General features: G+C 38.6%; 1 protein-coding gene across 5 annotated transcripts; it reads right to left on the bottom strand.

The window, feature by feature from the left end:
- Nucleotides 1-36,221: 36,221 nt before the first annotated feature.
- CUL2 (cullin 2) lies at nucleotides 36,222-133,041 on the bottom strand. Of its 5 annotated transcripts, none has more exons than XM_046679144.1 (22): nucleotides 132,685-132,868; nucleotides 128,380-128,437; nucleotides 108,861-109,001; nucleotides 100,073-100,175; nucleotides 96,921-97,015; nucleotides 87,597-87,702; nucleotides 83,548-83,630; nucleotides 64,543-64,639; nucleotides 64,335-64,445; nucleotides 60,994-61,156; nucleotides 57,773-57,897; nucleotides 56,139-56,246; nucleotides 55,346-55,405; nucleotides 54,245-54,373; nucleotides 54,049-54,135; nucleotides 52,922-53,074; nucleotides 52,553-52,630; nucleotides 46,918-46,984; nucleotides 41,133-41,335; nucleotides 39,239-39,340; nucleotides 37,794-37,910; nucleotides 36,222-36,800 (listed from the first exon to the last, which is right to left on the bottom strand). In XM_046679144.1, the coding sequence occupies exons 3-22, from the start codon at nucleotides 108,977-108,979 to the stop codon at nucleotides 36,669-36,671; spliced, it is 2,238 nt and encodes a 745-aa protein (XP_046535100.1). In that variant the 5' UTR covers nucleotides 108,980-109,001; nucleotides 128,380-128,437; nucleotides 132,685-132,868; the 3' UTR covers nucleotides 36,222-36,668. The 5 variants fall into 5 exon arrangements, with proteins under 5 accessions (XP_046535100.1, XP_046535101.1, XP_046535099.1 ...); XM_046679145.1 differs by lacking the exon at nucleotides 128,380-128,437 and adding an exon at nucleotides 117,269-117,317; XM_046679143.1 differs by lacking the exons at nucleotides 128,380-128,437; nucleotides 132,685-132,868 and adding an exon at nucleotides 132,915-133,041.
- Nucleotides 133,042-144,179: the final 11,138 nt, after the last annotated feature.

Here is a 144,179-nt window from a genome sequence, read left to right as displayed (position 1 = left end):
AAGATGAAAAGACAAATTACAAACTGGAAGAAGGTATTTGCAGCACACTTGACTGACACAAGATTACTACCAAATACACATAAAGATCTCCTAAAAACCAGTAAGTAAGAAAACACAACCCCATAGAAAATAGGCAAAGTGCACGAACAGGCATTTCAGAAAAAAGGAAGTACGTGGGAGCCAATCATGACTGAGGCACTGCCGTCCCTGGTGTGTGCCCGGGGAAGCAGTCTGAACTCTTGGCGGGGAGTTTCCCTGTCAAAATGAATTCCCTAGACTTGGCTTCTAAAACAGGTCACTGAACTGAGAACATCTCCCAGCGATATTAAAATACAAAAATCTATTCAAAATGGGAAATTTGAGTGACAGCTCCCTGGGCTGGGCCTTCTGGAAGGGGTTGGCCCTGCCAGCAGAGGCTGTGCTTCCGGGTGACAGTGACCTGTGATCCAGGAGACAGTCCTGACGGTGGCAGTGTCAGCAGCCAGCAAAGCTGGTCTAGTTTCATGTGCTGCCAGGATGCTGCGGCCTGCTGCCCGAGAGCACGCTGACGTGGGCTCTCCTGCTGTCCACTGCTCGCTCGGGTGCTTGTTTCCACCTGAAAACTGGGGCCAGACGACACCAGATTTCTCAATAGGAGGATGGTCCAAGGATGACTAAACTGACCACAGGGTCCCTCCAGCCCACGATTTAGGCCTGTGAGATCTCTTGGACCATATGTAAGGGAGATGTGTTCAACTTGCTGTTGAAAAGCCACCTCAAGTCAAATTATTTTCTAAAATTACATCAATGTCCATCCTGGCTCTGCCAGTCGTATATTCCACATGTCAGAGAGGTGCCCGCATGGTGATTCGGAGTCAGTTTTAGATCCCTTGACTTGGCTCGTTGTCCACATCTGTGTCTTGCAGTAACTCCACTGGGGCATGTCAGATTCGACTTTACCCGTGGTCTTCTCTTTGTTCTTTTTTTTTTTTTTTTTTAAAGATTTTATTTTTCTCCTTTTTCTCCCCAAAGCCCCCCGGTACATAGTTGTATATTTCGTTGTGGGTCCTTCTAGTTGTGGCATGTGGGACGCTGCCTCAGCGTGGTCTGATGAGCAGTGCCATGTCCGCGCCCAGGATTTGAACCAACGAAACACTGGGCCGGCTGCAGCGGAGCGGGCAAACTTAACCACTCGGCCACGGGGCCAGCCCCTTCTCTTTGTTCTTTTTAAAATATAACTGGAATTCTCTAAGCCAACATGAGAATTTGAGTCCCAGTGCAAGGATTAGGAAAAAAAGGTCAGATCTTTTCCTTGTTTAATTGGCTGGTTCCAGGGCTGGAGCTCAGAAAGTACAAATGAGCCTGGAACATCTTGTTGTCCCAGAAAGTAAGAAAGTGCTCCCCAAAAATGATGGGAGCACATCAAAAGACACAGAGACTAGTTTGGAGGGAGTCATGCTGGCCAAATCTGGGGCAATTTGAGCATCCAAATAGATGATAGCAATGGATTATCATCCTTTGAATACACTAGGAAACCACAAATCCATACTGATAAAAGGAAGAAAATTGGTGAAAATTTGGTGAGGAACAAGATATCTACATAGTTTCAAAACACCTCACCGTGCCATTTAATCCCAAAGGGAAAGGAGTGAGCTTGCAGTGGAGGAGTCTGGGAGGTACCGCTTATCTCAGTCGGATCAGGCTGCTGTAAGAAAATACCATAAACTGGGTGGCTCATAAACAACAGAAATTTATTTGCCATGATTCTGGAAGCTGGAAGTCCAAGATCAAGGTGCAAGCAAGGCAGGTTCTGACAAGGACCCTCTTCTGGGTTGCAGGCTGCTGACTTCTCATTGCACCCTCACACAACAGGGAGCAGAGAGAATCAAGCTCTTGTGACTCTTATAAGGGCCCTAATCCCACTCAGGAGGGCTCCACCTTCCTGACCTCACCTAATCCCAGTCACCTCCCAAAGGCCCCACCTCCTAACGCCATCACATTGGGAGGTAGGATTCAACACAGGAATTTGGGGGGAACACAAACATTCAATGCACAACACCACCTTAAATAGAAGATCAAAGGTGGCACCACCTGTAACGAGACAAAGCAAAACCGTGTGCCACCTGATGGGGCGCCGTGAGGGGAGCACAGCGTCTCCTGTGCAATATTCCTGCCGAAGATACATAATAACCAAAGATGCATCAAGTGATGAAGCCACGTCAGGCAAACCCAGATTGAAGGACAGTCTACAAAATAACCGGCCTAATAATCTTCAAAAGTGTCAAGGTCTTAAAAGTCATGGAAAGACTAAGAAATTATTTCAAATTGAAAGAGACTAAGAAGACATGACAGCTGAACACCCTATGAGATCTTGACCTGGATCCTTTTGTTATAAAGGATATTACCAGAGCAATGCGTCCTTCTTAAACGGGATTTGAGGATTGGGCAGTAGTGAAGTATAATGTTAGTTTCCTGATTTTGAGGGTTTTATTGTGGTCGTCTAGGGAAATGTCCTCATCTGCAGAAAACACATGCTAATGTCATTAGAGGCTGTGGGCATCAGGTCAGGAACGTACTCTCAAATTACTCAGAAAAGAATAGTTTTTTAGCACAATACAGCTTTTCTGTAAATTTGAGATTGCTTCAAATAAATGAAAAAAAAAAAGGAAAAGAAAGCCAGATCCTAATTCTCTATACCACTGTGAAGTGGGATGAGGGATGAAAAGGAAAGCAATGTCCACAAATCATGCTGACTGTATCAAACATATCATTTGCAATTACTGTGTCTTGCCTCACATTTTGAGCAAAATCCTGAAGAGTTAACTACAGGGACCATTGAGGGCCATTTCCTGTGTTTATCCTTGTTCATCTTCCAGTAATTCCATGAGGAGAAAAGCCAAAGAGGGAAGGGCTCCAGAGCATCCACAGACGAGAGGGGAGGAAGAACAGTTCCTGACCCCGGGACCTGACCCGGGAGGTGTGGTGACAAGTCCTCCCTGTGGCAAGGGTCAGAGGTCACTGTGCTTGGACTGACGCAACTCCAGGGTGGGGAGGGGTTTCTAAGCCCGAGTGCTGGCGTGGCTGATGGCTCTGCCCACACACAGCTGTCCACATGCATGGCTATTCCCCGCACATTCTGGTAGCTCCGTCCATCTAGAGCATGGGAGTTACAGACAACCGTTCACTGACTAGCGGGGAAGAGAGGGAGCACAAAGAATCGCCAGCTGAGAGATCAGCACCATCTCTCCTCCTTAATCAGCTGCCTTTCCAAACTAAGGTGGGAGGGCTGAGTGGGAGTAACAGACACTGACCAGCTAGGAGAACTGACGCTGGGCAGGAGAGTCCATCAGCTTCAGGCCCACCTCGCACACTAGCCTGTCATGGTGGAACTCATTCCTTGAAAGCCCCCATACTCAGAGGGGGCACTGGGTAGTTCTCAGTGCCCAGCCGCTCTGGGAACCTTACCTGGTGGTGCACTTTGTTTTCTTCTCTGTCTAAAGGGAAGAAGATGTGAGAAGAGCTGTTTTCAGGCTCTTTTGTTGTTGTTAGTGCATTCTGGTCAATTCTGACTCCTAGCACCCTGGACAGGAGAGCGGAACCCTGCCTGGTCTTTTTGCACCATCCTCTCACCTTATGGTGCTGTATCAGACGTGCTCCACTCTATTTCTAGGGTTTTCACGGCCAATGTTTCTGGAAGTGGGTGGCCAGCTCCTTCTTCCTGGCCTGTCTTAGTCTGGAAGCTCCACTGAAACCTGTCTACCATGGGTGACCCTGCTGGCATTGAAAATACCAACAGCACAGCTTTCAGCATCCCAGCAACATGCAGCCACCACAGTGTGACACCCACAGATGGGTGGTGTGGGTCCCTGACTGAAAATGAACCGGGGCTGTGGGGATGACAGCACTGAATCTTAACCACTAGACCACCAGAGCTGGCTTTTCAGACTCTTGGATCCCTGAAAATACAGGCTGCACCAAATACTGTCTTTAAGGTCAGTTTCATCCTCACTGGAAACGACTGCACAAACTAGTCTGGTGTCACCAGCCCTAAGACCATGGTTCCCTTGTCCCCCTTAGAAATCAGGCCTTATACCTTTACTTAATCCAAATTTTTAATCATTTTCAGGCATTGTGAAAGCTTATTGCTAGAACAAATAAACTGAGCAGATATGTTATGCGTTAGGCCGGAGTCTGAATTTCCACCCTGCATCCAGAGTCATTACCTGCAAGGAATCCAGCCCTGGTGGTGGTCAATTGCTCCTGCTGACGCCGGAATGTATGCCTGCTCTTTCGGTTGATGACTTCCATGCAGTTTCAAAGGGAGAGCCAGCACACAGAGATGCTTGTAGCAAGCAAGGGCACAATTGTTTCGGTCCTGGACGGCAAAGCTAAAGTGTCACAAGCTATTAAACCAAGCTTCTGGTAAAACTTGAAATCTTAACTCATTCCAAAGGAAGCAACCAAATATAGTGGGAAGAAAATTAGAGTCAAATAGACTTCAGTTTTGATCTTGGTTTTGCCTGTGTGATCCTGACCAAGTTAACTTAATTCTGCTGAATCTCAATTTCTTCACGTCTAAAGTGAGTTTAATAACGCCTACTCTCTGAGTTTTGCTGTGATAATTAAGAGGAAGCTGTCAACAGGGCCTAGAAGCCATGACACCTAAGTAGTTCCCAGGCCTTGATTTCTAAACGCTATTTCCACTGAAAGGAACCAGGGCTGCTTGGAGAAATGGCTGATTTCAGGGCTGGAGTGGGCAAAGCAGAGGTCAGCTTGGATCATCTTGTTGAGTGTGGGCATGCCAAAAGGACACAGGAGCCAGCTGGGGGCTCTCCCACTGGCCAGGTCCTGGACAATTTGAGCATCAACGTAAATAATGATGTAACAGGTTATAATACACGGAACAAAACAAAACTCCCTGAGTCCATTCTGATATAAATCAATAAGTGGTGAGGAGGGGAAACTTACTCATGGTGGAGTGCCAATTACAAATGTGGAAGGAATGACAGGCTAGAAAAGCACCATTTGCCATCATCGTAGCAGCAGTTGATTCAGATAAGAATCATCAGTGGGTATTATATACTTTCCAATTGCTGTTGTAACAAATTACCACAAATTCAGTGGCTTAAAATAACACAAAATGTATTATCGTACAGTTCTGGAGGCCAGCGGTCCAGGACAGGCCAGCAGGCTGCTCTCCTTCTGGAACCCGTGGGAGAATCTGTTTCCTTGCTTTCTCCAGTTTCTAGAGACCACCACATTCCTTGGCCTCAGCCTCACCTCCCTCCACCCTCTGCTTCCACTGTCGCATCTCCTCCCACTCTGACCTCCTGCCCACCTCTTCCAAGGGCCCTAGGGCTTCTACTGGGCCCATCTCAGGAGCATCAACTTAATCACCAAGGCTGCTTTGCTCATGTGAGGCACAGATTCATAGGTTCCAGGGGTTAGGACGTCTTGGGGAGCCATCATTTAGCCAACCACACAGGCTGAAACCGGGGGATGGAAGTTTGACGAGTAACAGGGTGTTTGACGTAGATTTAAAGTACATCCCCACAAATTACTTCTCATTTACAAAGGGAAAAACAATCAGCCCATAGAGGAGAAGCCTGGCAAAGGCCACCTGCATCTGAATCTCGTCGTAAGGAAACATCCAACAAGCCCAGCTGAGAACGTCAGCATCCTACATCGAGGAGCAGCGAGAGCACACGTGGGGCTGAACTCGGGGGCCGTATTCCCGGATGCATTGAGGGGGAGCACACGCTTCAGGAACGTGGGCTCTCTGTCAGAGGGCATTAGGAAGGACTGACAGGTGTTGGGCCCTGACAGCGTGGAGGAGGAGGGTTTAAGGGGCGGGGCTTTGCTCTGGGTTGGATAGTGTCAAGAAGCACGGGTAAGTTAGGCTTGGGCATCTTCATAAATCTTCTCTGGAAGGAGGGCTGGCTAAGGCTGGGATTGGTAAGGCAGCAGTCACTTGTGTTAGCCAGAGGGGGCGTGTTTGGTGTTTTGTGGTTTCGGCAATGGCCATGTTTTGTCTGTGTTCAGACATGATTATAGGTGGGTCTTGTTTTTGTTGTGACCCAGCATGGTCACAGAGCAGCCTTGTGTGCTGTAGGTGTTCTGTGAGATTGGTGAGCTCCAAGAGAACACCAAGACCTTCCTGTGGATGCCAGGCCGGCTCAGAGCAACGCCGGGCCTAATGGCGAGCAGCCCGCCAGGGCCCCGATGGCCGGGGCTGCTTTTCTCCTTCTCAGAGATATTCTACAAAACTGGCTCCTGCTCTCAGTAAGATCTTGAGAGACAAAGAAATACTGAGAAACGTTTCCAGATTAAGATAGACTAAAGAGAGATGATACTGCACGGTTCAGGTTTTTATTCTGGATGAGAAAAATGTGAAATTTGAATGTGGATTGTTATTAGATAGTGGTAATGTTGAGCTTCCTGCTTCAGACTGTTGTGCTGTGGTTATATAAGAGAGTTCCCTTGTTTTTAGGAAATACACACTGAAGGATTTAGGGACAAAGAGGTGTGATGTCAGCAACTTATTCTCTTTTTTTTGCAGAGGAAGATTTGCCCTAAGCTAACATCTGCCAATTTTCCTCCTTTTCCCTTCCTTTCCCCCGCTCAAAGCCCCAGTACAGTTGTAAGTTGTGTATAGTTGTAAGTCCTTCTGGTTATTCTGTGTGAGCCGCTGCCACAGCATGGCCACTGGCAGGTGAGTGGTGGTGTAGTTCCGTGCCGAGGAACCGAACCCAGCCGCCAAAGCAGAGGGTGCTGAACTTTAACCGCTAGGCCATCAGGGCTGGCTCTCAGCAACTTATTCTTAATCAGTTCAGGAATAAAAATGTTTGCATAGAGTAAATAATAAACCAAACTGAGCAAATGTAAACAATTAGTGCATGTGAGGAAGAGGTGTAACAGGACTCTTTGTACTATGCTTACAACATTTTTCATGTTTGAAATTTTTTTAAAAAAATGAAAATTCATCCAAAAAAAGGGTAAGCCCTAAACAAATGATGGTTTTTCTTCATTTCTTTCCGTCAAAAGGGAGCAACAATACAGCTCAGCAGTTAGAGCCCCAGAGCTCTGACTTCTCTGGAATGTGGAGGCTTTGGGGGCCCTGCTCTCTCTACTGGGCACACGGAAACAACAGAGTGGGACCTGCCACCGAGCTTCTGTGTCGCTCTGCTGCCCCTGAGCTTGGTGGCTTCAGACAGAAGTGGGACTTTATCACTGCGGTGTGAGGGGTCACTTGGACCAAGTCCCCTTTCTACAAACATGACAAACGAAAACCAGTGTTCCGTAGAGTTTGTACCAGCTTCACAGGGTTGTGAGAACAAGTGAGAGGATGTTTGCAGAAGTGTTTTGAAAAGAATGAAGAACCATAAAAGTGTAAAATATTAGCAATAATAGACACAGATTTTTTGTTTTGATTTTGGTTTTAGCTCCAATGAATCTGGTATAATTATGTTCAAGTAGTTTTCTTTCATTCTATTCCTATTTTATTTAGAGTTTTTTTTAAAAAAGTAAATGCTGATTATTATCAAACGACTCTTCTGCATCTGTTGGCATGGTCATAGATAAGGATTTTATTCTTTGGTTTGTGATGGAAATATATCAATAGATTTCCTGATATTGAATCAATCTTTCATTTCTGTCGTTTTTTGAAATGCTGCTTGATTCAATTTGCTAATATTTTATTTAGAAGTTTTTTTTTAATTTAGAAGTTTTTGCATCTGTATTCATAAGTAAGATTGATTTATAATTTTCTTATTTGATTTGTCTATCAGGCTTTGCTATAAATTATGCAGGATTCATAAATGAATGGATGAACTATTTTTTATGGCCTGGAATAGTTTAAATAACATTAGAATGAACTGTTCTTTAAAGATTAGCTAGAACTCAACTGTGAAATCATCTGTTACTGGCAGATTTTCAATCAACCCTCCAATTTTTTCTACGGTGATTGTTCTATTATTTGTGCATCAATTTTCCCATTTTGTCAAAGAATTATTTTAATGTCTATGTAGGCATGGCTACTTCTCCTTTCTCCTCTCTCAACTTGTACTCATGAGAGTTTCTCCATCGTGAGTTATTCAAATGGCTCTAGGATTTATTTGTAAAAATATTTTGGTTTTCTTTTTCGCTGATTGCAGCATTAGTGTTTTTAAAAACATTTTATTGAGGCTATAATAGTTTATAACTGTGAAATTTCAGTTGTACATTATTATTTGTCAGTCACCATATAAATGTGCCCCTTCACCTCTTGTGCCCAACCCCCAACCCCCTTCCTCTCTGGTCACACTAAACTGTCCTCTTTGACCATGTCTTAGTTCATCTTCCACACGTGAGTGAAATCATACAGTGTTTGTCTTTCTCTGTCTGGCTTGTTTTGCTTAGCATACTACCCTCAAGGTCCATCCATGTTGTTGCAAATGGGATGATTTTGTCTTTTTTTGTGGCTGAGTCATATTCCATTGTGTATATACACCACAACTTCTTTATCCATTCATCAGTCGCTGGGCACTTGGGTTGCTTCCACATCTTGCCTATTGTGAATAATGCTGCAATGGACATGGGGGTGCATAAATCCCTTTGGATAATTGATTTCAAGTTCTTTGGATAAATACCCAGTAGTGGGATAGCTGGGTCATATGGCATTTCTGTTTTTAATATTTTGAGAAATCTCCATACTGTTTTCCATAGTGGCTGCACCAGTCTGCATTCCCACCAGCGGAGTGTGAGGGTTCCTTTTTTTCCACATCCTCTCTAACGTTTGTTATTTTCTATCTTGGTGATTATAGCCATTCTAATGGGTGTAAGGTGATACCTCATTGTAGTTTTGATTTGCATTTCCCTGATGATTAGTGATGTTGAACATCTTTTCATGTGCCTATTGGCCACCTGTATATCTTCTTTGGAAAAATGTCTGTTCATATCCTCCGCTCATTTTTTGATGACATTGTTTATTTGTTACTGAGTTATGTGAGTTCTTTATATATTTTGGAGATAAACCCCTTGGACATATGATTTGCAAATATTTTCTCGCAGTTGGCAGGTTGTCTTCTTGTTCTGTTCCTGGTTTCCTTTGCCATGCAGAGGCTGTTTAGTCTGATGAAGTCCCAATTGTTTATTTTTTCTTTTGTTTCCCTTGTCTGAGTAGACATGGTATTGGAAAAATCCTCCTAAGACCAATGTCAAAGAGTGTACTGCCTATATTTTCTTCTAGGAGTTTTATGATTTCAGGTCTTACCTTCAAGTGTTTGATCCATTTTGAGTTAATTTTTGTGTATGGCAAAAGATAATAGTCTACATTCATTCATTGGCATGTGGCTGTCTGGTTTTCCCAACACCATTTAATGAAGAAACTCCTTCTCCATTATGTATTCTTAGCTCCTTTGTCGAAAATTAGCTGTCTGTAAATGTGTGGTTTTATGTCTAGGCTTTAAGTTCTGTTCCATTGATCTGTGTGTCTGTTTTTGGGCCAGTACCATGCTGTTTAGATTACAGTAGTTTTGAAGTATATTTTGAAGTCAGGGATTGTGATGCCTCCAGCTGTGTTCTTTTTTCTCAGTATTGCTTTAGCAATTCAGCGTCTTTTGTTGCCCCATAGGAATTTTAGAATTCTTTGTTCTCTTTTCATGAAGTGTGCCATTGGGATTCTGATTGGAATTGCACTGAATCTGTAGATTGCTTTAGACAGTATGGATATTTTAACTATATTTATTCTTCCAATCCATGTGCATGGAATATCTTTCCATTTCTTTACGTCATCATCAATTTCTTTCAATAATGTCTTGTAGTTTTCATTGTATAGGTCTTTCACCTCCTTGGTTAAAGTTATTCCTAGATATTTTATTCTTTTGGTTGCAGTTGTAAATGGAATTGTATTCTTGAGTGCTCTTTCTGTTAGTTCGTTATTAGAATATAGAAATGCAACTGAGTTTTGTAAGTTGATTTTGTACCCTGCAATTTTGCTATAGTTGTTGATTACTTCTAATAGTTTTCTGATGGATTCTTTAGGATTTTCTATATGTAAGATCATGTCATCTGCCAACAGTGAGAGTTTCCATTCTTCATTGCCTATTTGGATTCCTTTCATTTCTTTTTCTTACCAATTGCTCTGGCCAAAACCTCCAGTACCATGTTGAATAAGAGTGGTGAGAGTGGGCATCCTTGTCTTGTTCCTGTTCTCAGAGGGATGGCTTTCAGTTTTTCCTGTTAAGTATGATGTTGGCTGTGGGTTTGTCATATATGGCCTTTATTATGTTGAGGTACTTTCCTTCTATACCTATTTTACTGAGGGTTTTTATCATAAATGGATCTTGTCAAATGCTTTCTCTGCATCTATTGAGATGATCATGTGATTTTTATTCCTCATTTTGTTAATGTGGTGTATCACATTGATTGATTTGTGGATGTTGAACCATCCCTGTGTCCCTGGTATAAATCCCACTTGATCATGGTGTATGATCTTTTTAATGTATTGCTGTATTCGGGTTGCCAATATTTTGTTGAGGATTCTTGCATCTATGTTCATCAGCAATATTGGCTTGTAATTTTCCTTCTTTGCATTGTTCTTGTCTGGCTTTGGGATCAAGGTGATGTTGGCTTCATAAAATGTGTTAGGAAGTGTTCCGTTCTTCAACTTTTCAGAATAGTTTGAGAAGGGTATGTATTAAATCTTCTTTGAATGTTTGGTAGAATTCTCCAGAGAAGCCATCTGGTCCTGGACTTTTATTTTTGGGGAGTTTTTTGATTACTGTTTCAATCTCTTTACTTCTGATTGGTCTATTCAGATTCTCTTTTTCTTCTTGATTCAGTTTTGGGAAGTTGTATGAGTCTAAGAATTTATCCGTTTCTTCTAGATTGTTCAATTTTTTAGCATATTGTTTTTCATGGTATTCTCTTATAATCCTTTGTAGCTCTGTGGTATCCATTGTAATTTCTCCTCTTTTATTTCTAATTTTATTTATTTGAGCCTTCTCTCTTTTTTTTCTTAGTGAGTCTGGCAAAGGGTTTGTCAATTTTGTTCTATCTTCTCAAAGAACCAGCTCTTTCTTTCATTGATCCTTTCTACAGTTTTTTTACATTTCAGTTTCATTTATTTCTGCTCTAATTTTTATTATTTCCCTCCTTCTGCTGACCTTGGGCTTTATTTGTTCTTCTTTTTCTAATTGTGTTAGGTGTAGTTTAAGATTGCTCATTTGAGATTTTTCTTGTTTGTTAAGGTGGGCCTGTATTGCTGTGAATTTCCCTCTTAGGACTGCTTTTGCTGCATCCCATATGAGTTGGTATGGTGTACTTTCATTTTCATTTGTCCCGGATATTTTTTGATTTCTCCTTTAATTTCTTCAATGTTCCATTGGTTGTTCAGTAGCATGTTGCTTAGTCTCCACATATTTGTCACTTTCTCAGCTTTTTTCTTGTAGTTGATTTCTAGTTTCATAGCATTATGGTTGGAAAAGATGCTTTATATGATTTCAATCTTCTTGAATTTATTGAGGCTTACTTGATTTCCTAACATATAGTCTATCCTTGAGAATGTTCCATGTGCACTTGAGAAGAGTGTATATTCTGCTGTTTTTAGATGGAGTGTTCTATAAATATCTATTATGTTTGTCTGGTCTAGTTATTGGTTTAAATCCACTATTTCCTTGTTGACTTTCTGCCTGGATGATCTGTCCATTGATGTAAGTGGGGCATTAAGATGCCCTATCATTATTATGTTGCTGTTAATATCTCCTTTTAAGTTTGTTAATAGTTGCTTTACGTACTTTGGTGCTCCTGTGTTGGGTGCATAGATATTTGTAAGTGTTATGTCTTCTTGGTGGAGTCTCCCTTTTATCATTACATACTGCCCCTCTTTGTCTCTCATTGCCTATTTTATCTTGAAATCTTCTTTGTCTGATATAAGTATGGCAATATCTGCTTTATTTTGTTTCCTATCAGCTTGGGGTATCATCTTCCACCCCTTCACTCTGAGCCTGTTTTTGTCTTTAAAGCTGTGATGTGTTTCCTGGAGGCAGCATATTGTTGGGTCTTGTTCTTTAATCTGTCCTGCCACTCTGTGTCTTTTGATTGGAGAATTCAATCCATTTACATTTAGAGTGATTATTTATATATGAGGGCTTAATGCTGCCCTTTTATTACTCATTTTCTGGTTGTTCTGTGTTTCACTTGTTTCTTGTCCCATGTATTTTGGACTGCCAATTCAGTTTGGTAGTTCTCTATGATGGTTTTCTCAGTTTTCTCTTTATTTATCATTTGTGTCTCTGTTCTGATTATTTGTTTAGTGGTTACCATGAGGTTTGTATAAAAAATCTCATAGATGGAGATGGTCCATTTTCTGATAGCCTCTTATTTCCTTATTCTATCCCTTTCTTCTTCCCTAAGTTGTTTTTGTCACAGCTTATTCCATTTTGTGACGTGAGTTTGTGGTTAAAATGAAGTGATTATTGTTATTCTTGATGTTTTCCTTCCCTTTATCTTTAATGTTATAATTAAGTGTTTGCTAACCTGTTCTGATAGAGAGCTGTAATTTTCTTATTTTGTCTGCCTATTTATCTCCTTGCTCAAGGCTTTGTAAACCCTTACTTTTTTTTCAGGTATGATGGCCTTCTTGATCATTTCTTGTGTGGAGGGTGTCTTGTGGCAATGAACTCCCTCAGTTTTTGTTTTTCTGGGAAAGTTTTATTTCTCCATTATATCTGAAGGCTGTTTTTGCTGGATAGAGAATTCTTGGCTGAAAGTTTCTTTCAGAATTTGCATGTATCATTTCACTCTCTCTTAGCCTTTAAGGTTTCTGCCGAGAAATTCACTGAAAGTCTGATAGGGGTTCCTTTGTAAGTTATTTTCTTCTGCCTTACTACCCTTAATATTTTTCTTTGTTATTGACTTTTGCCAGTTTTACTACTATATGCCTTTGAGAAGGTCTTTTTACACTGATACAATTAGGAGCTCTATTAGCTGCTTTTACTTGTATTTCCAGCTCCTCCCCCAGGTTTGGGAAGTTCCCCGCTATTATTTCTTTGAACATGCTTTCTGCTGCATTCTCTCTCTTCTCCCTCTTGAATACCTAAAATCTTTATGTTGCATTTCCTAATTGAGTTGGCTATTTCTCGGAGAATTTCTTCATTTCTTTTTAGTCTTAGTTCTCTCTCTTCATCCATCTGAAGCATTTCTATATTTCTGCCCTCCAGACAGCTGATTCTCTCCTCCATAATATTAGGTCTGTTATTCAAAGAGTCTAGATTTTTCTTTATCTCAACCATTGTGTTTTTCATCTCCAACATTTCTGGTTGGTTTTTCTTTATAGTTTCAACCTGTTTTGTGAAGAATTCTCTGTTTACTAATTTTGCTCCTGATTTAATTGAACTATCTATATTTCTTGTAACTCACTGAGGTTTTTTTATGACACATGTTTTGAAGTCTCTGTCATTTATATTATAAATTTCTGTGCCTTCAGGATTGATTTCTGGGTGCTTGTCATTTTCCTTCTCGTCTGGAGTATTAATATATTTCTTCATACTGTTTGATGGCGTGTATTTGTACCTTTGCATAGTGATAGTATCTGGTCACAGATTCCACCTGCTGCCACTAGGGGGCAGGTCAGCAGCTGTATATTCTGAGCCCACTGTGATCCCTGGTGTCTGTACCCATCCTTAGAATCTATTCTGATAGGGCCTGTCTGTGATCGCCAGCTAGCTAGCTCACTCACAGCTGCTGCTTTTCTAATGTGTGCGTGGGTGCTCTGGTGGGGGTCCCTTGCTCTAGCTGACCCGCTGAGCTGGAGTATCAGGCAGGGGGAGGGGCACTTTCTTTGTGTGTGATCCTGGGGGTGTTCCCTCTCTGCCCTCACTCTCTGCTCTCCTGGGGTACTGGCTTGATGAAGACACCCCGCAATAGCTTAGCCATCTCTGTGTGCAGCTTTTCCATGGGCTACGAGGGAATTTTGAGAGTGATTATGTTCCCACAGAGAGCCACCCCTCACCCCTCTTTTCTCAGAGCTGTGCATGGTCGTGCACCCTGGGTTGCTGCTGCTTGGGAGCAAGAGGAGATCCATTTACCTCCTTCCACTGCCTCCCGGGGCGTCCAGCATCCCTACCTTCAGATGTATGGCTGTGTGGGTCTCTCAGATATCTCTTGTGCTGTGTGAATGTCCTCTATTGGTTTATGAATGTCCTTTTCATTGTATCTTAGGGGGGAGAGTCTAAGGGTAGAGCTCACTCCATCATGATGCTCATGTCACTCTCCCTCAACGTTAATGTTTTTAATTCCTTTTTTGTACTTTCTTTTAATTTATTGTTCTTTTTTAATTTTTAAAAATGAATTCTGTGTTTTATATCTTTGGTTTTTATTCTTTAACATTGAAGACATTTAATGTTATAATTTTTCTTCAGAATGTAACTTTATCTCCTTTATATTTTGAAACAAAGTGTTCTAGAATCTGTAATTCTGATTTTTATTTCTTTTTTGATCCAAAGGTTATTTTGGAGGATATCTTTCTTTCTTTCTTTTTAAATTTACATTCGGTAAAATTCAATCTTTTTCATGTGCATTTATATACATTTTGGCAGATGTCATCTAACGACCACCACAATGGAGATACCGAATGTTCCATCAGACACTCCCCTGGCCCCAGGTAATTTCTTTGTGTTGCCATTTGTAGTCAAACCCTCCACTAAGTCTTAACCCCTGGCAATCACTGTTCTGTTCTCCATCCGTATAGTTTTGCCTTTCCAGAATATCATATAATGGAATCATATAGTGTCTAGCCTTTGAGTCTGGTTTCTTTCATTTAACATAATGTGTTGGAGGTTCACCAACATGCGCATGTATCAATAGTTCCTTTCTTGTTATTGATAAGTAGTACTCCAGGGTCTGGATGTACCAGTTTGTTTATCCATTCAGCAGTTGATAGACATTTGGGTTGCTTCCAGGTTTTGGCGATTATTAATAAAGCTGCTAGAAATATTCCCATAGAGGTTTGTGTGTGAACACAGGTATTCATTTCACTTAGGTAAACACCCAGAAGTGGGATTGTTGGGTCATATAGTAAGTGTATGTTTAACTTTATAAGAAACTGCAAAGCAGTTTTCTACAGTATCTGTACCATGTTGCATTCCCACCAGCAATATACAAGAGTTCCAGTAGCTCCACATCCTCACTGGCGCCTCATAATAGTAGATCATTATGGTGGAGAATGTTTCTTAATTTTCAAGTTTTAAAGATTATTTTGGTCATCTTTTTATTATCTCCTTTTATTGTCTATTATCTATCTAATTGAATTGCTGTGATTAAATAATATAGCCAGTAAAATCTCTACTTTTTTAAATTAAGGCTTTCTCTGTCACTGGTCTTTTTCATATATATTTAACTTTTTATTGAGATATATTTTACAAACCATAAAATTCATCATTTTAAAGTATATAATTAATGGTTCAACTTACAATTTTTTGACTTTATGATGGTGCAGAATCAATCCAAAATCAGTAGAAACCGTCCTTGGAATTTGGAATTGGGATCTCCTCCTGGGCCGTCGCTCTGTGGTCTGGTCCTCCCCCGTGATGCTGGACAGTGGCAGTGAGCACAGCTCCCTGTCAGCCCTGTGATCATGAGGGTGAACAACCGACACACTGACAACCATTCTGTACGCATCCAACCATTCTGTTTGTCGCTTTCAGTACGCTATTCAGTAAATCCCATAAGATACGCAACACTTTATTATAAAATATGCTTTGTGTTAGATGATTTTCCCCAACCGTAAGCTAATGTAAGTGTTCTGAGTATGTTCACGTTAGACTAGGCTAAGCTGTGATGCTCAGTAGGTGAGGTGTATTAAGTGCATTTTTGACATGATATCTTCAACTTACAATGGGCTTATCAGGATGTACCCCCATCGTAAGTCAAGAAAGATCTGTATGTTCACTTTGTTGTACATCTACTGCCCCTGTGAAGATTTTTATCACTCCAAAAGGAAACTCCATAGCCATCAGTGGTCACTCCACATTCCTCCCCCTCCCAAGCTTAGGGCACCACTTATCTACTTTCTGTCTCTATGGTTATGCCCTTTCTGGACATGTCGCGTAAACTGAATCATACACTGTGTGGTCTTTTGTGACTGTCTTCTCTCACTCAGCTAATGTTTTCAAGGTTCCTCCAGGTTCTATGTAGCATGTGTCAGGATTTCATTCCTTTTTGTGACTGAATATTATTTCATTGTATGGATATACTTCACTTTATTTATCCATTCTTCAGTTGATAGATATTTAGGTTGTTGCCCCTTTTCTTGGTAGTATGAATAATGCTGCTATGAATATTTGTGTACAAGTTTTTCCATGAACATAAGTTTTCAGTTCTCTTGGGTATATACTCAGGAGGGAACTGCTGGATCATACTGTAATTCTATTTTTAAATTCTTGAAGAACTGACAGATTTTCCAGAGCAGCTGCACCATTTTACATTCCCACCAGCAAAGGGTTCCTTCCCATTTCTCCACATCTTCACTGATGCTTGTTATTATAGCCATCCTAGCGAGTATGAAGTGGTATCTCATTGTAGTTTTGATTTGCATTTCTCTAATGACTGATGATATTGAGCATCTTTTTCATGCACTTATTGGCCATTCATATATCTTCTTTGGAGAAATGTCTGTTCAAATACTTTGCCCAGTTTTTAATTGGGCTAATAGTCTTTTTATTTTTGAGTTGTAAGAGTTCTTTATATATTCTGGATAGTAGGCCCTTATCAGATATATGATTTATAAATGTTTTTCTCCATTCTGTGGCTTAACTTTTCACTTTCTTGATAGTGTCCTTTGACATACAAAAGTTTTAAAATTTGATGAAATCCAATTTATCTATTTTTTTCTTTGGTTATGGTTACACTTTTGGTGTCCTATCTAAAAAACTATTGCCTAACCCAAGGACATAAAGATTTGTCCCTATGTTTTCTTCTGAGATTTTTATACTCTTAGTTCTTATATTTAGGTCTTTGATCCATTTTGAGTTAACTTTGTAAATGAAGTGAAGTAGGGATCCACATTCATTCTTTTGTATGTGCATATCCAGTTGTCCTAACACCATTTGTTGAGAAGACTATTATTTCTCCATTGAATGATCTTGGCACTCATGTCAAAACAATCGACCATAAAATGGAAGGGTTTATTTCTGGACTTTCAAGTCTATTCTATTGATCTATATGTCTGTCCTTATTCCAGCACCACACTGTCTTAATTACTGTAGGTTTGTAGTACAGCTTAAAATCAGGAAGTATGAGTCACCCAACTTTGTTCTTTTTCAAGATTGTTTTGGTTATTCTGGATCCATATGAATTTAAGGATTGGCTTTTCCACTTCTGAAAAAAAAGAGGCTGTTGAAATTTTGATAGGAATTGTGTTGAGTCTGCAGATTGCTTTGCAGAGTATTGCCATCATAAAAATATTGTCTTCCAATCCATGAACATGAGATGCCTTTCCATTTATTTAGGTATTCTTTTCTTATTTTCACCAATGTAGTTTTCAAAGTACAAATCTTTCACTCCTTGGTTAAATTGTATTATTTTTGATGTTATTGTAAGTGAAATTGTTTTCTTAATTTCATTTTGTAATCGATCTTTTTTAAACCACAGGCATACTCTCACTCCAAAACACACACACACACATAGACACACTCTATTTGTCGAATGCAGAGTTCTCTCTCTATAAAACTGCATATCAGGGGGCTGGCCCCGTGGCCGAGTGGTTAAGTTTGCCCGCTCCGCTGCAGGCGGCCCAGTGTTTCGTTGGTTCGAATCCTGGGCGCGGACATGGCACTGCTCATCAGACCACGCTGAGGCAGCGTCCCACATGCCACAACTAGAAGGACCCACAATGAAATATACAACTATGTACCGGGGGGCTTTGGGGAGAAAAAGGAGAAAAATAAAATCTTTAAAAAAACAAAAACAAAAACAAAAACAAAAAAAACTGCATATCAGGCATCATGGTGGAGTGAGTTGTTCCCTTTGTCTCTCTCCTCTAAATTACAACCAGTAGGACGTCTGTTAACCAACAATGGACTCTGTGCACTGCACACCAGAAGGCCTGAGAGCCACATATCTGTAAAACTATCTATTAAACTATATTCACGAATTATCTTGTTCAATTTCTCTATGTTTTTACTTGCCTTTTTATCTAATAGATTGGCAATTCTGAGAGAGATACATTAAAATCTCCTATTATAATTGGCACCATGTTGATAATCTTGTGATAAGCTGGGTGATGAAAACATGGAAGTCATTACACTATTCTTTCCTCTTTTATGTATGTTCATAAATTTCCATAAAAAGAAGTTTATTTCCTAAACCTCCAACTACACTCACATTTTACTACATTCTCTGCATTTCTAATCATTTTTGCTTTATGTGTTCAGCTGCTGTAGCATTCGGTGGATAGAGATTTATACCAGTTACATCTTTTTCATAAAGTCTGCCTTTATTACAAGGTTCCTTTCTATATTGTTTTGTATTTTAACCTTAAACACTATTTTGTCTAAGGTTAATATTGCCACTTCTGTTTTTTCCCCCTTGTATTTACCTGGATCACTTTGCCTTTTTCTTTATTTTCATCCTATCTTTACTGGTCTGTTTTGAGTGTGCTTCTTATAAACAACATACGGGTTATGAGTTCTGTCTTTTATAATAACAGGGAATGCAGCCTATTCCCGTTTAGTGTAACAGAGGTGACAGAGCACGTGATTTTAATCCTTTCGTACTACTTTGTTTACCACGTATGTGATATTGTTGTTTCCTCTTTCTATTTCCTTGAGTTTGCCAATGTGATCACATTTTCCTTTCTCATCTCTCCTTTCCTTCTTGTCAATTGGGAGATCTGCAGGCAAGTTACTTTCCAGCTGGAAAGATGGATGCTAATGGGCCACTTGGGGACGTCTGGGTACTAACTCTGTGTCCAGCTCTGGCTCCAAAGACAAGGCCTTGATAGCTTCAAATTTGGCTAGAGAACCATGAGATCTTCATGTTTGTATTCATTCCTGAAATAAAAGTATTAGGGTTGTTTGTGTATATTCTTCCTGAACAGAACTGCAAGTCCTAAAAATAAAGTGCTGTGAAGCATGCTAGAATTAAGCCTTTCAGATCAAGCAGGATTCTAGCTGCACTGAAATGCACATCTTCTCTGGTTCTGCGTGGTTTCTTCAATTTGTTAAGTTTCTGTATCCTTGACCAAGGAAATGGAGAATTTCCAGTGTGGGATTTGGGGCGGGGGGAGGGGTGGAGTGAGGATGGGGCAGTTGCGTCTTCTGTCATTCCTCAGCTGACCTGAGAGACGCAAAGTCCTACTGTAATTTTCTACTCCACGAGTGGCTACCATCCTACACCTGGTACATATCAGCTATTTCTCTACTACTAGATGTAAAAACAAAAACAAAATCATAGTACATTTATCTTTCTGGAAATTTTGTTATTCACATGTAAGGTCTTCTGAATCTAACTTTCTAGTATTGTATCTGTTCCTTCAGTATTTTCATCTGTTTATAATTTTGCTCTACACTTTGAGATTTTTTTTCACTGAATCTTCTGTGCCACTAATTCAGATCTCAATCATCCTCTGTTTCAATGCATCAATTGAAATTTAAAATACAAAAGTCATGTTTCTTATTTCCACAAAGTACTTTCATGCAGTAATTGAGTCTCTTTGATTTTACTCTGTACTACTTTTTTGTTCACGTGGCTGAATGTCTCCGGTGACTCTCGCTTTTCCACAGAGGAGCTACTTTCCTTGCTCACTCATGGCCCTATTTACTCCTGGGGTCCAGACCTACTAAGGGGATACTTTTACACTCTCATGAGTAGCGAAAGATAAACAACTGGCTGCCCTGTGGCCGGTGCTCTGGCAGCTGGCAGGTTGACAGGGGACCGGGAAGCTCTGCTGCCCCTGCTCTCCTCAGCTGCAAGACTAGCCCTCTGCAGTCTCAGGCCTAGGGGACCACTGCCTGGAGGATGGGCAAGTGCACAGATTTTCTCCAGCCCAGCTCTCTCTAGATGCAGAGCTCTGGTCATTGCCCGGGGCTCCCCACTGCTGGTCCCCCCACGGCTGGTCCCACTCCCATCCTGCCCAGAGGAGCATGGTCCTGGGCCTTTCCCCTTGGGCATGGCAGACGGCCTCCCAGCTTCACCTGCCTGCTGACATCAGCTTCTGCTGCATCTAAAAGGGTGCTGGTGGTTGAAAGGGGTGAGGAAAGAAAGCCTGCCATCATCCCATTGGTGTAATCTAGGTACCAGCAACTAAGACGACGTCCAAGAAGGGACTTATTCTTTGGCTGCAGAGAGAAGAGAGAAATATTTAGAGCAGTATTTATTATTGGTGCCTGTGGAGACTGAGTCTATGGGCAAGCAAATATTATTTACCAAACACTTAAAATAGTATGTCAGGCCTATTGCTAGTTACTTCAGATAAGTTCTCACATAATCCTCACAACAACCATGCAGTTATTGTTCATTGAGAGATATTGTTATTGAGAGAGAACTATTAAGGCTCCCGGAATTATTCAACATCTTCAGAATGTCGGAAGTTCACCCTTGAGCGATGGACAGAAGAGCAGCCTTCCTGACAAGCTGGGCTGCACAGCTTTAATCCTGCAGCCTGCACACACACGCACACACACACACACCCCAGTTGCCATGACAACGTGACAAAATGCTGCCACCCTAGTTAGGGGGACAAAACTTCATGCCTCAAAAGAGTAAAAACTCAGCCCAGTATTTGAATGTGTAAGTCACTGACAAAGATTGCTTCCATTTGCCAGAACTTAAACCAGCAGAGGGAGACAGATCCCCAGCAGAGCACGGTGGAAAACATTTTCCAATTTCCTGCATCCTCCCAGTGTCCCTGCCTTCTCCACGGTCTCCTGGGCTGATCTTCCCGCTTCCAGAGCCCTTCCTACTGTCTCCCTCCAACCGAAGCTTAGTTTCGTGAGCTGACTCCTTCGGGCACACAGGGTGGCTTGCTGGCTCATCTGGCGGAAGAGCGGAGGCCTTCTGAACGCAAGCCCTCCCGGGAAACCGGTTCGCACGTAACAAGGAACTTGGATGCTGAAACCCAGAGTCTTGAAGAGAGAATTGTAGACACTGAGGCAGAGGTGATGTTTGGAAGGGGCTTTCGGTCTGAGACTTTTCCAGATCCCTCAGCTCACAGCGGCACAGAGGCCTGCACCCTGCTTCCGTTCTGAGAGCGCGTTCCCGCTTCCCACGCAACCTCAGCAACCTCAGCCTGTGTCTGGGAAGAAGCTGCCCTCGGCCTCTTCCTTCCAGAAAACAGCAGGCTGTTTTGTTGTTTGGTTGTCTCTCACACGTCCAGTTCCTCCAGAGCTTCCGGACCCCTTTTCCTTGGCTCCCGAAGGGAGCACCTGGAATGTTCACACTCTACCTGGAGAACCGCTGTCTCCTCGGGCATTTCTGCTGCACAGGACAGAAAAAGCTAGTTCATTTAAGCCAAAAACTTAAGTAGGGACTGGATTCAAAAACAAGCCTTTCTCAAAAAAACCACCTCCTCCTTTGCCTGTGGTCACTAGAGGCAAGTCATGAGCCTCTTTTGCAGATAGCGCTTGAATTATTGGTCTGGTTCTAACAATTGGCACTTTCCAGCAGGATGTTAGGGAGTGAAGTGTGTGCACCATGATAGAAGACGGTTTGGAAGCCACCCTAGACGAGGAGGGCTGAGCCTGCAGGAAGGAAGTTGTGAAGGGTCACCACCCAGCACGGGACTGCACTTATTCTCTGCCGCTCCAGAGAGCCAAGCGAGAACCAGCAGCTGGTCTTGGGCATGCGGCATAAGGGAAGATGGTGGGGAAGTGGTCCGTGGAGAAGTGGTGCAGCCAGGGGAAACTAGTGCAGCTGGAGTCTGACTCCAGCAAGGGCTTCTTAGCACCCAAAACCCGGTCTGAGAGAATGTGGTAAACAGCATGATTTGGGCAGCCACTGGCATCGAGTGATCCAACCCAGTGGGTGGGCAAAGCAGCAAGGGATGCTAGGCAGCATTTCAGAAGTCTTTCCTCAAGGGACCATAACAGCTAACGTCGGGAGTGTGGGGGCAGGATGGAACAGGATGAAGGTATGGCCCCAGTACCTAATCACCACCCAAGCTCTGGACAAGGCCCCAGTCACGGGGGGAAGCTGGGGAACTGCACAGAAACTAAGTGAGCAGATCCTTGGTTAAAGCCAACCCCCACGGACTTGGCTAGTGGAATGGGCTGGGGAGGGTGGGAGGAGAAGCGTAAGGAGTGCTCTGGTTCGAGGTCACTTCATGGGGCCCAGGATGCACCAGGCCCATGGTGTGCTGGCCGTGGAGGGGTCTGGCAGTGCATGTTGGCCCGTGAATGAGACGTAGTGTGTGGAGTTGAGGAAGAGACAACAAAGCGGGGCTGATGGAGAGGCTACCTGAGGAGATGCCGGTGATGAAGGATCAGGAAAGCTCGTGCAGAGACCAGTGCCCTGCTGGGAGGGGAGCTTTCAGTGTGAGAGGGTTAACCGCTTGGCCTTTAAGGCCCAAGCCAGCTCTAATGCACTGATCCTACGGGGCCCGTAAGACACAAGGCCTGGGAACCACCCTCTCCAGGTGCTCCCTGTCTATACTCAACTGTCCGTCCTCCTCCTTGTTTGGAATCGAGTGTTTCAAGAACAGGTTCCCTTGGCAATCTAGTTAGAATGTTGTCAGGCCAGCTTGTACTCCACCCCAGCATCTCACAGTCTCTCCAAACTGGGGTCTCTCGGCCTCCCTTGTGGGTGCAGCCCTGTTGCAGCCTCCAGGCTCAGCTCTGCGGTAGCAGGTGCACAGAACAGCAGAGCTAGTTCGGGCTCGTCTGGTGTCCGCTTCTGATGTGTGAACTTGCTCCTGTTTCTGAGACTTGCGGACTCCGCTGGGGTTAACTGGGGATTTGCCTTGCTTCTCATATTTGGATCTGTTATGGAAACCCTGGGCCTTGGCTTGCACATCCCAGGCTCGGTAGCTGGGCCCCGATATCTGCTGACTCCTTTTCCTGATGGCAGCTTCTGCTTGTCCAAACTGCTGAGCGTCCCGTGCCTCCAGTCATCCTGATAGGCTTACCTGCAGCCTACTCCTCAGTACATATATGCTGTTCTGCTGTTCTAGCATCATTGTCGCTGATGCACCCATCTCCCAGGTTCTGACTGTGTCCCGAAAGTAGAGCCAGCATGTGGGCTGTGAGAGAAAGAGATGAGCAAAGAAAAATTCCAAGGTTTTTGGCTTGGAAAACCGGAAGGAAGGAGTTGCCGACTGAGATGGGCAAGGCTGTAAGTAGAACACGTGTGGGGAAGACTAGCAGTTCAGTTTTGACTTGCTAAGTCAGAGATGTCCATTAGCCATCCTGGGATGGAGCCTGAGTTGGCCACTGGACATATTCCTCTGGTGTGTGGGGGAGAGGCCTGGACTGGATGTTGTTGTTTTGGACATTGTTGGCACATAGATGGCATTTAAGACATTGTGCTGGGTGAGATCACCAATGGGTTGACATAGATACAAAAAAGAAAAAGTCCGAGACATTCCTGCATTAAAAGATTGGGAAGAAGAGGAGGAAACAACAAAGAAGACCGCTTACTGGAAACTGCCTGCTTTTTCCAGCAAATAATTAGTAACCATGACCATAGATGACCACAGATGTGCGTTAGGACCTGAGCAGTTTTTCTCTTTGTGTGTTTGTTTATAGCGTGCCTCACTTTACACACAGACAAGATGGCACATACTCACCATCAGCAAAGGTCCTTTTCAATATTTCCTACCGCAGACGGGGGTTGGCTCCACGGCTCCCTCATTTTCTCTCGTGTTGGGTCGGCGGTGTGCGTCCGCGGTAAGACGCCGCGGAGGCAGAAGCAGAGACTGTCCAGGGAGCGGTGCAGTTTATAGCCTCACATCGGATGGAATACGCGGTTTAAGAAGAATCTTCCCTCTTCAAACACGCTCGCCGATCACACCTGCGGGGGGCCTGGCTTTCTGTGGTTCACATATTCTTCATCTGGTAAGTGGTGATTTTGCAGGAACTATTTTCTCTCTCTCTTTTTAAGGGAAAATTGGAAAAATTTTTGTGTTCACTTTTATACCAAAGTGTAATCTCCTAATTAAAATATAAAATATGTAAAATTATAAAAAGCCCACAAAAAATTTTAAGCACACCCATTTAAAAACACTTATAAAGGGAGCTGTTTTAGTTTTCCAGGAGTGTCATAGCAAAATACCATAAACTTGATGGCTTAACACAACAAAACTTACTCCCTCGCAGTTCGGGAGGCTGGAAGTCCATGGCCAAGGCGTGGGGCAGGGCCGCTTTCCCCTCAAGGCTCTAGAGCAGGGCCTTTCCCTGCCTCTTCCCGGTTGCTGGTGGTCGCTGGCAATCCCTGGTTCCCTTGGCTTGTTGGGGCGTCACTCCAATCTCCGCCTCTGCCTTCCTGTGGCCATCCGTCCCATATGTCTGTGTGCAAATTCCCATTTTCTTTTGAGGACACCACACATTGTATCAGGGCCCACTCTAACCCAGTGTGACCTCATCTTAACTCGATGACATCTGCAAAAACCCGATTTCCAAATAAAGTCACATTCACAGATTCTGGGTGGACATGAATTTTGGAGGGACACTACCCAAGCCACTGCCGTAACTAAGAGCAAACCTCGATCAATATGTAACTGAATACAAGGTATTAGATAGTTCTCACAAATATGCACACACACACCCTGCAAAACAAAGACGTTAACACAGTAAACACTTAGGGCAGGAAAGAACTTACCCTAATTCTGAGTTCACGTCACACCTCACTGTTTCTCAGGTGGACTTTCTGAAACCTAATACTGTGTTCCGCTATGTCCCATGAGATCCCTCAGTTGGCCACATACTTGTCCTTTTATGGGTCATCCCTGGTGGGTTTGATAGTCTATCAGGGATGAAAACGAATTAGCTGGCTGTTTGGTTCTTCCCTTCCTTTCTCTCTGCTTCCCAGAGAATCCCAGATCGGGTGCTTCCAGGACTTCCAAATGGTCTCAGAGCTTTCGGATCATCAGACTGAATTTAAGTTACTGGGTCAGCAGTGAGCCTGACTGACCTCTCTAGAGCTAAGGTTGGCCTCCTAGAGGTGCAGCCTGCTGGAGGATGCAATCTGGCTCCCTCTGTTTAGCCAGGGGCGATGCCAGTGTAGAGGAGAGCAGAGATGGGGGTGGGGGTGTTAGGCTGCAGACCCCTCTTCTACTCTGAGCACTCTCCCTGCTTCATGGAGCCACGGAGAGGATGGCCCAACCTAGGTCAAGCACGTAGTTCACAGGTGAAGAGGGCATGCCCCTTCCTGATTTCTTTTTACACCACATATTTCCAATTTTCCATTTACCAAGTGGCTGGAGATCCTCATCTTTCTTGGCTGCCAACATGAGATGGTGATTTTAAAATGTGCAATCTAAACAAGGCGTCTCAGATAGTAACTTCACAGCGCAGCACTGATCTGAATTTAGTCACTTCAGCAGCATATACACTAAAATGCTAAAACAGCTTTTTGGTTTTTTTCTACTCAGCATTCAACTTTTCCTTTAACGTGAGAGTACTTCTGCTGCATCAGTGACCTCCTTGGGCCAAATGTTAAGTACAGTTTATGCTAAGCCAGTTTATTTCTGCTAAAAGTAGACCTCTGCTTATCATGTCTGTCCTTTCTTCCCTCGAAGACAGACAAACGAATAAAGCCAGCCACCTCGAGAAGCTGAGGCTCTCGGCACAGGGCTGAGTGCTATGCTAGGAACAGTTCCATTTGCTAAATGCCTACACAGGGCTGGTAGTAAAAATCACAGCAAATTTCCATCTTTTCCTGCAACACCCAAGTCCTTCCAAGGAAACTCCCCATCCGGCCACACGAGATAAAATTAGAAACCTGCTAACTTTGCTGCCTCCCCAGGACTGCTAACTTTAACAGAGGCTGCATTTCTTCAATTACGGAACTATAAACAGTAAGCTAATAACAACGGAGAAGAGGAAAACAACAATAAAGAAACAAAAACTAACAAAACCCTTCCATATTCATGTTCTTTTCCACAAGTTGGTTCCCAAAGCTTCCTTCCTTTTGCTGAAAAATGGTATCATTAAAGTTATCAAGAGAATGCAAAATGCCAATATATTTCTCCCTTAGGGGCAGGGCTTAACCTGTGGTTGTCAAAGATTTGTGAACATAAGAAATAATCATATGGCAGTTTTGCTTTTGGCTCAATTACCCTCCTTCTATAAATGTGTCCTTGCCTCAAAGTGGGTGACAAAGGCCACCCACTGAAGTACAGGAAGACAAATCGTAGACTGTGTGGAAATGACTCAAGATTCTCATCCATTTTCCTTCTTGTGTTTGTGATTTAAATACATTTACTATATTCATATGGTAGTAAATATTTGTTACCGTCTAATCACATCTAACCTGGACATTGTTAATTCATGAGCTGAAGAGTCAGGGTAATAAGAATGGATCAAAAAGCCTCTATGGATTGTTTTCCAAGATCCAGGTTCAGAGCATCTATGCAGCAGCTTCAGACCTGTATAACCAACTGCCTGTTCCATTGGGTTATCTCAAAGCACATCAAATGCAAGGCGTCTATAACCAAGCCAAATATCTTCCTTCTCCATCCTCAGCCTCTTCCAGGGTTCCCCTAACTCACTGAATGGCATTAGTTGTGAAAGCCAGAAATCTAGGTGTCATCTTTGACTCAACCCTTTCCTCACTCACCCAATCCATTATCAAGTCATGTCAATTTTATCTACTCCATCCCTCTGGAGATTACCACTGCCACTACCAGAATGGCTCACTGTCTGCTGAGGTCTCCTGTCTATACACACCATCCATCATTAGCCCTCTAGAGTCCACTCTTCACACTAATACAGCCTGTCCATTTTCCACTAAACTTTGCAAATATTATCATGAAATACTTCACAAACACCAAAGAAAAAACAAATAAACATGTACACTATAAAGCAAAAGAAATATTCATGAAACCACCATCCAAATTAAAACATTACAATCATCAAATCTTTTTTTCATGCAAAAGTGATTCCCTTGCTTCAAGTTCACATAATTCAGTCACATAGGTGTTTCAATTCTTAGGTTCTGGCTGCTCCTTCTTACTTCAGAATCTTTGCTGTTGCTCTGGTTTAAAATATGCTCTCCCACCTTCATTTTCTGCCCTTTGAAAGTCTCTTCTGCAACCCTCCTGAGTACCCGGATTTTCCTTCAAAGCTCTTTCATTTGAAATGACATATTTATGACTGATTGTTACAAGTCTAAAAGCTCCATGTGGGCACAGACTGTATCTTTTTTGCTTCTCAGTGCAGCAGTCATACCCACATAATACCCTGGCACCAGTGAGTGTTTGTTAGATGATCAAAGTCAGGTGACTTGCCTGAGTTATGGATGGATGGCAGGGGAAGGAGAAAGCTTAGAACTTCCTAGGTAGCGCAGCCACTGCACATGAAACGGTTCTCCCCATCAGTGAGTCCCACCTTTAATGGATTCTAGCCTATGAGGTTGTATGTCTCCTGGAAGGATTGCCTCATGTGATTACCTCAGCCTTAGATATGCTCCATGGACATATGAAGCTTCAGTCCATGAGCCTTTCCATGGTGTCACCACTCATTTAGCTACGGCTTATGTACAAGTGCCCTTAGGACTAGTATTTTAAAAGTTCACATCTTTACTTTGATCTTGCTCAATCAAGAACCTGTCCTAGCAACATCAGCATCATAGTGGAGTGAGGTTTCCCAGTAATCTCTCCCCTCCACTATACCACGAAAAAGACATCCATACTTCAACAGAGGACATCCAAACGCAACACAAAAGACATCAGAGAGACCCATGCAGCCATATGACGGAGGCTGGAGAGGCTGGAGCCCCCCTCAGAGGAGGTGGAACAGGGCAAGAGAAAACTTTGCTCCCTCCCCAAAGAATGCAATCAGGGACCCTGGGAGACCTCTAAGAGGGAATGGGGGAGGGGTCATTCATTCACAGCAACATCAAGGATCCCCAGGGCCCTTGCAGCCTAGAGGGAAGCCCTCTATCAGGGCAAAAGCTTTGGAGGGGGGTGATTTTATCAAGCCAACACCCCAGCAGAGCAGACAGTGAGATCACAGGGAGAAAACCCAGAGAGCATGCAGAAGAAAACGCCCCTCCACAACATGCCCAGCCCAGCTCCACTGCCTGGGATCTTCGCAGACTGCAGAGGGCTCAGAATACATGGCTCTCGACCCTTATCCAGTTGCAATAGGCAGTAACTGTGACCAAATACCACCAGGATGCAAAAAATCAGAGCCACGCCCTCTAGCAATACCAAACATTATATTAAATCTTCAAACCAGAGAGAAAACAAGCACCCAGAACTCAGTCCTGAGGACAGAGAACTATCTAATCTAAATGACAAAGAATTCAAAGTAGCTATCATCAAAAAACTCAACGAGGTAAAAGAGAATGTACAGAAACAATTCAACGAGTTTAGGAGCTACTTCACAAAGGACATTGAAACTATAACGAAGAATCAATCAGATGAAAGACACAATGGAAGAAATAAAACAAAATATGGATTCCCTGAATGCTCAAGCAGACATCATAGAGGAGCGTATCAGCACAATTGAAGACAGACATGTTGAAATGCTCCGGATAGAGGAGGAGAGAAAACTAAGACTAAAAAGAAATGAAGAAACTCTCCGAGAAATATCTGACTCAATTAGGAAATGCAACATAAGAATTATAGGTATTCAAGAGGGAGAAGAGAAGGAGAATGGAGCAGAAGCTTGTTCAAAGAAATAATAGTAGTAAACTTCCCAAATCTAGGGAAGGAGATGGAAACCCATGTGGAAGAAGCTACCAGATCTCCTAAATATGCCAATGTAAAAAGACATACTGCAAGGCAGATAGTAGTGAAACTGACAAAAGTGAATGACAAAGAAAGAATACTAATTGCAGCAAGGAGAAGAAAATAACCTACAAAGGAACCCCTATCAGGCTGTCAGTGAATTCCCCTGCAGATACCTTACAGGCTAGGAGAGACTGGAAGGACACATTCAAATCTTGGAAGGATAAAAACTGTCAGCCAGGAATACTCTATCCAGTGAAAATACCCTTCAGATATGATGGAGAAATAAAAACGATCCCAGACAAACAAGAGCTAAGGGAGTTCATAGCTATGAGACACCCCTCTCCCCCAAGAAATCCTCAAGAAGGCCCTCATTCCTGAAAAAAAACAAGGGAGAAAGGGGTTACAAAGCACATAGTAAGGAGATAAACAGGTAGACAGAATCAGAGCAGGAGAGCAAATACTCAAGCACAGCATTAAAGACAAAGGGAAGGAAAACACCAAAACAAAGATAACCTTGTCATTTTAACCACCAACTCACAACACAAGATGGAATAAGATGTGAGAAACACAACTTAGGAGCAGAAGAGGAAAGGGACTGAATCAGTTTAGTCTAAGGAAATAAGAAGCCATCAGAAAAGGGACTATATTATCCACGAGATTCTGAAGACAAACCTCATGGTAACCACTAAACAAAAAAGCAGAACAGAGACACAAAGAATAAATAAGGAGAAAATAAAGAAACCCAACATAAAAAACTACATAACTCAATTGGTAGATGAAAATACACAGGATGAGAAAGAAAGGAAATGCAGCAGAACTGAAAACCAAGTGATAAAATGGCAGCATAAAGCCCTTAAATATCAATAGACCCCAAACATAAATGGATTGAATTCTCCAATAAAAAGACACAGAGTGGCGAGACGGATTAAAGAAGAAGACCCAACAATCTGCTGCCTCCAGGAAACACATCTCAGCTTCAATGACCAACACAGGCTCAGAGTGAAAGGGTGGAAGACAACACTCCAAGCTAATGGCAAACAAAAGAAAGCAGGTGTGGCAATACTTATATCAGACCAAGTACACTTCAAGATAAGACAGCTAAAGAGAGACAAAGAGGGGCAGTATATAATGATCAAAGGAACATTCCATCAAGAAGACATAACACTTAGAAATATCTATGCACCCAACAGAGGAGCACCGAAGTACATAAAGCAGCTATTAACAAACCTAAAAGAAGATATTAATAATAACACAATAACAGTAGGGGACCTCAACACTCCAGTCACATCAATGGATAGATCATCCAGACAGAAAATCAACAAGGAAACAGCGGAATTAAATGAAAAGCTAGATCAGCTGGACTTAATAGACATATATAGAACACAACATCCAAAAACAGCAGAACACACATTATTCTCAAGGGCGCGTGGAACATTCTCAAGGATAGACCAAATGATGGGAAACAAGGCAAGCCTCAAAAAATTTAAGAAGATTGAAATAATAACAAGCATCTTCTCTGATCACAATGCTATAAAGATAGAAATTAATAACAAGAAAAAAGCTGAGAAGGGACAAAGATGTGGAGACTAAACAACATGCTACTGAACAACCAATGGATCACTGAAGAAATTAAAGGAGATGTCAAAAAACATGTGGAGACAAATGAAAATGAAAACATACCATCCCAACTCATATAAGATGCAGCAAAAGCCGTATTAAGAGGGAAATTCATCGAAATACAGGCCCACCTTAACAAACAAGAAAAACCCCAAATAAGCAATCTCAAACTACACTTAATTCAGTTAGAAAAAGAAGAACAAACAAAGCCCAAAGTCAGCAGGAGAGAAATAAGATAAAGCAGAACAGAAATAAATGCTATTGAAACAAAAAGGCAGTAGAAAGTATCAATGAAACAAAGCCCTTAGCCAGACTTACAAAAAAACAGAGAAAGCTCAGATAAAATTAGAAATGAAAGAGGAGAAATAACAATGGATACCACAGAAATACAACAGATTATAAGAGAATAGTACGAAAAACTATATGCCAACAAAATGGACAATCTAGAGGAAATGCATAAATTTTTAGACTCTTACAACCTCCCAAAGCTGAATCAACAAGGAACAGATAATCTGAACAGACCAATCACAAGGAAAGAGATTGAAATAGTAATCAAAAGCTTCCCAAAGAATAAAAGCCCAGGACCAGATGGCTTCCCTGGGGAATTCTACCAAACTCTCAGAGCGGATTTAATATCTATCCTTCTCAAGCTATTTCAAAAAATTAGGAAAGATGGGATGCTTCATAACACACTCTATGATGCCAACATCACTCTGATACCAAAGCCTGACAAGGACAACATAAAAAGTAAAACTACAAGCCAATATTGCTGATGAACATAGATGCAAAAATCCTCAACAAAATATTGGCAACCCAAATTCAGCAATACATCAAAAAGATCATACATCATGATCAAGTGGGATTTACACCAGGGACACAGGGATGGCTCAACATCTGCAAATCAATCAATGTGATACACCACACTAACAAAATGAGGAAGAAAAACCACATGATCATCTCAGTAGATGCAGAGAAAGCATTTGACAAGATACAACAGCCATTTATGATAAAAACTCTTAACAAAATGGGGATAGAAGGAAATTACCTCAACATAATAAAGGCCACATATGACAAATCCACAGCTAACATCATACTCAACGGGCAAAAACTGAAAGCCATCCCTCTGAGAACAGGAACAAGACAAGGATGCCCATGGGGCCAGCCCCATGGCTGAGTGGTTAAGTTCGCGCGCTCCGCTACAGTGACCCAGGGTTTCGCTGGTTTGGATCCTAGGCGTCGACATGGCACCATTCATCAGGCCATGCTGAGGCGGCATCCTGCATGCCACAACTAGAAGGACCCACAACTAAAATATATACAACTATGTACTGGGGGGATTTGGGGAGAAAAAGCAGAAAGGAAAAAAAAAAAGAGATTGGCAACACTTCTTAGCTCAGGCGCCAATTTTAAAGAAGAAAAAAAAAAGACAAAGATGCCCACTGTCGGAGGTGAAGGACTTATACAATGAAAAGTATAAGACATTATTGAAAGAAATAGATACTGGCATAAAGAGATGGAAAGATATTCCATGTACATGGATTGGAAGAATAAACATAGTTAAAATATCTATACTACCCAAAACAATCTACAGATTCAATGCAATCCCAATCAGAATCCCAATGACATTCTTCACGGAAATAGAAGAATCAAAAAAATTCAATTGGGGCAACCAAAGACCCTGAATTCCTAAGAAATGCTGAGAAAAAAGAACAAAGCTGGAGGCATCACAATCTCTGACTTCAAAATGCACTACAAAGCCATAGTGATCAAAACCGCATGGTACTGGTACAAAGACAGACACACAGATCAATGGAACAGAAGTGAAAGCCCGGAAATAAAACCGCACATCTCCAGACAGCTAATCCTCGACAAAGGTGCAAGAAGATACAATGGAGAAAAGATTGTCTCTTCGATAAATGGTGTTTGGAAAACTGGAGAGCCACACGCAAAAGAATGAAAGTAGACCATTATCTCACACCATACACAAAAATAAACTCAAAATGGATCACAGACTTGAAGATATGTTCTGAAACCATAAAACTCCTGGAAGATAATACAGGTGGTACAATCTTTGACACCAAACTTAAAACGATCTTTTCAAATACCATGTCTTCTCAGACAAGGGAAACAAAAGAAAAAATAAACAAGCGGGACTTCATCAGATTAAAGAGCTTCTACAAGGCGAAAGAAATGAGGATCAAAACAAAAAGACTTGGGGCCGGCGCCATGGCCGAGTGGTTAAGTTAGCGTGCTCCGCTGTGGCGGCCCAGGGTTCAGATCCTGGGCGTGGACATGGCACTGCTCGTCAGGTCACGTTGAGGCGGCGTCCCACATGCCACAACTAAAAGGACCCACAACTAAGATATACAACTATGTACAGGGGGTTTGGGGAGATAAAGCAGAAAAAAAAAAAAAAAAGACTACCCACCAACTGGGAGAAAATATTTGCAAATCATAAGGGGTTAATCTCCATAATATATAAGCAGCTCACACAACTAAAGAACAAAAAAACAAATAGCCTGATCAAAAAATGGGCAGAGGATATGAACACGTTTTTCCAAAGAAAACAGATGGCCAATAAACACATTAAAAGATGTTCAACATCACTAATCATAAGGAAAATGCAAATCAAAACTACACTGAGATACCACCTTACGCTTGTTAGAATGGCTATAATCACTAAGACTAAAAATAACAAATGTTGGAAAGGATTTGGAGAAAAGGGAACCCTCAGACACTGCTGGTGGGAATGCAAACTGCTGCAGCCACTATGGAAAACAGTACAGAGATTCCTCAAAAAACTAAGAATAGAACCACCATATGACCCAGGTATCCTGCTACTGGGTATCTACCCAAACAACTTGAAATCAACAATCCAAAGTAACACACGCACCCCATGTTCATTGCAGCACTGTTTACAATAGCCAAGACATGGAAGCAATCCAACTGCCCATCAACTGAAGATTGGAAAAAGAAGATGTGCTATATGTACACAATGGAATACTACTCAGCCATAAGAAAACAAAAAATCATCCCATTTGCAACAACATGGATGGACCTGGAGGGAATTATGCTGAGCGAAATAAGCCAGAGTGAGAAAGACAAACACCAGATGATTTCACTCATATGTGGAATAGAAACAAACACATGGACAAAGTAAACAGCTCAGTGGTTACCAGGGGAAGGGAGCACTTACGTGGTGACAGACAAGAAATAATGTACAACTGAAATTTCACAATGATGTAAACTATTATGAACTCAAATAAAAAAAATTGTACTAGGAACCAAAAATTGAGAGCTTAATAAATTATTCATTGCAACTACTATATAGCTAAGAGAATTTTAACTGGTTTGCATTAAGTATACACACTTGAAATAAATGTTCTATAGCTGTACATGTGAATGTAAAATATTAAATTCACAAGGACCCTTTGCCATGAATCAACTGTGACCCAAGTCAATCATGTATATTTACATCTTAAATAAGTATCTTAAGAAACTAAAATATGAAATGTTTATTATCACAAGTTCACTAGAAACAAATTTTTATTCTGAAAAGTCAGGAAAACTATACGTCTAAAATGAAGTTATTTCTACCTTACAGGCTACACTATATTTATAGAGTGTATGTTAGGTCCGTACTTTGACTGGGGTTTAAATTCAGGGTCTGCAGCTTCCGGCAGTCCTCGAAAACACTCTTCATCTAGTTTCCTCCTCTATGAAGGAGGGACACAGCCCATTCAACATGACTGTCTCAATGTCAAAAATAACGCGTGGAAGTAGCTGTCAGTCTGCACTCAGTAAAGGTTAAAAAAATTAACATACATTTGATAGCACTGTAGCATACACAGGTTGTAAAATCCTATAAAAACAGTAAGATATAAATAAAGTAAAACACAAACCTCAGAGTGTCTCTTCTTTCATTTATGTTAAATCAAACTGCCATAAGATATTGAACTAAAGCATGGAATAAATCTGCACCTTCAGTAGCAATTAAAATATCTGGTTTCAAAGGGAAGGGACGGCGTGTTGACAAGAGCTGCATGTTGTCTGGCTGTAAAATATATCACTGACTCACAGGTTAACTATGTCAGTACCATAATAATCTTTTTAAACTTGTGCAAGTTTTGGTCACACTGTTTTTGTTTTCTAAGATAAAGTGCAGAGAACCCCTTCCTCTCCTTTCCTCTTGCAGCTCTGAGCCTTTCTGCCCACAAGCGTGAAGTGCTGTACAGCAGGGCTGCCCGCTGAGTGCGGGGCCGCGAGCTGGGGTTTCTGCAGGCATGGTTTCACGCGCCTGGCTTAACTTCCCGAGATGGCAGCTCTTCCCTCCACTCTCCTCTGCAGAAGGTGGGGCTGAAACCCATCCCAGCACTGCTCCCTGTGGGACAGGGACTGGCTTATAGGCAGCTGGCCGCTCTTTCTCACGCACAGGCATATCTTAATATGCTTCCTTTCAGGTAAGATGGGAAAAAGGTGTGGAGAAGACTCTTATCAATCATTTCTGTAGACCTCAGCACAAGTATTTTTCAATATATTTTCTTGACAATTAGATACCAGGATAAGACTTAATTTAACATTTATAAATACTTAAGAAAAAAGGAATCAATTTGGAAAACTTTATCAACAAGTTATCAAAACAAAGATTTGTTTTTTGACAGTGAATGTACAATATGATATGCCATTATTTCCTCTCTAGGAATAAAAAGAAAATGAGAAATACAGTATATAAGTAAATATAAGCTCAGTAGATTTTTTTCAACACTTGAGACATGAGTTAGAAAAAGTGCAATTGAACAAACCAATTGTAAAAGCCATTTTTGCAACAATAAGAGAAATTTGAATATGGACCACATATTAGATGGTATTAAGTAATTATTGTTTATATGTTAGGTGTAATAATGTCATTGAGGTTGCTTTTTCTTTAAAAAGGTTTTATCTGTTAGAGACACAAACTGACGTAAGTGAAATGATTTATGTGGGATATGCTTTAAAATATTCCAGCTTAAAAAAAATTGTGCGCATGAGTGTGTTGTAGTGCAGGGGTGGGGGGGGGGGGGGCGCAGATAAATATGGTAACAGACCAAAGTATTCTAATACTGCTGTTGATATATATAATAAACAAAATAATGGAATTTCACGTCTCTCTATGAGTGGCACCTGGTGTAATGCACTATACAGATAAAAAAGGTATTTCAGTTATGCATTGCCAAGCACACTTGTGACTTCTGAGAGTGAATCTAGTGTTGCAATTTTAGGGCGTAATGGTAACAGGTAGGTAGGAGTATGGAAGGAATACACTGGAATCACCAGATCTCCTACAACTCAGAGAAAGGCAGAAGAGATGCAACAGAGCTGGGATATTGGACTATATTAATGTATTATGAGAACAAAAGCAATGTCTTGGTTTTGAAGGCAAAGCTCTTTCTATACGAGGCTTGAGGTCACCACATACTCTCCTCATATGTCGTTTCTGTGGTGTAGCACAGCACCAGAAACTCTTGATGGAATTAAATCCTCAGCATTTAAAACTCATAACCACCGCAGTTCTAACGTATAAAAACAAAACATTCTTTACGCTGAGTGCCCTTTTATGCATTCAAGAACACTAAGCTAGGCATTTTCTATGTAGGAGTTAAGCAGGAGTACAAGTGAATTAAACCATTCAGAGAAAAACGCAACGAAAGCTGCATTAGTTTTGATGACCCATGAACACTGATACATATTATTTTGTGTGATACTTCATCCACATAAAAAAGGCATTCTACTTCTTTATTTTTTTATTTGACAAGCAGCAATATCATGTTTGTCATTTTAATGTGGATACAATTATTAGGTTATCTGTCATATTACAATATTTAAGTTTTTTATTTTATGTCCTTTAAGATACATTAAAAAAAAAAACACATCAACTGCAAACGTGAAGGGGAGAAAAAGCATGGTACCCAACCAGATTTCCACATTTCAGCAATACTTCACTCATTCTTTTAATAAAGTTTTAAGAAATGTCAGAATGACATGAGCTTGAAGTATCTCTAGGCATTTTCTCGGACGCTCATGACGTGGCACTGGTGATGTTGTAAACAGCAGAAAAACAGGGGCTGCCAAATGACCAAATTATGGAGGCACAGGCCTGCTTTTTCCCACAGGAACACACCAAATGGTGACGGCAATGACCTCACACCCACACTGGAGGAGAGCGACATCACGCTACGTAGCTGTATTCATCTGCTGACGCTTGGCTGCGTTCAATGTACTGTTTGTCTATGAGAACTTCAATACACTTCTTAATCATGCTGACACTAGGATTAAACCTAGCTCTTGACTGGCTAATCACCTGTGTAAGAGAGACACAGATGTCAAATTACTGCTAACCAATCAGTTATAATTACTCTTAACCATCAGCTATAAAGGGCCTCAAATTTATTGAGGTTTCATCAAACAGACCTAATCCTATAGGAAGAATATACTTAAAATAATTATGAAACTATAGTAATTAAACTGAATACAAACATCCCAAATGGATGGGCATGATCCATCAAGTGAGTGCCGTGAACAACATCACACTTTTTAAACTCAGAGGACAGTGCACAAGGAGAAAGGAGGCATGAGATCAATTTCAACATGACGACCAAAAATGTTTCTATGCAAATAAAAGCCCCAACGTTTATGTTGTGAAGGAATTAAAATGCAGAATACTGATATATACTAAAACAAACTATAAACTAATTAGTCTATCTAAATACTCACACATACCCTGCAGTTCCATTTAACCTCTATTCAATATCCAGCTCTTGGCTGAAGTAACACTTTCTCAAGAAAGCTTTCCCCAACATCCCCTTAGTCAAGACCTTTATATACATTGTCAGAGTACTTGATATCCTTTTTAAGTGCATGTTAATCCAATTTTATATTTACCTGCATATTATTTCAATATATTTCTTCCCTATTAGACTGTGAGCTCCAAAAGGGCAGGAACCATATCTGTGTTGCTCTGCATTACACCCCTGGCGACTAGCCCAGCACTCTATCACATGGTGACACTCACATACTCATGGAACGAATGTATATTTGATGTGGTCAAGTTCCTTCAATAACTGGACAGAAGACTCAATAAACTGGTGAGGTTTAGATCTCTAAATTCAAGCCAAAGCAAACCTGAATTTAATACTGAAATTACGAGTACTGTTCTCATTAAGCAATGAAGCATTTCTTTATGCTGCTTGGGAATCATATTAGTTCTATATCGTCTTTACAAACAAATCTTCCTAATTCATACATTGGTCACATCCTCTCCCCGGGGAAGTCTTGAGGACTTGTCCTCCTTTACCTCTTGAATGAGGGCGTTATGCCGAAGTACTTTCCGTGCTTTCATGATACGAACTATAGCAGCTTGCAGATACATTTTCCGGTCCTCATCTACAGCACTTCTAGTCTGTTCCATTTCCTGTTTTACAAGGAAAAAAAAAAAAGCAAATGAGACATTGTCATTGAACTTATTTTTAAATCATTTTTTCAGTGAGTTTACATAAATTTCCAATCAATATTGAGTATCAAATTATACAGTTATAACGTGCCCAATATCACATAGCCATTACCAAAAGAATATCTACAGTGAGCTATATATAATTTCTTGGGCTAAATTTGGAAGGCTATTTTAAAAAAATTAACACTATTATAAACTGTACTCAATGTAAACAGGCAATAAAGTAGAACTTAAACGACACAGAGCAATGATTTCAAGACCGCTGCCCTGTCAGTGAGTACAGACTCTATACCACAATGCTTTTCGATGCTTCAGTAACTGGCTGCAAGTGCACACTGGATCAGGGTTCAAGGGGAAGAGTTGTAAAGAGTTCCATTTGGATCAAGCAGAGAAGCCAGGAAAGATGGGCCAGATATGGCCAATCTCCATGGAGCTCAAGGAAACACAGTAGAAGCAAGGCATTGAAGCAGGCACATTAATAGGGATCTCATAACCACTTTCAAAGGATAAAATAAAACCCACACATTACAAATTATTTTTCATTAGCCTAGAGGAAAATAGGATCCTGAATATTTTAGGGTTCAAATTTAATAGCAATTAATCACCATTTATGTCCCCATGGGGGAGTAAGTTCCTGAAGAGGACCTGGCATCTTATACACCCTCACATGCTGCCCTGAGCCCAAGGACAGGGAAACTCACAGAAGCAATGAGGAAATTTAACTGATACGAACAGGCTATCCCAGACCAACTGGATAATCACTGCTGAGTTACAGGGCAGCAGCAGCTCACCACACAAACGGCTCACCTGGTAGTCTGGAGCCCGCTCCAGAACCCCCAGATCACAATTCGTGTTTCAATAAGATCCCCAGGTGGCTCACTTGCACATGAGAGTTGGAGAAGCAATCTCAACAACTTTTCTTTGAAAGAAATACGTTGTAAAACTTTCCCTTATTTTACAAGTGAAAAATATAAGAGATTACAGTAGTATTCAAGGCAGGAATTTTTGGAAAGAATGCAAAGCAACGCCACACACTTTAATACAGTTTAAGAGCACATGTGACTAAGCTACACCACTTTTTCCTTCGATGCCCACTACACTGCTATTTTTAAAATCTAAAATGCCAGCAGAGACTCTGTTTGTAAGGTTGGTCAACGCAAAGAATAAACCAGAAAAGAAGTATCATATCATAATTTTGATGTGCAACATTTTGCATTATCTCAATTTTACTACTTATAAAGTCCAATGCTTAAATATTTCCCAAAGAAATGATATTAAAAAGCACTTACCTGTGGTGTGTCTTTCTGCATTGATGTAGTAATCTTAAATTTTGTTCTTTTACTGCTGAAGTTCATATTTAATGAAAATGAAGATTCCGGATCGATGTCTTCCTACAATTAAAAATAATTCTTTTACATTTATAAAAATTATTAAACAGTTGCTGCAAATAATGTCATGAAATAAAATAATGACCAAGCAAAAAAGACTAAACTCTCATAATCTTTTACGTTACAAATATTATTTAAGAGTAAAATAATTGTCTTCTGTCAAACCAAAAAAAAAGCAGTAACAATTCTTTTCTAATTTTACACTTGATAGAATTTTAATCAGTTTAGATTTAGAAATGAGCTATTTTCTGGCCCAACTATTATATATATTACCTTTGCCTAAGACAGAAGAGTCAAGCTCACTGGCTTAAACAGAATTTAACATTTTAATTTTTATGAAACACCAACGTTCATAATTTTTCCATCACTCCAATTTGAGAAACCGAACAACCTAATGTTTCTCAAAATGCCACAATTATAAAATGCCAATTAAAAATAACCAACTAGAGAAACAAGCTGTTTCCAGGGCACACGAGGACCATCTCTCCGTGACCCGGGGTGATTCTGACAGAGCTCATCCTTCAAGTCATGTTTTATTCACTCTGCCAGAAGCAAGTGGTCTTTTCTCAAGTAAAAGCTCTTAAGTTTTTTTATTTATCAGTTTTTAGAATTACATCTTCTCTATCAGGCTTATGAAAGCCACTCATATCATGCAGTGGAATTTCTCCATTCACAGGATCAAGAAGCACTTGGCAGAGGGACTCATTCTCAATAATAACATAAGAAATTCTGCTAAGGAAGTGGCAGATTCATAATTAAAATTTAATGTGCAAACAACCTATATTTATTTTGTACATTTCTGGGCAGCAAAAACATGTTTTAGAAAACTTTTTAAGCATTTAGTGAAGTTTAAAATTTTTAACTTAAATTTTTAATCATAATTAATTGCCTCAATTAAACCTTAATATTAAGAATTTAATATTTTGTTAAGATTCTGAAAGTCAGAAAAATTAATCATTTCTCAAAATTAAGAAAAGCCTGATTTGAATTTCAGAATAATATGCCATTTAGAGCTGTTCAATTATAGGCTACCAAATATTATAATAATCTTAGAGATGTCAGCAAAATGAATTGATGAGAGAAATAAGTTGTAGGCTACTAACCAAAATAAAAATGAAATATTTACAAGAATTTTTTCTTATAGGCACAATAATTTGAAGCAGAAGATTTAACCCACATCCGTTGCTCTTTTAACCATTTAAATATCCAAGATACCCTCTAACAACAACAAAAACTTATTACTAGAAAAATAAGTTGTAAAGAAAAAAGGAATCTAGTATTGGCTTGCTATTCTCACGACAGACATTAAAAATATATAGTGGTTAGCTGAGTCCTGAAGTTAAGGGACATGAGAGTGGGAGCATTTGGGATGGAGTGATACATGTCAAATATGTGTACAAAGAGATATCAATAGTCTGTCATTTCCTATTGTAGGACCATGTAATTAAATATTAACATGAAAAATACTCAGACAGATTTGTGATAAGCTGCAGTTTTCAAACCTCAGTTAACCAGAATCTTCCCAGTGGCAGAATTTATACTTTTCAGTAAACTGTCATAGTACAGGACAAAGAAAATCAAACTAGAAAGGGCACGCAGGCACCAACTTATATAGCCATCTCTGTGACTCCTCCAGCTCACAGCTGTAAGGAGTCTGGAGTAATGTAGCTCATTTAAGCACTTTCCAAAGTACGAAGGTCATGAACAAGCATAACCCTACTTGTAAAACTGCAAACATCCCATGAAAAAGCTTTATGTTTATAATACTTAAATTTCTTGAAATATTACCGCATACCTTTTCTGAATCATGGTTAATCATTTTCACATCAAGTAATGATTTGATTGTTTTCGTCAGTTCCTTCTCATTCATCTGAGTGCTGTCTTGAAGCTCTTTATAGCTGACAGTCTCACTGTTGTTAAAGGCAAGAAGAACTGCCATTTGGTATGTTGTAACCATGGCTACATATGGTTTGCCCAGATAGTTCATTTTAACTTCTCCTACAATTAAAACAAAATAGTGATAATAAAGTGATCAAAGAAACATTTCAAAATTACTTGAGTAATAATTATTTTGCATATTTTTCTCCTCAAAGAGTGAACCAAGGACTTATTAAATCGTCGTAAAGCCATTTCTGCTAGCAATGTAATTAGGGGAGGGATATCAGTTTTGAGTACGTAGTATGAATTATAGTCAGGCTATCATAATTTTGCCAGTAGGTATGAACAATGTCATTAAATATTAATAGGAAGGCTAAGACTTGGGCAGAAAAAAAAAAGAGGACGTGGGGCTAGGAGGAGAAACAGACAGACAGACAAAGGGGAGAGAATGACAGCTTGTAAGTAGCAACTGCCTCATACGCTGTGTATATCTGGTCTACCCCAGGTAAGGTTCAAGCCTACAGGGAGGTCTGCAAGCACAGAGAAGATGCTTCTCCTGCGGCTCCATCTAAACTGTCATTTCGCCAAAATTTAACAATGCTATTTTGTCTCATAAATAACATTTTTCTACCCAGTAATTTTCTAGGGGCAAATACAAACGGGAGGAGAGACAAACAGGCAGATCCATTATTTCGTTGAAATGGTTGATAGAATAAAAATGTTCTAGACTCTACACTACCCTGAGAGCTATAAAAGATACAGCAGGTTTAGGCATACTACAGTTCTGCAACGTCCCAGGGAGACAGCACACTGAAAAGCTTGTCACAAACAGTATGACAAACATGCATGCACTCTGTTACACACACAAAAGTTAACCCAAGTCAAAGAGCAGTTTCCTAAAGCATACAATTGTGGTTTAGTGATTGTATTTTCTCTCTCTCTCTCACACACAGGCTGCATTATTTGACTGTTAATGGATTTATAAACCAAACCAGCATGAGATTTGGTTTTAGAGCTCTCTACTGTTAACTCAAGGAAACTGTATTTCACATGAACTCACTGCAGAGGCTGCATTCTCCCTGTTAGTAGTAATTAGTAACTCTGATCAAGATTTTGTGCTTCTTGTCTTTATTCATTATGTAACAAAGATTTTAAAGGATATAAGTCAATTCTCCAACTTATCAATACCACACATGCCTAATACTAACTTTCATTATGCCTCAACTTATTTCAGAAAAAACTGATATTCAGAAATATTTTTCAAAATTATCTGAATAGGAAAATCTAGAGAAAAAATTCTCTATCTCTGAATTTTTGTGAAAAGAAGCTTATTAATTAGAATATCCAATTCATGCAAAGTAAAAAATTAGCATTAGGAGTGTCCTACTAACATAACAATTAGTATAAAGAGTATTTTAAAGATTTTCTTTTCAACATTTAAGTTTGGGAAATGTGATAAGAAGCAAAACATCACATAAATTGCATATATTGTTTGTGCACAGACTGCTTAATCATATGCTAGAAACAAGTACAAAACAATGCATCAAGCCCCTGGAAGATTAAGTAGGACCATCAGCCAGCATGTCCCTGATGCTGTAACATACTGCCATGGGTTTGGAAACAGAATGAGTTTTCTGTGACACAAAACAGTCTTTCACCACCACCAGAATCCAAGGAGCATTAGGAGACAATGTAAATAAGGGGTCAAGGTATCATTTACTTATTATCAAGTTCATTCTACAACTCTTAAAAAGAAGAAAACTAGTTAGTTTTGTATTATGCCTTTTTTGTAGTTGTTGCTATTTTTCAATAAATTGTTGGGATCAGGGGCACATGGACCTCTTCCCTTTTTGTTCAGCACCATGCTCGTATTAGTCAGCCCACAGCTGAAATAAATGGAGAAAGAGGGACATGTGGGGCAGCGAGGGAAACTCCAAATTTGGATGGTTTATTTAACTACTGTCATGTGAAATGACAAAAGAGGTCATTTACCCTGCAGAATAGGTTGGCAAACTCTACGAAACTCCAAACTACAAAACATTCTGATACATAGATACTTTAAAAAATAAGCCAACCATAATTCAAGTGGTATTTACAATTACAGGAAATAAAGAGTGGGCAGAACTCTCCCAAGAGTTTCATCCAAGTTACTCCCCCGTGACCTGTCGGCTCCCTAGCCTCTAAGGGAAAGCTCTTCTTTACAGAAGAATGTCAGCTACTAAATGTTGCATGATTAACAGAATATTATTAATTTGCAAACAGTGCTGAAATAACTGATTCAAGCCACAATCACCAGTGGATGCTAAAACCATTGGGTAAGGTTGTTCCTGGAAAAAGGTATTCCTATGGGGCCTAAGTATCACCCCTCAGGTCACGTGCGAATTGAAAAAGGGAAAGAGTATCTTTCCAACAGAGATACCTGTTGGTCAGCACCTTATCCAGGTGACCAAGTATGGTATCTCCAACACTGGGACAATCTGACATTACATGCCTTATGATGTAATGCAACATGAAGGACACAGGACCACCTAAGAAGTATTCTTGCCAACAATATTGAATCTAAATATAATCAAACTTTTAGATCTAATTTCTACTTTACAGAAAGTACAGGGAATAGAAAACAAATAAAATACCTCCCAAGCAAATAATCTGATAAATCCAGAACACTCGCTGTTCTCTAAGACAACTGCCCTGGTCTTTTCCAAACAGTACTTGGAGAGGGCTTAAAGCGGGGAGGAGCGGCGGGGAAAGGATGTGGGGAGATACAATAACCAAGTACAATTAGTGACATTTGATTGCTTTAAAAACAGGCATTAAAGTCGCTTGAGGGATAATCAGGGAAATCTGAAGAGAGACTGCACATTAGGTATTAAAACCCCTCACAATTTTAGCTGTTGAAGTATTGAAATCAATAACGAGAAAAATTCAGTCAATGACAAAGAATCACGACCTTTTAGGGTATGTGCAACATTATGGTGTGACTTTCATTTTGGCAAATTTGCCAGATTCCATTTTGGCAAATAATACTAACACATATAATGATTTACAGCTCACTAAATGTTAATGTGATCTAATCATATGAATTATTTATGCATCGTCTACGTTTCTATGTGGATGATGTGTCTCTCTTGGGTTCATCATTTATCACTTCTCTCTCAGCAACTGACCTGGGATTCCTATAACTTCTTGTGAGGCCACAAATAAAACTCATTTATATCCAGACAGTGTAACAGTGTCCAGGTTCTGCATTTGCATCTCTTCATCAAGTTGTTCTCTCAGAGTAATTCTATCCAATGTCCTAATCATAAATCCAATGGAATTTCCCTCTTTCTCTCATTCAGTTTCTCTGTCATATCTGATACAGCAGATTGGTTACTTCTTAAAATTCTTACTTCTCTTGGTGATAAGCTCTCAACATCTTCTTTGCCTATCTTGGCTAAGTCCCATTCCTTCTTGAAAACCGAGTTCAGAAGCTATTTACTGAGAACCTTTTCCTCACCTGCAGCTGTTTGCTGCCACTGACCTATGGGATGCTGCAATACCATGGGCTTGCCTCTCTATCAGAACATCCAAAACACTGTACTACAATTATTTACTCGTCTGTCCTCCTACTAGATGTGAGCTTTTTGAGGTCTGAGGCTCTGTATTTTATCTGTATGTGGCACACAGGAGTACTCGGAACACAGAAGATGTTCTCTGAGTTGATAAATGAATTTTACAAAGATAAAAGATGAGTAAACAGGTTCAGAGAAGTTAAGTAACTTGCTCAAGGTTTACAGCTAGAGGCTAATATCCCTACATCTTCTGATTCTAAATTCCTCCAAAGACCACTTTATCCCCTATCTCCAACCACTTGTGGGCTCTGGATGACAATACAAAAATACCTGGGAATGTGGAAATGAACTAGGAAGGACTAATTTTGACTATATGTATAAGTACGAGTGACAGGTGTTCTCAAAAAACAGAACTGAGTGATCAGTCCAGGATCAGAGCCAATATTCTAAAGAAGTCCTGGAGCTTTGTGACAAATGTGGGGATTCCAGAACAAGGACCTTAAAGGTGGGTAGTGTTTGAGAACCTCTTGTTAAGTGAATAAATGAGAAACAAAACCAAAATAAAACTTTGCACAACACTTTCACTGACAGATCACAGATATCTTCGGTGCCTTCAGTGATTCAAAACAAGAAATGAATTTACAACATTAACATCTCTTTCCCAAAGGAAGAAACTATTTGGCTTTAATTAAGATACATACACACAACACTAAAACAAAACAAAACAAAACAAACAAGAATTCCAAAAATCTGGTTATTATAGATCAGCTTGGGAATTTAATATAGTTCAAAAACAGAAAAAGAAAGTTGTTCTCTTTCCTATTTAGGTGTTATTGGTAACAGTTTTCATGTCAAATTCCAATGGCAAAAACTATATACAGTTTTTTCTTTTTTCCTATATAAAACTAGTTGCTGAACACCAAAAAAGTGAGCCCTTCACTAAAATTACTTCAGGAGACAGGATGATTATTGCTGAAACACTGAGAATAACCAAGAGAGCTTTAAATTCACCAAGATCGATAGTCAGGGGAAGTAAATTAAATTCAAGAACATTACGATATATCAGTTTTTTTGTTATCCAAAGGCTGGTCCAGCAATGTTTTCTTCTTAAAATCAATCATATTAACTAAATGAAAACAGAAAACATTCACAAAAGATGTAAAATTAAAGGCCAACTACTAAGTGACTACTTACTAAAAATACCAATAAACATCTCTTTATTTCACAAACTACCAAAAAAATTAAAATGCCCAGCTTGTTCAATAAAGATAAATTTGTATAAATATGTATTACTATGTACTAATTACTATGTACTAATATGTATTAGTAACATAATGAAATCTCGTATTCCAAATGTAAATTAAATAAATGGCATTTAAGAGAAATTACTCAGATGCAATTTCTCTTACGTGAGTGAATACAAAGAATTTCCTAATAAGGGTTATGGCAGCTGATCAGATTTCCTTGCACCATTTCTAAGAGAGACAAACATACACAGCCTTTCCCTTCTTGTAGAGAAAGCGGATTCAATGCACTTCTCAAAGCACAGCTTCAGCAAAAGTAGAGCAAATCTGAGCGTTTGCTTTGGCTAACATCTTCAGGCAACTCAGAGCAACACACACAGTCTAGAACCATGCAGCTCCTGAATGACAAATCCTACTGTCAAATGAGTGGACCTCACTGTTCCAGAAAGAAGCAAAAGAAATTATTAGATTCTGATTAAACTTTTCTAAAATTGGAAGCTACTGGAAATTAAGACATTCTAGAAAAAGAATTTACTATTGAGTTTACTATAGTACCACAAATAAAAATCAAATGGTTAGGTCTCCTTCTAACGCTATAACAGTTAATGAAATTTCTAAAGAGATCTGGCATATTTAGAGAAAATAAAGTTTTCAGGAGTATCTGACTCATCAAGTCTGGATTTCTAAATGAAATTTCTAATATCTATAAAAAGTAGTTTGTTATATAAATGTAATAAACCATTATAAAATTCAGAAATTTTCTTAATAAGCAGTAATAATACAAGCACTATAATTAAACTATCATTAGAAAAACTTATAATTAGGCTACAGGAAATTTCTAAATTATTAACATAAGCATATCAGGTAAATTTCATTAAACTAGATATAATTTAATGCATTTTACCTGTACAGAGGTAATGTAACCATGTAAGTTTCCTCCCACTGAAATGCTGACTGTAAAATAATTCAAACTGTAAAAAAGAAAGAATATCAAATTATTTTCAGCTACTATAACACAACTTACTTGGCTATTACTATACTAAAAAAGTAAAAAAAAAGTTCATGTTAGAAAAGACACTATAGCTCATCTGGTATACCTACTCATGTTACAGATGAGAACACACACCCATGTGCATCCCTGACCAAGAGCACACAAATATTAGCCCAGCTCTTTTCACTTACAACCTCGTCCAGAGTTCTTGCTTCTAAACCACGACCCTGCAAAATGTGACTTTTTGTATAAATTCAGAAATGACACAGTCAGTGACTGATTATCATTTTTGAATATCGATTTGGATTTTATAAATACTAATTACTGATCCAAAACACCATCATATAAATTTCAATATGAAAATACAAATCATACTTTTATTTCTAATCTATTTGCCAACATATACCCTTGCCGAAGTGATGGGCTGACTAGTACTTTTGTGGTTACCCATACAGTGACATCCACAATCTAACTTCCACCTGAAGTCAAACACTCATACAAGCAAAGCTTCAGAGTACTTGTCTTTGTATCTGCTTTTGTTGATAATATTGTAAAAAATTAAATTTAACATTCTATTAACGTAGCTTTGAAATTTTAAAAACTCCTTCCTTGGATTGAATGTTAATTGTAGGACATCAGTCCAAAAAATACAGAGCTCTTTTAAAGAGTTAGTACACATATATAGTGAAAAAAATGACACTAAAATGTAAAAAAGGTAAAAACTCAACTTCATTATAAAACTGAAAAATAACCAAATACATCATGTCACAATTCAGAACTGTGGACACATTTTTAGCCTGATGTGCCATACGTAATATACCTAAAGCTTTTATTTGTATATCAAACTTTAAATAAGCCATCAGCAACCTGCGCCCCATCAGCAGCACGACGCCCACTCCCTGCAACACAAGCCTACAGCCGCCAGCCCAAGAGAGTCACTGAACGCCTTCAGGGGTGTGTTCCAAGTCTGCCTAGTCCTGGGAAGCTGAAGCTTGTTGAGCAAGTTTCCCTCCAAAGGTGCAGGACTGTTCTCTATGAGCAAATCCACCAACCCCTTTGTATGATAAATGGGAAATTACTGGCACCTGCAATACTTAATATCTTTCTGCCTGGTTCTAATCCAAAGAGAAAATCAAAATATGTCATAAAAGGAGCCCAGAAGTATGTTTTGACAAATTAATAATCTCTAGGGGTGTCAATAAAGTTCAATTACTATTATAGCACTCAATTTAATTATGAAACATTTACAATGAATTTGTGGACAAAAGCAAAATAACACATTTTTGAAGCTAAGAAAACCAACTTTTAAAATGCTCTTCATAAATTACTTAAACGCAAAACTAGCTTTAGGATGCAGAGTCAGCCCTCGGTATCTGTAGGGATTGGTTCCAGGACCCACCTGCAAATATCAAAATCTGCAAGATGCTCAAGTCCCTTATAGGAAACGGTGTAGTATTTGCATATAACCTATGCACATCCTCCCATACACATTAAATCATCTCCAGATTACTTATAATACCTAATACAATGCAAATGCTGTGTAAATAGTTGTTATACTGTATTTTTAAGGAAATAATGACAAAGAAAAAATGTCTGTACATGTTCGGTACAGACCCAACTATTGCAGGTGTTTCGATCTGCAGTTCGTTGAACCTGCGGATGGGTGAGCCGTGGACATGGAGGGCTGACTGTACATTCCAAGCTGTGAAGGCACACGTTTTACCTCTTTATACTCCTGGCATCTAGTGCTATCATAAAGTTTTACTGATGATTATAGTGACGTGTCAAAAGAAAACATTCCTTTATCCTTAAATTTAAACTCTGGTTATAAAGACTCTCATATCTATAGCTAGTCAAGAACAAAAGATTAAGTTCTAAATGGGAATATTATAAATTCATCTGGTATTAAAAGACAAAAGTTGTAAAACTTGCTTAATTATATCATTAAATAATTGTGTTATTAGAGTTTATTAGTAAGAAATATATCTTGACTAAACTTCCTATTTTAAAGTAAATAATAGGCTAAAGAACAGCATCTTTCAATTACCATCTGACGCCGTTAATTAGAACTCAAAGGGCCTTAAAAGGTAACGTCTCATATTCAATGAGTTCATTCACTTCTAAGAGAGAGCTGCATCAATATATACTACTTTACATTTCTTTAGTGATATTCCGGACTGTGGACCAGGTATAAAGTAAGTATAACAATTAAGATTTATTGATCTAACATGCAAAATACTTTGAGTTGAAGCTTAATTTCTATAGTTTTAAAAGATACATAAGTGTAAAATGGAAGTAATTTCTGATAAACAGCTATATTTAAGATTTTAGATGTAAAATATATAAACGTTACCAAAGCAAGATGAATTAAATTTACATGTGAAAAATGTACACTATTAAGTACACAGATGGATTTTCGTTCCTATGTAATTGAAAACTTGGATTTACTAGAAAAAAATATAAGGACAAACTCCCTCTACTGGTAATTGGAGAAAATTCAAATGGAGAGAACTATATTCTTGCAATCATATTTTTAGTCAGATAGAAATCTGCTTTCTGTTTGTAAATGAGGAAACTGAAACCTGATGAAGGTCATACATTAATAAAGTTTAAGGGGTTTAAAAGCTATTATTGGGTCCAGTCTGGCCTGGTGGTGCAGTGGTTAAGTTTGTACACTCCACTTCAGTGGCCCAGGGTTCACGGGTTCAGATCCTGGGCGCAGACCTAGCACTGCTCGTTAAGCCATGCTATGGCAGCGTCCCAGATAAAAGAGAGGAAGATGGGCACAGACATTAGCTCAGCGACAATCTTCCTCAAGCAAAAAGAGGAAGATTGGCAACAGATGTTAGCTCAGTGCCAATCTTCCACACACACACACACACACACACACACACAAAAACTAGCATTGGAAAATAATTATTTCAAAGGGAGAGAGAAGAACAATATAAAGTTAGAAGGAAACTTTATTTCTGCCAGTCCCCACTCTCTGCCTTAATTTTGACCGGAAAAGCAGCCTCTTAAGAAATAAGTTTTAAGACTGTCAAAGGTGAAGGGTCAGTTTTCTTTCTCTTGCCTGGTCACAAATATATCAAAATGCTTTACCTGGCTACCCCGTCCCCTGCTTCTAGTTTGCACTGATCCTTTTTAAAAATCCATAAAAACATGAACTCACACTCTGCCTATTCAAATAAATGTTCTTCTTTACTTAGTTTCTAAGATGTTTTGTGCTATCACGCCTTTTCAAAGAAGATGCAAAAAGTCCAAAATTAGACTCCTATTCTGAAAGTCTACCTTACGCCTGGTAGCTTGAAGTCTACCCGGCTGTTTAGACTACTCTAACTCTGGCATTATCACTATTACTATAACTAGTACCTCTTCTACTATTAGCTACCACTCATTGAGCACTTACTATATACCAGACTAAGCGCTTACTCTATCTCACTTCATCTTCCCAACATTCTGAGGAAGTACTAGTACCAGTTAACAGGATATTGGAAACTTATTTGCCCGAAGTCACAGAGCATAGCAAATGGCAGAATAGACATCTGAAACTAGGAATTATGATTCCAGAACCTACACTGTGTTATTTATAACCGTTATTTTGAAAGAAATAAAAATAATATATTTACTTGAAAAAATGATTCAAACTACCCACTGTGAACATCTCTAGGAAATAGTATAATGAAAGACCATTTTCATCTTAAACTTCATAAATGTATGCACAACTCACTGGTTCACAACCTCAAGTCACTGACCAAATAAGGGACTATTCAAACATAATGATGATTTCTCTCTAAAAAAAATGCTACATTTAATGTTCATTCAAGAAATGTTCATTCAAGAAATCAGAAGCCTCTTTTGCTGAGCTAAAAAATCAAAAAGGGTCAGTTTCAAGAGAAATGAAAATATGTCCACTTGAAAACCTGTACATGAATGTTCACAGCAGCATCACTCATATACCAAAAAGGTGGAACCACCCAAATGTCCATCAACTGATGAATGGATAAATAAAATGTAGTACATCCATACAACGGAATATTATTTGGCAACAAAAAGGAATAAACTACAGATATATGCTACAACATGATGAACTGTGACATTATGCTGAGTGAGTGAAGTCAGTCACTAATGATTATGATGCTACATGAGATGTCCAGAATAGGCAAATCTATAGAGAAAGAAAGCAGACTGCCTAGGCTGAGGTGGGGGAAGGAGGGAGGAAGGGAAAATGACTGACTACTAATGGGTAGGGGGTTTCTTGTGGGGTAATTGTGGGATAATAAAAATGTTCTAAAATTAATTGTGGTGATGGTTGCACGACTGTGTGAGTACAGTAAGAATCACTGAAACTGTACACTGTAAACGAGTGCACTGTATGGTGCCATGGTTTGAAAGTCCGTGCCCCTCTAAACTCACGGTTGAAGTCCCAAGGCCCCATGTGAGGGTATCAGGAGGTGGGACCTTTGGCAGGTGCTTAGATTACGAGGGTGGAGCCCCTCCCGAACCGGATCAGTGCTACAGTAAAAGACCCCACAGAGCTCCCTGGCTCCTTCCACCATCTGAGGATGTGAAAGTCTACACCCCTAAGAGGGCCCTCACCCAACCATGCTGGCACCCTGATCTCAGATATACAGACTCCAGATCTGTGAGAAATCAACTTCTGTTGTTTATAAGTCACGCAGTCTGTGGTATTGTGTGACAGCAGCCTGAAGGGACTAAGACACAGGATCTGTGACTCTATCGCCATAAAGGTGTTGAAAACATAGTCCCTAAAGTCTCTTGAAAAGCTTTTTGGGTCATACTCTAAGGTTTCTATTTAGTCACACTTTAAAGCAACTTTTACTTGAATTTTCCAACTTCGATCCATTTTTTTCTAGAATATTTCACATTCCACATATATTTACCTAAATTATAGCCCAGGAATAAAAATAAGTATTACAATAAAGGATAACAAGGTATAAAAATGGCTCAAAATTCACAGCTGGGCTGGTGGCATAGCAGTTAAGTTCGGACACTCCACTTCAGCAGCCTGGGGGTCACAGGTCTGGAGCCCAGGTGTGGACCTACACTGCTCATCAAGCCACGCTGTGGCGGCATCCCACACACAAAACAGAGGAAGACTGGTGCAGATGTTAGCTCAGGGACAATCTTCCTCACCAAACAAAACAAAACAAAACAAAAAGGCTAAAAATTCAAAGGAAAAATTAGAAAATGATTGTTTCAACTACTAGGTTCTAAACTTTCTTCTAACATCAAAATTTTTGTAATTTAAAACTGCTTAACAGCAAATATTAAGATTTACTAAGAATAAGAGATGCTTCGATATATAACCGTATGACATCCTTAGCATTTTAGTTTTAATATTAGGAACTACAATAATTTACATTCTTCCTACAAAGCAGACCAACTATAATTTTTAATTATTGAATTTGAATATATTTTTATATCACATAAGCCCTTGAGACTTTGGAAAAATATTTAAAATGATACGATATAAAGACAATTATTAAAATTCCTTAGGTCTTCTAACATATTTCTGCAAATTTACCATCTGTACACTTTTTTCCAACTCCTGGGGAATAGCAAATGTAGATGAAGGAGCCTGAGTAAGAGGCCACGCTCCAGCCTAGAAGGAAAAAAGTAAAATAGTTAAATAGACAAACATCTAACTTGAAAGTAAATATAAACAAAATGATTTAAGCAACTAAAGCACACCTTTTGTCCTTCCTCAACATGTTGATAAAATGCATCAGCATTACTGCTGTGGCACATTCATTCCAAATCAATATAACATGTAGCTTTAGAAGCTATAATCCACTAATTGAAAGAAATGTAATCAGGCATCCATTTATTAATTCTTTGTAGGAGAGCATTTGAAATGATTAGTAAACGCCCAAAATAAAACAGATATTCATACCTGCAGAACATATATTTGAAAACTAATTCCCAAATCTATTACTGTGTCTTGATTTTTGATAAAATTGTTGAACTTATTATTGAGATCAGCACTGACACTCATATCTGTATACATCCGATGTAGCTTGCTGGTAAACTCATAGCCACAAGCTTGCTGTAAAAAAAAGTTTTAAAAAACATAAAATTAAAAAATATATATAATGATTAAAAAGAATGTGTTGTTATTGCCAGGTCTATGGTCAAAGTTCCTATTTGCATGCTCATACGAAAGGCCTGTATTATTCATAACCCAAAGCAGCTACTCAAAACTTTTCAAAAACTCCTTCCTTTCTAAATGTAGATTAAATAAGTGAACGAAAACACAAATTTATGCAACAATAAATTTCCCTTTAAAACAAAAACTTTTTTATAAATCCACATATCTTATTTCAACATACAAAATGCTCCATTACCTTCCATTCAGATACCTCATAAGGTTTACAGACAGTATCAAATGCACACGAAAGATAACTGGGAACAGTAGATCCAGTAGTCAATTTTAATAAGGAGGATACTTAGGCATATTTTTAATGCCATCTACTGAGTAATGAATAACTGTCATCACCAGGTCAGAAAATTGGGATCTCTAATCTTGGGATATAAAAAGCTTTGTGTAACATTTCCTTTAAAAATTAAAAGTTATTTTTTGGTATATTTAAAAAGGACCATATATTATAATCAAAGTCTACTATATACAGGAAAATTATCAACTACTGAATAACTCAGGATAAATATGAATCAGCTACTACTTACATCATCAGTGTGTAAGCTAAAAACTTGTAAAAATGAACTGAAAAATCCAACTGCACTCCAAAACTTGTACTCAAAGGAATATTTTAGGTGTATTCATTAAGTAATACAAGTCTTTTGTACCATTAACACTACTTATCTTGAGGATGATTCTATATCAATACATTGAGAAAGATTTTGTCCTTTTGCATATCCCACCATATGAATATACCGTTACACATTTAACCAGTCACCTTTTGATGTATTATTTCTTGTTACTACATAAAATGCTGCAATGAACATCTTTATGTGCTAGTAGCATAATTTCTAGGACATTATCAGATCAAAGGCTTACATTACCTTTAATTTATTGATCATAGCTTCTTCAGAATCCATAGACATAGACAACCCGTGAATTAAACGTTTTGCCAGCATCCTTGCGTAGAACTATATTAAAAAAATTTTTTTAAGATTACTTCCTTTCTGGTGATTTAAAGTTCAAAAAGAAATCAAAGCTGACTAAAACACAAATAAAACTTCTCTATTCACAATTTACCTTTTGAAAAACATCCTTATCATCGATATACTTGAAGACAGTAATGAAGCTTGTGAGCTTGTCTTCTACTTCATTCTCAGTCATCCCCTTCGCCGATTTCTTTAGTAAGTTGTCACAGTACTTAGCAAGCTCAAATAGAAATTGATAGCAAATTTTATAAAAGTCCATTCTGCACAAATCATGCCTCAAAGGAGGCAAAGTGGCAACAATACAAAGTAAGATCAATGGACAGGGTTTTTGCCATCCTACAGCTTATGTTTAAAAAATCATGGACATGTACTAAAGAACTTAAAATATATGTCATAAGGTAAATAAAAAACTATAAACAAGTCAAAAATCTAATCAATACATAGTGACCAATAAAGCAACTGATATAAGTAACATAAGTTTCAAAAGAACACCTAGGTGAGATTTGAGAGGTTCTGTAATTTTCTTTCCTTTTTTTTTTGAGGACGATTAGCCCTGAGCTAATATCTGCTGCCAATCCTCCTCTTTTTGCTGAGGAAGACTGGCTCTGAGCTAACATCCATGCCCATCTTCCTCTACTTTATACATGGGATGCCACCACAGCATGGCTTGATAAACAGTGCATAGGCCTGCACCCTGCATCCAAACCAAAGAACCCCAGGCCGCTGAAGTGGGGCACATAAATTTAACTGCTACACCACCAGGCCAGCCCCAAGAGGTTCCGTCATTTTTGACATTAAACAAGCACTTTTTAAAAATCTTACAGCAATCTTTTAAGCAAGTTTCCTTTAAAGGTTATCAAAAATTTATCATCAAATTCTCTTTAGATTTCAGATAAACCAAAATCTCCATGAGAAGTAATGCAAATTATTTCAAAGCAGACATACTTTAAAACCTAAACTTTGTAAAATGGAATACTTTTTCCTTCAGTTACTTCCTTCAGCTATGGCCTATTGCATTTCTTAAACAAATGCTAAATTACACATAAAGTAGATAATCATTTTTATTGTTAATAAATTTTATCTATTTTTCTGAAAAGTGCTACAAAAACAAATTAATTTGACATTCTCCTCAGTTTTCATTTTCCAGTACTGATTTTTCATGAGATTACTTTTGAGCAACCATCAAACTTACCAATTCAGGTGCTTTGCAAACCGACTTGGGTTCTCTGTAGTTTACAACTGACGTAAGGGCCTAAATAAAACACAGGCCAGTAATTAGGCACCAGCAACAGGGCAGAAGCACAGCGGGCTCAGTATACGCTATGGTCTGTGCGTCCGAATATTACTCCCCCACAACACACGGCATCTCGGCCACAGCTCGTTAATGCTGTTTCACATTAACACAGGGTAAGTTCCTCTCTGTCCCTCATGATAACTACATAACACGCATATATCCTGTTCCTACTGAAAGATAGTCTCGGTAACTAATTATTGCTATTTGAACACAGATAAAATAAGACTACATTTTAAAAAATCTTACAACAACCATGGAAGCAAATTTCCTTTAAAGTATACCAAAATTCCAAAGTTTGTAAAATACAGCACTTATCTTTCTTTCAAATGTTATTCAATATAGTAACCTAAGTATTATATTCAAAGGAAAAATCAGTACTAAAGAATATTAAAATTATACATGTATTTTTCAGAAGATACTAGTTTATTAACAATTTCCCTTACAGAGCATATTCATGAGAAATTCAATTCCCATATAACTGAAGCAATCAATTTAACCATTCAGCTATTAATTCAAAAGTTAAGTTATTTTTCTTTTGACTTTCACATTTATATTAGTTAGTTAAGGTTAATCTCCATGTCTAGATCAGAAGTCACATAATTAGAAGTCCTAATTCTGAAACTGCCTGAAGGATAATGATTAAATAAAGAGAATTATACACATAGATATCATACACGTATTAAAAAGTTACCTTATCCAACGCACTCATAAAGTGCTGATCACCATTCAGAACAGTGTTGATAAGTTGAACAAACTTGCCATGTACTTCCAAAACTGATTCCACAAATAGTGTTGGCATCTAAAAATATGAAATACAAAGTACAAAACCACATTTTAAGAAGTTTAAGGATAAAATGAGGCTTTAGTAAGAGTTGTTGAATTAAGAGTCAAGTTTTCCACAAAAAATTCACGTTACACACACACACCCTCAAAAATGTTTTTAGAAAAGAAGACCTCAAAAATCTAGAACTTTGTTGAGATTAGCTTGCCATTCAGCAGCAGACACGCAGGACTGCAGTTCCTCTGCCAGAAGCAGCACCACATTCACGCTTCTCCCTGGTGCTGGAACACTGCATCTTCAGGGTGACAGAGAGTCTCTGAACTACCAGGCCGATCACTTTCATAGAAGATTGCGTAAACAAAAACTGCCTGCCAAGCCACTGAAGGCTGAGAGAGAGTTAAAAAGCCAGTATTTGTGAATAAAGACCCCTGGAGCTAAGCAGTACAACTTCCCACATCTCAGAGGGAAGAAATACCTAGCAGTACAAAAGAGTTTTCACTCAATGGAGATAACTATGAAGTTAGTATCTTAACTAAGTCAGCTAAAATCATTTGAGTGTACTAGAGATGCATTCTCTTATATTTCCATCTCTCAGTTCTTGACACTAAACTCTATGCCTCTATGTTCAATGTCACGCAACACCCTAAATCTATAAAATGAATAATCAAACTAACATACCTAATTAATAATACACACTAGTAAACCTGAATAATATAAACTAATAGTATTACAAAAATGGAAACTTATGCATCACTGTGGCAGGACATAAAATTTGTCTTTGGCAAATAATTCTACAAGTAAGGTGATCAGCATCTAATAAATACTCCTGAAAAATAATGTCTATACACAAATTACTGCACTGTATATGCAAATAGCTCTACTTAGGAAAGAGAAGTCACACTTCCTGTCATGTCTATCTTATTCGTCCACCATCACTAGTAACAACAAGGAAGGCGGTCCAACAAGATATGATGATAGGAACATACTTTGATAGAAAAGATACTTTGTTGTAAACAGTCATTTGATTGGCAGGGAACTCTTGAGAAAGATGGGTAGTAGGGACCTGAGGGTCACTGTTGGGTATTTTGGGTGGCATACATATATTTAGGAAAGATTGTGTTAATCTAAATTTGCTTCCTGGGCTACCGAATTCAGAGCATGTAGAAAGAAAGCAAATTCTGAGTTGTCTATAACATCATTGATTAACACCATTACCACTACAACTAAGTATCAATGCCAGTTACATAGAAACACAGTTATCTGGAAACTACAAACATATTTTTCTGTGAGAAGTTAATTAACAATTATTGAATGAACACATCAGTGTGGCTAAGAGGAAGCCTATCTTCTTCAATGATTTCCTAAGAATTTGATAATTCCAAAAGGAATCCAATGAACTCTAGATTTAAAACATTTTCATAAAGATGTTTCATTTGTTGGCATGGTAGGACTTTTCTTTGATCATTTAAAACAGTAAAGTCAAAAGAAAAACTCCACGATAATCTGATTAAGAGAAGAATCGTCCAGTTCCTCAGACAACTCACATTTTCCTGAGTAAGATTACTGGTGGCTCGAAGGCCCTCGTCGTGGATATGGCTTTGCAGCTCCTGAATCATATGAGGTAAACCAGTGGACACAGCGCGCAGTAAGACATACATATTTGCCATGTCTGAGGGGAAGAAGAAATCTGATTACTAAATTTCCAAGTAAGTCAAAAATTATTTTTAATGTATGAGGTAAAGATGGTTCAAAAGGCAGAATTACAAGAGTATGCAAAGAAAATCCCCCAAACCCGTCCCACCACGCCGTCATCCTCCCCACAGGAGAGGAGTACTGTGGAGGCTTAATCTTTACAAAGATGCTTCATGCACATTCCAGCAAATACACACATTCTTCCTTCTGCCCCCTTTCTACAAACAGTGCAGCATACTTTATGTATTGTTTGCAACTGCAGAACACATCATTTTATCTTGGAGATCTTTTTATACCAGCACAAAAAGTGTTTTCTCCTATTTTACAACTGCATGGCACTCCACTATATGGCTATGTTACAATTACTTAACAAGTGATGGGAATTTGGTTGTTTCCAATCTCTTGATATTACAATATTACAATTAATAATCCTGTATGTGGGCAAGAATGTCTATAGTATAAATCCCTACAAGTAAGACTGATGTGTCAAAGCTTAACCTTGTAGACAGATCCTTCTAAACAGAGCTCCCAACAGCAGGAGCTCCCTTGCCAACATGTTATCAAATGTTTTGATCTTTGCCACTGAGAGATGAAAACGATGTCTCAGTGTAGTAGTTTTCATTTTAAACTTTTTATTGAAGTATAACACACATACAGAAAAGTGTACAAAGCCAAAGTGTGCATCTCAATGAATTATCACAAGTGAACACAGACACCCACATAATCACCACCCAGGGTAAGAAACAAACATTAGATAGGTCCCTTCACATCTCTTCCCAATCACTACTCCTCTCGCTTTTTTTTTTTTTTTTTTTGCTCAGGAAGATTAGCCCTGAGCTAACATCTATGCGCCAATCTTCCTCCACTTTATACACAGGTCGCCACCACAGCATGGCTGACAAGTGCTGTAGGTCTGCACCCAGGATCTGAACCTGCGAAGCCAGGTCATCATAGCTGAGCGCGCTGAACTTAACCACTATGCCACAGGGCCGGCCACTTCTCTTGTTCTTATGCAAAGGTAATCATTCTTTTGACTACTAAACCACAGATTAGTTTTGCCTGTTTTGTACTGTTTATAAAAATAGAGTCATACAATTCTTTCATGTTTGTTTCTTTTGTTCAACATGTTTATAAGGTTCATCTACGTATGTAGGTATGTATGTATATATGTATGTAGCTGTAATTTGTTCATTTTCACTCCTCTGTAACATTCCATTGTATGAATATACTGTACTTGATCCATTCTACAGCTATTGGATATTTGAACTGTTTCCAGTTTGGGGCTATTTAACAAATAATTCTACTATGAACATTCTTTTTTTTTTCTTTCTCGTTTATCTCCCCAAATCCCCCCCGTACATAGTCGTATATCTTAGTTGCAGGTCCTTCTAGTTGTGGCATAGGGGACGCCACCTCACCGTGGCCTGACGAGCAGTGCCATGTCTACGTCCAGGATCTGAACCAGTGAAACCCTGGGCCGCCGCAGCGCAGCGCACGAACTTAACCACTCGGCCACGGGGCCAGCCCCAACTATGAACATTCTTGTACACATCTTTTTGCACATATGTGCATGCCTTTTGGGGGAGGGGTTATATATATCTGGGAGAGAAATGGCTAGATCATAAGATGTGCATATATTCAGCTTATGTCAACGTCAGTTTTTCAAAGTGGTCGCACCAGCTTACACTCTCAGCCCAGTGTATAAAAATCCCCACCACTCCACTTGCTTCTCAGCACTCACTATTCTCAGTCTTTTTACTTTTATATCAGAACATGAGTATTAATATCTTAGTATGGTTTTAATTTACATTTCCCTACGTTAATAAGATTGAGTGCCTTTTTTCGTTTAGTGATGATCTGGATAGCCTCTACTCTGCAGTGCTGTTCTAATTTCATGACCATTTTACATTTTAGACACACACCTTTTTCAGTCACTGCAAATGTATTACCCTATGCCTGTCTTTTGATGCTCTTTTGATGATCCAACGGTCTTAATGGTCTTTTAATGATCCAAAGATTTTATTTTAATGCAATCCACTTGATCAATCTTTCCTTTGCGGTTAGTACTTTTTGTGTCTTACTTAAAGTATCTTTCCCTACCTCAAGGCCACGAAGTTATTCTCCTCCATTATCTTCTAGAAGTGTTACTGCTTCACATTTAGATCAAAAGCCTACAACGAATTGACAGATTTTGTATATGGTGTCTGAGGGTAAAGATCAAATTTCACGTTTTTTCCAAGTGAATATGCAGTAACTCAGCCCTCTGTGTTGAAAATACTCTTTCACTCACTGCTCTACAGTGCCGCCTTGGTCTTAAATCAACTATCTACACATGCATGGGTTACTTCTAGGCTCTATTTTATTCCACTGGTCTATTTGTCCATCCTTGCACCGATGCCTCACTGTCTTAATCACTGTGGTTTACGTCATGCTATCCCGCAAAGTCTCCCCATCGTGGTAATTCAGACCTCTTAGTCTAAAAGTAAAACTTTCAGAACTAAACAAAAGTCTTCAGCTTTGAGTAGGTTACCCTAGATCCATAAATCAATGCTTCTTGCAATAATGTTTAGCTTTCTGTGTAGGTCTGGCACATATCTTGTTACATTTATTCCCTGCTATTTGAAAATTCTTAATGCTATTTTCTCTTTTTCTAAAAAATTCCATTTTTTCACTGCTTATTGCTAGCATCTCATTGTAGTTTTATTTTATATTTCCCCTATTTTGAGCAAGATTGAGCATCTCCATATATTTAAAATCTATTTATATTTCCTTTTCACATTCTTTGTCATTTTTCTTACTGCTTATTAGAAGCTCTTCATGTATGAAGGAATTAGCCCCTGTGATATATAAAAATGTGCAAACATTTTCCCAGTTTTTCTTTTGACTTTAGAATACACTTTGAAGATAGTTTTCCAAAAGTCTTTTAAAATAGGTTAATAATCTGTAAAAAGGTATATCATATATTTCAGAGACTATTACTAAAATATGCTTGAAATCTAAGGTAGCTTGAAGATGACTAAAAAGTGGGTTTAGAATTTAATTTCTGTTCACATTTACGTTTCGTGTCACTTACCGTTTTTCTTCTCTTGTCGGATGATATTGTGGCATTCTGCATGTAAGAACTGTAAGTGGTCTGCCACCATTCGTTGTTGACATTCATGAATGACTTTAGTATATGAACTTGGGTTCAAGTATTTTCGACATCGAATTTCTTCATCTTTTAATCTACCTAGAACCTTTAGAAATACATACATACAGTCATGAACTACTATGAAAAAAGCCCCTGTAATATCAGTAAGTAACTTAGGTAGCCTAATTTTAACGGCTCATTGAAACACAGACGGGTAACAAATAAGGATTGCATAACCAATTTAAACCCACAGTCCATAAACCAGTTTTATGGTTTAAAAAATTTTCCTTTAAGCTCCTAGCTATTATCTGCATTCCACCACAGTCTTATGAATAAGGACTAAAGTTAAGTGGTCTGCATTTTGTCTTCATTTATCAACTGTGATCACCCTATTATATAGACAATCTAACATGCAACAGGAAAAGTGGCTAAACATTATTAAAAACTAGAACAAGTGGTCACTTTATGAATATTTAATTATCAAACTAAAAACAATTTACAACTAGATCAAGTAGATTAATTTAATTATTTTATGTTGGTTCCTCTTCTTATAAAACGTAAAGGTAAACAGTATGTACATGATAGTTAACTATCACATTAAAGATTTCATTAAAATTTTTGAAAGTCAAAATATATTTAGTCAGAGTCAATATGTCTATCAAGACCTTTATTAAAGCTTATCCTGTAGAAAAAGCACGGAGCTACAAACAATACACTCATAAACATTAATAAGAACCATCTAATAAAAATAATAGCCTGAGAATTTGGCCAATTCCCACTTCAAAACAAAACTACATTAGCAATGAAAATCATGCTAACACAGCACACAGACACACAAATGTTTAGACTATGAAAACATTCTTTAATGTGAAGCTATGTAACTAGTTTCTGAACTTAACTGGTCCCAGGGAACTATGTACATTTAAGCCTTTGAGGAACACAGCTGAGTTTGCCTGGGCATGAGAAGGGGATGTCGGGAGGGGAAGTGACACTCATTCATGGATACCTCTCAGACATCTTTGGATGACAATGAGGGTCAAGACTAAGGAGAGACTCCCAGTCCTATCTTTCCTGCTGTGCCACCCTATGGAGCCAGGAGTTCAGAGCAAAGTCACAGAAACCAGAGGTGGGCAAGAAGGTCTCGAGACTAAAAGGTGTTCACCATGTATTTCATCAACTTAAGGAGTCATTTTGGTCAACAAGTTTGTCCTTTAAAATAAAAATAGTCCTTAAAAGGATTATGCCATACTATAAATGGCTTTAATCTGTTTATGGATTAGCCAAATGTGACAGGAGTTAGAGTGTGGGCCTGAGGGAGCTGAGGGAAAATGAGACAAGGAAAAAAATAAGACAATGACAACTGGGGCGGTGGGGGGCTGGGGTGCATATCAAGAGAAAGATAGACAAGATTGGAGTGTCTCAATGCAGGGCTTCAAATACCTATAACACCACTTGTAGCTGGGGGAAAAGGCCAAAACTAGAGGAAAGATTCTGAAAGGAAAGTAAGAAGGCTACATTAGTCTGCTAATTAAATGAATTACTCTTATAAACACTATTTTCCAAACATAATTTCCAGTGACCCTCTTTTTAACTGTTTGAGATAGAATTTACATACCGTATAATTCACCCATTTAAAGTATACGATTTAATGGGTTTTGTATATTACATTACTAGTGTTTTTTAAATTGTGGTAAAATATACATAACACAAAATTTCCCATTTTAATCATTTTTAAGTGAACAATTCAGTGGCATTAATCACATTCACAATGTTGTGCAACTGTGTATTTCCACAACTTTTTCATCATACCAAACAAAACTCTGCAACCATTTAGCAATAACTTTCCACTCTCTCCTCCCAATAATTTCTAATCCACTATATGGTTCTAATCTATTATATGGTGCATCTAAGCAGAACTATACAATATGTTTGCCTACGGCCTCTTTTGAGAGCCAGATATAATGAGGAGTATATGCATCACTGATACTCTGTGTGCACTTTCCAGGACTGGATCTAGAACCTTTAATAAGAGTCTGAGACGCAAAAAGGGCTAAGAGCTAAGAACCAGGGACTTAGCATGACTTGAACTTAATAGACGAAGAATGTCCCAGATGACTTACTCAAGGTCCCAGAGCTAATTAGTGACAACAGCAGGAAGGGCATTAAACAAGTCAGACTTCTAGACCTGGGCTTTGTGGAGTATTTAACAGTGTGTCAGTAAGTTTTCTGGACCAATGTTCTAGGGGAGGCCATACTACACCTATTCCACTTACAATGTTTTATCTTGCTTGGCTAAACAAACTAACAAAAATCATCCTATAATAAAACACTTGAAATCCAACACTGCAGATGAAAAAATCTAGTTAAAATTTCTAGTATATCTTGTATGATGACTGAATTTCTACTATGACTATTCTTTTACTGAGAAAATATACATGGAATTTTAAATACGGCAATCAATGTATGTTGGTTTAATAATTAAATCAAAATTTTCTGTGGAAGTTTTTCTCAGACTTCTAAAAACTTAGACCAGACAAGTGACCTAAGTACTACAATTATTATAGTTTTCCTTTCATTTTAAAGGAATGAAGACAAAAACCCAAACATCTAGCTTTTACACTTATCCTAATCCCTATCTAATGAGCACAAAATACAGTTAATGATTCTGCCAGGAATGTGAATGCAGTCACCCCTTGGTACTCCCAGGGCACTGGGTCCAGGACCCCAGTAAATACTAAAATCCACAGATGCTCAAGTCTCATATAAAACAGCACAGTATTTGCATGTAACCTATGCACATCCTCCCCTATACTTTAAATCTTCTCTAGATTACCTATAACACCTAATACAATGTAAATGCCATGTAAATAGTTGTCATACTGTATTGTTTAGGAAATAATGACAAAAAAAGCCTGTACATGTTCAATACAGACTCAACTACTCTAGGCCTGCGGGTGGCTGAATCTGTGGGTGCGGAATCTGCAGATCCGGAGGGCCAACTACATATATCAATTTTAAAGACAAGCAATGAAGTAATCAAGAATATCAGAAAGCATCAACCATGATGAAAATTGGAATAGCACTTTTTCTCATGGAAAATGTTATACCAAGAACAATGATTTATCAATAGGTGTTGTACATTAACTATAACTCAGAGTAATGATCAAACGAACAGAAACTTTTTCCAACAAAAACATACATTAACTAAGAAAACGGATGTGAAATAAAACCATGCCTGATATATAACAGATGATGCATTTAACATAATTTGTTTTCTCTCTTACCTTTTCCATATACTGTGAACAGTTTGATTCTTGTAATAAATTTGAAGCTTCTTGTTTGTAATACTCTCCTGTTTCAGTCAGAAAGGGAGACTCAAAGATTTCCTGATAAAACTAAATAAATCAATTAAAATCATATTTAAAAAATTAGAACAAGTAATTTAAGAAATTAAAGGTCTGATTATTTATGTTTTTAAAGGAGGCTTTTTACCTTTAAGGGGAATTTTTTCTTATACTGTTCAACATGAACAAAGGAGTTAATAACCCCATGGATTACTTTCTGGTTTGGGTCTTCTCCACCACGATCACTAGAACAAGGTATAACACAAAATATTCTTGAGAATATACATTATCTATGAAAATATGCCAATGTATGCCAAAATTTGCTGCTTAATCTACTGGTCTAAATAAATTATAAAGCATTTTAAAGGTCAATGTATGCATGATGCTTAAAAATAATTTTTATATATCACAGCATAATGTACACACTACATGTCATTTCAATAAATAAAAGCTTTGGTTGTAAAATTAAAGATAGTACGTTGATACTAAGATGATACTTCTTTCATTTCAGATATGAGCCCATCAGTTCAAGGCTTTTAATAGTGGTTAAGAATATTTGAATTTCACTTGCCACAAACTGCATTATTAGAGGATCTGGTTTGAGAAATTGTCTTTGACCCACTCCAGGTATGCCTGTAGAATGTGATGGTATGCACTCCTGAATGGTACACTCTGTATAACGTATCGCTCACTGAAATGACTAACACCTGTTGTTCTCTCTCTAAGAGATTGCTAGAGCTGCTGAGTGGCTTTCCATTCAAGCACAAAAGTATTTATTTATAAATTTAGTGAGATGTGTTTTGGTATTTCTATATTCCTTTACAATCATCTCAATTATTCATCTGACATTTGGTAAGTTCCTACTTACGCACGACTGTGATGCAAGTCTTAATCACGATAAGAAATGGAGGTGAATATTAGCCTTTCTAATGACAGAAATAGGAAAATGAAATAGAAAAAGCAGTTTGTCTAAAGCCACAGGGAAGCACGCCGGCCCTATGCTGGGAGCTTCTGCCTCCTGGACTAAGACTCGAATCAAACCATGACGCAGTCAGAGACTTACCTTCCTACTGGCTACTTCCACCTCACTTTAACATAGCTTTTTCTTTGAATTAATAATTATTTTTACACAGAGAGCACAGAAAATTATTATCATCATTCTCTAATAAAAGCTTCTTGCTCTTTCCTGCAGGATGCAGAGATTTCCTAATGTTTAAGAGAAGTCTTGAGGCCCTTACCTTTCTACATTGACGCCCCTCCCAGCCTCTGCATCCCTCTAACCCCTGCATCCTTCCTTCAATTATCTGCAGATTCTGGGGAAAGGCTTTGTACATGAGTTAACATGGCTACAGCAATTCTTCAGTCACAGAATCTTAGATACAAAGTCCACATTTTGATGTCACTAATGAGAACAATGAGTTGACACAAGGTCACACTCAGCGAGCTCGTTCCCTCTGCTCACCTTCCAATAGTTCCCTATTAAGCCCAAATTCAATCTGGTGAAATAATGATCTAACCTATCTTATCTATTTGGAACACATCACTTTTTTTCTTTTTAATTTTGCCTAGGACAAAATGAAAATCAATCAAGAATGAAGAATACCTGAATATTTGGGAAATCAGGTTGCCTAAAATTCTTTTCATGACCAAATCCTATTGTCCCTGCTCAGCTCCAGAAAAACTTTCTCTCTTGCTATTCTCAGGCCTCTTGCCGTTTGTTTCTGATTCCAAAAGGCCCAGATAAGCTAGAAACAAGTAAAGTACTGCCTAGAAAAAACACTGATATTCCTAGTACTTAATAACTAAGTTGTCCTCCCTATAAGAATCACATCTGAACTCAAAAACTCTTACGCACAATGATTCAATCTTTAAGATCACATATTTTTATACCTGCACAAAAAGTACTACACAAAATCATTATAAATGTACTGCATTTCTATTAGGCTGACAGATAAGGAAGATAAACTGTGAAACGATGCTAAGTTAGTAATACACAAAAGCAATGCCTAGATTGGTCATCTTAAACTCTGGTCTCCTCTAAGAACAGTGGTCCCAAGAGAGGAGCCCTGAGAAAAGAATATGCAGAACTTTTAGAAATATGGCTTATTATTTGATCTTTAGAGGACTGTGTGGAAAATGCCTACAACAATCATAGTGAAATTACCAAGATAATAAAAGCACTCAGCTGGGACGATGGAAACTAAAAGGAATAGTTCAGCACAGCCCTCAAGACTAGGACTTTGGCGTCAGACCGCCTGGGCTTGAGTTCTGGCTGCATGAATATGTTGTCACCTTGGCACATGCTTAACTTCTTAGTACTCAGAGGTTTCCTCTTCTGTAAGGTGGGGGTAATAAAAGTACCTACACTTCATGAGGATGTGGTAAAATTAACCATAATCCAAGAAGGCACGTGGCACAGTGCCTGGTACGTAAGTAAACAATCAGCAAACATTAGCTAGTATTTTAAGTACTAATAGGAGCAAAACGGAAGCATTTTCAATATATTAGAGAGGAGAATAAAGCTAGGAGACAAAAAAAGCACTGACTATGATTTTAAAAATCAAGGCTTTTAAAGCCAACTAATTGAGCATTTAACTCAGGTAGCAGACCAGGTTTGTGATGGTCATTAGAAGTTAGGCTGGAACCCTCAAAAGTCCTGGTACTGATGTGTGACTGATGTGCAGTGGAACCTTCACTTACCTCCTATGTTTAAAATGAGAATAGAGTTCTAGTAACCGAAATGCAGCCTCCTGCTCCCACTCTAGATCTGAGAAATGACAGGAAGGGTACTTTTTAATACTTAAATGTTGGCAATAGCCCTTGGTCTTGTAGCAGTTGAAAAAAGATGGAAAGAAGACTAGATAGTGTAGAAAAATAAACCTATGGACCAAAATGCACAAGAGAAAGAACTGCTACAAGGAGAGGGCGGGATGAGAGTGGAGGAAGACAGGCAAGAAGTGGCATACACTGAAAGCTGGATGGCTCACAAAGGTTGATAAAACCAGCTAAGTTATCAGAACAAGCCGCCTCTGAAGCCAGGCAACAAGCAGCAGTTGTGTGCGTGTCCCCACTGGAGCAGTATGAGGGGTGCCTGAGAGGAGGTGGCGCCCCAGGAGGAAGGGTAACCTCTGTACCCAGAAGACTGAAGCAGCACTCACCTGAGAGCGCCTCCTTGGCATCCCCATTCTCACCTGAGAAAGGCACTGGGAAATCAAGGAAACGTGTCACCCTCAGATTGGCAAGATTTGATAACATCAAGTATCGGTGAGTGGTAGAGAAACAGGTCTTCTCAGACCCTGCTTGTGGAATAACAGGTACTTCAGTGGGCAAATGGGCAACACTCTAAACGCACACAGTCTGTGACTCCAAACAAGCATCTGCGCATGTGCACAACAGAAGCAAGAGCTGCATTAGTGGAAAAACTGGAAACAACCTAATATACATCACGAGGAGAAGAGCTTAATAAAATGGGGTAGAATCATACAAAATGTTATGTAGCAGTTTAAAAAGAATGAAGTAGATCTCTATGTACTAACATAGAAAAACTAGCAAGATATGTAACTGAATTTAAAAAAAGTTAAGTATAAATATCATTGAGTTTCAAAAGTTAGAAAAATCACATTAAAAAGAAAACAAAACAATATTCTGTATTGTATTTATTTCTGTACATAGACATAATTCATAGGAAAAGGTTTGGAAAAACAGTCAACCAAATGATAACAGGAATTACCTCTGTGAAGAGGAACACTGAAGAAAGGATCTGGAATATTCAGTTTTCCTAGAATGTCTTTATGTATCATTTAGAACTAAGTTTTTCACTGAGTAGCTGATTACCAGGTCTGGTAAAGAAAATGCACAAGATAAGTCTGGGAGCTCCTGACATACTAGACAGCACGAAAGTTATCAAGGAGACTAGGATCATATCAAAAAGGCTCTGGCCCCATATAACCAAAGAGAAGCAATTTACATTTTAATAAAATCAGACAACAAATAGAAAAAAAACAAATATATTTAAGTCTATAAATTCATCATGACATATGGTAAAAAGCTAATTGGTCACTTTCTGAGGATGACAGCAAACCAATTCATTATCTTGACAAGTGGGTAAAGAAAAGGAAAGAAACAAGCAGTTATTTTGCCTTTCCTATATGAACTTTACCACTGGGTAAACGATTAGCAGATGAGGGAAACATGTCTTCATAAAATTATTTCAGAAAATAAATGAAAAAATGGCAGAATTAAAGTGATGCAGTTTTACAAATTTCAACAAACTAAAAGACGTCAGTATTCAGCATCAGTGGTTGCTTACATCAAAAAAAGAGTGAAAGAACAATTATGAAAGAACAAAAGAGCTGGTTTTGCCAGAGGTAACCAACTTGAGTCTAAGTCCTAGGACTGCCAATTTGCAGGAAATACAGACAAAGGGCCATATCTAGCTGTGCCTCATGCAGTGACTGGCAAATCCAGACAGTGGGATTCCCATTCCTACAGCATTTACAATTAAGCAAAAGGAGCCTGGTCCCAGCCTGTATCTGAAGAGCAGAGGATGCGTGGTCTTTAGGCCAAGAGCTCTTCCCTTGCTCCCCTTACATCACTCCGCGTTGCTGTCTTGTTTTTCTATCTGTGTCCTGTAAGGCCTTCTTTTTGTCCTTCCTGCAGGGATCCCCTGGCTCCACCCAATTAGAACTTTTTCCAAAAGTCATGAAAACCTGAATACGGTTGACTGAGCATTTCAGCATTCTTGATCTGTCACTTAGTGGGACATTTAGATTTCACACAACAAAGATCCTTCTTTAGCCTGACCGATAACTTTACTTCTTTAAAGGTGAGATGGCCCTCAGTATTCTGAAATCTTCACAGAAGGCTGACACATGACCTGGGGATTGGGGAATCTTTATGACCTTATATTTCTCTTACAATAAGAAAAAGAAGGACAACTCTACGTGTGATTATATACAACAACTCCTGGAGATGCAGGTGGTGGTAGAGCATACAATGTACCTTCACACAGCCAAAGTTACATCAGGAAGTGCCGTTTTCTCTAAAGGGACTCACCAAATTAATGCATCTACTGATGGGTCTAAGACTACGCAGCCAAAGAGTGAGAAAGTATATTACTTTGGTAAAAAAAAGAAAAATAATAATTACAAAATTAAATGAGGTAGGGATTATCTAACCCAAATTGTAGGAAAAGAGCTATCTTACTAGGATCAGATAACCACCTGTGTGGTGGAGGCAAGCATTTCAGTGAAGGACAAGTGCCCAGAAGCCCAGGGCTAAGCAGATGGAAACAGCGGCTGGCACACGGTTTTCCAGCAGCAGGGTCTCATACATGTTGACTCTCTCAGGGCAAACAATGTGCTAAGTGCTAATTGCATTTAAGAACTAGGAAAGATACATGTCTTTTCTTTTAGCAACGAATGGCCATTATGATAAAAATAACCTCTCAGACTACCTAAATAATTCTGGCACTAAGCGAGACCAACCAAGCAGGAGCAAAACCAGGTCTATCTACTAGGGATTGATGGCCTGTCGTCAGTCTCTGCTCTGAAGCCTTTCCACTGCATAATCTTCTTTCCCCTTCCTTTCATCTTTTTCAGTCTACTTTTCCTAGTGCTCTAGGCAATTCATTAGTCTCTTGTCACAGAATATTTCTATATAATATCATGCTTTATTGTCATCCTACTTATGATATTTGCTTTCTTAAATTTAAATCTAATTAGACCTCCTATAAAACTCTACATTGGAAATCAGAAATTGAGAGCTGAAAGGGGCCTCCAAAGATCAGCTGCTCCAACCTCCCTATCTGTCAGTGAAGGGACCCAAAGAGGCAATGTACTCAGGCAACGGAGTATGTTAAGAAGACGAGAATCCCGATTTCCAGTCTAACTGTGGTTCATACAAATGATTCAGAGAGGGTTGCTTAAAATTTTAAAAGAGGTGGAAGTCAGGAATCAAGACCTAAGGAATGAAGAAAGAATAAGAAAGACTATAAAGGCTGAGGATCATTTTTCTGAATATTTTCAATATTCTATGAATACTGTGTCAAGTTTGCGATCAGTCCCAGGAAAGTAAAATAGCATAACGTCCAAGGATGAAAAAAACTTGATCTACCAAAAGGCAGTTTCAACCTGACAAATATACTGCAAATTGGAAGAATAACAGATACACTTAATCACATCCATTAGCAAGAGTCCAACGGTTGAGTTGAGCTGACAAGGTTTGCGTAAGCATGTGTCTAAAGAAGAGCACCTTCCCCAGTTGGGCTGCCTGCAGGGAGTCACTATGGGGAGTTTTCACTTGGACAGAGCAAATTCTACTGAGCGCTTATTATGGCATCACGCTCCGAGCACTCTGGTTAATGTAGGAAACACCTCATTTCTTCTTAACAGCAGCAATATAAGATGGGTATGGTTAACACTCTCATTTAGATTTACTATAGGGACAAAACCCTTTTAGCATCAAACGGAAAACAGTTGGCAGGCAAATCACAGAAGTGTGTAAAGATGTTCCCTGAGGAACAAATCACTCCACTCTGGCATTTGAAACCTCGTAATTTTCAATCAGTTTTAAGCTTACTTTACTTCTTATCCCTAATTGTTCTCTTTAAAAAAATAAATCTCATCACCTGGAGCAGGAAGTACGGGCAGAGTTATTCACCTACTGTTTCCTACGGTTATTCCTAAACGTTTAAAAAAATCATTAATCGCTCTCTAACACAGCTCTACAATATGTCAAGTAAATTACGAATTCATTTCATTTAACTGAGATCACCACATAGAAAACAATTTTTAAATATCAGAAATTGTATTCGCTGTAAAAGAAAGGTATGGCCTCGCATTAGAAACCCTGTCTCAACCCCCACACTGTGCAACCCTATCTCAACACCATGAATGAATATGTCAGCTTACAGCAAAAAATACTTTGGTTAAAGGTTTTTAAGCCTGCCCCTACCTAAGGAGTCTGCACCCATTCCAGCCCAATCTGAAAACACTCTTGTCTCCCAGAAGGAAAAAAATAAATAAGAGCAGAATAGTGAAACAGAAAAGAAAGATAAAATAGGGAAGATCAACTAAGACCAAAGCCGGTCCTTTGAAAAAAAATTCAAGGAAATACACAAACCTCTAAAAGTGATCAAGAAAAAAAGATGCAAATAAGCAATATTATGAATGAAAACATTATTCCAGATGAGGATTAAAAAGGAAACAATATATTAACCAAGTGATTAATATTAAGATCCCAAGTGAGAAGTCACGTTGATATCCTTTACTCCTGAAATTCTATGAAGAGAAGGGCACATTACCATGTGGTATTCTTCCCTCAAAATCCATTACCTCAGTCTAATCACGAGAAAACACCAAACTAAAACTAACAGACGTTCTGCAAAATGCCTGACCACTACTCTTTAAAAAAAGTGTGAAGGTCATGAAAGACAAGGAAAGACCAACAATTCTCACAGAGTGAAGGAGACCACAGAGACATGACAGCCAAGTGCATTGTGGTGACTTAGCCTGGACAGAAAAAACTGGGGAAATGCAAATGAAGCCTGTGCTTTAGCTAACAGTATTGTACCAGTGTTCATAAATACACCATGGGTTGTAAGATGGTAATATTAGGGAGTAAGGTGAAGGGGGTACAGGAACTCTCTATACTAGCTTTGCAAATCTTCTGTAAATCTAAAATTACTTCAACTCAGAAATTTTTTTTAAGGAGAATACTGTCAACACCTGCTTTCCAATTCTGAAAAGATAATTCACAACTGATGTAAGAAGAAATACAAGTTTGACTAGTCTTAAGACTACTGAAAAAACTTCAGCAGTGCTAAAAATCTGATTAAAAAAAAATTCTTAAAAATAAACCCTAGACCCAGAACACTTTGCAGGGAGTTTTCCTAAATACTCAGAAATTGATCATCCAAATTTTATTCAAACTCTTCTACGAAAAAGAAAAAGAGGGGAAATACCCTAATTCATCCTTAAAGGATGAGCCTGATACCAAAACCAGACAAAGACAATATGAGAAAAAATAATTACAGGCCCATTCCACTCATGGATATAGATGCAAAATTCTAAATAAAATATTAGCAAATCAAATTCAACAAAGTAGAGAAATTATAATAGACAACAACCAACTGGGTTCTATCCCAGTTATGCAAGGGATAGTTTAATATTAGAAAATCCATAAATGTAATTCACCACATAAACAGATTAATTAAAAAACCCCATATGATCACTCAACAGAAATGGAAAAGTCATTTTATAAGATTCAAACCAATTCAACTTAACTTCATCATTCTGATAAAGAATATCTATTAAAAAACTAGAGGAAGCATCATCTTAAATGAGGAAATGTTACACATGTAACCTTTAAAAGCAGGAATGAGATAAGGATGCTCACTATTCATCACTTCTCTTCAACACTGCTTTGGAGGTTCTAGCACACACACAGAAAAGGAGAAAGCAAAACTATCATTATTTACAGATTATGACAATTTACACAGAAAACCCAAATATGCACAAATTGTTAGAAATGACAGAATTTAACAAGATGGCTGAATATAAGATCTATATACAAGAGTCAGTTGTATTTCTACAAACTAGCACAAAACAAACAGAACAGGTAATTATATAAAACAAACTTTCTGTAACAGAATCAAAGACTACCAAGTATCTTGAAATAAATCTAACAAGAAGCACGCAGGACCTTTAAAGATAAATTTATAAAAACTTATTAGGAGATATTAAAGAAGACATAAGAAATGGATACATTATGTTTGTGGATAGGAAGATTTAATACAGTGAAGATGTAAATTCTCTCCAAACTAATTCATAGATTCAATTCAATTTCAATCCCACAGAATAATGTTTTAAAGGCAACTAGGTGATTATAACACATATATGAAAGTGCACAGGGTCAAACAGCAAGAACACGTCTGGCTTATGGAGGGCAAACGTGTCTCACCAGATATCAAGACTTATTAAGCTATAATAATAAACACAGTGAAGTGCTGGCACAAAGATAGACAAACTGACAAATGGAACAGAGAAGAGCCCGAAAGGGAACCACACTTATAGGAAACTTTGATATCTGTATGACATCAGAACAGTGGGGAAAATAGGAAGAGTTAAAAAAAAAATGGAGCTGTGAAGTCACAAATATTTTTTCCATTTGTCACTTAACTCTTGCCTTTGTTTACGATGTTCACGTGGAAACAGAAAGAGGATGCTTAAGTCATGACTATCTTGCTGCTGAGTTATAACTTCAGAATGAATAAAAACTTTACCAAGTATTTTTATGTAGAGAGGCTCCACAGTTCCATCATCTTCCCACAGAAACAGAAAGATTCCCCCAAAAAGGATGAAAGCCACTGTATTTAAATAAACAAATATTAAGGTACAACCAAATTATTATCAGTAGTTATTTATGAGGAGAGAAAAGGAAATCTTACGTAAAAGGAAGAAAAGAAAACAAGCATATTCACATTTTACATGCTGTTTAACCTTTTAAAAATATTTTTTAGTTTTGAAATAATTATAGACTCAGAGGAAGCTGCAAAAATAATATAGAGTAGCTCTCTGTACCCTTCACCTGCTCTTCTCCAATGCAAACATCTTACGTAACCACGGTACAATATTGAAAGCAAGATATCACTCAGATTTCACCAGTTTTTACACACAATCACTTGTGTATGCTTGTGTGTGTGTGTAGTCCCATGCAATTTTATCACACGTCTAGATTCACGGCACAACCACCACATTCAAGATATAGAACTGTTTTAACACCATAAAGGCATTCCCTCATACTACCATTTTATAGTCTCACACCAACCACTAATCTCTTCTAACTTTTAAGAACATATTTTTAAGTATTCTGAATACTTATGTAATAAAGAAATCCAGAGGATGAAAGGAGATATGCCAATAATAGCTTTACAGAGTAAGTGGAGAGAAAATTATTCAGTGCAGAACAATACTCACAAGCGGTGGTCTGGAGTGGATGCACAAACATCACCTAGGAGCTTTATAAAACAGAGGGTGCTACTCTCCCTAGAATGTGATTCAGCAGCTATAGGTGAACACCCAGATATCTATGCTTTCAAAAAGCTCCCCAAATGTATGTACATATGTATGCGTGCGTGATATTATATATATGTATGTATGCAGATATAAACGTATGTACTTGCACATATATGTGCATACATACAATCTTAAATGCATACAGAATTTCTATTAGAAAATACCTGAAATCCTCAATAGTGCTTTCCTTTAAAATAACAAAATTGCAGGTACTGGGGAAAAGTAAAAGGTCTTTTACTTTTTTCTTTTTAACCTTCTGCACATTTTTAATTTTCTACAATCAGCATATATTACTTTTATAATATTTTTGAAGAAAGATAACACTTTTAAACATTCCCCTTATAAGCTTGATTTTCACTGGCAACATCTGAGAAATCACTAGTACAAAGTAATGCTCTTTAGACACTTGTAGAGAATATCCAGAAATCTAGGAATGACTGTAGGGAAAGGGAATTGTGAGTAAGTTTACAGGAACTCAAATTTGTAATACACTTTGCTAGATCCAAGAAGACTTTAGTTTGTAAGTCTGGCGGAGCTCTTTCCACAAAGAAGTTGCAGGTATACACAATAAAATATTTCTCTGTTAGCAGCAATGGCAGTGAGATACAACTTGAGCAAATTATTTTTAAGAATACATGATATATAGGTAAGACCATAGATTAAAAGACCAAAATGACCTACGTTCTAATTCTCATCCTGCCGTGTACCAGTTAAGTGACATGAGTCATTTCATTACCCTCTCAAGTCTCATTTTCCCCACTTGTAAAATGAGCCTATAATCACATTCACCATCATACGCTGTTCTAAGGATCAGACCAGATGAGAAGTGGGGAGTGTCTACCACCGTCACTCGTCCACGTAATGAAAGTTACATCTGGCCACAGCAGCCTCAACGGCAACGGGTAAACAGACGTTAAAGCAATGCAGGAGGAAGACCCAAACTGGAAGTTTAAAGGCGTGGAGTCTCCTTCCTCAGCTATATCAAGTTCAAACGTCGTTTCCCCCTTTTGAACTTTAATTTACTTATAAATAAAACTTGCCCTGCCTCCTTAAGATCAAATAAAGAAATAGGGTGAAAACACTAGAATACTCAAAGTATTACAAAACTAAAATGTATTCATCATTAAGCTAAAGTATTGGAGTTAGGAGTGGAGGAAATATTCTGTGGATAAAAAAGATAGGCATAATGGATTGAGAGTTAGAAAAACTCAGATCTGAAGCCCTGGAATTAAGAAGATGAAGGCTGGGAGCCAGCCCTGACGGCACAGTGGTTAAACTTTGGCACACTCTGCTTCGGTGTCCAGGTTTGGCCCAGTTGTGAACCACACCACTTGCCTGTCAGTAGCCACGCTGTAGAGGCAACTCACACAGAAGAACTAGAAGGACCAGAATATATAAGTAGGTACTGGGGCTTTGGGGAGGGGAAAAAAAAGAAGAGTGGCAACAGACGTTAGCTCAGGGTGAATCTCTCCCAGCAAAAAGAAAAGGCTTTCAAAAAACAATGATGTAGGCTGGAGTCAAACTAGCCCTGTTAAAGCACCACCATGGAGTGCTTTGTTTGTAAAATGGTAAACGTACGACCCTGTTCAAGTGGGATAACACATGTAAAGCTTTTAGAACACTGTTTGGCACATAGTTTCTATAATTAATTTGTATCACTATTACTAAGCTTTAGTTTCCTTAGCTGTAAAAATGTGGGATAATATCTGCCTAATGGAACAGACATGAAAAATAAATGAGATATTACTAAAGCATGTAAAAGAACATTTTAATAGAAGCTGATGATAACAACACCAAGACGAGTTGGCCTAATATCTCTGACCAGATATCTGTCTTTTCCAGAATTAATATACTATAGTTTTATTATTTTTCTTATACAGTTAGATTTTCTTTAACTTTCGATCAAATTCATTCTTGACAAGCTAAATCACACAACAAAAATATACTAGGTTGGGAGAAAAGTATATTAAAAGAGACATTTCATAAAGTATACTTAGAAAATTGTGACAATATTTTCACTTTACTTTTAATGGGAAATAGCTGAATACCAACTCAAGAAAAAATATTTCTTAGCAAATTATATTAGAACCTATAAATTCTGTTGGGAGTGTTCCTTTAGTTAATCACAGTTTAGCAGAGAAGAGAGGAAGGGAAAAAATCATTCCACCCTACTGCCTCACTATTGCCATTTCTCTCAGGGTCTTTGTAAACAATGGAGTCATTAAAAGGGTGAGTGACAGTGATGTCAGCATCATGGCAGATGACCTTTCCGGGTAATCTCACCCCTCCAACATACAACAAAAAAGACATCCATACTCCAACAGAGGACATCCAGACACAACACAAAAAACGTCAGAGAGACCCATGAAGCCATATGCTAGAGGGCAGAGAGGTTGGAGGCCCCCTCAGAGGAGGTGGAACAGGGTAAGAGAAAAATTTGTTGCCCCCCCAACCGAAAGACTGTGATCAGGGACCCCAGGAGGCCTGCAAGAGGGAATGGGGGAGGGGTCGTTTGTTCACAGGAACATCAAGGATTCCCAGGGTCCTTGCAGCCTTGAGGGAAGCGCTCTATCAGGGCAAAAGCTTTGGAGGGGGTGACTTTATCAAGCCAACACCACAGCAGAGCAGACAGCGAGATCACAGGGAGAAAACCCAGAGAGCATGCAGAAGAAAGCGCCCCTCCACAACACACCCAGCCCAGCGCCACTGCCTGGGATCTTGGCAGACTGCAGAGGGCTCTTGATCCACACCAAGTGGCGATAGGCAGTAACTGCGACCAAATACCACCAGGATGCAAAAAACAGAGTCACGCCCTCTAGCAATACCAAACATTATATTAAATCTCCAAACCAGAGAGAAAACAAGCACCCAGAACTCAGTCCTGAGGACAGAGACTATCTAATCTAAATGACAAAGAATTCAAAGTAGCTATCATCAAAAAACTCAACGAGGTAAAAGAGAATGTACAGAAACAACTCAACGAGTTCAGGAGCTACTTCACAAAAGACATTGAAACTATAACAAAGAATCAATCAGAAATATTAGAGATGAAAGACACAAAGGAAGAAATAAAACAAAATATGGATTCCCTGAATGCTCAAGCAGACATCATAGAGGAGTGTATCAGCACAATTGAAGACAGACATGTTGAAATGCTCCAGATAGAGGAGGAGAGAAAACTAAGACTAAAAAGAAATGAAGAAACTCTCCGAGAAATATCTGACTCAATTAGGAAATGCAACATAAGAATTATAGGTATTCAAGAGGGAGAAGAGAAGGAGAACGGAGCAGAAGCTTGTTCAAAGAAATAATAGCAGTACTTCCCAAATCTAGGGAAGGAGATGGAAACCCATGTGGAAGAAGCTACCAGATCTCCTAAATACGCCAATGTAAAAAGACATACTGCAAGGCAGATAGTAGCGAAACTGGCAAAAGTGAATAACAAAGAAAGAATACTAATTGCAGTAAGGCAGAAGAAAATAACCTACAAAGGAACCCCATCAGGCTGTCAGCGAATTTCTCTGCAGAAACCTGGCAGGCTAGGAGAGACTGGAAGGACATATTCAAATCTTTGAATGAAAAACTTTCAGCCAAGAACACTCTTTCCAGGAAAAATATCTTTCAGATATGACGGAGAAATAAAAACTTTCCCAGACAAACATAAGCCAAGGGAGTTCGTAGCCACAAGACCCTCTCTACAAAGAATCCTCAAGAAGACACTCATACCTGAAAGAAAAACAGCGAGAAAGGGGTTACAAAGCATGCAGTAGGAGATAAACAGGCAGAGAGAATCAGAACAGGACAGCAAATACTCAAATATTGCATTAAAGACAAAGGGAAGGAAAACACCAAAAACAAAGATAACCTTGTCATTTTAACCACAAACTCACAACACAAGATGGAATAAGATGTGAGAAACACAACTTAGGAGCAGAAGAGGAAAGGGACTGAATCAGTTTAGTCTAAGGAAATAAGAAGCCATCAGAAAAGGGCCTATCTTTTCCATGAGATTCTGAAGACAAACCTCATGGTAACCACTAAACAAAAAAGCAGAACAGACACACAAAGAATAAATAAGGAGAAAATAAAGAAACCCAACATAAAATACTACATAACTCAATTGGTAGATGAAAATACACAGGATGAGAAAGAAAGGAAATGCAGCAGAACTGAAAACCAAGTGATAAAATGGCAGCATAAAGCCCTTAAATATCAATAGACCCTAAACATAAATGGATTGAATTCTCCAATAAAAAGACACAGAGTGGTGAGACGGATTAAAGAAGAAACCCCAACAATCTGCTGCCTACAGGAAACACATCTCAGCTCCAACGACCAACACAGGCTCAGAGTGAAGGGGTGGAAGACGATACTCCAAGCTAACGGCAAACAAAAGAAAGCAGGTGTGGCAATACTTATATCAGACCAAGTACACTTCAAGATAAGACAGCTAAAGAGAGACAAACAGGGGCAGTATATAATGATCAAAGGAACATTCCACCAAGAAGACATAACACTTATAAATATCTGTGCACCCAACAGAGGAGTATCAAAGTACGTAAAGCAACTATTAACAAACCTAAAAGAAGATATTAACAATAACACAATAACAGCAGGGGACCTCAACACTCCAGTCACATCAATGGATAGATCATCCAGACAGAAAATCAACAAGGAAACAGTGGAATAAAATGAAAAGCTAGACCAGTTGGACTTAATAGACATACATAGAACATAACATCCAAAAACAGCAGAACACACATTATTCTCAAGGGCGCGTGGAACATTCTCAAGGATAGACCAAATGATGGGAAACAAGGCAAGCCTCAAAAAATTTAAGAAGATTGAAATAATAACAAGCATCTTCTCTGATCACAATGCTATAAAGATAGAAATTAATAACAAGAAAAAAGCTGAGAAGGGACAAAGACGTGGAAACTAAAGAACATGCTATTGAACAACCAATGGATCACTGAAGAAATTAAAGGAGAAATCAAAAAATATCTGGAGACAAATGAAAATGAAAACATACCATCCCAACTCATATAGGATGCAGCAAAAGCTGTATTAAGAGGGAAATTCATCGAAATACAAGCCGAAATTCACCAAAATACAGGCCCACCTTAACAAACAAGAAAAATCCCAAATAAGCAATCTCAAACTACATCTAACTGAATTAGAAAAAGAAGAACAAACAAAGCCCAAAGTTAGCAGAAGGAGAGAAATAATAAAAATCAGAGCAGAAATAAATGCTAAATGAAACAAAAAAGGCAGTAGAAAGGATCAATGAAACAAAGAGCTGGTTCTTTCAGAAGATAAATAAAATGGGCAAACCCCTAGCCAGACTTACAAAGACAGAAAGAGAGAAAGCTAACATAAATAAAATTAGAAATGAAAAAGGAGAAATAACAACAGATAACACAGAAATACAATGGATTATAAGAGAATACTATGAAAAACTACATGCCAACAAAATGGACAGTCTAGAAGAAATGGTTAAATTCTTAGACTCTTACAACCTTGCAAAGCTGAATCAAGAAGAAACAGATAACCCGAATAGACAAATCACAAGAGATTTAAACAGTAATCAAAAGCATCTCAAAGAATAAAAGCCCAGGACCAGATGGTTTCCCTGGGGAATTCTACCAAACTTTCAGAGAGGATTTAATATCTATCCTTCTCAAGCTATTCAAAAAAATTAGGGAGGATGGAACACTTCCTAACACATTCTACGAGGCCAATGTCCCTCTGATACCAGAGCCTGACAAGGACAACACAAAAAAAGGAGAACTACAGGCCAATACTGCTGATGAACATAGACGTAAAAATCCTCAATAAAATACTGGCAACTCAAACACAGCAGTACATCAAAAGGATCATACACCATGATCAAATGGGATTCATACTAGGGACACAGGAATGGTTCAACATTCACAAATCAATCAACATGATACACCACACTAACAAAATGAGGAATAAAATCCACATGACCATCTCAATAGATGCAGAGAAAGCATTTGACAAGATCCAACAGCCATTTATGATAAAAACTCTTAACAAAATGGGGATACAAGGAAACTACCTCAACATAATAAAGGCCATATATGACAAACCCACAGCCAACATCATACTCAATGGGTAAAAACCGAACGCCATCCCCCTGAGAACAGGAATAAGACAAGGATGCCCACTCTCACCACTCTTATTTAATACAGTACTGGAGGTTTTGGTCAGGACAATTAGGCAAGAGAAAGGAATAAAAGGAATCCAAATAGGGAGTGAAGAAGTGAAACTCTCGTTGTTTGCAGAAGACATGTTCTTAAACATAGAAAACCCTAAAGAATCCATGGGAAAACTATCAGAAGTAATTAACATCTACAGTAAAGTTGCAGAGAACAAAATCAACTTACAAAAATCAGTTGCATTTCTGTACTCCAATAACAAACTTACAGAAAGAGAACTCAGGAATACAATTCCATTTACAATCGCAACAAAAAGAATAAAGTACCTAGGAATTTAACTAAGGAGGTGAAGGACTTATACAATGAAAATGATAGGACACTAGTGAAATAAATAGATAGTGACATAAAGACATGCAAAGAGATTCCATGCACATGGATTGGAAGAATTAACATGGTTAAAATGTCCATATTACCCAAAGCAATCTACGGAGTCAATGCAATCCCAATCACATTCTTCATGGAAACAGAACAAAGAATCCTAAAATTCATATGGGGCAACAAAGACCCTGAACTGCTAAAGCAATTCTGAGAAAAAAGAACAAAGCTGGAGGCATCACAATCCCTGACTTCAAAATGCACTACAAAGCCATAGTGATCAAAACAGCATGGTACCAGTACAAAGATAGACACACAGATCAATGGAACAGAACTGAAAGCCCAGAAACAAAACCACACATCTCCGGACAGCTAATCCTCGACAAAGGTGCAAGAACATACAATGGAGAAAAGACAGTCTCTTCAACAAACGGTGTTTGGAAAACTGGACAGCCACTTGCAAAAGAATGAAAGTAGAACATTATCTCACACCATACACAAAAATAAACTCAAAATGGATCAAAGACTTGAAGATATGTCCTGAAACCATAAAACTCCTGGAAGATAATATAGGTAGTATACTCTTTGACATGGAACTTAAAACGATCTTTTCAAATACCATGTCTTCTCAAAGTAAACAAAAGAAAAAATAAACAAGCGGGACTTCATCGGATCAAAGAGCTTCTTCAAGGCAAAAGAAACGAGGATCAAAACAAAAAGACTACCCACCAACTGGGGGAAAATATTTGCAAATCATGTATCCAATAAGGGGTTAATCTCCATAACATATAAGGAGCTCACACAACTGAACAACAAAGAAACAAACAGCCCAATCAAAAAATGAGCAGAGGATATGAACAGACATTTTTCCAAAGAAGATAGACAGATGGCCAATAAACACATGAAATGATGTTCAACATAACTAATCATCAGGGAAATGCAAATCAAAATTACACTAAGATACCACTTACACCTGTCAAATTGGCTACAATCACTAAGACTAAAAATAACAAAGGTTGGAGAGGATGCAGAGAAAAGGGAACCCTCATACACTGCTGGTGGGAATGCAAACTGCTGCAGCCACTATGGAAAATAGTACAGAGATTCCTCAAAAAACTAAGAATAGGAACTACCATATGACCCAGGTATCCTGCTACTGGGTATCTACCCAAACAACTTGAAATCAACAATCCAAAGTAACACATGCACCCCATGTTCATTGCAGCACTGTTTACAATAGCCAAGACATGGAAGCAATCCAACTGCCCATCAACTGAAGATTGGAAAAAGAAGATGTGCTATATGTACACAATGGAATACTACTCAGCCATAAGAAAACAAAAAATCATCCCATTTGCAACAACATGGATGGACCTAGAGGGAATTATGCTGAGCGAAATAAGCCAGAGTGAGAAAGACAAACACCAGATGATTTCACTCATATGTGGAATAGAAACAAACACATGGACAAAGTAAACAGCTCAGTGGTTACCAGGGGAAGGGAGCACTTACGTGGTGACAGACAAGAAATAATGTACAACTGAAATTTCACAATGATGTAAACTACTGTGAACTCAAATTAAAAAAAAGGGTGAGTGACCATTTGTTAAAATCAAGTTACTAATTGATACCTTCTACTTTCTATTTGGTATTAACATTAAATTTTAAAAGACTTTCTTATCCTCTTGTGTGGCTCGTCTTTTTTTTTTAATCCCTCATTTCCTACTAGGAATCCCATAGTAAGAACAATGATTTCCTTTTTATTTTTCTCACATAAAAAACTCCGTATTTGGGTCTTCTTAAAGAAAGCAGATTCAGATGGAGTGGCCATTATCACACTGCAATTCACTGGTCTAGGTAATTCCTACCAAATCAGTTCTGGCAATCTGAAATTTATTACACACACATCTGTGTGACTGATTCTTAGCACTTTTGATTTCTCAAAGCTTAAGTCTAGTAAGAATCTTTTAGGCTTAAGCTGACTCAAGGATGTTCTATTGTGGATGCCACAGGAAAACTTCCTTTGTCCCAAACTCTGTTTACACAGCTCCTAGGTAAAGAATCAACCACTGTGGGCCATGAGTAGAGTGGGAAGCCATTTTCCCATAAATTTATCTCACAATAATAGGCAAGTTATTGCCTTAACACTGGGGCCAACTAACTAGAAGAATCGGTTTCTTGAATAGGTTGTCCTCATCAGGATTTAAACTGAGAGAATGCACTCGAACAACTCAGCAATGCCTGGAAGGTCTAAAAGATTTCAGGACTGAAGAACAAGTCACTTCCATCAGGGACTTATTTATTTACCAAGAATATTTAGGCTGTAAATAAAGACCAAAGACTTGTCAAAAAAAAAAAAGATTATAAAGCAATTTTGAAATATGGCATTAAGATGGAAAATGAGGCTTGTTACAGGAAGACAAGGCTATGTCCAGTCAATAGACATGCTACTATACACTATTTTAAACCACTGCAAATAGCAAACTAGAACTGACTCCAGAAGACAACGTCAGTACTCACTTTTTAATCTCTCGGAGCAGCATTCTGATAAGGATGGTCTGAAGTGGCTCAACCATCAATTTCCTCCACATATCCAAAGCTAGCTGCCAGGAAAAATAAAAATCATCAAGGCTGAATTACTTAGGATTTGTTTTTAACATTTGTTGAAGACTTTCAAAAAGAAACACCCATCAAAAGAAGTGTTTATAACCAATACTTCAAAATTCAAATGAAAACTGAATATACATAAGGAAAGTAAATTTCTAATTAAAAATGACAATGACCATCATATCAGACTTGTACAAAGACCAGAATTAACGTTTTATCATTAATTAAAAGTCTTACAGAAATAATTATTTCGATAAAATCAATTATAGACACCAAGCTTACAATAGAAACAAAGGAGTTATGTTAAATAAAATAATATGATTTGGCTGTCAGCTGATGTTTTTAAATTATAAAACCTCTCATACAAACATAAAAGGAGAAGTCAATTTAAAGAATAATAAAATAAAACACCCCTGTATTCACCACCCAGTTTGAGAAATACCTCACCATTACAATTGCCCCAAATGTCCTCCTTCTTTCCCCTCAAAACTTATCTCTATCCTGAATTCTTTTTTTTTAAAGATTTTTATTTTTTCTTTTTCTCCCCAAAGTCCCCCGGTACATAGTTGTGTATTTTTAGTTGTGGGTCCTTCCAGTTGTGGCATGTGGGATGCCGCCTCAGCACGGTTTGATGAGCGGTGCCACGTCCGCATCCAGGATTCAAACCAGTGAAACTCTGGGCCGCTGAAGCAGAGTGCGCAAACTTAACCACTCGGCCATGGGGCCGGACCCCTCTATCCTGAATTTTGTGTTAAATCTTTCCCTTGCTTATAATTCTACCAAACGTGTAAATACTCCCCATATAATATCTTTGAAGTTCCTTGATAACAAAATCACAGTGTATACTCCTCTATGAATGATTTGTAAATTTTCACTTGGTTGTTGAAATCTATCCAAACTGAAAGATACGGCTATAGCTCCATCGCTGACGTTGCTATAGAGAACCCTATTGTATGAATACACTATGATTTATTTTTCCTTTCTAAGGCTGACAACATGTTTGAGACTCCAGTTTTTTGCTGCTGAGATAAATGCTGCTGTTCTTGTATTTATCTTCTGGTGAACATAAGCGAGATTCCCTGATACATACCTATGAGTGGAGACACTGGGCTATAGGGTTAGGCACACATGCAACTTTGCTAAAAAAAAGCCAAACACAGCCCAAGGTTTATGGGTTCAGATCCTGGGTGCAGACCTACACACTGCTCATCAAAAACCATGCTGCGGTGGCATCCCACATAAAAAATAGAGGAAGATCAGCACAGATCCTAGCTCAGGGCCAATCTTCCTCACCAAAAAATTTAAAAATAAAAAAATAAAGACAAATGGTTTTCCAATTTATACTCGTACAAGCAACAGATGAGAGTTCCCCTTAGTCAACATCCTTGACAAGAACTGGTCTCGTCAGGCTTTAGTCAAGCATTGCCAAACTACTGGATGTAAAATGGTATTTTCTTGTGATTTTAACTGGCATTTTCTTGAGTGAGGCTGGCATCTTTTTATGTTTATTGTGCATCTCAGTTTTTTTTCCATGAAATGCCCATTCGTCTCTTTTGTCCATTTTTCCATTAATGTTTGTCTTGTTCTTAATGAAATCTAGGAGTCCTTCAAATATTGTAGAAATTAATCCCTTAACAGTTTTACATATTGCAGTTTGTCATAATTTGTGACTTGACTCGGAGTTTCTTTACGGTGATTTTTTAGTAAAAATGTATTATATTTTAATGTTCTCGAATGTATCAATCTTCTCCTTTGTCATTTGTATTTTGTGTCTTTTAAGAACTGCTTCCCTACGCTAAGGTCACAGGGCTACGTGTGCTTCTGTACCGCCTCCCAGAAATTGTCAAGTTTTGCCTTTCATACTTAAGCCTTGAAAGTCCCATATATTCTTCCTATACAGGGTACAAGTTACTCCAGGATCAGAAACTGATTGCTCCTCTGCTGCCAACTGAACTGCATTCACACAGCATAAGTCTGTTTTCAGCCTCCCTATTCTGTTTCCCTGGCGTAACTTTATTCTGACCCACTGGTAATTCCACTTCAAATAAGTAAAAGCATCTGTCTTCCCACAAGGAACAGCCTGCAAGTTTTGCCTTCTTTTTTTTCTTTTAAAATAGCATGAATACGGAAAAAAAGAAGGTAATACATAAAAACACAGGTGACGTGGTGGGAGCTGCGGTGGGAGGGCAAACTGGTAAAGCCTTTCGAAAGGCAAGTTAGCAGGGCTATTAAATTCAGGATGTGCTTTGACCCAGAAGATCCACTCCAGGTACCCACTCTATAAAAATTTCTGCTTATCTGCAAAGAAATATACACCTAAATGTCACTACCTGAGTGTAAGATTTCTGTCTACTTTATCATGACTGTATCCTAGCATACAGAACAGCGCCTGGCAGACAGAGGGCTTCAAAATACATTTAATAAAGGAAAAACGATGTTCACTGAGTACTGTCTGTAATAACAAAAACTGAAAACTAAGGGCAATAGTTTAATAGATTATTAACAAATTATTGTTATATCCCTAGTACAGAATATAAAGCTCTCACAAAAAATAAACTTATGTGAAAAGAACTCCTAGACACGTTCACAAAAAAAAAATGCAAGAAATACAAGTTGCAGGACTTTATGTATGGTATGATACCATTAATGCTTTAAAAATGATGTGTGTATGCGTATTTATATGCAAATGCAGCTAAAATTCAGGAAAGATATAAACCAAACTGTTTACAGTGATCTCCTCTGCAAGAGGAGTGGGCCTGATGGTGTTGGTGATAAGGGATCATTATTAAGTAAAACATTCACTTATAATCCTACTAACTAAAGCAACTATTGTTAAGACTCTGGTATTTCCCACTGATCTGTTCCTTTATATCCTTTTACCCATACAGGTTTTTTCCTATTAAACGTATAACATTGTGCCTAAGTTTTTTCACAAACTATTTTCCCCTTTGTTAAAGTTTCTATGAACTATTTTCTACTATTAATTTACCCTTTTGCCTAACTTTGTAACAAAATCATACTGTACATATTCTCCTATGTACGATCTTTATTGTTGGATATTGGAAATTTAGATTGTTCGCCCATTTGTCACCCTAAATAACAATGATTGCAAAGAATATTTTCAAGCATTTTAACTACTTTTCCATATTTATTATTTTCACAGTACAGATTACTAAACATGGGATTACCTGATCAACAGGCATTGAACATTTTAAAGTTTAATGAAGACACGAATTTCTTTCTAAAAGGATTATTCTGATTTAAATTTCTACTAATGCTGCATCCTAGCTGTTTATTTCCTTCCTTAACACTCAGCACAATCTAACAGTAACTTGTTGACTTACTCAGCACCTGCTTCCGCAAGAGGACATGGACTGTCTGTCTGTTCACCACTGTATCTTCAATGTGTGGCTACTCGATAAATACGTGTTACATGAATAAGCAAACAGTACTCTATAGTATTTCTTTCCCCATCAGTATATGCATTATACATTATAATTTTCCACATTTAAATTTGCAGTATATCTCAAGAATTTGTGTGAATTATTTGAACTACACACTTCATTGTTTTACTCTGAACTTCTTTAATTACATTTTAAAGTTAAAATAAATTTGCTATATCCATAAATTAGTATTTCTCTCTTTTAGGCTCTCCTAAGTCCATGCCCTTTGCACTTTTTAACTAGAGTCTCAACATTTTCTAAATACTTTTTATGAGCTTTTGCACACAGCAGAACTATTTAATTATTAAAATAATATTCATCACATCTTTTCTGTTCTCATCTATGTGAAGATTCTTAGGAAATCATTACAGTATTTGATTTATCTAACTTTTAGGATGTTTTAAATCTTGACAAATTTAAGATGGTCAACTCAGTGTCCTTAAAAAAAGAACTGTGAATCAAATTACCTCCACGTACGAAAGCATTCTTACGTTTGCCCGTCATTAAAGAACGCCCTACCTCTCCTATTTCCATCAGTGGCTCATTCATATCCACACCGCCGTAGCCATACTGAAGGTCAGCTTCTGTCAACTTATTCTTTTTAATGAACTGGGTGTTGAGATACCTGAAAAACAAATGTGATATCATGGGACACTATGTCAAAATCAGCAGGAAAACAAATGACTTGCGACTTTAGAACAATTGTAGGGTTATAAATCAACTACAGAATAGTTCAGTATTACATTCAAAAGAAACTAATTATGTAGAAATTAGAAATATAGTAAAACAGATCAGAGTTATCTTTTATCAACTCTTTCTGCAAGGCTCTAAGAGAGAGAGAGTAAGACCTCTAGAGCAGCAAAAACCTCATTATCCCAGTCTCAAATGAAAAGCCTCGAGGATTTTGCTCTAAAAATCCCAATACTCTCATAGCTCAACAGCTCCTATCCAAGGTCAGACCTTCTACAATCTGATTTGTTCATTCCCAGATTTTTCTTGGTAAGTCAAGATATGTTCACTTTGCAAATAATTAAACAAAAAATGGTTAAAAGAGCAAAGTCAAGTCAGTTCTTTAACTTATATTTTACCACCAGGAAAAGATGTAAAATAAAGCTTTTCATTTTTAAACAATAAAAAGAGATCACAATCAGGAGGTGAGAAAAGAGATAGACATTACAGACAGTAACATGTATGGGCAAAACTAACATCTCAAATCACTTTGTCTACCAGAGGAAAACAGTTTTGTAAAGAAAACGTTTCAACATATTCTAAGACTAATAACTGTGACGGACTCTAAGAGTTACTGAGATGAATATAGAGTTCTAAAATTAAATAAAATGTGTAGAAAGGGCCTGTAATATTCAAGTACTCACCTCTCACCATTCCAGATTTCACTATAATCCCTTTAATGCTCACCACCTAAAACTACCCATTTGAAAGGCTCTGTCAATGTGTAAACAGCTATTGATAATACAAGTATTTAGGCAACAACCACAAAATCTCTACATTAAAACACATACTTTCTTATGTTCACTGCATCAAATGAAAGGTCCACTTAACATTTACAGACAAAGTGAAGGCAAAAATAACAAAATTTCAACTTCATAACTCTACCGACAATTACAGGGGATGAATAAAAATATAATTCCTGGAATTAACTTCAAAGTGGCATAGCCACAACCATTTACACAAGTTCACGTCCACGTTCACTAACTTCAAGCCTCAAGACTCCAAGGCTTACAACCTTGGTGCTCCATTTGACATTTTAGTCTCCTCTGCCTACAGGCTACAAAGTCCTATTGTTTTCCTTCAAATGGCACTTAACCTTTCCTTTCATTCTCACTGTAACCACATCATTTCATGCTGGGTTTCCAACCAGCCTTCCAGCTGAGGAAACGGGAACAGAATGGAGAGACAGAAGTGAAAGCTGGAGAGGGAATGAAGAGAATCTGAATAGAATCTATTTCACCTGCAATACATCTGGGAGAGAGCCTGAAATTTCATTAGAGAGACTTTAATCTCTGGCCTCTGTCATTCAGGTCTCAGCTCAAACACACCTCTCTCAGGCCTGACGTCAACTGACCCCAGCGCAAACTGACCTTAACTTCCTACATCCAAGAAGGAACTGTCTAATACACAACTATTTTATTTTCTCCCCAGTACTTGCTACTATGAGAAACAATCCTATTCTTTGGTTTATTTGGTTTGTATGTTGTCTCCTATCTAGAACATAAGGTTTACAAAGCAAGGACATTGTCTCGTAGACAGCATCCAGAACAGTGGTGGGCAAATATGAAATCCTCAAAAGACACTTCTTCGATGAATTACTGAATAAATAAAAGGATCACATTCCAGATAGCAGGGATAGCAAAAGCTAATATTAGAATACAAACTTGGGAAAAGCATCCTGGAGGCAAATCATAAAAGCCATGAATGCCAAGAAATAAAAGTAATTACTAACATTTATGGAGCTCATATCACATGTCAGACATAGCCCTAAGCATTTTAAATGGCTGAATACTAAAAGGTAGATAGATGTGGTACTATTATGATCCTCATTTGACATGTAGGAAAATTGCAGCTTAGACAGCTTAAAGAACTTACCAAAGGTCAATCTGCTAGTAAGTGGCAGAGCTGGCAGAGAAACTCAGGAGTTCTCCCACTCTCATTCGACAAGCATTGACTGAGTGTGCACTTTATGCAGGTACTATGCAAGGCAGTGGGACAGAAAGATGAAAAACTAAAGTGTGGTCTCTGCTCACACAGAGCTTACACATCTGGCAGAATATACAAACACAAATAAACGTAGTATTTCAACAATGACATGTGCTCCCTATGTAGAGGCAACTTAATTTTCATATCTTTACCACTTATATGGGTCTCCTACATGGGTCCTTTGCTCTAAATCAGTTCCTTTTTCGGTCAGTGGCATCATGGCCCTCCCAGGAATCCCACCTGAAACACTAGAATCATTTACCTCATCCTTCCATTTTACTTCCTTTAATCAGGTGGTCTTCACGTCCACCTAAACTATTCACCACCTCCTCCCATTACTTCCAGTACCATTTATTTCCTCTCTGCCTGGATCATGTGCAACACTCTCATGAGTGGTTTCTATTTCCTGTTTCTGATATCTCCAATTCATCTAAAAATTCTGCTTTCGGATGTCACTTTCCTATTCAGAATCCTACACTAGCTCCTTTATACCCAGAGAGTAAGTGTAAACTTCTTCGCATAGTGGTGTGTTAACTCTGAAGAAGAAGCTGCTAAATCTGCAGAGGTCTGGATGCCCTAATCCATTCCAAAGATCTGTATCCGTATTCCTGGGCCAGACAAGGTTTTAGTGGAGCTTTATTTACCTGTACCTGGTAGGACAAGTCACTATTCCCTTTCCCTCAGGGAATAAAATTTAAACAAACTTACATTAACTGTATCTCTTTCCAGATTTCTACTCTTGATAGTTTAAGCTTGATAAACAAGCTTTTAAAATAATTTAAAGATATAATTTAAACTGTAAACAGTGAAATTTTTCATTTTGATATGGATATCATTCTTAATTTCTAAGTCACTGTAGTATTTTACAATCAAATTTACTGATCCCATGGCGTAGAGGCTAAGTAGCGCTCTGTTTTGGTGGCCCAGGATTCGCAGGTTTGGATCTCGGGCACACATGTAGCACTGCTTGTCAAGCCACATGCTGTGGTGGCATGCCACATATAATAGAGGACGATTGGCACAGATGTTAGCTCAGCAACAAACTTCCTCAAGCAAAAAAAAAAAAAGAGGAAGATTGGCAACATATGTTAGCTTAGAGCCAAGGTTCCCCACAAAAAATAAATAAAATTTAAAAAAGACATGTTCTAGGTAACCATAAAAGAAAATAGCTTCCAATAACTTAAAACAGTTTATTCTGTACCACACGGGCAATACCTGATTATTCTGCTCAGGCAGAATGCAGTAGTACAAGTTCTTATAATTTATTCTATCAACAAAGTGGTTAACAGTATCCTTTGCTTTTTTGGAGTATTAGCAGTAACACAATCAATAATAGTATTTGACAAGAACTCATAGCCTAAGGTAATTTGTTTTCCTGGTTTTTTCCCCTTTTTATTGGGGTAACATTGGCTTAGAACGTTATATAGAGTTCAGGTGTACATCATTATAATTCGGCTTCCGTATCGACTACATTGTGTTCACCACCAAAAGTCTAGTTGCCATCTGTTAACATACAAATGATCCCCATGCCCTTTTTGCCCTCCCCCCGCTCTCCTTCCCCTCTGGTAAGCACCAATCTGTTCTCTGTATCTATGTGTTTGTCTGTTGTTTTTTTAATCTTCCATACCTGTGAAATCATACAGTATCTGTCTTTCTCCGTCTGACTTATTTCACTTAGCATACCTTCAAGGCCCATGCAAGTTGTTGAAAATCGCAAGACTTCATCTTTTTTTTCTGGCTGAGTAGTATTCCACTGTATACATATATACCACATCTTCTTTATCCATTCATCCATTGATGGGCACTTGGGTTGCTTCCACGTCTTGACTATTGTAAACAATGCTGCAGTGAACACAGGGATGTATAGATCTTTTCAAATTAGTGTTTTCATTTTCTTTGGATAAGTACCCAGAAGTGGAATAGCTGGATCATATGGTAGTTTGTCAAAGAGGATACTGCCTATGTTTTCTTCTAGGAGATTTATGGTTTCAGGTCTTATATTCAAGTCTTTAATCCATTCTGAGTTAACTTTTGTATGTGGTGTAAGGTAACGATCTCCTTTCATTCTTCCGCATGTGGCTGTCCAGTTTTCCTAGCACCATTTATTGAAGAGACTTTCCTTTCTCCATCGTATGTTCTTGACTCCTTTGTCAAAAGTTAGCTGTCCATAGACGTGTGGGCTTATTTCTGGGTTCTTGATTCTATCCGGTTGATCTGCGTGTGTGCTTTTGTGCCAGTACCATGCTGTTTTCCTTATTATGGCTTTGATTTCAACTTTTAAATTAGGGAGTGTTATATACCTCCAGCTTTGTTTTTTTCTCAGGATTGCTTTGGCTATTTGGGGTCTTTTGTTGTTCCATACAAATTTAGGATTCTTTGTTCTATATCTGTGAAAAATGTCATTCAGATTTTGATAGGGATTGCATTGAATCTGTAGATTGCTTCAGGTAATGTGGGCATTTTAACTATGTTAATTCTTCTAATCCATGAGCAAGGAGTATCTTTCCATTTCTTTGTCTCTTGTTGATTTCTTTCAACAATTTCTTATAGTTTTCAGAGTACAGTACTTTCATCTGCTTGGCTAGATTTATTCCTAGGCATTTTATTCTTTTTGTTGCAATTGTAAATGGGATTGTTTTCTTGATTTCTCTTTCTGCTAGCTCACTGTTAGTGTATAGAAATGTAACTGATTTTTGTATATTGATTTCATATCCTGCAATGTTACTGTATTCATTTATTATTTCTGAAAGTTTTTTGGTAGATTCTCAGGGTTTTCTACATAGAATCACGTCATCCACAAATAGTAACAGTTTTACTTTATCTTTTCCAATTTGGGTGCCTTTTATTTCTTTTTCTTGCCTAATTTCTCTGGATAGGACTTCCAATACTATGTTGAATAAGAGTGACAAGAGTGGGCATCCCTGTCTTGTTCCTGTTCTTAGAGGGACAGCTTTGAGCTCTTCACCATTGAGCATGATGTTAGCTGTGGGTTTGTCATATACGGCCTTTATTATATTCAGATACTTTCCTTCTATACCCATTTTATTGAGAGTTTTTATCATAAATGGATGTTGAATCTTATCAAACACATCTATTGGGAAAATATGAATTTTATTCTTCATTTTGAATCATCCTTACATCCCTGGAATAAATCCCACTTGACTGTGGTGTATGATTCCTTTAATGTATTGTTGTAGTTTGTTCATATTTTGTTGAGGATTTTCACATCTATGTTCATCAGTGATATTGTCCTGTAATGTTCTTTTTTGTGTTGTCTTTGTCTGCTTTTGGTATCAGGGTAATGTTGGCCTCATAAAATGAGTTAAGAAGCTTCCCCTCCTCTTCAATATTCTGGAAGAGTTTGGGAAGGATAAGTATTAAGTCTTCTTTGACTCTTTGAGAGAATTCACCAGAGAAGCCCTCTGGTCCTGGACTTTTGTTTTTTGGGAGGTTTTTGATTACTGTTTCAATCTCCTTACTAGTGATCGGTCTAATTAGATTCTCTATTTCTTCTTGATTCAGTTTTGGAAGGTTGTATGATTCTCAGAATTTATCCATTTGTTATAGGTTATCCAGTTTGTTAGCATATAGCTTTGCACAGTAGTCTCATAATCCTTTCTATTTCTGTGGTATTTGTTCTAACTTCTCCACTTCCGTTTCTGCTTTTGAACTTCTCCCCTTTTTTCTTAGTGAGTCTAGCTAAAAGTCTGTCAATTTTATTTACCTTTTCGAAGAACCAGCTTTTAGTTTCATTGATCTTTCCTGTTGTCTTTTTTAGTCTCTCATTTATTTCTGCTCTGATTTTTATTATTTCCTTCCTTCTACCGACTTTGAGCTTCACTTGCTCTTCTTTTTCCATGATGATGACATCACTCTCAGCATAAGGTAACCCTGAAGCTTCTAAGAAATCAGGCATTTCAATCTATTTTAGAAAATTTCATTACATGAACTGTTCTCATGCTAAAACCTACTAGATTTCAAGAGTTGTTAGTTCTCAAGTTAATCCCTTAAGTACTCCACTCCAAGGACCAGCAGAGTCTAAACAGATGTTTAGACTGGGAAAGGCGGGGGAGAAGTGTCATTATTTTTCTTTACAATTAAAATCCTTAAGTCACCTATGCTAATGCATGTCCATCTTATAAATCAGAGTTAAGAAGAGGCTGGAAATTACTTTATTAGAAAAATATTGAAGAACACCTTTAAAACCAAAATGACTTTTTCCTTTATATTTCTTCACATAGATTTCCTTATAGACTATGCTAACAACATGAGCTGGTCTAGATGACCTGACTACCCAGCAAGTGAAGACTATTAAGCAGTTTTCATCTAATTACTGACAACTATATCCTCTATGAAAAGGATCTCACCACCCGTTCTATCAATATAATTAAATAAATAACGATCAGTCACATGATACTAACACCCCTGAGGTCAAACAAAACACTCTGTAGGTGACTCCCATGAGCCATCAGTTCTCAGTCTGCTACAGACAGTGGAAAGTTACTAAATGATTTTAGACAGTGACCAGATTTGAGCTTTAGAAAAGATAATATGAGAGGTTTCCTAAATAGAATAAATTAGAAATCAAAGGCTGAGAGACTGGTTACAGGGCCTTTGTTATAATAGTTCAGGTGAGAAATCATAAAAAACTTGAACTATAATAGCAAAGCAAAGGAAATAATGAATTTAAGAGATATTTGGAGGATTCGACCAATAGGGATCAGGTAGAGAGAATAACCCTAAGTGATGCATAACTGAGACTTCTGGCAGGGATGTCTGGGTATACCAGTGTGGGCGTAAAAGATAACAAGGTCAGTTCTGAACATCTGCAGTAGCATGATGTACCCATGAAACATCCTGGAGTATAGGCAGGTAAGTGAAAATACTCCTCTGAAGCTTAGACCACCTGGGATAAACATATATTTTGGTGGTTATCAATATATAGGTTGTAGCTAAAACCAGGGGTAATTGAGATCATCCTAGAAAGAACATGGAGTGTAAGAAAAGGGATGAGAATAGAATCTACATAAGTGACTAAAAGACTCTGTCTAGAATGAAACCAAGGTAGAATGAAGAAATTAAATAGATTTAATCAGACTGATCTGGGTTTAAATTCTGCCCTTGTGATTTAACTGAGTGACACTGAGCAAAGTCATTTAATTTCTCTGACCCTTAGTTTCCTCAGCTATAAAAATGGAGATACCAACTACCTCATATGGTTTTGTACATACACACACACGAGCATATATCATATATATTGCAACATTTAATAAAAGCTTATTAATATACTAATTTAATAGTATTAATTTAAATAGTACCAAATTAATCTATTTCGGTAAAGAGATACAGAAGAACCAAGAGAATTAAATCCTAGAAAACTAAGAAAGAATAGAAAAACAACTTAAATCTCTACTGAAATGTCTCAGCTGAGAGGGTTCCCACTGCAGGGCACACAGTCTAAACACTCTCTCTTGTCGTCCACGGACCAAGGGCCCAAGCTCCTCAGCAATGGCAAAGGCATGCAGACACTCTCACTCCTATCCTTCATATTCCCCCCTCTCTCCCCAAGAGTTTAGGGAATTCTTAGAGTTCTATTTACGACTATCTCACTTTGCTGGATGAGGAAAAAAACCATCAACTGTAGGATGTTTAGGGTATGGTTTTATAAAAGCCCAAGCCACAGTAAACCTTGTGCTTGTCAGCAATTGCTGGTTTCTGGTTTTATTACATGCTCCTCTTCTAAGAAGAAATAAAAGGTCATTTAGAAGGAAGCTCCAGTTTCTACCATAGGCTACTCACAGTGAGTAAACTCCAGTGCTGTTATGAACCTAAGGGAACATGAACCAGTGAAGCAAAGAAGGACAAAGATGCCAAGAGAACCAAGCCTTGGTCTCCACCAGGTATTCCTGCGACACACGGTGTGACTGTGCAGACAATGCTCTGAGACCCAGCTCCACTGCTGACTCTCCCCAATGAGAAAAGGAGGCGAGGGTCCACACGTGGGCCCAGCCACAATGCACAGGGCAAAACTGTCACTGCATCCACCACAGCCCACACCCCTTCAAGAGCAGACACCCTAGGTCCCAGGGTGAAAGGCCCAGGTGCTGATGTCACTATTCCTTCTTTATCTACTATTCTTCGATAAACAGGTGTCTGCCTTATGTACCTACATGCTTATTTCCATTGTGTACATGGATGGGTTACAGAGGATCAGCCCAGAGTGCCACGGGAACACATAGGAGTGGCAGTTACCACAAAAGATCTAAGCAGGAGACTGGGTAGAAGAGGGCAGAGGGAAGTTCAGAGAGGAGAATGTGGGAAAACACACCAAAATTAGTCACTCAGAGAAAAGAAGAAAAGCAATCCACCAGACAGAACAGCGTGAGGAAAGGCAGGAAGCTGCGAAATACCGTGGGGCATTACCACACTGGTGGAAATTCAATGTGCTTAGAGGAGAAGGTAGGAGAACTTCCAGAGGAAACTGCCCAGTCCTTTGGCTAACAGTGCTTCCACGAAACATGAAACACTGAATCCTAGAGCAAATAAGAGCACACTCCAAGGGGACGTGGGAGTAGATTTACTCGGCCAAGCTTCACCCAAACTGATGTTCCTCCTGGATCTCTGCTGAGATTTAACGTGTCCTGTATAAACCCACACAACCTCAAGAAAAAGCTGTGCCATTAAACAGTTTCACTTTTCACAGAATAACTTTCCACACACTGCCTGCTCCCAGATACTCACATGACCCAGATGACAGATCTTTCCCCAGAGCACAAAAAAGTCTACAGAGCAGGAAATGCTTTAGTTCTCTGCATTTCAACAGGTCACAGGTACTTTAAAAAGAAGCTCCTTCAACTATAAACACAGGCAATACTGTTGGACTGTCAGGAGTGGGAAAGCACACTTACCTACACAAGCAGCCCATGCAGTCTGTGAGGGTCAGGAGTGGGAAAGCACACTTACCTACACAAGCAGCCCATGCGGTCCGTGAGGGTCAGGAGTGGGAAAACACACTCACCTACACAAGCAGCCCATGCGGTCTGTGAGGGTCAGGAGTGGGAAAGCACACTCACCTACACAAGCAGCCCATGCGGTCCGTGAGGGTCAGGAGTGGGAAAGCACACTTACCTATACAAGCTGTCCATGTAGTATGCTCCCTTGCTATACTCCTCCCAGTACCTATGATACATGACAAGTACTTGCTCTTCAGACTCCAGGACTCTCTAGATGAAGAGAAAAAATATTTTTACTTAGAAAGCACTAACCATTTGCATTTGTAACCTATGAAATTTATCAAAACAATGTTCTAAAATAACATAATTCAAGCATTATAAACTACATTTACAAATGGCATTCTAATTTAACTACCTGTAGTAATAATGGAACAACCAGAAAAACATGTGTCTTACATTTGAAAGTCAAGCATCCATACTAGAGAATAAATTGTTTCATTCTCTAAGATAAAAGGACAAATGTAATGGTTTGATGTTGTCTTTGGGCTAGGATATTACATGAGGCTCAGGTTAAAATGGAACAAACTCTATCGCCATGCATCTGTGTTCCCTCAAATCCATCACTTACGATCGGCTCGCTAGTTATATATCATCACTCCACATACTCACTTTTGTGCGTAAACCTATTTATATGAAAATTGACACCTTTTCCACATTCCCAAAATAGGCTATTTTATATTTACTTAATAGTGACCTATTATTTTTAAAAAATGAAAATTAAACTGAAATCTGAGGTCTAATTTTTACAAAGTTATCTTTAAAGGAAATGTAGTCTAACAGTAAAAATACACTGGAATGATATTCAGATCTCAGGTTCTCTTACCTCTGCCCTTAAGCAAGTTACGACTTTAATTTTCATCTAATTAATTCTCTAATGAAATGCCATGCTTTTAAACTCGGAATTTTTCAATTAAGGCTCAGAACAATAGAAATAATCTGCAAATAGTACTTCTTGGCCTATAATATTGGTAAATAAGTTAAAAATAGCAACTAGTATTAATAATGCTGGGGAAAAGAGCATCCTTACAAACTGCTGCCACTGGTTGGACAGAATATAAATCCGAGAACAATCTGTTACTCTATGTCCAAAACAATAAAAAATGTTCACGACCTATGACTCAGTAATTCCCCATCTAGGAATTTATCTTATAAAAAAACTTGGTTACAGGGCCAGCTCCTGTGGCGCAGTGGTTAAGTGCGCACATTCCGCTTTGGCGGCCCGAGGTTTACCAGTTCGGATCCCAGGTACAGACATGCCACTGCTTAGAAAGCCACGCTGTGGCAGGCATCCCACATATAAAGTAGAGGAAGATGGGCACGGATGTTAGCTCAGGGCCAGTCTTCCTCAGCAAAAAGAGAAGGATTGGCAGCAGTTGACTCAGGGCTAACCTTCCTCAAAGAAAACCAAACAAACTTGGTTACACAAAAATAATTTAGCTATGAGGATGTTCAGAGAACACTGTTTATAATAACAAATTACAGACAGTGCAAATAACCTATATGCCCAGCAATACGGGAATATTTAGACAAATCCTTGGATCTCTATACAATGAAAAAATTTACAATTATTGCCAGGATTACAAAAGTCTATGTAAGGACAAAGAAAGAGACTTACATATTATTAAACGCAAAAGCAGATTATAAAGTGCATAATGTGACTCCATTTTATAATAAAAAATGGAAGGCTACACAAGCAAAAATATTCCAAAGACCAAATTACATATATTTTAATATATACCAAAATAGACATATTCATATATATGTATAAAAAATATTAAGAGTCGTTAATTCTGGAGGTACATTATGGATGATGCTGATTTTCTTCTTTTTGTTTATTTCTAAGTTCTAAATTATCTATAATGGTAACACAATACTTCAGTAATTTAAAAAACTCCCTCCCCCAATCAAATCAAATTTTCTTCTCATAGGTGAGACTCCTTCGATTCTGTTGGCTATATTAACAATTTACCTTGTCATCTACACATCAGCCAACTTCTCTTTTGTCATTGGATCTGAGAGAATATATGGTGTACAATTATATAAGTACTCTAAACTTTCATAAAACTACTTCACAATTTCATTTTAAACCACACAATTATATCAATGTTAACTTCTTGGTTTTAATCATTGTACCACTGTTATGCAAGGCATGAACAGTAAGAAGCTGGGTAAAAAGTAAATGAGAACACTGTATTATTTTTGCAACTTTCCTATAGGTCTAAAATTATTTCAAAATAAAAAGTTAAAAAATCACAAAAGCTATGCTAAAAATATTAAAGTGTAAAATTTATAAATGCTTTACACAGCTGTCAATTATGGTATAATCAAAGCTCACTAGCTCACCAGAGCAGAAGTTCAACTTTAACTTAACAAATTAAACATTTTAAGACCAATTTAAAGTACTTGTGATCCAAACCGCTTTCGTGAGCTGACAAAGGCATATACCAGCTCACTAAAGTGTATCTGCCATGCACGATAAAAGGGAGAGCATTTCCCTCCAGCATTTCAGGGGAAACGTCACACGATCGACTGTGCTCTACTTATGGCTTACTACCATTTTACAAAGGATCTATCCATAAGGTGAGTTAAATGAGTTGTCCATGGTCACAGATAATAAAAGGTAGAGGCCAGTGTCTAGCCCAGACAATGACTGATCTCATCCAGTTCCTGACAAGACCGGCAGTCCAAAATAAGGCAGAGTGCTGTCTACAGACAAATACTGCAAAATTCATTCACTGTTCACACACAGACCAAGTCTGTGATGTTGCCCTCACAGGTGTGGCATACTAACCAAAATAAGTGGTCACGGGGGCTGTTTCTATCGTGCTTTTTAATTTACCCCTTCCTTGTCTAATTTTAGGTTTTTCTAAGACTTTATACAGGATATGAAGAGGAAGCTAAAAGGTTGAAATAAACGATAGAGATTTACCAAGAAGGGGGAAGCACCAGTACGAGAAATGCTGATTCTACAAGCACCATCCAGAGGACACAGGAGCACATTTTAAAGCTGAACTAACCTTGATCTGAAACGCTGTTCTTCTACTTACTTGTAGTACAATCTTGAGCAGCGAAACTGATCTCCCCTGGAGAACCTAACAACACAGTGCTTGACTCACACATCTTAAATATACATAATTAGAAAAATGCTATTAGGAAACACAACAAATAACCCCAACTGGACATAGGCTGTGCAATGAAAAACAATGGACTAGTCAAACAACTATGCAGCTGCAAATACATTTCCATCACGGACTTATCATTCCTTACCTTGTGCAAATGCCGTACGTGATTTTCCAAAAAAACCTTAGTTTCTGTATAAAGTCTTTCTCCAAGGGGTTCAGGATAGGCCACACATAAAGCATAGATATCTCTAGTTAAACTGTTAAGGTTTTCATATTCACTGGACATATTGCTTTAAAACAAAAGAGATGTAATTCAAGTTTGGTGTTAAAAAATGAAAAATGAGGGGTTGGCCCCGTTGCCTAGTGGTTAAGTTGGGCATGCTCCACTTCGGCAGGCTCCACTTTAGCAGCCCAGGTTTGGTTCCCAAGGGTGAACCTACATCATACATCAGGCACCACGCTGTGGCACCATCCCACATACAAAATAGGAAGATTGGCACAGATGTCAGCTCAGGGTGAATCTTCCTCAGCAAAAAAATAAAAATAAAAATGAAAAATCATTATTTCATTCTTATCAGTTTAGGATTATATAGATACAGATACAAAATAAAGGATAAAATATATTACTATGCTTACTTTAAAAAGCACTATACAATTCATTCGTTTATTTAATCAACAAATACTTACTGAGAATATTTGATGGCACTGTAAGAAAAATGCTTCCTCTCAGAAAGGTTAAAATTCAGAGGGGGATTCTGGGAAATCAAGTTACCCAGAAACCTACAAGATAAGATTTATGTAAGAATGGACATAAGCATAAGAGCAACAAAGGGCTATGGACTATCACAAGAGGCAGACATCTCAAGCAATTCTGAGAAACAAAAGTTACAAAAATCACTCATTTGATACATTTTCCCACATCACAGTATTCATCAGAATATTCTAGGATCTACGTACTGTCCTTCAACATTCATTCTATTAGAAGAATTACAGTATGAATAGTAACATCAATTAATCAATCAAGTTTTGGAACACCAATTCAGTACCTTGCTAGGTATCACAAGTGGTAGAAATGCTGTAGCAGAGAGCTCTTAATCAGGAGTCAGAGGAAATGGGATCTGACTGAGACTGGACATTTACTAGCCCTTGATCTTACTGAAGTCTCTTAACCTCTCTGCACTGCCATTTCCTCACCTCTAAGAGAAGGACAGTAAACCCTCTCCTGACATCTCCACAGAATGCCTGTCAGACTCAAACAAGCTGATGTATGTTAAAGTACTCCATAAAGTGCATCACTGACTAAATGTGGAAGATAAAGCACACAGGAAGCAACCTGAGACCAAGCTAATTAGAGATGCAGACAAAACCTGACAATAAGGTTGATTATCTGGGATGGCGTCAAGTACCTATATTTAACATAAGGATCAGGAAATATTACAAAACGAAAATCTGTGCTTAAAAATATATACAGGTAGGATGCAGGTTCATCTTCCTCTGTATCCCCATAAAATTTCATATCTTCTTCTACAGAACTTTTTATGCAACAGAAATTATTTCTATCTCTGTCATCCTCTCTAGCCTGTTCTTAAACGTCCCTATATTCCCAGCCCACAGGCACAGTTCCTGACACCTAACAGGCACTCATTAAACAGCTGGTCATGGAAGAGAGGCAGGGACTCAATCTCACGTGCCCTGTCTAGTGGCCTAGCATCAGCACTCTGGGAAGAGCAGCAAGCAGCCCTCTCCACACGAGGCCACTGTCTGGGAGACTTGGGTCAGACATTCCCACGTTCCTTCTAAATCCTTTTGTTATTTACTTTCAATTATAATTAGTACTAATAAAATATTTTCATGTATATATGTCTATTTCTTCAATATGCTAGTGTATTAAATATAAACAAAAAATTTTCTTTATAGTTAAAAAACAAACATGGTGAAGCCAAAATATCATCCATATTGTGTAATATTACTGTGCCAGGTTTTTTGTAGGAAAAAACACAATAAAAAACAAACTATTACAATTATTTTAAATCAACTTAGATATAATAAAGAACCTTTATAAACTAGAAGATTATCTAAGTAAAATGGTATACAAGAACTATTTATGAACAATAATATATCAAAATATTAACCTATATTACAAAGAAAGTAGAAATCTGAATATACACCACCTAAGAAAGAAGAAGTTAGAAATTTATCTGGACACAAATTCTACAGTGAATTGATAACGGTTTGGTGGAGGGCAGAGGGAGCCGTAAGGCATTACTAGAGAAGAAAGGTGCTTCCCAATAATGGATTGTATGAGCCCCTGGACCCCACTTGGAGCCCACCAGGTTTCAGCTAGAAATTCCTTTAAAAGAGTTCTAGTTGACTACATAATCCAAGTCTCTAAGAGTTCTGTCTGTTTTCCCACAGAGACTTGCATTCAATCGCAATTACTCATCACAAATGTACCCTAGCAAAATCAGACGTAAGAGGGCAGTCAGGACTGAAGGTCGTGGAAGTCAGGATGGTGGTAACTGCAGTAACTGAGGGGACAAGGGGTGCTTCTGGGATGCTAGGAGTGTTCTATTTACTGGACACATGGGTATGTGCACTTTGTGAAAATCCGTCTGTACATTCACGAGTCAGTATGTACATTATACTTAAATTTTATTTTTTAAAAAAGACTAAATGGAGGAGCCAGCTCCGTGGCATAGTGGTTAAGTTCAGCGTGCTCCATTCTGGCAGCCTGGGTTCATGGGTTTGGATCCTGAGTGCAGATCTAGACCACTTGTCAGCCATGCTGTGGTGGCAACCCACATATAAAGTGGAGGAAGATTGGCAGAGATGTTACCTCAGGGCTAATCTCCCTCAGCAAAAAAAAAGAGGGAGATTGGCAACAGATGTTAGCTCAGGGCTAATCTTCCTCAGCAAAAGAAAAGACTAAACTAAGCTAGGATCTACATCAACGATCCTTTTTAGCAAAGGTGTGATATATTTAACATCTTTAAGTTATGAATACCATCCTCCACAATTTTCATCCAACATGATGATGATATTTGCTCCACTTATTTTTTCTTTAAGCCATACACACACTTATTTCTAGAATACACAACTTGACAGCAAAAAATTTAAATGATTCAATACCATAAATTCAGCATGATATGCTAATTATGTGCCCAAATGTTTTACATTACCAAAATCAGTATCTCAATATATCCACTGCATATACATGTAAACTAAATTGACTAGAAGGATTCACAGCAGAGGACTGACCCTCTTCCTGCTTAGGGAACAAGGATCTGTGTTCGGGAGGCAATACAGGGAGATTTTCCCATTTCTTTCCACGCACAAGATTTATATACTGTCTTCCTCAGTGAGAACGGACTCATGTATTTTTTTTAATGGAGTCCACCTCAATGAATTTTTTAAATTAATATTTTAACTCACCATGGTTTGGGGTCTCAGTTAACCACTGTATATTTCATTCAACTGCCTAAAAGGTATTCCTAAATATGTCCTCTTTCTCTAACCTATTCAAATATCTAACCACCCTGGAAATGTTTAGGCCTTAGGAAGAGCAGCCAAGAAGAGCATTTTTCAAGATACTTTAAAAGACAGTAAATGGGAAATAACTGGAGATCAGATTTAGATTTTAAACACACTCTTTCCCAAAGTCATCTTTTCCTTAAGTTACTCTTTAGGGAGCCGAAATATAAAAATTTCCCTACTTATAAACTTTCCTCTTAAAAATTCTCAAAGGCAGAAACAAAACTCTTCCAGAGCAAAAGCTATGAATTATGTTACGACCAAAAGACAATGTTGGTCAGCAGCAAAATTATTTATTTTAGTTTATTTTCTCTATTAAAAGGCATTTCCTATACATGGGCTTAATTTTGAGTTTTAACACTATTAACTCTATTGTGTAGTGGTTCAAAAACAATGAGTTTTGCAATGGGAATAAAAGCAAAGATTATCTTAAAATTGAGAACGGTAAGACAATGACCAAAAAGGAATTTATGAACAATAAAAAACCAAAACAATAAAGAATAAAGATTTTTATTGAAATTTCCAAAGATCAAGAGGAAAATGCAACATGTAAAAAAATGAATCTATTAAATCATCAAGTAGTAAATAAGGATAAAAAATGATTAAAGGAAAAACTTTCAAGTGTATAGCAGAAAATGCACATCAACATCAAATATTCATCTGATTTAATTTGGAATAGAGTGAAACTGTTGCTGATGTACCAACCAGAGACGACTATAGATAAAACCTTTCTCAATCTGCACAATCTAAGAAAGAACGATGGGTCCTAAGTATAGATGCCAAGGTCACTAAGAAGTTCTCCTTCTATCACTTGTGAAGATCGTCAAGAATGGAGATCACTTGCCTCAACATTTTTCAATGTAGTAAAAATTAGTTTAGATTTGAAAAAGACGCCTGACAGAATATACATTAGAAATGAGGAGAGGAATATGCCTGGTTTTCAAGCCTGGTTTTCCTCGGCTGGAAAGAAATATATTCAGGGGAGGCAATCTTAAATCTCCCCTCCCTTAACCACGTTGGACTTATATGTGACCATTTGGAATCTAACTTGTACTTAAGTAGGAGAGCTTCCATATTACACTGCTGGGGCTTGGGAACTGTCCTAACAGCTACCAAAAGGCAGAAAACCATGAATAAAAGTAAATCAAAACAACCAAAGAGCTCCAACCCAAATAGTAAATGTAGATCCCCAGTTGGCCTCTGTCTTGCCATAGGAAAGCCTCTGATATACATACATAAAGGGTGAATTCCAAACCTCCCTACAGACTGCACCAAAGCTGTCATAAAACTTTTGTTATGAAGCATCATTATTATAGTGGTAGGCAGAATTCTGAAAATGGCCTCCCAAGATTTCCCACCCTAATACCTGTGACTGCGAATATAAGATATTGAACCCAGGTTACTTTAATAGCAAAAGGGACTTTCCAGCTGCAACTATGATTACTAATCAGTTGACCCTAAAATAGGGAGATTATCCTGAGCTTTACTGGTGAGCCTAATCTAACTGCATGAGCCCTTTAAAAGCAGATCCCCCAGTCCCTGTCCCCTTGGCTACCTGCAGAAGAGGAAGTCTGAGTCAAAGCACAGAAAGACTTGACTTGCTGTGAGCTATGAAGACGGAGGGGAGTCACATGCAAAACTGGAGAGAGTGATCACCAGTCACTGAGAGCAACTCTTAGCTCACAGTCAACAAGGAAATAGGGACCTCAGTCCTACAACTGCAAGGAACTGAATTCTGCCAATTAACAGGAATGAGCTTAGAAGAGGACCCTGAGCTCTAGATGAGAATGTAGCCAGCCAATTCTTTGATTTCAGCCTTGTGAGATCCTGAGCACAGAACCCAGCCACATCATAGGCTTCTAACCAACAGAACTTTAAGATGATAAAAGGGTGTTTCTTTAAGCCACTAAATTTGTGGTAATTGGTTATGCAGCAAAAGAAAATGCTGATATTTTCTATTTACATTACCTAACAACCAAAATGCCTTGCATACATACCTGGACCCAGTACATTTATGAGGAATGAGTGTTAAAAGCTCTACTCTCAAGACTATAAGAGAACTAGCCAAATATTGTTATTTGTTTCATCTGTGCAGAATGACATTTAGTTGACAGTAGCTATTCATTCACCAGATATTTGCTAGGTATCTATACGTACCAGGAGCTGGGAATATAGCAGTGAACAAAAAGACAAGAATCCCTGCCCTTATGGGGCTTATATTTAATTAAAATGTTTGCGGACAGGGGTTCAGTAAGTTTATAGTTACACCCGTTAAATACTTCAATTGGCAGATCAATACCAACTTCAAGAGTATGGAAGACTTTGGCATTTTTGCCCAAGCATTCTATCCTACAATATCAGTAAGTCATCTTACCGCCTTTGGGTCACAATATTCTCAACTATAAAATGGAACTAATAACACATACTTTACGAGGTCATTCGTAACAAATTATGCACACACACATATATATGTTGAAAGAAAAAATTATGACACAAAAGAATGTACAGTATGATTCCATTTACATAAAGTTCAAAACACCGAAGGAATTAACCAGTATTGTTTAGAGTTGTACACACATGCAGTTATACTATTTTTAGAAAAACAAGGCAACAACAGGTGTAAAAGCCAGGATAGTAGTGATTTCCAAGGGAAAGGAGCGAGTCTGTGACCTAGAGGGACATGTGGTAGGGGCTGGTGGATGCTGGCCGCGTTCTGGTTCTTAGCCTGAGTGGTGACTGTGCAGGAGTTTGCTTTGTAATTATTTGTTCAACTCTACACACACATCTCAGGAATTTTCCAAGTATGTATTATACTTCACAAACCCCCAAAAATGCCTTATAAAAGATCAAGTACTAATACATACGGTGGTACACAATTCTGGGGGGGGTTTTTCTCATTTTCAAAATATTAAAGTTTTATGGCCTCTAAAATTTCTACCCAAGATATCCGAGAGTCAGAAGTCAACCTTATATTTTTGGGCAAAGTAACAAGGAAAAGGAGAGAATTTTACTTTAGACATTAGCAACAGAGCCCTTTATTTTCCAAAATAAAATTTAAAGTGAAAGATTCCATTCTTAAGTTTACTGTTTTTGCAGGTGTTTTTTATTTTAAGGGTAGGAGGAGAAAATTCACGATCAGGTCAAGAATAACTGGACCACATTAGATGGATCAAATAATAAACATCTTAGACATAATAGAGACTTAAGGGGCACTTTCCAGGGAAGTCAGCTGATTCAAAACCATTTACAAACCAACCAGTTTAACTGTATATTCTGCACAACAATAAAGAACATACTTAATTATTCTTATCTTTTTCTTTACCTTATGCTCATTTTCCCTTTTCTTGTAATCTTCTATAACCATCTCCTACTCTTCTCTCTCTGCTCATTATTTTAGTTAAAATAGCCTTAAAACTACCTAAGTACTTGCCGAGCCCAACTTCAGTAACACACAAGTAGCCCTGATCACTACTTAAATTTTTATCAAGATTTCTACCCAAAAACAATCCATGATGATCCACAGAAAAATTTAAGAAAGAAATTCAATAAGAAGTTCTTCAAAGGCAGAATCCATGTCAATTATCCTCTAGATATATTGGAAAGTACAGGGAATCAGATGTTAGAAATTTTGTATTCAAGTCTGTGCTCCCTGGATGATCCCGGGCAAGTTCCTTTACCTCTTAGCATTAGTTTCCTCATCTGTTACATAAAGACAATTGTATGTGCCCTACTGATCCTGATAGGTTTGTTTAAGGTACCAAATAACAGAAAAAATGTAAAAGATCTTTGCAAACTATGAAGCCTTCCAGATACATTACCATCATTTTATGTATCTTCAGTGCCTAGAACACAGATAGCCTAACAAATGTTTCTTACTGACAACTGCAATCATGATGAATTAAATGGTTTCCTCTTGGTCTAAAAGAACTTCACTGTTCTTGCATCAACATTCAGCTTAATATTAACTGAGTTAGGCATTAAGAATAAAGTGAATCACTGTCTTACGAAATCCAAGATTTTCTAAAGAAAGCACACCACACATAATGAGGGCAGCCATCCTTTAGCCCCAGAAGATTGCTAGAGAGGGCAGTACAGAGCTCAAGAGAACTCTGAACCTCCACATTCATTCTGGACAGTATCTTCACATCTCCTCTTCCCTTTGTGGGGAAAGAATCTCTGGTTCCTACAGTGTCCATCTCATCCTCAAGGCCTCTTCAGGGCCCTGGGCCACTGCCATGCCATTTAGACCCAGAGACCCAGGCCTCAACCCTACCCCTTTTCTCCCCCCCGGATATGACATGTGGTATTTCCTGTAGTCAAAGACCGAGGCGGTTAAGGAGTCTGCCAGTATAGGGGTTCGAATATGCATACGCTGTCCCCATGGCCACACAGCCTTGGCCCCTGGCAGATAGTGGGCGGAGTTGGTGAGACTTTGCCCCAGCTACCTGTGGCTGAGGGTTCCTAGAGACCCCTGTAACCTCCCAAATACTAAAAAGCTAAAGTATTTTAATACTTTGGTTTTTTCCTTGGTGCCAGAGTTTATATCCTGGGTACTGGAACTGCACTGTGTTTTATGTATATGCGTAAAGTATATACATAAATATATATGCACTTTATATATATACACACATAACATAATGTATGTGTGTCTGTGGGGGGGGGGGGGTGCACCTTTTTCTTTTAAGAGATTGCTGTCTTGTAGGAATGCAGGACACCAGGTTTCATATTGTCCTAGGGAAATCACAGATGTGTATTTTCACACAAAACTCCTAATTCACAAAGGCAGACAATCCAATTAAAAAACACATCTCCACCTCACAGTCGGTGAAGCTGCCATTCACTCTACCTAGAATGCTCTTCCCCAGGGATCTGTATGACATGATCCCTCACTTTGTACCCGTCTCTGCTTGAACATCAGCATCCTCGGAGAGGCCTTCCTGCCCAGCTGGCTACAAGAGCCGCGTACATCTGTACTCCATTCTCCATGCCCACCCCTTATCCGCCCTGTGATTAGAAGCACTGGCATTAGATTATTTTATATCTGTTTATTGTCTGTTTTCTTTAGTAGAATGAAGGGAAAGTCGTTTTTTCGTTCACAACTGTATTCCCAAAACCCAAAGTAGTACCTGACACACACTAAGTGCACGATAACTATTTGTTGAGGGAAAGGTTATCAAACATTGCTGACTGCCACATACAGTGACAAACTTGGACATATAAACAATAATATGTTTGAAAATAGTCACCCTGGAATGTCCTTCCATTTATATAAGCTTAAACCTGTTCTCACTTTTCAACAAGTTTATCAATTTTAGAACATTTATCAATGTTTACTGATACAGTTATCAACACAATTATCATTGTCAGTTTAAGAACATTTATCAATGCCAATAAAAGGATACGAGAAGCGATCGTTCCATGTTGCTCTTTCAACGTATTCCAACATGACAACAGCTTTGATTGTCGTTAAAAGTTTGTTCCATGTTTCATCAAAATCTACTACTCTTGGTTTCAAAGACATTGTGCAAGTTTAGTGTTGAAATCTGTTAATTAAAAAACAATAGTAACGTTAGCATGAATTCTATAAGATTGATTATTTGGAGGCTGGCCCAGTGGCACAGTGGTTAAGTTTGTGCACTCCGCTTTGGCAGCCCGGGGTCTGCCTATTCGAATCCAGGGGCAGACCTACACACCATTTATCAAGCCATGCTGTGGCAGGCGTCCCACAAAGTAGAGGAAGATGGGCATGGATGTTAGCTCGCAGCCAATCTTCCTCAAAAAAAAAAAAAAGATCAGTTATTTGTTTTTAAGGTACTACATAATTGAATAGCATGACAGACACAAGGGGAGAGAACAGAACCTGGCACATAGTAAGAACACAATAAACATTGCTACTGTCTTCTCATAACTATCCAAATAAATCCATAGAATATTTACATCCATTACAAACTCTAGGAAATGGAAAGCTTTTCGTACAAATTATATATAATCAATGGTGTTGTTCCAAAGATTTAGAGGCCTCATTTAATGTGCTGAGGGAAAGAAGCTATGACTCAGGTAGCCAAAAGCGAGGTCCTATCACGAGAAATATGCAAGAGACACTTAATAAAAAGGTTCTGGGCCCAAAACCTTGTGGTTTGCTATCCTTAAACTGGGGAATGAGGTAGTAAGGGAATATGAGAAGACACAAGAAAATGAAAGGATTTATCTTCCTGGAGCATCAGTTTAGGTAAAAGATTACAGAGAAAATTTATATTTGTATTACAACAAACAATAAAATTAAAATTAAATTAAAACAAAAGATGAATTGTAGGGTAGAATGCAAAATGCACATAAACTTTTAAGATTAACAAGATTAAAGATTTCAGGGGCTGGCCCAGTGGCACAGCTGTTAAGTTCGCACGTTCTGCTTCAGCGGCCCGGGGTTTGCTGGTTTGGATCCCAGGTGTGGACCTACACACCGCTAATCAAGCCATGTTGTGGCAGGCGTCCCACATATAAAGTAGAGGAAGATGGGCATGGATGTTAGCTTAGGGCTAATCTTCCTCAAAAAAAAAAAAAAAAAAAGAAAGATCAGGTTGCAGCAGAGACCTCAGGGCTCCTTCTCCAGATTCTCAGGGCATCCAGTCCCGCTCCTCTAATGAGAAGCATGGAAGCCCCAGCTCAGGCGAACCTCACCAGCCCAGTAGTGAGCCAAAAGACTCCTTCTGCCTAGCAGAGAAGTTGTATTCTAGGAGTTAGCTGGTTTCTGGAACAGAAGGGGTCCAAGGTTAGAGAAACTTGGTTCAAGCTATATTTCAAATCCTTCTCAATACCACATCAGAAGAACAGAATTAAGAGAAACCTTTTAAAGTTAGAAGCACAAGGGAACCCTTTTCTGGCACATGTTTTAACATCCTCCCCAAAGTTTTCCCTTATTCTTGGGACTGGGAAGCCCCAAGCCAGTCTGGAGCCAAGCCCTGTACAAGGAGGAAACACCCTTTCTCTGTCTCCCACTGGGGGAAAAAAGGGAGGAAACAACAGGGAGGAGGCAGAGAAAGAGAAAAGGGGACAAGGCGCCCCCAACCCCACTGGAGGTGGCCCTATGCCCTTCTTATGTTCTGTCCTGGAAGAAAAGAACTCAAGAGGAGCCCAGGAATAGACCAAGGAAGAGCAAGAAAAGGAATCAGAGAGAAGCCAAACAAATACCCAAGAGGGTTTGCCACATTGAATCAGCACTCTTTCCCCAACACACCAGAGACTCCACCCCCAGACCTTAAACTTTCTGGACTGACTAGAATGGGCCAGCAGCAATTTCTCCATGAGAGAGAGACAGAGACAGAGACAGAGACAGAGACAGAGACAGACAGAGAGAGAGAGAGAGAGAGAGAGAGAGAGAGAGTGTGTGTGCGCGCGCGCGCGCAAGCATGTGCGTGCGAAGGGTGGGGGTGGGGGGTGGGGGGAACCTAACACTCTAGCTTTAAATTGGGGAATTAACCTTAACTCCTTTTCATGCTTATTCACCACATTCTATCCAACTGTGTTACTGAATATTTCTGGGATCCATACACTCCTGTGTAAACCTACAAATGCTGTGCGATTAGGCCCTTTAACAGTTCTAATTTGCATTACTTACTTTCACCAAAGAAACAGTAATAACTGTTAATATTTATATAGTACTTACCATGAGCCAAGCACAATTCTAAGTGATCTATATAAACTCCTTTAATTTTCCCAACAATATGATTAGGTAGGTCCTAATTCTAGATAAGAAAACTGAGTCACAGGGTAATTAAGAAACTTGCTTAAGATCACAGAGCTATTTAATGGTGGTGCACTGGAGCCCACGCTCTCAACCACTGTATACAACTATACGGCCTCACTAATATTTTTAGTGAATACTTAAATACTTGCCAGGCACTGTCCTAGGCTCTGAGGATACAGTGGTCAATAAACAAAGTTCTTGACCTTCAAGAGGGTTAGAATCTCAGATCTGGCACTCAAAGACAAAAACAACTTACCTAAACCAAAAAGTTGACCATGTCACTCTCAAAGCTGTTTGATGTTTCCCACTACACACAGCATTCAGTTTAGCTCATATGCAACACGGCACACCAAGCGTCCATGATTTGACCTTAGACTAAAGCACGCTCCAGCTTTCTCTTCTCATGGGATGCCCGTCCTTGACATCACAATCCAGTAACTTCTCTGTGTTCAGAGGTCACTGAACACAATAGGCTGACTCATGCACCTGCCTTTACCCTTACTGTTTTCCCGACCTGCAATTCTTCTCCTTTCCTTCCTCCCCTTTCTTCCGTTCCCCGAACTCCTACTGACTCCTCCTTGGCCCAGTACATCTGCTTTTTTAAGAAACTTTCCTGGGCCCACTTTAGCTAGGAAGGTGCCCCATCTTATGCATTACATGAGAGAACTCCATGCTTAACCTCTATCAGAGCATTTAACCATCCTGAACTGTAAGTAGCTGAGTGTTTCCTGTAGGAACTATTTTGTAACTCTATACCAAGAAGCTGGCAATGTTTCCGTCACGTTAGTTTCTTCCTCTTATGAAGATGAGATAATTATACGCATTGCTTATAAATTATTTTAATGGTTACAGAGACTGCCTTTTAGCTTTATTCAAGTTTTTACAGAATCAGATCGACACTGATTTCTCTGCTGAGACCAACAGATTTATGGCAGAATAGGTAAACATGCAATGATAATCCATGCTTAGACGGAGGGCAGACACAGAAGCCGAGGTGAGAAGCACCAGCCCAGTGAAACACTAACAAATCAACAGCAGAAAGCATGCTGACATCATCTGTTAAGTTCCGCTTGCCCAACAGAAAGCTCATGTGACTAAAAAACTTAAGCTCCCTCATTTTACTCAAACTGTTTAAATGATAATTTATTCATGGAGAATTTACGTAAGCATGTGAAAGAGAGAGGGCAAAGAAAGAAACAGGACCATAACCACTGCACTCTTCTTTACCTCCCCAGCTGAGACAACTGATAAAAACACGTATGAGTCTTGTTCTTCATTCCTCTGCCCTACTAGGGACCACAATGTGTCCTATAGCTGATGTCCTGCCAGGACCACTTCCATCCCCATTCAGTTAGATTATGTCCCCTGAGTACCTGTAAGTTCAAATCCCACATTACTACAACCTCCTCTAGCTTTCTTCTGAGTTTCATTCGTGCAATGTCAGAGTTTTTAACACTTAAGCACAAAAGTACTGTGCCTAAGGCCTATAAAAGTTATGGGCCCTAAAAACAAATTATAGGTTCCAAATACAAAAAATAATAATAAATTGCAAAATAAAAATTCATACTCGATTACATTTCCAGATAATTATAATATCTGTAAAGTTTTCATTACATTTGAAAAGGATTTGCAGATTAGATTTTCTCACAGTACTATTACTAAACACGTATGATTGTCAATAATAGTAAATTAAATAAATACAAAAGTGATTTATATAAACACACAGTTGCCATATGACCCAGCAATTCCACTCCTAGGTATATATGCAAGAGAAAACACAGCCACACAAAAACTTGAACACAAATGTTCACAAACAAAATGCAGTATATCCATACAATGGGTTATTATTCCACAATACAAGGGAATGAAGTCCCGAAAGATGCTACCATATAGATGAATCTTGAAAACATACTAAGCATATGAAGTTGGTCACAAAAGACCACATATTGTATAATTCCATTTACATGAAATATCCAGAATAGGCAAATCTGTAGAGACAGAGTATTTTAGTGGTTCTTAGGGCTAGGGGACTTGGGGGGAAATGGGAAGTGACTGCTAATTAGGAGATGAAAATGTACTAAATTGATTGTCATGAAGGTTGCGCAACCCTGTGAATGTACTAAAGACCCGTGACTTGTACACTTCAAGAGGGCACACTGAATGGCATGTGAAGTACATCTCAACAAAGCTGTCACACATTTAAAAAGTGAAATAATCCCATTAAAAGTTTTAAAGCAATTTAATGTGGAGAAGAGGGGAGAACAGGCACATTTACATGGCTGCAAATTCTGACATCTCAGTCTCCCTCTCACTCCCATGCTCTAGGCACCAGCTCCCATCACCAGAGGCAACAGGCATTATGTGTGTCTGGGGGTATTCCACACATATATATGGCTTGTTATTCCCTCTTTTTATATAAATGACTTACAGGTAGGGTCTTTTTTCATCTGTTTCACATAAATGGTATTATATTACTAACTTAACACTACATTCATTTAACAGTGTATTTGGGAAAGCATTCCATATTAACACATAAGGATTTGTTCAATCTTAACAGCATTTCATTGTTTGGCTGTATCTGAATTCATTCTACTATGTTAGATATGATATGTGATGAGTTCTCCAAAACTAAAGTACCTACTTTAATATCAATAATTTTAAGTTAAATGGTTTTTTAAAATGGATTAGTAAGGTATTTTTACACTGACATTAACAAAGATTTCTTCTAAAGGTTTTGATAACACAATTTAAGTTACAATTGCTATAAATACTTATTGATAACAGAAGGAAATTGCAATATTATCTTTAACTGACATTTATTAAATGTCTTCTGTATGCCTTCCACATTATACATACTATATATACAAGTAGTACTAACCCTCATTCTGCAAACCAGAGAAGTCCAGACTGTAGAAAACTACTGGATAATCAGATTTCTTTAATAAACTATGCACACATATAAGAGAGATAGAGGAGAAAAAGAGAGAGGAAGAGAGAGATACAGAGCAGGAATTGAACTAAAATAGACTAAAAAGGCACATTAATCTACCACAGTGTGATTGACCTTATTTGGATCTAGATATAAGCTCTTTTTACAAATGATATTTATGATACCCCTGGAAATTTGAACACTTATGTGATATTTGATAACCTTAAATAATTAATTTTTATAATTTCTATAATAATTATAAAATGAGAGATTCTAAAAATGAGAGTCCCTATCTGTTAGAGACACATTCCAAAATATTTATGGATGTAATGAAATGCTATCTGACATTTGCTTTAAAATTAAACAGCTTACTTCTGAATTGATAATTGTTGAGAATGAGTGAAAAGCACATGAGAGTTTATTATACTATCCATTTTTGGTATATGTTTGCAATTTTCCACAGTAAAAGTGTAAAAAAATATCCTCACCATCATCATCATTAATAGTTTCATAAATATGGGAGGAATGGACATAAAGAAAATCAGAAAGCTTAAAAAAGAAAAAAAATAGTATTAATTTAAGAGATCTAACATTCAATTAATATGCATTCTAGAAAATTAGAATGAGAGGTAATTTATCAAAGAAAACAAAATCCCAGAACCGAAGAACATAAGTTCTCCAATAAAAAGGACCTAGTCAATACCCAGAATATTTGATTTCAAAAATAAATAAAAAGACACCTCTTTTTGACTTATCAAAACACTGGGAATAAAGAAAAGATTCCAAAAACTTCCAGAAAAGAAAAACAGGTCACAACAGACTATAAATTGAAAAATCTTCAGATTTATCAATAGCAACACTGGAAGCTGGAAGGTAATATAAAGCAATGCCTTCAAAATTCTCAAGGAAAATGACCAATCACCTAGAATTCTCTATGAAGAGTGGTATCATATAATTTATTTCCCATATAGCCTTTTTACTCAGGAATCTACTAGAAGATGTCCTATATCAAGAAGGAATGGAACAAACCAAGAAAGACCTAGGATCCCAGAAACAGAGAGATCTAATCCAGGAGAGAGGAAAAGGAATTTTTCAGAACAGCAGCTCTGCAGATTTTAAAAACCTGTGCAGGGGCTGGGCCCGTGGCCAAGTGGTTAAGATTGCATGCTCTGCTTTGGCGGCCCAGGGCTCCGTCAGTTCGAATTCTGGGGGCGGACATGGCACTGCTCATCAAGCCATGCTGAGGCGACATCCCACATGCCACAACTAGAAGGATCCCCAACTAAAAATACACAACTATGTACCAGGGGGCTTTGGGAGAAAAAGGAAAAATAAAATCTTTAAAAAAAAAAAAAAACCCTGTGCAGACACACAAGGAGAAAGGGCTCCAGGAGAGTTATCTCCAAGAAAAGGGGACGCGGGCTGGGGGAGGAACGAATACGTTGTCTCAGGGGTCAACAAACACTTCCTATAAAGGACTGGATGGTAAATATTTTAGGCTTTGAGAGCCATTCAGTCTCTGTAACTACTCAATTCTGCTGCTGTAGCACAAAAGCAGCCAGAGATAATAAGTAAATGAATAGGTATGATTGTGTTCCTATAAAATAAAACTTTACTTAGAAAAAACAAGGCTAAGGAAGGATTTGGCCCCTGGATCATATTTCACCTAAACCACTCTTACCGCACCCCTCCCAACTCCTCAATGCTTGATATGTTTAGCTATTGAAAGGAACTGGCAGCTCTGGTGGAGAATATGAGAATAATTTAGGAAGGTTACATTAAAAACTAAGCAAAGATTTCCTCACTAGCATACAAAACACCTGAACCATAAGGAAAAAAATTGATAAAAAACTGGACTTCATCAAAATTAAAAACTTCTGGTCTTTGAATAACACTAATAATAAAATGATAAATATAGTACAAATAGTGAATTAATCACACAACATTAGTGTGAAGATTAAAAGAAAAAAATAGTAAAAACAACTATATAATAATGAGGGGATACACAAGACAAAAAGATGTAAATTGTGACATCAAAAACATAAAACATGGGAGTAAATATGTAGAGCTTCAGAATGTGTTCAAACTTAAGTTCTTATCAACCTAAAACACAATGTTATAAGTTGTTATATATAAGCCTCATGGTAAGTGCAAAGCAAAATCCTATAGTAGATACACAAAAGATAAAGAGAAAGGAATCTAAGCATACCACTAAAGAAAATCTTCAAACCACGAAGGAAGAGAGCAAGAGAAGAAATGAACACAGAGGAACTATAAAACAGCCAGAGAACAATTAACAAAATGTCAATAAGCACATATCTATCAATAATTACTTTAAATGTAAATGGACTAAATTCTCCAATCAAAAGACATGGAGTGGTTGAATGGATAAAAAAACAAGATCATCTATATGCTGCCAATAAGAGATTCATCTCATATGTAAGGACACAGACAGACTGAAAGTAAAAGGATACAAAAGGATATTCTATGCAAATGGAAACTAAAAAAAAGCTGGGTTAGCTATACTTATATCAGACAAAATAAGCTTTAAAACAAAGACTGTAATAAAAGATAAAAAAAAGCATTACATAATGATAAAAGGATCAATCCCACAAGAGGATATCATATTTGTAAATATCTGTGCACCCACCATAGGAGCACCTAAATACATAAAAGCAAATAGAACTAAAGGGAGAAATAGACAGCAATACAATAACAGTAGCAGACTTTAATACCCCACGGACAGATCATCCAGACAGAAAATCAATAAGTAAACACTGGCCTTAAATGACATGTTAGACCAGATGGACATACCAGATGTTTACAAAACACTCCATCCAAAAGCAAGAGAACACACATTCTTCTCAAGTGCACATGGAACATTCTCCAAGACAGATCATATGACAGGCCACAAGTTTTAATAAATTTAAGAAAACTGAAATCATATCAAGCATCTTTTCCAACTACAATAGTATGAAACTAGAAATCAATTACAAGAAGAAAACTGGAAAATTCACAAATATGTGGAGATTAAACAACATGCTACTGAACAACCAATGATCAAAGAAGAAATCAAAGAGAAATAAAAAAATACCTTGAGACAAATGAAAATGGAAATGCAACATATCAAGACTTACGGGATACAGCAAAAGCAGTTCCAAGAGGGAGGTTCATAGAAATAAATGCCTACAATGAAAAACAAAAAAAAGGTATCTCAAACAAACACCCCAACATTATACCTCAGGGAACTACAAAAAGAACAAACAAAGCCCAAATTTAATAGGAAGAAGGAAATAACAAAGATCAGAGAAGAAATAAATGAAATAGAGACTAGAAAGAGAATAGAAAAGATTAATGAGATGAAGAGCTGTTTCTTTGCAAAGATAAACAAAATGACAAAGCTTTCACTAGACTCAACAAGAAAAAGAGAGGACTCAAATAAAATCAGAAATGAAAGAGGAGACGTTACAACTGATACCACAGAAATACAAAGGATCATAAGAGACTACTATAAACAATTATATACCAGCAAATTTGACAACCTAGAACAAATGGTTAAATTCCTAGAAACATACAATCCATCAAAACTGAATCAAGAAGAAACAGAAAATCTGAACAGACCGATTAATGGTTAGGAGATCAAATCAGTAAACAAAAACCTCCCAAAAAACAAAAGTCCAGGACCAGACAGCTTCACTGGTAAATTTTGCCAAAGATCCAAAAAATAACACCAATCCTTCTCAAACTCTTTCAAAAAACAGAGGAGGAGGGAATGCTCCTAAACTCATTTTACAAGGCCAGCATTACTCTGATACCAAAATGAAACAAGGATGCTACAAGAAAAGAAAATTACAGGTCAACATCCCAATGAACTCAGATGCAAAAAAATCTTCAATAAAATATTAGCAAACTGAATTCAACAATACATTAAAAGGATCATACACCAGGATCAAGGGGGATTTATTCCAGGGATGCAGGGATGGTTCAACATCCACAAATCAATCAATGCGATACACATTAACAAAATGAAGGATTAAAATCATATGATCATCTCAATAGGTGCAGAAAACGCATTTGACAAAATTCAACATCCATTTATGATAAAGACTCTCAACAAATTGGGTATAGAGGAAATGTACCCCACATAATAAAGGCCACATATGACAAGTCCACAGCTAATATCATACTCAAGGATGAAACAATGAAAGCTTTTCCTCAAAGATTAGGAATAAGACAAGAACACTTCTCCTGCCACTTTTATTCAACATAATATTGGAAGTCCTAGCCAGAGCATTTAGGGAAAAAAGAAGCAATAAAAGGCATCCAAATTGGAAAGGAAGAAGTAAAACCATCACTATTTGCAGATGACAGGATATTAGAGAGAGAGAAAACACCAAAGACCCCACCAAAAATCTGTTAAAACTAATAAATGAATTCAATAAAGTTGCAGGATACAAAATCAATATACAGAAATCTATTACATTTCTATCCGTTAATAACGAACTATCAGAAAAAGAAACTAGGAGAACAATTCCATTTCTAACTGTATCAAAAAGAATAAGATACCTAGAAATAAATTTAACCAATGAGGACAAAGACCTGTACACTGCAAACTATACAACATTAATGAAAAAAACTGAAGACGACACAAATAAAAGGAAAGATATTCCATGCTCATGGTTTGGAAGAATTAATATTGTTAAAACGTCCATACTACCCAAAGCAATCTACAGATTCAATACAATACCTATCAAAACTCCAATGGCATTTTCCACAGAAACAGAAAAAAATGATGCTAAAATTTGTATGGAACAAAACAAAAAACCTAACTGATAGATACAGAGAACAGATTGGTGGTTGCCAGAGGTGGGTAGTGTGCGAAATAGGTGAAGAGTGTCCAAAGGTACAAATTTCCAGTTATAAAATAAGTTATGGGGATGTAATGTACAGCATGGTGACTATAGTTAATAAGAGAGACTAAATCTCACAAGTTCTCAACACGAGAAAAACATTTCGTAACTATGTATGGTGATGGATGCTAACTAGACTTATTGTGGTGACCATTTTGCAATATAAACTGTAAAAATATCAAATAATTATGTTGTACACCTGAAACTAGTATGTTATATGTTAAATACACCTCAAAAATAGAGAAAAGAAAATGTGAAGACAAGCTGCAGCTCAGGAGAAAATACTTGTAAAATATATATCTGAATTAGGACACACACACCGTACATATAAAGGATTATATAAAGAACTCTCAAAGCTCAATAAGAAAGAAAACATACAACTCAATTAACAAATGGCCAAAAGACCCAAACAGACAGTTCAGAAATACTGATGGCAAATAAGCTCGTAAAAAGATGCTCAACATCATTAGTCATTAGATATTAAAACCTCAACAAGATACCACTGCATACTTATTAAAATGGCTCAAAAAATCTGACAGTATCAAGCACTGATGAGAACAAGGAGCAACTGAAACTCTCATTTGCTGCAGGTGGAAATTTAAAAAGAAATAACCACTTAGGCAGTTCTTATTAAACATACACTTTCCATGTAACTCAGCAATCCCATTTCTGGGTTTTTATACACGAGAAATGAAGACACATAATTACAAAAAACCTAAACACAAATTTTTAGAGCAACTTTATTCATAACTGCCCAAAAGTGGAAACCCAAATGTCCAACAACTGGTGAATGGAAAAAAAATGTGCTGCATTCAAACAACGATATACTATTCGGCAACAAAATGGAACAAATTACTGATGCATGTCCAACAACGGATGATTCTCAAAAGCGTTGTGCTAAGGGAAAGGAGAGAGACTCATTAGGCTACTTGATTGCATGATTCAATTTATACGACATTCTGGAGAAGGCAGAAATATAGGGACATACATCAGATCACTGGTTGTCAAAGAAGCAATAGGAAACTTTCGGGTGGTAAAATATTCTATATCTTAATTGTAGTGGTGGTTATATGACCATATAAATGTGTCTAAGTTCAAACAACTGTGTATCTTTCATAGGGTGAATTTTACTATGCGTAAGTTAAACCTCAATAAACCTGACCCTTCAAACCAACTTGTCCATCCTTTTCCAGTATCCCACATCTCAGTAAATGATACTGTCATCCACCTTGCTCCTCAAGCTGGAAACTTCATTAATCATTCTTGATTTCTCTCCCACTCTCCTCTACAAATCAATGCAACCAATCAGGAAGTCCTGTCAACGCTGTGTTCTAACTACATCTCGAATCCATCCACTTCCTCCCATTCCCACTGACATCACCCTAAGCCAAACCACCACCTCTTAACCGGCCACTGCCACCGCCTCCTGAATGACCTGCCCGTAGCCTCTTTTGACCCCTGGATACATTCCACATACCCTGGCCAACCTAAGCTTTTCAAGATGCAGGTGTGATTATATCACACCCTCTGCTTAAAATTCTTCAAAGACTGTAACTTATAATCACTAGTATGTATCAAATATTTTATTGTTTAAGGAAAAATATAACTCTGTGCTTTTTTAATTTATCACTCTGACAGCTTTCCCATTAACGTGAGTAAATATTTTACTAATATTCTGACCACAAAGATTTTAAAATCAGTTACCAGTTCTAAGAGAAGAGCTAGCTAACCTAAGGTAAAAAATGAGAATAAAGCATCAATCAGGAAAATCAAGTTAATAAGCTGTCTAGATTTCTAACAGAAATGTTCTAAAATCACTCTTGCTTTTCAAGTTTTTCCCCTCACTACACACACTTCACTCCTCAGAAAACTGAAAGCTGACCTATCAATAACCTTCTTTCCTTTCTCCTGAGAATCTTAACTTTCCAATGAGTTTCAGGTTTCTGAGGTTGAGAGAGACCATCAAAACAACATGGTACTGCCCCAAAGTATGACGTGTTAACACAGCCTGACAAAATTCCTACCCAAAAAGACATTTTAAAAAACAAAGTTAGGGGCCGGCCCCGTGGCCGAGTGGTTAAGTTTGCGTGCTCTGCTGCGGCAGCTGAGGATTTCGCTGGTTGAGATCCTGGGCATGGACACGGCACCATACATCAGGCCATGCTGAGGCGGCGTTCCACATGCCACAACTGGAGGGACCCACACCTAAAAATATACAACTATATACCAGGGGGCTTTGGGGAGAAAAAGGAAAATTAAAATCTTTAAAAAAAAAAAAAGTTACTAGTAATCGCAGAAATAAAAAAGATATAACTTTGCCACGGTCAGCTGGATTTCAACTTGGAGTGATACTGTTCTTCCCTTCAACACTTTTCATACAAAGAAATGATTTGGATCGTTACATTTCAACAGGTAAAGCAGTTAGAGAATCTCAAAACATTCCATATGAAGTAAAGAACTGAAGTTGGTACACAATTAAATATTTTATTTGAAGTATAAACTATTTTAGTAAAATGTATACCATGTTTAACATACTGATGAGTTTGACTACAGCTTAACTCCTGATACATGTTTTGGTGTACTACATTTCAGTTGCCTTCCAAAAGTATAATTATCAAAAATGCAAATGGCTAAACATTTAAAATTGTGATTCTCTTTTTAGTAAAAAACAAAACAAAACAAAATACTGATGCTAAGTTTTTATTTCAGAAGTGATCATTACTGGCAATAAAAATTTAGCCATTCCAAAATTACCAATAAATAAAATACTGGACCTAAATTAACTTCAGATAAGTCAATATACCATAATTTCTAAACTGACATTCAGGGGGCCAGCCTGGCGGCATAGTGGTTCAGTTTGCACATTACACTTTGGCAGCCCAGGTTCACAGTTTCAGATCCAGGTGCGACCTAGCACTGATCATCAAGCCATGCTGTGGCGGTGTCCAACATAGAAAATAGAGGAAGACTGGAACAGATGTTAGCTCAGGGACAGTTTTCCTCAAGCAAAAAGAGGAAGATTGGCAACAGACGTTAGCTCAGGGCCAATCTTCCTCACCAAAAATAAAAATAAAATAACATTCAGTGGACTCAGAGCAGGTTATATTCTAAATACACAAAATAAGGAAAATGTTTAAGACCCAATAAACAGCATTATTAACTTTGCAATATTTTCCATTTCCAAAGCTGCTTCTGGTGCACACTGACCAAAAATGCTACCATGATTTTACATGAAAATAATCTCCAAGAATGCATCTAAACGCTTTCATCTACCGTATCAACGAGTGAGCCATTAGCTAAAGTCAAGAGGTATCTTTGTTATTTGGAGGCTCAGGGTACAGTGCTATTTGTTGTAGTAAGATTTGACCCACCGAGCTCCAAATACTCCACAAATGTCACTTTCATCATATGACTTCCCTAGATAAGAATTTCTCATACATATAGTATGCTTTAGAGAGGAAAAAAAGGGAGGAAGTTGGTGGAAAAAACAGTAAAGAGAAATACAGTAGTCTGTCATCAGTCCCAGCTGGCAAACCGTGTAGTGCAGGAAGAAAATCTTAAAGTCTCAAAAAAAAGGGAGGGGGAAAGTGGAAAGTAGGGAGTGTATTTCCACTACAATAAGGAAGTTACAGAAGGCATTTGCTTCTAAAATAAGCCCACTTGGCCAGAATTAAAGACCCTTCTCTCCTCGGTGATCTTCAGATTCTCCCACAAGTCTGTACAGACTGTACTCCAAGTTTTTACATTGCTTTTATCAGCCTAAAGTTTAATGTCTTCATTTGCTTTCTTTTTTTCTTTTTTTAATAATGTAGGGAAGGAATTTAAGACATCAACTAGCCTTAAAAACAAATATTCTCATATGTATCTCAGATGAACCAGAGAACCTGAATTTGTCCGAGTCCCCAGGAGTGGGCAAGCCCACTCCAGCATGCATGCTAGACAAAGCTGCGAGCAATCAGCCTCTTCACAAATAATCCAAACAGGAAGAACACACTTTTTTCTAGGCCTGGTCTTCAACTCAAACGCTAAAAAGGGTTACTCCAAGCACCCTCTCTCTGCACTAGCCAATGACTTCCAGTATTTATTATCCCATTCTTCGGAGAGCTAAACTAAATAAAATAATCTAAAAACCCTGGATTTAAACCTTTTCTCACAAATATAAGGCTGAGATGCTAAGATCAGTGACAACTTCCTTTGCTCTGTCTGAGTCTCTGTCTTTCTTTTCGTCATGGGGTTACATCACTTTTATGGAGGAGGGAGATCTCACTCCAACCAGTTTCCAGTGGTTTTGTTAACTGACTGTGATAAAGTCCAGAGTCCCTACCTCACCTTCCAATTCTTATCAACTTTATTACTATTTTTCAACTGGTCCTTTGTGCCAGATAAAGTAATCTATTCGTCAACTTCTATAAAATACACTAATTTCCACCCATGTCCTGGCACTACTACAGAAGACACAGAGGTGGCAGAATAAAAAAAGACGATACATATCAGCTTTGCTGACCAACTCCTGTTTAAAATCCCAAAGAGAGTTTTCAGTATGAACAACACAACCTCTTACAATGCCATTCTTTCACTTAAGTGTCCCTTAAGGTAAAGAATAAAGGCAACCCAACATAGCAAGTTATAAAAATAAATGTGACATAATGACACGCATTTTCCCATGGGAGGGACACCGAGCAGGATGTACTCTGCCCTTTCTTTACCATCATCATAACAACGTCTAATTACAGAACTGTGAATAATAATAACAATAATAGGAGCAAGCCTTTATCAACTGCATATATTCCAGAAACCATGCCAAACACATTATATACATTATCTCATTAATTCCTCAGAATAACCCTAAGACGGCAACTATTATGCTCCCTGCTTTAAAGATGAAGAGACTGACATTTATAAAATTAAGGTAAAACAAACATAGCTATTAATTAGCAACCCTGGAATTTGAACTGGGATCTGTGTGGCTTGAAGGAAGCTCTCATCCACTGCCTCTACTGCCTTTCTACTATTTGCCATTGTGGAAACTAGAATTGGCCCAGAGCAAATGGATGGATGACAGTGCAGCCCACAGGAAGAAAGCAAGTCCCACGCAAAACTCTGAGTGTCTTAGGCAGGCTGAGGAAGCTTCTGCTGATGGCAAAACATAAAAAAAAGAAAAAGAAAAAAAACTTTTCAAAAAGGAAAAGGTTGTGAACCAAGAAACTAACACTCTAAATTGGCTCTGTCAGTGACAATGTGATCCTAGGCTAGTTGCTGTTTCATTCTTCCCATTTGCACAACATAAAAATAGTATAAAAGACAATATTTATGAATATATTTCAAGTGTGCTGGACAATGCTAAGATGATGAAGCATTATTTTCTACTCTTTTCTGTAATTTTACTTTTCCATCCAGGCGTTTGAATCTAATGAAGACTAAAACTTTACTGTTGCCTTCACTCCTTCTCATACTTTATTACCATATTACCTATTGAAAAGGCTTTCTTTCATTCCACTTTTCTCACAAGTGGTTCGTTTTAATGTTTATCTGTTTCAGATAGGAAAATAGGTAACCCCTTTCATCACAGTGCCATACCATTTCCTTCATCCTAGATTATCTTCTAACTGCTCTTTTTTTAGCCCTCTAAAAATTAACTTCCAAGCTAGCCAAAGTGTGGAGCTATTTATCCATAAGTGCCAACATAAAGCCACCTACTGATAAGCCAAGCAAAAGTACTGTCCTTATTGGCACTATATACAAAAATTAACTCAAAACGGATCAAAATTTATATTTAAGAGCTAAAACTATAAAACTCTTAGAAGAAAACACGCGCAAAAAGCTTTCTGACATTGAATTTACTAACGATTTCTTGGATGTGACACCAAAAGTGCAGGCAACAAAAGAAAACATCGATAAACTGGTCTCCATCAAAATCAAAAACTTTCATACAACAAAGGACACCACCAACAGAGTGAAAAGACAGTCCACAGAATGAGAGGAAATATTTGCAAATCATTTATCTGATAAGAGATTAATATCCAGAGTATATAAAGAACTACACCTCAACAACAACAAAAAGCCCAATTTGAAAATGGACAAAGGACTTGAACAGACAATTCTCCAAAGAGATACAAATGGCCAATAAGCACATGAAAAGATGCACAACATCACAAACCATTAGGGAAATGTAAAACCAAACCACAACGAGATACCACTCCACACCCAGTAAGATGGCTATCCTAAAAACAAACAAACAAAAAATGGAAAATAACTAACGTTGGCAAGGATGTGGAGAAATTGGAACCCTTGTGTGTTGCTGGCAGGAATGTAAAATGGTGCAACCACTATGGAAAACAGTTTAGTTGGTCCTTGAAAAGCTAAATACAGTTCATCATGAGTCCAACAACTGCACTCATAGGTATATACACAAAGGAGTTGAAAGCAGGGATGTACATACTTGGGCTCCAACGTACATTGCAGCATTATTCAAAACAGCCAAAAGGTAGAAACAACTCAAGTGCCCATCAACACAAGAATGGATAAGTAAAATGTGGTATATAAATGAAATACTATTCAGTCATAAAAAGGAATAAAGTTTTGATACAGGCTACAACATGGATGAACCTTGAAGAAAGTACGCCAAGTCAAATAAGTCAGACACACAATGACAAATACTGTACAATCCTACTTATATGAGGTACCTACTACAGGCAAATTCATAAAGACAAAAATAGATTAGAGGTTACTAGGTACTAGCAGGAGGGGGAGTTTGAGTTAACTTTTGTATATAGTGCCAATAAGGAGAGTATCTTTTGCTTGGATTATCAGTAAATGGCTTTATGGTGGCACTTACGGATAGACAGCTTAATGCTTGCAGTTTCTACTTGCAGTAATGAATAAGTTTTAGAACTAGATAGTAGCAGTGATTGTGACGACATTAAGAGTGCAATGAATGCCAGTGAATCGTACATTCAAAAATGGTTAAAATGGCAGATTTTAGGTTACATATATTTTACCACAATTTAAAAAATACAAAAAAAGAAAAAAAGCACTGTCCCTATTCTAAGGACTTAAAATCCAGATGACATGGACAACAAAGTTCTGATGCAACAGAAAGTATCTGAATCTCAGTGCAAAGCGCTCTGTAAAAAACTTTAAATGGATGCTTACAGATCAAAACAGTACTTGGAACTATGAAGACAAAATGTCATTATTTTTGGTTGAGACAGACTTTTACCAAATAAGAGAGAAATATTTTGAGAGCAAGCTTAAAATTCTTTTTTTTTAATTGCTTTTTCTTCCCAAATCCCCCCAGTACATAGTTGTATACTTTAGTTGTGGGTCCTTCTAGCTGTGGCATGTGGGACGCTGCCTCAAGATGGCCTGATGAGTGGTGCCATGTCCGTGCCCAGGATCAGAACTGGTGAAACCCTGGGCCACCAAAGTGGAGCATGCGAACTTAACCACTCGGTCACGGGGCCGGCCCCTAAAACTCTTCTTAAGGATCAGGACTACTTGGGGATATTTTTCTTGTCATGTCATTCACTATTCTGGTAACTTCATACCACTTCCATGATTATTATGACTATTAGAAAAGTATGCTCCATTTCTGTTAGAAAATAGCAGTTATAACTAGAGGGGAATGGCTAGCATAAACTCTACAGTGTTGGACTGAAATCAGAATTATCAGTATAAACTTGTGGTTAACACACACACACAGATGTTACATATGCATGGACTAGTATACATACATATATTTCTAGCTTTGTCCACTGAGAAGGCCTGGGAGCAATGACACCCCAGTAGCAATGAGCACACGTAGCATCCAGATCTTGGTTTCTAAATACCAGTCTCCAATAGAAGGAACCAGAGCTCCTTGGAGAAGTGATCGATTTCAGGGCTGCAGTAGGGAAGATACAAGATGAGCCTGGAACCTCTTATGGTGCCAGAAAATAGAAAGAGCTTTCCTCCAGACATGAGGATGGGGGCATGTGGAAAAGACAAAGAGCCGACCTGACGGCAATAGCAGAACAACCTGAACAACAAAATAAACAATAGTATTAGACCATAAACCACAGAATAAAACAAGTTCTATGACAATACTGATAATAAACAAATTACTAAATAAATAAGGAGAAGGGACAGGTCTTCCCCAAAGAAGAATCTCAACTAATAAATGTAGAAGGAAATGAGAAAAATATAAAATCACCATCAGGCAAACACCACTATTGTAACTGTTACAGGCAAGATCTACCAAAGAATGCTGAAATAAGTGGGCAAAAGTTTGAGCAGAACAGGGCATCTGCAGTTTCAAAGAACTTCCCCAAGATATCTAGTACAACAAAGAGAAAAACAGTAACCTTCAAGCGTAGAAATTTGACAGACACGACCTTAACCACATGAGGGTTAACATCATCTCAAATGGGATATACTGACATCCTATATCTTGCGATATGATGCTCTGAGTAGGACTCAATACTCACTGAGCAGGACTCAGCATCACTTCTCCAGTATTTTTGCATAAAATGCATAATCTCAATCTAATCATGAGAAAATATCAGACGAACCCAAAATGAAAAACAATCTACAAAATAACTGACCACACTCATCACAAAGGTGAAGGTCATGAAAGATTAGAAAAGACTCTCACAGATTAGAAGAGACTAGGGAGACACAACAACTAAACGCAATGTCTGATCCTGAATTGAATCCTGAAACAGAAAAAGGATATTAGCAGAAAAACTGGTGAGATTCAAATAAGGTCTGTAGCTTAGTTAACAGATTTTTCCGATGTTAATTTCTTGGTTTTGATCACCGCGTTTAGTTACGTAAGTTGTTAACATTACGGAGAGCTTGGTGAAGAGTACACCTGAGTTCTCTGTACCATTCTTGCAACTTCTTCGTATGTCTAAAATTATTTCAAAATAAAGAAAAAAACTGTTTTAAGTATCCTGTACTTTCTCTCCTTCAACTCAATTAAAACAAAGTTGAGAAATTCAAGAAATACACAGGGTAGGGGGCCGGCCTGGTGGCACAGAGGTTAAGTTTGGACGTCCCGCTTCTCAGTGGCCCGGGGTTCACTGGTTCGGATCCCGGGTGCGGACACGGGACCGCCTGGCAAAAGCCATGCTGTGGTGAGTGTCCCACATATAAAGTAGAGGAAGATGGGCATGGATGTTAGCTCAGGGCAGTCTTCCTCAGCAAAAAGAGGAGGATTGGCAGTAGTTAGCTCAGGGCTAATCTTCCTCAAAAAAAAAAAGAAGAAGAAGAAATACATGGTAAATCCAACATTTCATTATTTGAAAAATAACCTACATTAGAACAAGACCTAAGTCATTGAGTTAATAGATACTTATCTACTATAGTCCAGACTTCTACCAGGTGCTAGACATGTTGCCTTCAAGAAGCTTACAGCTGGTGAGAGAAATAAAAATAATAAACTGTCAACCTGACTGATGAAAAAAATCTCACACACACAATCAGGTCATAATCCAATGATTAAATAATAACAGTACCATCATTTATAATGTTGAAGTGTATAAATGAAAATCCTTTGGATAACTAAAATCTTCAAACAGGATCTTAACACCCATAGATTTACAGAGTTTAAGTAAGCTTAACACACTCAGTACACATACTTCACATGGTAGCATCATACGTCGAAATTAGTGTCTAACGCTTCAAAAAGTACTCAAATATCTTCTATCAAAGATTATATTTCCTCAACCTAGAATCTAGCTGCTTACTTTAATCTCAGGGAAAAAAAGAATAAAGTAGAGGTGACAATAACAAAAATGACCACAAAAATCAAACTGAACTAAATGGTTCTTAAATCAAGAACAATCTCAGAAAAAAACAGGTAGATCAATTTATACAGAAAGCATCTGGCTAAAGACAGCAAAGTGAAAAATCACAACGTCAACCAACATGGAAAGCACTCTAAATTCAGTAGAGAACACAATGTCTGGATTTCTAATTCTTCAAAACAATAAAGCTTAAAGTACCTTAGAGAAAACAGTCCATCTCCCCTCCTCCAGGGGACTCAGATACAACTGCACCCCAACAGTTGTTGCAGATGATCTTAACACTACTCACTGTTTCAAAACTTCTAAGAATCAAAGGAATTGCACTGTTCTAGTGTCTCCAACAGGCCTTTCCAAATACAAAGGCTAACACAGATATTCTAGATAGTAACAAGGATTATACTAATATCTGCAATGTAATAGACACATTACTGTTAAGATTCAAACCCAGGCAAACAGCCAGATGATTCTGAACAGATATTTTGATTATTAACTGATTACTGAGAGACAATTCAGTCATATATCTCAAGTATGAATAACTTGTTATAAATCTCATGATAACATTCCAAATTTCTGCTTGTTTTTCCAAGGTTTAACATTACCCAGTCAAAAGTCTTCAAAATGTTAAGATGCAAGGGCTGATTCTGTCATCAATTTACTTGAATTCAACTGATAGTACAGACATGAAACCACTGCTTTCAATAACGATCGAACACTTTTCCAGCATATAAGGAGAACAGACAGGTAAGAAAGGTGGAACACAAAAGAAACACTGCAAACTTCCGTAAAAAGTCTCATGAAAAGTCACAACTGTTTTAACAACTCCACATCTCCAGGTCCCAAACTCAAAGAGGGGAAGGAGCAAGTCAGAACAGGCTGCAGAGCCCAGGGTTTTCTCCTCATCTTTCTACATTCTTTCTTTAGGTGATCTACGCTGGTTCCTAACTTTTAAATACTCTTTAATACTCTAAAAAACACAAGGTGTCAAAGCAAGTCAGCTATGCTATCACTTTTGCAGAGTGGGGAGAATATATACATATTTGCTGATGTGTGCACAAAACATATCTTTGGAAGGATACGTAAGAAACTTCTAACACTGACTGGCTCCAACGAAAACTGGGTAACGGCGGGCAAGAAACGGGAGATTTTCATTCTATAGCCCATCAAACACTTTAAATTTTGAATCATGTGAATGTAATTTTTATTCAAAATATAATTATAATCAACCAATAGACAAACGAAGACTCCCCATCTCTATCTTTCTCTTCTCACTAGAATTTAAGTCCCATGAAGGCAAAGACTGTCTATTTTTTTCACCACTATATCCCCACTGCCTGGTCCATGGTTGGTGCTTGAAAAATGCTTGTTGAATGAATGAGTGACTCCTTAACCTCTCCCCTAAATTCCAGACTTGCATATCTAATTGCCCACTTCTCACCTCCACCTGGGCATCTAATAGGTCCTACTTAACATGTCCAATCCAATCCCATCCCCATATAACAACTCGCTTCCCTCACTTCTTCCCCATCTCAACACATGGCATCGCCATCCTCCAGTTGAAGCCCAAACCCCAGGAGTCACCCCGTCCCAACCAACTGCACCCTCATCCAAATCACAAGTTCAATAAATACCTTTAACTCCAAACATATCTCAAAATCTGTTTTACTGATTCCAGTCACTACTCTACTCAATCAGCCACAGCCTTCTCACTGGTCTTTCTGCTTCTTTTCTCCTCTTATCCAATCTCCCCCACAGTCAGATTGGAAGTCACACCATATCACTCCCAGCTTTACAAAAACTCCAATAGCTTTTCCATGTACTTCAAGAATAAAAGTCAGAGGCCAGCCCCGTGGCCAAGTGGTTAAGTTAGAGCACTCCACTGAGGCGGCCCAGGGCTTTGCTGGTTCGGATCCCGGGAACAGACATGACACTGCTCATCAGGCCGTGCTGAGGCAGCGACCCATAGAGCACAACCAGAGGCACTCACAGCTAGAATATACAACTATGTACTGAGGGGACTTCGGGCAGAAGAAAGGGGGAAAAAAAAAAGATTGGCAACAGTTGTCAGCTCAGGTGCCAACCTTTAAAGAAAATAAATAAATACAAGTCAAACTCCTTTGGACAGCAGACCTCACGTGATCTGGCCCCTGGCTACAACCTACCCCCTTAGCTCTCACCAGGGTGCAACTTCACGAGCTCCTCTCCATTTGCTAAATCCAAGCTTGATACCAACTCTGGGCAGATCCATCTGCTATTCCCTCAGACAGGAACAGTCCTCTGTCAGCCTTCAGAAAGAAGGCTAAGTCCTCCTCACTTTTCAGATATCAGGTCAAAGGTCACCTCAGGCAGGTCTTTCCTGACCACAGCATCTTAAGTAGTCTTCTCCCACTCTCTACCATAACTCCCTATTTGAGTTCCTTCACAGCACTTATGATTCTCTGAAGACAGGTTTATTTCCTATTTACTGTTGTCTCTCCCTCCCCCACCAGAATCAAAGCTCCAGGGGGGGCAGAAATTTCATGCGTCTTGTATACCGCTGTATCCCTAAATGCGTGCAACGATGCTTGGCCTAGGAGCCAGGTGCTTAATAAATATTCAACCGATAGATAAGGCAAAACTGACTTTAAAGAAGACTCACAATTTAATTTAGTGACAGACAGGTGAGGGTAAAAGACATGGATAAACTATCTCCATATTTATAAAACACCAAAAATCATCACAGGGCAGAGAGTGAAGTAAGAGTATTCAAGACGCATGTGAACATTCAAACACACAGATAAGGAATTTTTCACACACTATGTGCACACACACTGTAGAAATGTTCCCCCAACTTATAAACAGCATCTGAAAAAAAAGGAGTATCTCAAAACACTGGACACATCTGTCATTTCACCTGTGACTCTTTTGGAAGGGTCTTCCAAACACTGTATTTGGGCAAAAGAGGCAAAGTATAAGCAATTTGTTCAATTGTCTGTCTTGGAAAGGAATGTGATATTTTAAAGAGGCGGGAACAGTCTTTTGAATGTTTTTAAATGTCTATTGCATAGTCAGTAGTCAATCAGAACGAAGTGATTATTTTCCACATTTTACTATGAATGTAGGTCTGGGACAAGTCTAGTTCAAAGATTTTTATACCGTAAAATTAGAGTCTACAGCGAATGTTAACAATTGATATCTCATTATCTTCAAAATGTAAACTTCCAAGATACTGCCCTTCTACTGATAATAGTGATCCGGGGGGAAAGAAGACTTAGCAATAGCAACAGCCTGCAATTCACAGATGTTTTATTTACATCACGCATTCGTGGGGTGGTAGGGGCTGGTCCAGACTCCCCAGTGTGTAACTAAGTCCTCTAAAGAGAGCCTGAGGCTCTTATTTCACAGACCCTTAAGGTAGAGATGGATCTAGCATGCCCTTAGGATACCCCTCCCCTTGGCTATCAATCTTCGCTGTCTGCGGAAACAAAAGTGAAAATACTCGTGGGAAGGACGTACGAGACTGATGGCCCCCACCCGCAAACACACAGAGTTGTGGATCCATGTGAGCCCGTAAATAAGCAGAGGAGTGCACGCACTCTCGCCTCCCTCGTTCGGAGGAAAATGGGGCCGAAGGAGGGGCGGCCAAGGCCGGGCTGGGAGGCCCGGGATCCGTCCAGGGGGCGTCCGGGCTTCGGAGCCAGCGCTCCGGGAAGCCGGGCTCACTCGCACGACACCGTCTTCCCGGCCGCCCCCTCCACCCCTCGCCCTCCCCCCGCTCGCCCCCAACTCCTTTCCTCCGCCCCGTGCCCGCCACCCAGGAGCCGGGAAGGGAAGTTTCCCGGCGCCCGCAGCCCGGCCCCCGACCCTCGGCGGGGTTACCTGCTGCAGAAGCGGGACAAGGGGCAGGGGACAGGGGAGGGGGCGGCCCGAAGGCGTGGAGGACGAGGCCCCGGCGAGGAGGGTGGGCGGCGGCGGCGGCGGCGGCGGCTGTCAGCTGGCGTCCTTTGCTCACAGCGCTGCCATTACTGTGGGCCGAGGCCGCCTCCCCGCCGGCCACGGCCATCGGGCCCGGAGCGCGGGGGGGCCCAGTCGGCTCCGCGCCGACTCACCTGCCGCCGCGGGCAGCGCCGCGAAGTGCGAGGCCGCCGCCGCTCCCGGCTGGGCCGCGCCAGTGCGGGCCACGGGCTGGCCACGGCGCCGCCGCACCCGCTCCGAGCTCCCTTCCGCGGCCCCCAGCTCCGCGGAGCAGTGGTAGAGTCCGCGTACGGCAAGCGCAGGGAGCCCGGCTTAGTGCGATCGCGAACGGCCGCGGAAATCCGTCCCGAGGGCCGCCGTGCGGGGCGCATTGTGAACCGGCGAGCCGGGGCGCCCGCCGAGTCTGGGGGCTCCTAGGAACAAGGTGTCGGAAAGGTGTTTTCAACAAAAGGGTTTTCCTTTGAGCTGTTTCAGACCTATGTGAATATTCTGGGGCACACGGTCTCCTTGCCACACACTTCCATGGGCTTTTCAAATGATCAAAAAGATACCAGCCAAACTGCTTTTCCTTCTGATAGACTTCTTTCCTTCTGGGTTTTTAATCTATAGACAAGTTCTGAGACATAAATGTATTTCCAATAAAGGAATTCTCTTCAGTCTTGCCCTCTAATTCCCCAGCACCAGCTCCACCAACTCCCTCCCACCGCCAGCACCATCACATCAGTCTAACGGGTTTTCCTCCCTTTCAGTTTCAAACGGTCACGTTGACAAAAATGTAGATTTACCCATCACCTCCTCATATACACGGGATCGCAAGGGAACAAAAGCCTGATTTTATTCCTTATTTGTCTTTCATATCCACAAGATCTCAGTGGTCGGAGAATTGTTCATTTGTAGGTTTTGAGCAAAATTTTGCCTTCCAACCCTCCTCCTTCACGCTATTTGTCCCAATCCTTCAAGGCCCACTTAAAATCCTGTCTCCTGACGTGACAAATTCCACCAGTCTTTCTCCTGTTATCTGCTTCTCATGGCACTTGAAGTCTATATGCTTTATTTTAATAGAGTTATTATATGCTAAATTCAGTTCAATGGTTTGTTTCCATTATGATCTTTTTTTTTCTCACATATTCCCCATCTTTTAATCCAGCAATTCTCAAAGTGTGGTCCCCGCATGTCTAGAAATCTCCAAGACCTTTTCAGGGATCCCAAGGTTAAAAACAATCTTCATAACAATACAACGTGTTGTCTTTTTTATTGGGTTCCATTTGTGCTTGTGGTGGAAAGCAATAGTAGTGCTGCTGACATTGCCTTAGCAGGCAACAAGAGGGTGGCGCAAAACTGCCCCAGTGGCCAATGGATCGCAGTATTGTTTGCTGCCACACACTCCCGTTTTTTTAGAAAATTGACTTAGGAATATCCTGATGAAGCAGTAAATAGTGTTAATTATATAAATTTCAACCATGAGTGCACGCCTTACTAATAGTCTGTGTGAAGAAATGGGAAGTATACACTTAGGCTGCATACCAAAGTAGGATGGTTGTCTTGAAGAAAAGCGTTTGTATAGCTGAGCTGTGAGCTGAACTAGCTGCTTTTTTCAAGGAACACCATTTTTCCTTGAAAGAACGACAGACAAACTAATGCTACTCTGACTTGGTAATTGGCAAATATTTCTCCAAAATGAATAAAGTGAGCCTAACGCTTCAAGCAAAACAGCTGACTGTTTTCAATGATAAAGTTTAGCTTTCAAGTGAAATTTGGAAAACTTGTGTTCACCACCATAACCTTGATAGCTTGAAGACCTTTCTGATGAGACTGTAGTGCTATTAATGAATGTGACTTTTTGATACTGTATGTTGAGATATGTCAACATACAGAAGACCTACATGACACGATAAACCAATATTTTCTAAATGACCAATATTACCAGGATATTACAAAATGACACATGGATAAAAGATCCATACAAAATGCAAGAGAGACTAATTGGTAGATAGATGTGTGTGTGCATGTGTGATCACGACTCCCAAGCAGGCTCATTCTTTGAGGCCAAAGGGGCCTCCGGAAAGAGGGCAGACTCAAGAGGCATGATACTTCCCAACACGGACTAGAGAACAACTGGCAGCCTTGAAGAAACACCGTGAAGAAACACCATGAAGACGAGATTACTCATTTTATAAAGCATTCTATAAAGGAGGTTGAGCATCTGCAGAAAGAAATCGAGTGGCACAAGCAGAGGATCAAGACTCTAAAAGAGGGGGGCTGGCCCCGTGGCCGAGTGGTTAAGTTCGCATGCTCCACTGCAGGCGGCCCAGTGTTTCGTTGGTTCGAATCCTGGGTGCGGACATGGCACTGCTCATCAAACCACACTGAGGCGGCGTCCCACATGCCACAACTAGAAGGACCCACAACGAAGAATATACAACTATGTACTGGGGGGCTTTGGGGAGAAAAAGGAATAAAATAAAAAATCTTTAAAAAGTGAATTTAAAAAAAAAGAAAAGACTCTAAAAGATCATGATGATGATGAAGTGCTCACATTTCCCCATGGAATGGCTACGTATCATTGCCCACTTCTATGTAGACATGGTTCCGGTTTAATTGATATCTATCTGTGTGCTGCCAACAGATTATAATAAATAGTCATGAGTGAAAAAATAATAATATTAGCTTGGACCAAGTGGGTTCTAAGCGCTGAAGTATGCTCGCCTTCAATGTTGGAAATAAGAACTACACAAGACTATGCAAACAGATTTCTAAAATAGCATATTTAGGTATGGAAAGGTTAAGAGCCTTAGCTGGGTATCAATGCCTTTTCCAATAAATTAGAATACTTGAGTCAAGTAAGACAAAAAAAGAAGACCCTTATTTACCTTATGGTTTACTCAGCTAGAGCTTTGTGGGAAAACAAATAAGACCTAATATACTAAGAATTGTACAATAGTTTAATATTTAATAAAGCATGCTGTAAAACAGAAGAGTCATGTTATCACACTAACCTAAAAAAATTAGTTACCAACCTCTTGCTTTCAGAAAGATGTCTTTTCTAGTGAAAAAAGAGAGAGAAAGCAAAGTGAAACATTCACAATACATAGTCTTAGAAATCAGCATATGTGTAAATTTGATGAGTCTTTTAACCTATACCATTTTTTTTGAGGGAAATTAGCCCTGAGCTAACATCTGCCACGAGTCTTCCTCTTTTTGCTGAGGAAGACTGGCCCTGAGCTAACATCCTTGCCCATCTTCCTCTACTGTATATGTAGGATGCCTGCCACAGCATGGCTTGACAAGCGGTATGCAGGTCTGCACCCAGGATCCAAACCAGAGAACCCTGGGTGCCAAAGCAAAACATGCAAACTTAACTGCTACACCACGGGCTGGCCCCTAATCTGTACTATTTGTAACAAGTTACTCACTTGTAGCTTAGTTCCTGGTCACATTTCCCCATGACTGTTTAGGAAGGTAGGAAAGACTGGAGGCATGACCTCCTTGCACTGATAACACTTGATTATCTGTTTTTGTTTTAAATTATCAAACAGTAAAATTCACTGGAGGAGGAGTGTATGAGTCTATCAGTTCTAACACATACATAGATCTGTGTCGTCACCAGCACAATCAGGATTCAGAAGAGTTCCGTCACCCCCAACAAGCTCTCTCATCCTCTTTCTTTACATCTCTTTGTTTTCTCTTGATGTCATCATGGTTCTCACCCATATGCTTTCTCATTTAAGTTTTTCTCCCTTCTTCCCAGTCATTTCAGACCAATTAACTCTAGAAAAGAACAAGAGAAAGGACAATGCCTATATCTGTGGGTGGGTACCTAGTAGTGAGAAGAAAGAGGAAGAGGAAACAGGAGAATAGGGCTTCGGGGTATTGGGAAAGCAGGAAACGGATTCAGAACATGGAGTTTCTAGTCTTCCTTCTGCACAAGTCTCATAACCTTCCAAGGAGCCTTGGGTTGCTCATCAATGAAAGTAAGGGATTGGAGACCTTAAACATGCATAACAGAAACAGCACGTGAAAGTCGACACTCCTAAAGAAATACCATAAAATGATTATTTTGGCAATTTTAACAGTTAACGTATAATTTTATTGTAAATCAGATGCTATCTTATATAGATTCTATTTTAAAAAATAGAAAGCACAAATTGTGTAAAAACTTTGAGAAAAAAGTGGAAAATTGCAATATTATGTCTACTAGCCTAAGGCTTTTTATTAATTAAGACAAAATTATTTTTCACCTTTAGTGGTAGGACACTTAAGTCCAGCTTGCAGAAGAATACTAGAGTAGAAGTGTCCTAAATTTACTTCTAGATTCCACATGTTACAAATCTATGAACAGGCTTTACCTATCTGTGCTGGGAAAGAATATATAAAACATAAAGGTGACAATTGATATTTGCAAAGAAAACAATTTAATCTACAGCATTTGATCTTAGAATAAATATATTTCAAATATTTTGAAGTATATTAGAAGTTTATACATTATGAACAAGTTTTATGTTTTAAGAAGAGAACTACAAACAAAAATCCATTATTTTGTGATCCAAAATCCATTATTTATTTGTTTAATTTGTCTTATGAGGTTAAAAAAAGTAAGGATATTTATACATTTAAATAGTCCCCTTTATTAGAAAACTCCCTAAATTGGAAACTAGTCCAGAGCAGTCAAGTCTGCTTCAAGATGCATATTTACTTCTGAGAGTGTTAATTTGGTTCCAAGAATAAGGTCAGAAAACAGTGCAATTACAGTAATATTTGATAGTTTTGGACATGCCCTCCTTTAATGGGCTGATACTTTTGTCGATGAAAATAATCCATAACCAATCTATAAATGAAAATTGGGGTGAGTTTATTCTGAGCTGAAATCTGAGGACCATGGGCCGGGGACTTTCATCCCGAAGGAAGAAAGGGCACCAAAGAAGTGAGGTGTGCAGAGTGGTTATATACCCCCATTCAGGACGTTTCACATATGATTGAAATGTCCCTCCCACAATAGCCACAAGATTGCCCTGTCAGCACAGCACTTGATGGACACAGCAGGTAGTGGGTCTGCTCTCTCGGAGGGCGCAGCAGGAGGCAAGTCTATTGTCTTGAGCTGGGTGGTCACAGGTGAGCACAGCAATCAGTTTCTAGCCTAAGGAAAGATGCTTAATCCTTAAAGAAATGCCAACGTTGGGAGGGGGAGGGAAGTTGCACCTTTATCTCAAGGGCCTTTGCTCCTGCCATAGGGAATATCTAAAGCAGATATACAACGCATGCTCAACGGCCTCTGTCAGGCGCTTTTGGAAAGACAAGGTCAGGCCGAATTAGGTTTACACAAAATGGCTTCCTCATATACCCCAATATATCCTATTACTTGCCATTTTTATTTGTCACTTTCTAATGTTATCTCCTGCTACCCACCCAATCTATCCTGTTACTACATGAAACTTCTTACTATTTCTAGACAAATTAGGTCCTTTAAAGACGCTTCGCCTTTGTGTACACTGTCCCTCTATTGAGAATATCTTTACTCTTCTCTACAAGTGAAAGTCCTATTCTTCCTACCAGACTCTATTCTCCAGACCTCTTGCCACTACCATCAAGACAAACTGGTATTGATATTCCCAGTTCCACATGAACACCTGCCCTCTCATACTGCAACTTATCTATTCACATATAGGTCTCCCTTACTATATGTCAAGAACTGCGAAGGGTCTGAGAATTCACACTACTTGCAAGCAGACAAGTTGCCACAGTTTCATAGATGCTGGCAGAAGACGCAAAACTCATGGGTCAGAGACAAGGTTTTTGTTCCTTACAGCACAGCAAAAAACGTGAGCTTCATCTTCATACTGGTTTCCCTTGCCTCCCCTCCCCGACAAGTGTCACCTGGAGCAGCCCAAGTGATTGTTGAGCACAAAGTGGGTTTGTGTTATAGCTAAGGAACCCCCAACTCAGAAATCTCAACTTGGGGTCCGGCTCAGTAGCTCAGCACTTAAGTGCACATTCTGCTTCTTGGTGGCCCGGGGTTCGCTGGTTCAGATCCCGGGTGCAGACATGGCACCGCTTGGCAAGCCATGCTGTGGTAGGCATCCCACATATAAAGTAGAGGAAGATGGGCACGGATGTTAGCTCAGGGCCAGTCTTCCTCAGCAAAAAGAGGAGGATTGGCAGCAGTTAGCTCAGGGCTAATCTTCCTCAAAAAAAAAAAAAAGTGAAAACAAAAGAAATCTCAACTTGCAGAAAGACTGCCTTATGAAGGAGTTTGGCGTTTGAGGAAGTGCAAGAGGACTAATGTGGCTGGAGTGGAGGGTACACATAAGACAGTGAGAATGACCAGGCTGGAAAATGAGGCAGGAGTCAGAGCACAGCCTCCTTAGAACTATTGTCTAGGGATTATAAGGTCCTCAGGAAAAGCTCGCTAACCAGATTCACATGAGGCCCATTTCCAACCAGAAAATCAATTTAATCATTGATTCCAAAGCTTACTTCTGAAATCGAGAACATTAGCTTGCTCAGTAAGAAAACAGAACTGAGAGATGACCTATCTACCACATAAATATGCATAGCTATGTGGCCCAGCAATTTCCCACCCATCCAAATCATTCGTTCATGCAATTAACATTTCTTGAGTGTCCAGTCAGATATATTTCAGCCTTCTTATATAGTCTCTAGTGTTTTGAACATAGCAGTTTATCAATAGCTTTCAATCTAGTGTTGACAGATAATTCCCCATGGGTCTCTCATATTCCTGTACATCTTGCAGACAGAAGCACTGACCTCTTTTGTTCCAGATTATGTTTTCAAGGATGTTGTCAAAGGACAAGCGTACTTTGTCCAGGACAATTTATACTGCCTCTTCTCCAAGCTAACTCCTACCCATCCTTCAAGATTCAGCTGAAAAGCTTCTTGTTCAGGGAAGCCAACCTGCCCCTTAGACTTGATTGGTGTCCTGTTTCATGTCTTGTAACTTTTTGTACTTTCCCTTCATAACTCTTATCACAAGCATAATCAAATAATTCTTTGCATGATTGTTTATATAATGTCTGTCTCTTGCTCTTGATTATAAATTCTGGCTGGGCAGGGACCATATATATCTCGTACCACTTTATCCCTGGACCTGCTACAGTGCTTGAGACATAGTAAATCCTAAAAGATAATTGTTGAAGCAATGAATGAGGAGCAATATTGAAGCTGACTTGACTATCACCACCACCTCTAACTACCCTATAAAATGTGAATCTGCCTCTGAGATAAGAGGGTGGCATCAGTGTCACCACACGCTCATAGCTTATGACTAGCAGTCATCACTAAGCATACTCTTTTCTGTTGAGACCTAAGGCTAATCTCGAGTCCTTCTCAACACAATGGGAGTGTCCAGGAAGCCACAGTTGACCAGAGTTAGTTGAAATCCATTTACTATTTCTTGATGTATTTGTTTTGGTGATTGATTGCCTATGCTTGGGTGATTGATTCCATTATAAATTCAATTCAACAAAAATGTATGAGTCACTGTAGAGAATAAACTACCTAATAATACATCGTCACTGTCTGAATCAGTCAGGACTCTTTCAACTGCAAGTGGCAGAAACAAGTTTAAGCACAAAAGAAATGTATTGGTTCATGTAACCGTGAAGTCCAGAGGGCCAGGTGGCACAGCTGGATCCCCGAAAGCAGTACTTTTTGAATGTTAATGTCCACACAAATCATTTGAGATCTTCTTACAATGCAAATTTTGCTTCGTAGATCTGAGAGGGGCCTGACATTCTGCATTTCTAACAAGCTCCTCACTGATGTTGATGATTCTCATCCAGGACCACACTTTGAGTAGCAAGCTTCTCAAGTAAAGATGCAGGGCAACCATGGTGCATGCAGTATACTGCTCTAAGGAGTTTCCAATCCAGTTACTTTTATTAATGTATATAGGCAGCATATAGGTTGATAAAATGAATTAGGCAGAATACACTCTGCATTTTCCTCTCCACTAATACATTTCAAATCTACACTGGTTATAGTATTCCAAGGTATTCGAGTTGGTCTTCTCATTTATAGGATGCTGTGGGGCACATGAAAGGGGCATCTAACCCAGTCTTAGACATGAGAGATGTTATTTCATCCAGCACCATCCCAACTCTCTTCTCCTTTGCCTGCCTCTCCATAGAGCAAACACTTCCTTGCAGCTCAAATGGCCTTGTGACATGTTTCTGGCCGATTAGGAAGTAGGCAAAATTCCCAGGGGAAAATGATCTTTCCTGAGTAAAAAAACCGCAAAGTCTCATAAGAAGGTTGTTGTCCTTTACCCTTTGTCCCTTGTCTTTTTCTTCCTACCTGAACTTGGGTACAGTGCCTTCAGATGCAGCAGCCACATAGGGACCACAAGGACAAAAGCCACACTCTACGGATAGTATAGCAAAAAGAGAGAAGAATCCTAGGGGCCAGCCCAGTGGCACAACGGTTGAGTGCACACGTTCCACTTCTCAGCTGCCTGGGGTTTGCCGGTTCGGATCCCAGGTGTGGACATGACACCGCTTGGCAAAAGCCATGCTGTGGTAGGCGTCCCACATATAGAGTAGAGGAAGATGGGCATGGATGTTAGCTCGGGGCAGTCTTCCTCAGCCAAAAGAGGAGGATTGGCAGTAGTTAGCTCAGGGCTCATCTTCCTCAAAAAAAAAAAAAAAAAGAAGAAGAATCCTGGGTCCTTGTAAATATCGCTGAGCCACTACAGACCCCTGCATTTGTTATTTAGTGAGACAAATAAACCCATTAGATGTTCAAGTCACTGTTGGTTTTATTTTACTCCCAGCCAAATGCATTTCTAACCAATACAAAAACCTTTCTTATGGAAAGATGTGTAACCTGAAACACAAAAACTAAATAGGCAGTATCCAGGCCAAGGGAGAACCTGTTAATTGTGTTTAAATTCATATTCAATTTATAAAACTTGAATTAAAAGCCAAGTTTGTCATAAACGTTTAAGCTCAATTTACAAATCTTAATTTGGTTACAAATCAAGTACACTTTGTATGAAAATTTAAAAAACGTGTCTTCACTTCTTGCTATTAATGCTCAATTAGTTTATAATTTTGACAGATTAAATTTCTATAAAACCTTCCCAAACGTACACAAGCTTTATTAAGTAATTTCCACCAAACTTTTAAAATCACAATCACAAATTCAATGTATCAAAATTGTTCAAGCATTTCACAGTCTAAACAAAGCAATGATAACCTTACAGCAATAATGACAAATCTTCCTTAGGACATAAACAGTATTACAAAGCTATGTCTTACACAGGTTACAAACGTACCAGTTTACTAAATCAGACTCTTTTAAACTTTCAAGATTGTTTGCAATCACATTCTCCTAAATATTTCATATTAAAACTATATTCTGTCAGTCTCAAACACTTTAAAATATAAGAATAACATAGACAAGTTACACAATTACTACAAAACTTATTCCTAAAACAAACAAGAGAGTATTAACACTATAGGTTTAATTTCCTTTTTCTGCATTTCTATATTTATTTCTACCTCTTCCCAGGGCTTCAATTTCACTTTCTCAGCTTAGGAGAACAGAAATGACCTTGGACTCACTGAGATCAGCGCATCTAAGATTCAGAACTGTGTGGAGGTGGGTGAGAGTCAGAGGCTCCTGACCAGGACATTGGTCCAGGATGCTACTTCCAGGGTGATCTGAATTTATTTTGCAGTAACACACTGAGCCTTTCTTGTTGACAGATCTATCTGCTTTGGGAATAAGGGATCCCGAGTCCTTGACTTTCAGTTAGGATCTAGAATAAGTTTGGATTTTGTGTAAGTTTTATGTGTCCTCTGGGTGTACCTTAAGTTCCAACCTCACCTGTTTTTTATTTCACTTTACTATACAATTTCATATGGCCTGATTAGGATAGATTGGATTAGCATTTCTTATCTAAATTACAGCAAGTATCTTTATTGCCTGATTTACACTGAAGGGGCATTGTGGCTCCTTTATATGTTCCCTGGAGGTCTCCCCAACCACCATTTTCCAGCCATTCTATTGATATTCCCCCTCTTATTGATGAGCTACACTATTACTAATCAAATGTTGTTAGGATATTTAAAGTAAAAATTAACAGAATGATTTGTATTGTTCATCTGTAATAAGCACAAAGCAGCAAAACTAACACGAAAACAATACAAATCAGGTGAATAACAAGATTTAATGTTAACATGTCCTAGTAGAGCCACTTATTTGAGTGGGAACTTACAACTACTCTTCTGGTACATTGTTCTTTTTTTGAGAGGATTTTATTTATCATTTATTCATTTAATTTATTTTTCTAGCTTTATTGAGATATAACATTGTGTAAGAGTAATGGATGCAATGTGATGATTTGGTACATGTATATATTGTGTAACGTGATAAACAAATGGCAAGCAATAGGATGTATTGGAGTACATGAGGAAGCCATTTGATGGAAACCTAATTCGGCCTGACGTTGTTTTTCCAAAAGGGCCTGGCATGGCCACTGAGCGTGCATTGTATATCTGCTTTAAGCATTTGCTGTGTTCCAAAGACAAGAACAAATGCCCTTAAGATAAAGGTGCAACTTCCCCCACACTGGCATTTCCTTAAGGATAAGTACCTTTCCCTAGGCTAGGAACTGATTGCTGTGCCCACCCTGTGACAACCCAGCCGGCAGAGCAGTCTCGTGACTACTGTAAAAGGGACATTTCAATCATGTGATACATCTTCTTTGACAGTATAAAACCACTCTGTACATTCCAGTTCTTTGGTGACCTTCCTTCCTTGGGGAAGGAAGTCCCCAGGCTAAGCTCGTCCTCAGATCTGGCTCATAATAAACTCATCCCAATTTTCACTTATAGATTTGTTATGGATTATTTTTGTTGACAAATGTTTAGCACAATGAGGTTAGTTAACACATTCTTTACCTAACATAATTACCGTTTTGTTGTTGTTATTATGGTGAGAACATTGAAGCTCTACTCTCGCAGCAACTTTCAAGTATACAATGCAGTACAGTTAAATAGAGTCACCATGCTGCACCCCGTGCCTCCAGAACTTATTCATCTTATATGGGAAAGTTTGCCCCCTTTGACCAACATCTCCCCACTTCCCCAACCCTTCAACCATCGTTCTACTCTCTGTTTCTACGAGTTCAATGTTTTCAGATTCTACGTATAAGTGAGATCATACAGTATTTGTCTTTCTCTCTCTGAGCTTATTTCACCTAGCATAAAGCTCTCAGGGTCCATCCATGTTGCCACAAACGGCAGGATTTCCTTCTTTCTCATGGATAGATGATATTCCATTGTATATTTGTACCATATTTTCTTGATCCATTCATCACTGATAGACACTTATGTTATTTCCATGTCTTGGGTATTGTGAATAATGCTGTAAAGAATGTG

This window comes from Equus quagga, chromosome 12, assembly GCF_021613505.1.
Source record: "Equus quagga isolate Etosha38 chromosome 12, UCLA_HA_Equagga_1.0, whole genome shotgun sequence".
Classification (NCBI taxonomy): Eukaryota; Metazoa; Chordata; class Mammalia; order Perissodactyla; family Equidae; genus Equus; species Equus quagga.
This window is presented reverse-complemented; position numbering and strand designations above follow the sequence as displayed.

What these genes read in the sequence shown, in the direction of transcription:
- CUL2 (XM_046679143.1), bottom strand. Translation starts at nt 108,979, where the DNA reads ATGTCTTTGAAACCAAGAGTAGTAGATTTTGATGAAACATGGAACAAA. An exon ending in GTAATCTTACTCAGGAAAAT is followed by an intron (nt 56,247 to 57,772) that starts GTGAGTTGTCTG and finishes TCATATTTTTAG; the next exon opens with ATGCCAACACTATTTGTGGA. An exon ending in TTTGCAAAGCACCTGAATTG is followed by an intron (nt 54,374 to 55,345) that starts GTAAGTTTGATG and finishes TTTCTATTTGAG; the next exon opens with CTTGCTAAGTACTGTGACAA.